A 115448-nucleotide genomic window follows, 5' to 3' on the forward strand; every position below is an offset into this window, starting at 1 on the left:
GTGTAAGGCATGTATTTTTATGTGATAGCCTTACGTAAGAAGATGGGAACAACGGCTCTCTGGCCTTGAAATATGATTTCAACCTGCAAAATCAGCTCATCTTTAATTTGAAAATATGGTTCTGCACCTAGTGATACTTGGCTTTTGTCTTCTGGCCACCCTGCTAGTATTGCTCTCTTGAGTGCTTGTAGTTAGCTGTCCTTTTCCTGAGCCTCTTTGATTCATAGAATCAGTCAGAATCATAGAATATCAGGGTTGGAAGGGACCTCAGGAGGTCACCTAGTCAAAGCAGGACCAATCCCCCAATCCTTCGCTGTTGAAACAGAGATAGTGCAGCATTTTCATGGATTCAGTGTCCTGATCCCCTTCCCCCAACCTCCTGATGCTGGATATATATGCCCTGCTCATAGTGTCAACTAATGCCAGTCGTCATTCCGGACAATATCTGATCTCTGCCTGGTAGTGTTGGAGGCACATCAGCATGTGCTGCCATCTCTTCGGAGCACTAAGAAGGGGCTTTGTGATGATTGTGTCTAGGGGTTTGTGGTCTGATTGCACGATTAGTGGATGACCATAGGAGTACTGATGGAATTGCTCCACTCAAATACCACAGCCAGCTGCTCTTTTTCTATTTGGAAATACCTCTGTTCAGTTTCTGACAGCACTCTGCTGGCATAAGGGACTGGCTGCTTCTGAGAAAGAGCTACACCTGATGCATCACATTGGAGTGTCAGTGGCTCTCCTGGCTGGTAGTACTTCAGGACAAGGGAATCCATTATCATTTGTCTCAGTGTATCAAATGCTTGCTTTTGGGGAACCATCCAGTCCCACTTAACATCCTGCTTTGTGAGCTGACTTATGGGTTCTGCTACTGCAGCCAGGTGTGGCCAGAACTTGGACAGAACATTTATCATTCTTAAGAAGTGCTGTAACCCTCTCACATCCACTGAAGCTAGCATGTCTCTAACTGCCTTAATCTTACTAGCATCCACTCTCAGTGCTTCTGCTGTGAGCTGAGGTCCAATTAATGTCACCTCATGTTATTTGAGTTACATTTTTTCTTGGTTTAGTTCTTTGTTCTTGTCCCTACATTGCCATAGAAAAGTTTGTAGTTTTCTGTCATGTCTTCACTTGGTTGAATCTTCTCTTGAACACCTCTGGCACTGGGCTTATCCCCATCAGCACTCTCAGCCATCTGTAGTGACCAAATGGTGGTACAAAGGATGAGAGCATGCTGGACTGTTTATCCAGGCTTATATGCCACAACCCATTTCTCACATCACAGACTGAAAAGTTCTGGCAAGATGTCATCAATTGTGGGCAGTGGATAGTGGCATCTTTTCAGTGCCTGGTTCAGTGGCTTTGGGTCTATGCAGATGAATAATTTGCCTGAGGGCTTCTTTACCACTACCATGCTGCATATGCAGGCTGTACAGGCCTCCACAGGTGCTACAATACCCCTACTCTGCAGATTTTTTAGCCTCTTCCATACTTGATTGTGTAGTGCCATTGGAATTGTCCTTTGTGGTAAGCACACAGGTTCCCCTGGGGGGTTTACTTTCAGAGAAGCATTCCTTTGAGGCACCTGTAGCCTTTGAAAAGATTCCCATATGCATTTAAAATTGTCTCTATTATCCATGGGACTCTCCTTTTTGCTTCTTGCACTGCCGCTATAAAATTCTGACACTGCACCCTGATCAGATCTAAGCCTTATACACTAAGCATCATAGACCCTAAGACTATCCACCACCACAAGCTTCAGTTGGTATTATCTGTTATTTTTTGGCTAGTTACTATGAGGTCACATTTTCATAGAATCATAGAATGCCAGGGTTGGAAGGGTCCTCAGGAGGCCATCTAGTCCAACCCCCTGCTCAAAGCAGAACAATCCCCAGGCAGATTTTTGCCCCAGATCCTTAAATGGCCCCCTTAAGGATTGAAAACTCACAACCCTGGGTTTAGTAGGCCAGTGCTCAAACCACTGAGCTATCCCTCCCCCCCAACCAGGAAAAAAGTAGTTTTTTACCTCAGATGGGACTTGAACCCCCAGTCTCTGACTTAGAAAGCCATTACCTTATCCATTAGACCACTAAGGCCCTAAAGTCCAACTGTAAGTTGCATTATAGTCTCATTCTACATTATTAGATTGCTGTTTGTAATGAGTGTTCTTGAGTTTAATTCAACCCAAGGAATCACATTGCAGTAGGCCCTGCTATCCAGTTGAGATTGCACAGGGCATTACCCTATTAACATTGTTGCATGCATGGAGGTTGGTATTGTCACGTGTTGCTTTTCTGTCCCAACAGCCTGAACCTAGTATTCTCTCAGACTTAAGGAGAGAATCATGATGTCATCACTACTGTCTGATGTGCCATCCCCCTCTTGTACAAGTCTGACAATCTTTCTGAGACTTTCCCCTGCTCTTGCACGCACTGCTAAAACGATTCAACTTGCCACATTCCTTACAATGCTGTGCTAGTGCAGGGCACTTCTCTGCCCGCTCATGCGGTCTTCTACACTAAATGCATCACACCATGGGTATGGAACCCTGGTCACCTGCTTTCCTTTACTGCTATCTCACTGCATGCACTTCTGGGGCTGTTGTGCCGCCTAGAGCTTTCATCCTTTCTCTTGAGACTGATGTCTTGTGACAGATGTCTAAGCATCTGTCTAACGTGAGATCATCTTCTCGGAGCAGCCGCTCCTACAGATGATGTTCCCAGTGCCGCAGACTATTCTGTCCCAAATTAGGAAGCCTGTCAACTCCCCTAAAATTGTATGTAGCAGCCAGTGTGCATAAGGTGTTCCCAATGCCACCGACTATTCTGTTCCAAATTAGGAAGCTTGTCAACTCCCCTAAAATTGTATGTAGCAGCCAGTGTGCATAAGGCAATAGGAGGGGGGTCTAGCCCATCCCTTCAGATTGGTCTCTAGGAAAAGCCTGTGTCATGCCACAGTTTCATTCTGCTTTGGGAAGCAATAACTCCCCAGGGCTCCCAGGACTGCTGTGAGGCTTGAGCCAGTGGTGCACTTCAGAGTGGTGCATACCTGTCTGCGTTGTTCCCCAGTAAGGTCTGATAATAGTTATACTTGACCGTTGTCATCCTCCTGCATGGAAAGGTCTGTCTACCAGCAGTACCACTGGGCTACCCGTGTGTCTGCAAAATCCAGGTTTCTGGGGAACTTCAGATCGAGTTCCTTGACTCATGCAGCCAGCTGCGGCACTTCAGAGAACTCACAGCTCCAGTGCTGCCACCATGTTTCATTTGCAAAGAGTGAAGCTGAATGCAGGCTAAGCTGAACACACGGAACTCTGTGCACTGCACTGTCCATGTGGCTGAGTTGCTTCCAGCCCAACTCCGCCCATGTACCCTGGTGTCCTATTATTAACAGTCCCTCCAGGGAGCATGGGCCCTAGGACTTCAGCTCCACGATACATCTTCCCTATTTTACATACATTTTAATACAAACCCTAAAAACAAATAATTGATGCCCAGACCTGCTCCCCACCCCTGCGTCCCTTCAGCCAGGGCTTGCCAGCACATGGGCAAGTTGGAGTCTCATCTTTACCACAGACTCAGCTGGTTACATAGTCTTTGAAATAGTCTTTCTGACCCACTTTGCCTGGCTTCCTATTGGCATTCCTGCCCTGCCTATTGCTGTCTCTCTCCTCTCCACCTCAAGGGACTCCCTGCTTCCGCCACTGCACTTGTTTTATAATTCTGTCTCTCTTCCACCACTGCCTAAATTGTCTTGCCATTGAATATACCAAGTCCAACCCTTCTCCTGTTACCAATTGCTCCAAACCAACTTTCATTCCGACTAGCCAGTATCAGCTCCCCCAAACCAACTGTTATTCTCAGTGGCCACAGCCTCTCTCAACTGCTGCGGAACCTTTGGATTCTAACAGGCCATGCCTCTTCATCGTAAAGCAAAACATTCAGCTCCCTGTTTGAATAGCAGTCAAGAGGAAAAGAATATCCCTGTTGCAACTGTACGTACTCTGCTACCGCAGCAGCAATCTAGTGGCTCGCCTTCCATTCCAGAATGCACAGCAGGTGTCCCGGTTTCAGATGCAATACAATCCTCCAGTCAGCTTAGTACAGTGAGAAACATTTTGTGTGACTGGAATAATCTAATGATGAAAAGCCTGTGTTTAATACTCATTCAGCCATATGGTTTATTGTAAGTGTATTTAAGTGGAACAGTTAACATTGCTTTGTATGAGTTATTTTTTCCTCATATCTAAAACTCTTTGTTTTTCACACAATTTTTTCCCTTCAGAAACCCGGCATTACTTTTCTCAGAAATTTTAGACATCTGTAAATGTGAATGTTTCAGTAAATAAAAATAAGATTTAAAATGTTCCCTTAACAGCTTTAAAAAACAAAATTATGCTTACAGTTCTGAATATAGACATAAATAAATCTGTCATCAGCAAGTGTAAAACAAATGCTTATGGAAAAATCTAACACACAACCAGTAATTGCCATTTTAATGCAAAATTTGATTAAAAACTAGTGTATCTCTAATATATTTCCCTGGGATATGTCAGATCAAAAACGATGCCAATAAGGCAGAGCAATAAGGTGTGGAAAGACAGCCAGGCCCCCTGACAGGATGCAACTATGGTCAGCCTGGACATGTGTCCAAACGCATGTCTCAGCCCATATATATAAATGGGATAATTAGCATTTCATGTGTATATTTATTTTCATTACCTAGTAGTTCATATTGGGTCTTTCCTTTCATGAAGGCCATGACCCTGCAAAGACTTACATATGTGCTTTAAGCACATGGATAGTCCCATGAAGCCAATGGGCTTATTCATGTGCTTTAAATTAGGTACATGCCTAAATCTTTTGGGCTCAGACCTTAAAGGGGGTACTTATGGCAAAATCTCCACTGGTGCTTGGAAGTAGGAAAAATACCTCCCTGAACAGATGTAATAATATGCTGCAAAAGCACCATTAAGAACAGTAAAGCCATACAAAGATGCTGTATTTAAAAAAAAAAACCCACTAGGAACAGGTTAATAATTATAATGGTGAAGTTAAACATGCTATGGTCTGAACTAACTTTTCCCTCATATCCATGTCACAGCTCATATGGATGGGTTTAATCCTAAAAGCTGGGTCTGGAAAGCCTTAACTTTGCCCTGTGTGATATGTGCATTTTAACAGTTCACTTTGTGTTAAGTGCAGTACTACTGAAAGTACCTGCGAGCCCTGGAGATTGAAATTGGCCGCTTATCCAGAGAACAGGTGCAGCTTGAACAGCAACATGCATCTTCCCACTTATGTGCCTGGAAGCGTGGAAAGGTAGTTTAATCTCTACTTGTTCAGAACCGTAGCCATCTCTCCTAAGCCTGCCATCACTGTGAAGGAGGTTTTAGTTCCACGTGAGCCAATGGGACAGAGTTTGTCTAAGAGTGTGGTACTTCTTCTGGAGCACATCAGAATGAGCAGGAACCTCCACACCTTCAGAACGAAATGCAAATATCGTACATTTCACATCACCTTCCCCTGATAATTTTAAAAAGCCCCAAATCTGTGTGTGGGTGTGGAGGGAGAGAAATGTGAAGTATTTCAAAAAGAAAGATATATTTTAACTTGTAAGGCACTCAGATACCATGGTGATGAATGTGATCTAAATCTTAAATACATTAGATGTGAACACTGGTCCACTGGGAACTATCCTTAGACTCTTAAAGAGCATCAGATGCTAACAACTTCTAGAGATTACTAAACTAGGCTTGATTTAAACTGGTAATCTAGAGCTGAAAACACCTGGGCCTGACTTTCATTTACACTAAGGCCACTTTACACCACTATGGCAGTGTAAAGTGGCCTAAGTGTAAATGAGACTCAGGTCCTCTATATAGCCAATCCCCAAGCTATCCTGTCTTCTCATACAGTAATTCAGTTAATATCAATATGCAACTTGACTCAGTCAACAAAAATCTAACACTGTTTTCCCAGCATTTCATTATAACCCCCCCTTTTTTTTGTTTTCCTTGCCCACCCAAAATGCCCATTGACTTCAATGGAAGTTTAGGCTGTACAAGGAAGGCAGGATCAGGGCCTAATTTGGTAAATATTTAAATTCAAATGTAACTAAACTCTGGATTCTTTTGATTTTCACTGAATGACTAAACAGAAGTTGGAAAACATAAAAGATTACCAATCATAGGACTATATGGTCAATAGCAACGTTATCTTAATTACCTAATAGAATTCTGTATATAATTCTTTCATTCCTTGTTCTAGGATCAAGCTTGTAAAGTCATATTTTTGTCAGACTCACTGCTCACAAATAAGCCATCAAACTGCAGCTTGGAAGCTTGGTTGCATTAGCAAGTCAATGATATATTTCCTAATTGTGTGTGAGTGGTTTACAATTATATTTTAAATATTAAAAAGATCCATTTTAATGCAGTCTTAAAAGCTTATTGCATAAGTCTCACCCTTGTAATTAATATGCTGATATTTTGCTGCCATCTGTATGAAATTAAGCAGCTTTTATTTTACAACAGTAGCAGCAACAGCATTCAGGCATTGTCCTGTACTTCAGTAATGGAAATTTCCCAGCCTCAAAGCACACACTGTCTCAGTCAGCTGCAATAACCATCTGAGTAATTTCAATATTGTTGAAGGTTTTGCTTGTCTTTAATGTTATCTAGATCTTCTAACTTCTGGAAACTGACTCCTTATGAGCCTTCTTCATCTAGAGACTAAAAATTAAGTAAACAAGCTGAAACCGGTACAGGAATTGAAACATCCAGATAAAAATAATTACACAGGACCAAAGGAAAAAAAAACATAATAAGTATGTAAAATGTTATAGAGGCTCTTGATGTAACCAGGCACCTTGTATGTGTGTGTAGTTTTCCTGCACTGGAGTTATACGTTTGAAGGCAGCAAGATTTTAAAGGAAAAAAGCCTCCATTAAAATAATATAATGTATAAAATCAGTGTCTTGCCCTGTTTATTTCTTGTAACATTGTTAAGCAAACACTATAATACAAAACATTAGGAAAAACTCTAGATTTGTATTATTAATTATTGCTATTCATTTCCTCAATCTTACTGAGGGTCTGGGACTTTACAGACATATTATATATGGAAATAGACCTATCTTGTAGAGCTGGAAGGGACCCTGAGAGGTCATTGAGTCCAGCCCCCTGCCTTCACTAGTAGGGCCAAGTACTGATTTTGCCCCAGATCCTTAAGTGGCCCCCTGAAGGATTGAACTCACAAGCCTGTGTTTAAGCAGGCCAATGCTCAAACCACTGAGCTATCCCTCCCCCAAATGGTTGTCAGTCATGATGTAGACATGACAAGTGATGGTCACAAGCAAAGGTGGGGAAGCACAGGACAAGGATCGCAACAAGAACGCTGTTTTTTTCAGGGTGTCTATGCATTGCAATGATTCCATTTAAAAATACTTCTTGTTTATAGCTCTTGGGCTTGAAGGGGGGAAAAGGAGGGACTGAGTTAATAAAAAGGAGGGTGGTGGGAGAAGAGGCTGAGGTGGGGATAAGCTGAATGGGGGCAGGTGAGAGTAAGGTAGGGTAGTAGCAGAGATGTGGTGGTTGGGGAGGGGGGAGGAGCACCAGGATGTTAGCCTCAGTGACAGATTAGCAAATATGATACTGGAAGAGAGAAGATAAGCATTGAAGCTGGTCACATTAGAAAACTGCTGGTTTGGTGGATATTCACTGCTTGTTGAGGGGGCTGCTTGTGTTGCTGCTGCTCCCATTTACTGACTGGCTCCTTCATGGCTGCTGCCAGATGGTTACGAATGGTGCACTGTAAGGCATCAGTCACTGGGACATCTAAGGCCCCAATCCTGCCTCTGGCTCTGTATGGGTGCAGCCCCTTTGAAGTTAGCAGCACTTGGCCTGTGCACACAAGCCCATCTACATGGAGCCAATTGCAAGATCAGGGTCTCAAGGCCAAAACTTTTTAAAAACTTACTGGAACTTGATGTCAAGTAAGATAAAGAGGGTGCTCTCACCATTAACGGAGCCTCTCATAAATCAGGAATGTTACTTTATTGTCTCGACAGTGCCAGAGATGTGCATGGTGCTTGTCTATTGCAGTTATATCTGGCTAAAGTAATAGGCACTCCCTGTTCAGAAACGTACACAACAGGATGAGATAGCACATGTTGCAAAAGTGTGGGGTTTTTTTACTCACGAAAGCTTGTACCCAAATAAATCTGTTAGTCTTTAAGGTGCCACCAGACTCCTTGTTGTTTTTATGGATACAGACTAACATGGCCACCCCCGATCTAGTGACAAAAGCTGCCACTTGACAGCTGGTTGGTAACCTATGTGAAATGAGTAGGTGGACTTAGACCAGTTCTTTGAAGACAACCTTCCACATCACAAAAACCACCATCACAACCAGTTTCCTTACTGGCACCAGAATTCTAAGAAATAAAGTTGTGCTATGTTTCAACCTTTCAGCATGAGTACTTATGTTTTTATCTAACTTTTGTGTGTACGTTCTGAACGCAAGACATTGGCAAGTCCTTGCAGGGAGATGCATATTGCTGCTCTCCGTGCTGCACTAGTTCTGTGGATAAATAGAAAATATCAGTCTCTTCTTCTGGCAAACCAGCACTTTGCACCAGGACTAAATTCACACCCACTATGCGGATACCTCAGAGTGTATGTAAGCGCTTTATATATAAATATTACATACATTACTGATGTCAGTTTCTACACCCTAAAGTTGGTAAATGCACTGTTCATTGTCAAACTAACAACTTGCAATTTTGCATAGGCTTAGCAGAAAGGAGCTTGGCAGAAGTTACATGGGTTTCCTAGAGGAAGTGATAACACACAGTTTTGAAGAAAAAAAAAGTTTGAGCTGTTATCTTTTGGAATTTGTGTGGTGCTATACTGGTAATAAAGTACATTCTAAGGCTTCCTGTTTATTGTGAGGAGATACAATGTTGACCACAGTATAAAAGCTTCAACCATTTGTTATTAAATGCTGCACAAGAAAAATAATATCCAAACACAAAATGGCCTGTGGTGTCCATGGTATTTATCAACAAAATGAGATTTTCCTGCCACAAGTCAAAGGGACTACTTGTGCAAGGCAGACAAGACTGGAACGGGAGCTGGGCTTCATTTGTAATGAAAGAGGTGCTGGGTGGGTGGCCGGAGAGCAGCGGCTTCTGGCCAGATACCCAGCTCTGAAGGCAGCACTGCTGCCAGCAGCGGCACAGAAGTAAGAGTGGCAGGGCATGGTGTATTGCCACCCTTACTTCCGCACTGCTGCTGGTGGCGGTGCTGCCTTCAGAGCTGGGCAGCCAGAAAGCAGCAGCTGCTGGCCAGGAGCCCAGGGTTATGAACTACCAAGCCAAGTGGTGCTGAGGCTCAGCCCTGGCACAGATTAAGCCCTGAATGGGAGCCAATTCTGCTCCCCCTGAAACCAATGTCCAATCTCCCATTGATTTCAGTGGGAGCAGAATTAAACCTCTGGCCCCTGCCTTTGTTTCTATATGTGAGTTGGAAGATGTCTGAGTGAGTGAATGTTTTTTTTTAATTAATGTTTGTGGGGTTTTATACAACATTTGTATGCAGAGAATGAAAATCGGCATAATTACAGGATAGTGTCTAGAAATGGCACAAGTAACATTTAGATTTAATTAAGATTTGTTTCTAACAACAATCCATAACAGTCAAAATAGCTAATCAAACACACAGTATGTACAGACACACAGAATTATGCATACTTGCTGTGTGGTATCTCTCACTCAACAGCTTTGTTTTCTCAGTTAATTATTCTTGCTACATTAACACAAGCCCGGACCAGTAGATTTGTAAGAAACAGGGGTGCAAATTCTACAGCTGTACAGACTGAATTTACAGTGCAACTTACCCTGGTGGCAGATAAAAAAATATTTGGCAGGGAAATAAATGAGGCTGAAATCTTGAAACTGGTCCAAGATGGTCTCTGTTCTGGTGGTCAAGTCATAATTACTACAGAGGAAGCTAAGAAATTAGCATTAGCCTTGGTAATGTAAAATACAATGAAAAAAATGGTGCCTGCCTCAAAGAGCTTCCCGTCTAAGTAGGTGTGTTGACCTCAGTGCAGACTACAAGACTTATCTGTTTCTCCAGACTTCATTCAGTGGAGTGTTTGAACCGGATGGAGGGGCTCTTTGTTTGGTAAGTGTGGTGGATGGAACTTTTAAGACCTGAGGTTGACTCCGTATAATTACTGCTCCTTTAAAGGGCTAACATTCTGTGCACTAGAATTAAAAATCTTGCCAGCTGGAATGGTTTGGGAACCTGAATTCCAGAATGGAATGAGCGGATGTATCTTGTCAGTAAGGATCCACCCATTCTGCCAGCTCCATTCATTTTTGTTAGTACTTTATTTTTCTTGTTCTTCTGATCTAGTTAACATCACTGTAGTTAATTAAAAAGACATATGGCTTTTTGGAGTTTGGAAGACCTAACAGTGGGAGAGTTACTCTGGCTGCATTAGTATTTTTGTTTATTATTATTATTATTTCAGATCTACATAGAGGATGATAGGTGCATGTGATAAATGGCAAATATAACTACACTATGCTTAATGTTGATATATTCATACTCACTACAGCTCCCTCTTCCTCCTCCCTGCATGGGATGGATCATGGTCTAGTGTTTAGAACAGATCAGGAGTTCTATTCTCAGTTCTGTCACTGACTTGTGCAACTTTGTGTAAACAAGGTAGCCTCTCTGTGCATCAGTTTCCTGATCAATAAAATGGGGGGGGGGGGGGGAATAATTTTAGTGGTTGCCTTACAGGGTGCCATGCAGCTTACTCATTATTCATAAAGAGCTTTGAAATCCTTGGACTAGAGCAGCAAGAAATATTTTCTGTTATTACGACAAAGGCAGCCCTTCTTTGAGGAGATAACTCCTACCTGACAGGCAGTTTGTAATCACCCCCATTTTACAGACAGGAACACCCCCCACCCCCCCAAGTGTCTTGGTCCAAATCACATAGCAAGTATAGGAGAGCAGGAGGCAGATGGCCTGATGCTCAGGCCTGTGCCATAACTACTAGACCTTATGATGTAAACATATACAAATAGTTAATCAATTACAAATTGTTTGGACTGATGACTCGGAAAGAGAGCCATGAGAAATGAGTATTAGTGAGGTGAGTACACTCAGCCCTCCTACAGATCTCCGAAGAACTCCATTTTCATAACAAACACTTTATACAAGGGCCGTGTACCACCACCATTTCCCATTACTTTCATGAAGTGCAGCTGGATAAATGCCAATATGCTAATAAATTCCCAACAGATTCTGAACAGCCTTTACTGTAACTTATCTCAGACAATAAAAATACAGCAGTTGTCCTGTTAATGAAATCCCACGCTTAGGGATTTCCCCTCATGGGGGTATATTGAACTCCTAATGAATCCATCATGGTAATATCTAGGAGGAGTTCTTTGTGAAAGCACAAGGAGGAGATTTATCAGAGACCTTAAAAGAACGCCAATGGAAGAGCATTTTACAGAATGTTAAAAATACTTCTGTGGCTCTCACGCTGTTTGATACAATAAAAGGTTTTATTCAAAATGTATTGGCCACCATCAAAGCTGTCCAAGATAAGGGCCTTATCTACAGATATTTGTTTGCGCTGGAACAAAAAGAACCCCGATGCATATACTGTGAGGCTATCCAACAGTCAGGCAGCTGTGGAAAGAGGTGGACATAAGAGTTAAAACCATGCTCAGTTTAAGCTGCCAAATCTCAGTTGAAAATTCTATCCTAGGTTGTTTACCTGCTCAACTGGGTTTAGTCCATCACAAAGACTTTGCAGCCCCAAGAACCAGTGTTCACCAAGCACATGATTGTACACAAATTAAAAAGTAGGCTTATGCCCAGAATAGAGCAGTGGTACTAGGACATGTTTGAATTAGCAGCCAAAGAAAGAATAGCTTATCCAGAGAAAGCAGTTAAATGGATCTGAAGAAATTTGGACCAAGTTTCTAGATACATTTGGATAAAAGTGTTGAGATGGCTCAAAGAATGCTAGAGTTCCATTCCACCTAATCCCTCCTCTTGTTCCCCCACCACCCCCAATACCCTCCTTCTCTTCTCTCCTTAGTCATAGAGGTCTTCTCCTATTTTAATCAGTTACCTCCACTCTAACATGTTATGTCTATGTAGTATTGTCTGGTCTTGTAACTTTAGCAAGTTATAAAATTGCATAATTCTATTGGCAATATCATGAAACATGCCGTATTTGGAAATATATACCACCGGTAAGTCATTTATCTTTTTGTACTTTTCATTGTTTGTTTCTTTATGAAAATCAATAATAGATTAATAATAATAAAAAGTCTTAGATAGCTGGATTAGATAGATCGGGCTATTATTCTTGCATACGGAGTGCTTCTCTGTTCAACTCAAGTGCACTTAGCAGCAGCCTGTTCATCTGAAGTCATCTTTCTTCCCTTCCTCCTCCTACTGTTGCCAAGACTACTATCCTCCCTGTCCCTCTGGACCACAACCCCCATGTAATTCTTTAACCCTTCTCCACTCTGAGGACTGACACTAAGTCCTTCTGGGTTTCTTCTACTATGTCTCCAAAACTCCATCCATTACTCTCCCTTCCTACTGCCAGCTCCCCTGTCCAGGCACTGATTGTCTGGTTCTGCTATCAGTGATGCACCCACCTACAGTGTTGAGGAGGGCAAGGAGTGGGAATGCAATAAGTGTCAAATCTGCACTTACGCTCAAATAATAAAAAGTTGGGGGAGGACATATCCCTGATACTCTTCCTGGTGGTTGCAACTATGATCTCTGCTACTGCTATCTACATCCCTCTATCTCTTGCATTGCTCTTCTCCAATCTAGCCATAATGCAGTAATAAAATTCATCTACCAGGCAGAGTACTTTAATGGTTACTCCAACCTACTTCTCTTCCCCACACCTTTAGTCCCATAGCGGTGCCTAAGCCACACAACTAACCACTCTTTTGTTGCCTTCCCCTGCTTTCCTTGTCATGTCTTGATTCCATGCAGTTACCCATGTCTGGAAACCCTTCCTGACCCAGCCCACCGTGCTTTAGCTTCTTCAGATCTCTCCCTTAAAAACCCACTGCTGCACTGAGGCAGACAAACACTAGTTTTACCTTCTTAATACTTGTATCCAAAATGCACAACCAAAAAAACTATACATAACCTGCAAAAGAAGGCACTCACCAAAACAATCACATGTATCTTATTTCTGTAATCCTGCCGTTCAATGCTTGTTTCCCTCCATCATATCAATGTCTTAGAGACAGATTCTGAGGACTGACACCTGTACAAATCCAAAGTCACTTTAGTATACGTGTAATAGTGATCAGAATTTGGCCTTTTGACCATAAGCTTTTAAAGACAGGGATATTGTCTTTTGTTTATTTTAAAGCACCATGAACATTTATAGCATTATATAAATAATATCATATTTAAACCTGCCAAGTGAAATCCATTGCTAACTGCGATTCTTTGATTTTCTCTTGCTGATATATGGATATGCTGGAAGGTTCTTTGCACCTTTAAGTCTTTAAACCATGATTTGAGGACTTCAGTGGCTCAGACACAGGTTTGATACAGGAGTGGGTGGGTGAGATTCTGTGGCCTGCATCATGCAGGGGGTCAGACTAGATGATAGTAATGGTCCTTTCTGACCTTAAAGTCTATGATTGTAAGTGTGATACTGTCCTACAAGTCTTGAAACACGAGACACAAAGATCCAGTGGCTGAAAGCTGAAACTAAACAAATTCAAACTGGAAATAAGGTCTAATTTTTTTTCTAACAGTGAGGTTAATTAACCATTGGAATTGATCAAGGGTCATGGGGGATTCTCTATCATGGGCAATTTTTAAATCATTATTGGATTTTTTCCTAAAAGATATGGTCTAGCTACAACAGGAATTATTTGGGGAGAGGGGGGAGTTCTATGGCCTGTTATGCAGGAGGTCAGACTAGATGATCACTTTGGTAACTCCTTCTGGCCTTAATCTATCAAATCTATAAAATCTACACACACACACACCCCAAATACCATACCCTTATATAGGAATTGTAGAAACATTCATGTTTGTCTAGCATTTTTTTCCTTACCAAAAAAAATAATAATAATAATCACACTGTGTTCTATTGATCTGAATCAGAATTTTTTTTAAAGAAAAACAAAGTAATAAGTTACTCTGTTTTTGGCTGATTTGCAGAGAAAAGAACTAACGAGACAGAGCAGAGCAGGTAGGATATGTGCTAAAAAGTCTGATGCAAAAACAAAAACAAAAAAACATTCCTGAGACACTTTTACCTCCAAGCTCCAAACATTCTAAAAAACACTTTGTAAACTGATGTTCCTATTTGTAATAAATAAATAAAGACGCCAGGTAATTGACAATAATGAGAATCTCAGAACTTCATTATGAGCCCTGCAGCAAAGGAGAAAAGCTCCTTGGTAATTTATTAAATAGAGCTGAACACTGACAGAGCTTCAAAACGTGTTGAAAGATCCCGCTGTCTGATCGGGTTAGCGTCAGATAACCATCTTGGTGTTTTGCTCAATCCTGTCTTGGAACTAGAATGATTCAGCAGCAGCAGCAGCTGCATATGCCATTTACCTTCCCAAGGCTAGAGCATCTTTCAATTGAACAGAAAAGGTTAATGTCTTTTGCAGTGATCAGTCCTTCATTCCATATGGCACAAGAATGTAATCTGTAATTATGCAGCGTATTATTTGAAGAATTTAACTTATTTGTTCAGCTGAGGGGTTGACAGGTGATATTGTTGTGAAATTCTCAGACAGGATATTTATAGACCTTTTATCTCTACCCACCATCAGTCCTAAAACGTCAAATAATATCTAGATGGAGGGTTGTCTCAGTCCAACTTTCCTGCTCTGTTGCTTTCCGTTGGTTTTGCTTTTTGAGTCCGTCCCCCCCCCACTCACCCTTGGTGCTTAGAACTTGGCAGAGAGGAGCAAAAGGGAACGTGACTCACACTGGTGACTTCATTTGTTGTAAAAGACCTGAATAACTGCTCTAGCCCAGTTACGGGAAAGCTGCGCCCCCCTCCTCCCCCAGCCTCAGAAAGACTTCGGCCCATGTTTGTAACATGAGCAGCCCAGCTGATCTCAGCGGTCATTATATCATTCCTCTTCTGTTCACTAAACTTGCTTGTTCTGTATTCAAGTTAACCCCTTCTTGGAACTTTAAAGAGCCTTGAGATTAGGGGGCAGCTTCCTGCTCCCAACAGATTTCTGATTAGTTTAAGCGTGGAGAGGTTTCAAGTTCTCTCACATGGAGCTGTAGTTCTAACAAATGCCTCCCTCCCTTTCCCTTTTGTTAGTGCAACAATAAGAACAAATCTTAGACATGAACTAATCTGGCAGCAATTGGACGAGAGTAAAAACTTGTAGCAGGCTGGTTTAAAACAATGTCAACATAGAATATAATAAAGTAGTTTAGACACATCCCAAGAAAGCCCAGTGTGACGCACTGCTACAACAGCTCCAGCAACAAGTTCTAGAGAAGCTGAAGCAGTTTCCCTCTGATTTTTTTTTAGGGGTGGGGAGTCAGGAATAGGAGAAAAATCACTACAGATGCCTATGCTGCATTCTACCAAAATATATTTTCATTTTTAATTATGTAATCAACAATGAGAGTGGCATTCGCATTGAGGGGGTGGAACAGATGGCCAAGGCTTAGTGTAAGTAAGATCTTAATTAAAACAACTTTGGTTCTGCTCTAATAGGGTTTTTGTTCAGCTTCAACATGGTTAGCATGAGCACTTGTAAAGGACAAACCAGAATGCCCCAACCTACCGTGATTTCTTCCCCAACTGCTTCAAGGCTGCTCCACATCCATGTCAGAGCGGCAAGGATCCTCCCATAAACACTTCAATGTCCCAAATCCTTGCAGTGCTAGAAGCAAGTGCTGGTTCCCCCTGGGAAGCTAGGAATCCTCCTTCCCAATGGGATAAAGCTCCTGTTTCTAACCCAATGGACATATAATGACTTTAAAGTGATAACATAGTTACAGACCAAAGGGTAATGGAGGGGGAACTAAGTTGGCTTTAAGCCACCTTTGTGCCATCCTGCTCCTGGGCTGCTCTGGGGAATCCCCAGGTGTAATTTAGAAGACAAGCCCAGGGGTCTGTCTAAGTTAGGGCAACCTCCTGGGGCTGCCTTATCAGCCCACAGACCTGCCAAGGATCTCCCTAATGGTGCATCCTGTGGACACACTCCTTATGCCAGATCTTGCCACGTGGTCCGTAGAAGGCAGCTTGATGGCTGCGTCTGCACCAGGAAGTCCCCCCCCTTGTCAGGTACATGCTTCCAGACCCCTTTACACTGCTCTGCCCTTGCACTTGCCGAACAGGGGCCCTAAGGCAGCTACTTGAAGAGGACGTTAAAACAGAGAGAGACTCATGGCCAGAAGGTAGGTGAGAGAGACTCACGGCCAGAAGGTAGGTGAGAGAGACTTACGCATCTTTGACTATTTATCACATGGCTTTGCAACCCATCACACAGCTATCACATCTCCATCTGTAGCGTATGTGTTTGTGTGCATGTGTACACACACAGTACATAGTTATCTACTCTACAGATCCAAGTTCTTGTAAGGGTGCCCATCACCACAGGTTTTGTGAAACACAGCATCCGACTTCATACACCACAGGCTAGACACCATGTTATGTAAAATAGACCCAGCCCCTGTATAAGTGATCTGAACAGATCTCGCTATTTGCGATGATTAAAAGTGAAGCTTTCCCGGATGTTGTGTGAGGTTTTATCTCCCTAATTTCCTATGCTCCATTCATTCTGATTTTAAATCTTAAGTAGACCACAGGCAGTTAGTGAGTTAGGTTAAGTCAATGCTACAGCCGCGCAGCTACGGTGCTTCAGCTGGGCTGCTGTAGCACAGATGTTTCCTACAGTGACAGAAGGGATTTTCCCCCTCAGTGTAAGCAGGCCAGCTCTCCGATAGGGAGTAGCTAAATCAATGGAAGAATCCTTCTCTTCACCTAGCCACATCTATACTGGGGGATAGTTCGACATAACTATGGTGCTCAGGGTGTAAATTCTTTCCACAGCCCTGCGTGATGTAGCTAGGTTGACCCAAGTTTTATGGGTAGACCAGGCCTTAGTAAGAGCCAACCCAAGAGTGGCTGAAGCAGAGAGCTATTTGGAAAGGCATTTCTCAAAGAGCAAATACTATTATGCATGCCCATGTACCACCTAAACAGTATGTCATAGACACAGAATGCATTGGGTCACAACATTCATAGCTGGAAAGTCCGGCATCTGCTTTTTACATTGCAATATAATGGGGGTGGTTAGCTCACCAGTCACATTCAAAGTGCTCCATGGCCCGTTTGCTGATTTGCCACTGCCATCTTTGGAGGGATTCTATAGAAATAGAAAGTTTGGTGGAGGCCACATAACTCTTCTGTGAGTTTTCCCCATTCATCAATGGATATTTTTTCCCAGGGTGGGAAGGTGACAGTTCCAAGGAAGAGGATAGGAGTTGTGGGGAGGAGAGCAGGAGGTGTACAGTAGGGGAGAACAAAAGAAGAGGGGAAGGAGAGAGACAAGGACAGGAGTCAGGCAGGGTGGAGATGGACAGGATCTGGGCGAATAGGAGCAGAAGGGTCTATAAACATTAAAGCATAGGTTGCCAAAAACAGTGGTATGTGAGCTTGTTGGTAGAGGTGCGCTGTAATAGGGTTCTCTGTCTCCTTTAAGGAGTAGTGGGGCCTGTGGCTAGCCAACCCCATTGCATGACATGGCTTCTTGAAAGAAAAAGGTATTCAAGGGAGCAGCAGACTAGCAGAGGGAGGGAGCTACCTCCTTAACATGATAAAATACAGCTGTTAGATGCCTTCTAGGATGATTAAAAAGGAGAGGGCTAACAGCCTGGAGAGCAGAATTGCAGGGAAGCATCAAGTGAGGAGGGAGAGACTCCCTGGGATGAGATTCAGAACCAGGAGGGAGAGCGGTGGGATGGGGAAGCCTTCCTGAATCATGGCCCACCATCGAGGAGGGCGGTTGGAGGGCCCTGGGACCCAGAGGGCAAATGTGAGTCCCAGGACTAAGGAAGGTTCCATGGAATGGGGCTGGAACCTCAATACTGGTGGGGTGGGGAAGCCTATTTGGGTCACTTCACAACCCCGGGCAGGAGAGCTGTGGAATCCCTTAACCAAGAGGAAGAAACAATGAGACCAGGACAGGAGGAGACGCAAGGGAAAGAATCCAGAACGGTCAGCGGCTGCAGCTTCCTGGCTCAGAGGGAACTGGGAACATGAAGCCTTGAGAAAAGGGTGAATTGGAGCTGAAACAGCCTGATGCCAGGTGAAGTCCCACACTTCCAAACAAAACTCACCCAATCTCTCTCCCCCGCCCCCCTGGTTTTTATACATACCCCATCAGAGCCCTTTCTACCCTTCCCCTCCTAAGCCCTCCCCACACTTCAGCCAGAATCCTACCCTCACCCCCACCCCCAGTCTAACCTTGTTAGACCTGAGTGGGAAAATGAGTTTTCCTGTTTTGTGAAACTTTTTATGATTTAAAAAATGATCCCACTCTGCATCAGGACAAACAACTGAGACCTTTCAAAGACAGTCATGAAAAACCAGAGAGAGAGAGAGAGCCCACCAACACATCCTAGAATAGCCAATAGCCGGGTGGTCAGGGCACTCATCTGAATCAAACCGAGTAGGGACAACGAACCTGGTCTGCGCATCCCAGGTGAGCATCCTGCCCCCAGGCTGTTCTGAGGTGTCCCGCTCTCTCGTTTTGGCTAGAAATTCTATCCTAGACCTGAGAAACCATCCCAGTGAAAGTTCTGTCAAAACCGGTGGGTACCTGGAAAACATAAGTTTCTACAAATCAGCATTTTCCAACTGGGAACAGTTTCACTGAAAAATTCCCAGCCAGCTCTAAACCTCATGGCTTCTACCCCTCCCACTTTGACTCCCCCATCCTAATTCCCTTCACATCTAATTCCCCCCAGGCAGATCTCCATCAGATACACTCCACAATTAAATTAAGTATTTACAGACTTGTAGTAAATTAAGCTATTGAGACCGAAAATAAATGTGCACAAAAAGGAGAAATTTGCACGTGGTTCTTCAAACATCAGTTTAAGAAGGCGGCACATGTATCAATGTTTGGGAAATGCTGCACTAGAGCACATTCCCCTAAAGAAAAGCAACCCATCAAACTCATTAAAATAAAAGGAACCAACAGCTCTTGCATAAACGTTAACATTGATTTTAGTGGAGTTGCAGGGATGAGTTTAGCTTGAAATCTATAAAGCACTTTCAAAGCAGGAGCACATTGCATACAAATGAGTGGTAAATAATCTGCATTGATAATAGAACTCCAAGCGGCTCATATAGATTGAGAAAAAAAACCAAAGCAAACACATACTGTACAATTAGGAACTGGTTGTTAAATATCATCTATCTATCTACATTTGTACATGCACTCATTACCATGGTGTCTCTGCAGCTATTATTTGCATGTTATGTTATTTATTGATTTATGTAACCCTTAATATACAAGCCTTGGAGTGCATTACAAATTGCCAAACCTTATCACTGAAATAAGCAATACTTGGCATTTATTCAGTGTCTTTCAAAGGGTAGAAGAATATTGTTCTTCTGATTGGATTCTAGGATACCACAGGGATTAGTGCATTTGAAACCTAAATAGATAGGCAAATTAAGGCACAGAAAGGCAAAGGGCTTTAGCCAGGATCACCCAGTGAGATAGGACCAGGGGTCCTGATGCCCAGTTCCCTGGTTTACCCATTAGACCACACAACCTCTCTAACTACTGCCACTGTACATCTTGGATAAAACATCGCAGCAGCTTTAGAAGCATATAGCAACACTACACAGCAAGTCAGGTGCAGGAAGTGAAATATGCAGCCAATTGAAGCTTCAGGGCAATTTAAGTGGGTTGAATACACTTACAAATAATAGCAAAATGAAGAAGTTGAGTTCGTATGTATAGCAAGCATAGCAAAGCAACGAGTAGGGGAGAAGGTCCTAGGAATGAGTAGGGCAGAGCAATGAGAGACTCAGGAGATTGCAAACCTACAAACTGAAGTAGAGATGGGAGGAATCTTTGAGTTGCCCCAAACTTCTGCCTTTATTAAAGTATTTGTATCTCTCAAAGACTGAGATTAGATCAAGCAAAACATCTGAAAGCAAAGCCCACTGGCCAACCCCCCCTTCAATAGTCTTAAGCCAGGAACACAGATGAGATCGAACAGGTCCTTGTGAAACACACACTGTGGCTACTTCCCATGCACCCACCTCTCTGCTGCTGCTGGGAGTTTAACAGTTCATGGCAGCCATTACCATCCCAAGCTGGTTTTATGCTGCCCTATTCTAGAACCATTTCAGTGCACGGAGCATCCCCAGTGGTCTCTTACTCACCCCGAGCCCCTGTCTTCCCAGGACATCTCAACTAAGACTTTGTGTATCTGCACAGCCCCTGTGAGCCCATGAAATCTCTGCTTCATTTCATTAGCTGCTGGCATTTGTGCACGTCACAGACGCTTGCATGGATCACTGATGGATTCCAAGTTCCAGCAGTCTTACTTATTGGTGGATGGACACAACTAGCCCACTCCAGATCTCACTGCCCGAGAGCAGCTTTGGGAGCTCTAGAGGATACCAAAAAATCTTGTTCAATATTCACTGAAAATTGAGTCACTATTAGGTATTTAACTAAGAGTAAAAAAAAAGCAGTTTGATCCCCATCCTAATATGAAACATATGTGTTCAGAGCGCTCCAAGGGGCTATAGCTATTTGTAGTGGGATGAAATGAAGAACGGCAAAACTAAGGCAGAATAACAAGATAGGCTTCCTGACCATGAAACCTGTTAGCTGGTGGAGTAATCGCCTGTGGGAGGACTGGAGTGCTTTGGCAGATCTAGCTTCAGTGCTCCTAGCAAGTTGCTGAGAGACACAGGGCCCTCAGCCATGCAGGACCCTCACCACTAGCCTACTAATGAGCCTCCTGGCATGGCTTATTGCTGCCACCTGAGAAAAGCCCATTGATTTTAAATGTCATTAAAAACAAGATGTTAGACAACAATTTCCAAAGAGTAGCTTTTGGTAGCATGGGAGAAAATACCAGGGGGAACTTCTGAACAACTTTTCACTAATATTCTGAATATTTATTTTTAAACCTTTTCCTAGATTACTTAAATAAAGATTCCAACACTGCTTGAACCCCTTCTCTCTCACCCTGCTGCCCTCTCCCCAGAAGCTAGCTGCTTTTTCAGAAGCACCCTCTGATCCAATAGCCACTTTCCTTTCTATTATTGCCAGATAAAATAAAAACAACAATAAAGAAAACTATGTTAAGGCAGCGTTAAGGTTGGGAATACATAATCGGTCATTTCAAATAAAAACCATTACAAGGATGCTGTGACTATCCCAAAAACCAGCATTACAAGAAATCAAAAACACATTAAAGAAATACAGAACGAAGGCACCCAAAGTACCGTAAACATATAGTGTTATTACCGGGAAGAGTTATGATGAAAGCATTTGTAGGAGTCTGTTTGGTGCCTTGGAATTTCCTTAGTTTTTAAAAGTGTCACACCTGAACACTAAACAAGAAACCTACAGAGAATGCTACCATACACTGGCTGCTTTGGTGCGAATTTGTCCCTTGAAATTTGCAGCTGACTTATTGGTTTAGAGGGCTGTGAAGACTGGCACTGTCTGCAGGGAGAGCCAAACGCCAGTGTCTGTACTTTACAGGCTTTCCCAACACTGCTGCCTCAGTTCTGCCAGCAGCGCTGTTCCAATGGCAGTACAGCTGAAGCTGCAGTGCCATGGGAATCTTTCCAAACACTGATGCCAGAGCTGGTGAGCAGCCAGTGAGCCTCTAAAGAGCAGACACAGTTGGGCCTGTTAATCTACCTATGAAAACTCTTGACAAGTGTCCAGTCTCCCTTAGATCACTGAGTCATTACAACAAAATACCTGTAGAGAAAGGGTGGTGATTGGTTGAATTTCCTCTGTCACAATGGCCCCACATAAGTTACCTGAGCCTGGCTATAACCTGTTCAGTCAAAACAATTAGATACAATCATTAATTTAGCTTAGTTACAACCTACTTTCTTCAATTGCAGGCGCTGCGCAAGATTTCAACCAATTTTCATTATACTGAAGTGTCAGTTATTCCATTGGTAAGATATCTGTGGAAAGAAAAAACTGACAGGATGCTAAGTTTCCTAAAGAACCCTCTTTTGAATTCCTAAAGTCATTAATGATGAATGGTCGGAAAAATATATTCTGCACACAAAGAGGAAGTGTGGAAAGTTTGGGGGACACTAGGCTGTATTTTTCATACAAAACAAAGACTGAATCCCTTTAATTGCAAAATGAAGCTCAGCCTTACCTGCAACCAGCACCTCCGTAATAAAGAAGGGCCTAGTCTAACACTTGCTCACACAAGTATCTCTGCAGGACCCAAAAATAGATGCGATATTACTATTAACGCTGGACATGCATGTTTACAGGAAAAGCACAAACCACCAACAGAAGAATTTTCAGAGGGATATAACCCTTGTGCTTCAGGGCTTAAACCAACCTTTAATTAATGGGAATTAGGAAGAAACTTTCCCTGGGACAAGTTATCCCCTCCCTTCCAAGTGTAGGGTTTCTTGCTCGCTTTTCTGAAGCAACTGGTATTGACCACTGATGGAAACAGGACTGGATGGCCCTTGGGTTTTAAGGCGTTACAGGACCTAATTTAAAGGTAAGGTCCAAACTACTAGATTGTGCCTTTCTATGCTTTAAAAAAAAAAAAATCATGGAAGTGGCAGGCTTACTGCGCTCACAAGTATCCTTAGCACAATGAACCACACAGGCAGGAGGGTATTAATGTACTATGAAAACATTTCACATTTCAAGCTTCCAGAGACAAGGCAAAAAAACCCATGAATGCAACATGGGCTGTTTGTTTGTTAATAGTGCCAGCGGGCACCTCCAAAAACCTTTTTCACAACTCTTTTGCCAAAAGGTAACAGAGAGCCCTCTAGAGGCAGGAAACACAAATAGACCTTTCATAAAACTAAAAGAAAGGAACGCACAGATGCCTGCAGCATCTGTCTCTCCTGCATATCAGAGGCCTTGTTCCTCAGGATACGAATGGCTACCATTGACTTCTGCAAGGCCCCTGGAAACTATTGATTTATTCCATTGCCTTCAGCCTTTTGATTTTAATGATTATCGTTCTTCAGCTGCAGTTAGGAACACAGAAGTAATTAAGTCAAGAAAACCAGGCATTAAGAATAAACTTCACCTAAACAGCCATGTCAATGTTGCTATAAAATGATTTGGTATTTTTTCTTTTGTCCCCCCCTCCCCTCCGCAGGTAAAATCCTGGCCCTGTTGAAGTCAAAGGGAGTTTTGCCATTCATAGCCAGGATTCAGAAGCCTAAGTCATTGATGTTTGTAAAGTGCATTTTACTATGAGCCAGCATTTTTGTTGTTACTCCACTAAAAAGACTGCTAGAGAGCAAGAGGGCAGATGTTAAAAATCTGACTCCATTAAGTGGGAAGTAGAAACTCAGAGCTTTTTCATATATATATATTTTTTTTTTTAATTTTCGGAAAAAGCAAGAGAGAAATCATATTGAATACCAGAAGGTGACAGGACTGTAGGTTACCTTATGTAACAGTTTCCTGGAGGTATTTGCTATGCTGCCCAGAGTGTGATTTGGAAAGTACATCCCTTTACATGACAGTAGAATCTATTTTAGGATCAGGAAAATAGAATCTCAAACTTCACACTCAAATATTGTAGCTAATCTGCTCCATTACAAACAGTGGAGTTAGAATAAATTTCTTTCTGGCTTATTCAGAATGAAAGACTCTCCTCAAGGGAAAAATGGTCATGTTATACAAGCATTTATGGTACAAGTTGATGTTTTCCCAGACATATTTAGAACATTTATTAGAGCTCTTTCTCATTTGATGTTTAAATAGCTGCTGCTCCATTTTAAACATTCTGCCCATTCTAATGGATAATTAAACTCTCTCCCATTTGCTCAGCACACTGACTTATTAGAATAGTGGTTTTCAACCGGTGGTCTGACCCCAGAGGTCTGCAGACTTTTATCTAAGACTTCCAAAGGGGTCCATGCCTCCATTTGAAATTTTGTAGTGGTCCACAAATGAAAAAAGATTGGAAACCACAGCTGGGACAGTGCCTCCCGGCCTGGATAGACAGACTTGTGCTAGTGGAGCTTGAGCTAGTGCGCAAGAACTAGTGTGGATGGAACAACTTGAGCTGGTCAGGTGGGCTTGAGAGCATGAACTGCAGCTCAAGCTACAGCATCCACACTATTTTTAGTGCACTAACATGAGCCCTGCTAGTTCAAGTCTGTCTACTGGGCTGGGAGGCAGGCTCTTGGCTGCGGTATAATGTCCCTAAGCAGAAAAACATTAAGATTGATGAACATCTCACACATGACAAGGTGTAATACGATCCACTAGCCCATTGCCCTGGTCAACTTTTGTTTGGTTTGCTGGAGCTAGTCAGCATGGGTCTCCACATCCAGCTACACCTACTTAATGTATATTAGATCAAAACCCACCGTATTCTCTTATATTTTATTTTGAACATTGCTTCTTGAGTTCCCCAGCAGTACATAGGTGAAGCTGATTAGCTTTGTCATTGCCCTGTACCACAGGTAAGAGGTCGGCTGAAGACACTTGGCCAGGAAGAGCTGTGGAAAGGGACGCTCACGGGAAAATTGGGGCCCTCTAGTAGACGACTTGAGAACAAACGCTGCTGATTCTCTCTGCCTAGCTGAAAGCAACAAACTCTGGGACAGCTGAAGCCAGGTACCAGTGAGGAGGACCAATACAATGACAGGATGGAACTTCAGTACCAAGATACAATCCAGCTCTCCTTGAAGTCAGTATCTGATTGCAGTGGCAATGGACTCCAGTCCTTAGTGAAGAGATAGGTCCTTTGAACACCCATTGCCAGGGAGCAATGGGGACGCGCAGGACACAGAAAGTGAATGCAAGTTTTACATGGATTCTTTACTAATAGTGACCCCTTCTACAGCTGTCAATGGACTGCCACTGCTCTAGATTATGGATTTACTTGGATCCTGTAAAAGCAGGAACAGTCAGTTCTCTAAGACCACAGGCAAAGGCTTGGTTGATCACAAATTGGAGAATCTCTGCCTTAGGAAATTAGGCAATCTAGGTCTGGGTATTCACCAGTTTCCTAAGGGTTAATGCAAATGTATCCCCATCCCTCTAGATACCGCTAAGCCATCCCCCGCCAGGGTCGTCTTACTTCTAGCTCAATGATACCTCTGAAGAGCAATTACTTTACTTTTAGAATGCACCAATCTGTACAAAGTGATAGCTGTTTTCAAAGAGTTACCCATTTCCCTGGCACTGCAGAACATTAGCCCCTGGGCCAAGTCAATCCTGGGTGTAGTTTGTGTTGCTAACTCCAGGATACAGAGAAGCAAAGGAAACACATAATGAGCCAATGAATTAGAATAGAATGGCATAAACCCGAAGACAAAGTTTGACACTTTGGTTTTAGGGTAGCCTCAGTAATGAAACATTTTAAAAGCGCACCATATTAAATTACTGGATTTTTTTTCATTAGCCATGTTCATTGTAAAAGAGATTTTCAAAACCAGTATTCTCAAGTCAAAAGGTTGCTTGTTATATTTTTGAAGGCAACTTTATGGTGGTCTTCTCAATAGTCCCTTCATTCACAGGTGGTGGAACTGAGGGAGCTATCATCCCTGCAATGGAAATACTGGGGGCAGATGCATGTTTCACATCTGCAAGGTATTTGGGGGGCAGAAGAGTGGGACCTAGCTATATTTCCATACCTGTATGCATTGGGATGGAGGGAGGAAGGAGGATGTGGAAATGAGAGAAGGATCCAAAGGACACAAGATAAGTATGGCTGCCAGAGAGCAGATAGGACTCCCTGACCCAGTCCAGACAAGCCTTACAGCCACCACAAGTCCCAGCAGAGATATCTGGCCCAGGAAAGAGGCAGGAACACATGTGCCAGCTAAAGGGGTGAGGGGGACAGGACAGGGTGCATCCACGCACAGGCACAATTAACTGAGGGGAGGTTGAGGCCCACAGGGCACCAGCTGCCACTGCCATAGGAACAGCAGCAGCAACTATTGGGATGCCTTTTCCCAGCCTGGAGTCAGCTGTGCACCCCTCCACCTCGTCTCAGTATTTCCCCCTCACTCCTGCTCCTATCCTATGCCCCCCATTAAAGGGAGTTTTCGTTCCCCCCACACACACACACACTTTCACCTTCAAACCCGTTGTTCAGTGCTGAAAGAGTTCTTTCCTTCTAGGTACTGCAAGGGTTCTTTCCTTCTAGAGCTCCAGCAATCTTTTCCAGTAGAAAGCCTACTGAAACATTCTGACAAGGCTAAGCTGTATTTGCCAGCCTGAAATGGAAAAACATGATCTTGGAAGTTAGTCATATGGCCCACGTGTTTTTAAGCCACTTCTGTGATTAAAATGAAGAAATGAATAACAAAGTCTTTGGATCCTTGCACTTTATTAACACTTCAAAACACATCCTACGGTAAGGGAATCTCTTGCCCCTACCCCCTTTGCTACTCAATCACTGTTTCGAAACAATTTAAATTCCTTGCAATAAGCAAATAGATACTTGAGGCACTATGTGAATACAAAAGTGACAATATAAAAACAATTCAACCTCATGCAATACACTTAAATATATAAGGAAATGTAGCATCATAATACAACACACACAAGCACTGTTAGAACAATTCTCATAAGTGAATATACAATATGCATAGCATGTTTAATAACAGGTTTACAGCTCATGCACAAGTAACCAGTCAGCCTAAATAGGAAAGAAAAAGTCTTAAAATACTGGATAACTGCTTAAGCCACAGCTTACAAAACCTGCTGTATCACAGCCTCTCTGCTCAGGATTGCAACTGCACAGTAACAGTCAAAATAAATAAGTGAGGACTATGTTTAAATGACACAACAGATCCCTTATTTCTAATAATCGGCCCTTCTTGTTTTCATCCAAGGTTCATTAGCCAACACGCTGAGAGGAGATTGCCAGAATAAAGCAAGAGTTGTGTACTCTCAAAAACTATTTTAATACTGATCATAATTATGTGCATTTTTAATCAATACAAGTAGTTACAAAAGTCTAACATTACTGCTAGATGTCTAATACTGTGATTACATTATATTATATACACCTAACACTGGAGAAATGTCTTGGATGAGAAGTTTGATCAGTCACTCAAAGTACAAAGTATAGGTATTAGATTGTCTTTCTTTTTTGTTCACTTCGGATGGGGAGCAAAGGAAGAACTGAAGAGGCAAATAATTCTCCTTTCAAACCAGTGTAAAATGGGCAGGGTGATAGCAAGGTGTGTCCCAGACAAGGATAGAAGTTAAGCAATATAAACCCCCATACTACGGGCACAAGAAGCTCCAACTGCCTAGATTTAAGATGAAGCATCCCCTATTGGCAGGTTATGGCATAATAGGAGATTAAAGTCTTCCTCTGAAGCATCTGGTACTGGCCAATGTCAGTGACATCAAACCAGTGGGTCATCTAGTCCTGTATACTCTGTATGGTATTTCCTATGTTCCCAATGCCAGAGGCTCATTTACAGCATCAGACCACAGATCTGTATTTTTCCAGTGGAATTTAGTCAGACTGGACAAAATTATACAGGGCATCTGCACTGAGCCAACAATTCAGGTGGAGTTTATTGTCCGAGTCACACACATACTTTGATGCTGGTTCCAAAGGAAGACAATTCTTCCTTTCTAGATGAGGAGCCGCAAGGGAGAAGTGGGAGGAAAAGGAAAAATGAGGAGGGGATAAAGGCAGACAGATCTCTAGAACTAAAGGTAAAAATAGAGGCATTGTTTATACTAGTATAACATTTCCTCCCATCACAGCGAATCTCTAGCAAAGAAGAATGACATTTTATATACTATATTGCTCAAACCCTAGAGCAAACAGCATCATTAATAAATAGCTTAGCAATAACTAGAGTCACATTAGACAGCTAGAAAAGGACAATATGCAGAGGCATCTACAGAAACGGATTGCATTGGACACCCCCCTCAGAAGCCCCTAAGATCCCTCTTGTTTTCTAGCTATGTCTCCCTTATCCTTGGAGCCCTAAAGGACACCATCCTTTTGACCAAGGAATGGATAATACTCCCTTCACAACTGGCAAAAGTCACACCTTAACTAGGTCACTGTTGAATGACACAACCCCCTTGGAGCTGAGTGCATTACCTCCCATATCTTGCTAGGCCTTGGAGATCAATCCACCAGGGGAGGAGATACTAGTATGACAATACTGTTGTCTTCAGTATGGCAATATAGAGCAGTCTCTCTAGGCTGGCCAAATGCATGAGTTATCACAAAAAAAGCCATGACTAGTGATAGTAAAGTGTCGTTGAGATTTGGTGCAATATGGCTCATTGCTTGTGAAAGCAGAAAGCTCTGGTAAATCATGTTTTAACTAAGACAAATGCAGAAACAGATCCCCAGTCGTCAGCAAGTTAAATATTTGTCTCATTTCTTCACGCTAAAAAGTACATATCAGCAACAAGACATGAACCCCTGGGTGTAGGAAGCTAGTCAATAAAATAAAGCAGACAAAATGCATTAGCTTAAAACAGTGGTTTCCTTAACTAAGATATGTTCAGACAGTGCACTGCCAACTTTCTTCTAGCTTGGATTTTTTGTATTCCATTGTTTGTATTCCAAGAAGCTTGAAAACATTTTTTCTCTCTATTGATTTTGTCCTCCTTTGTTTGACAAATGTTGCATTTTGCAAAATTTCCTATGCTGCCAACACAGCTGTCTTTTGTTGCTGGTGCACAGGAAAGTAAACAATCTCAGCAGGAATGTGCACAGCTTGGAAAACCCACACAAAACTAGAACTGCTGAACAACTTAGGGTGCTCACATGGGTTTCTTCTTTTCAGAAGGGCTCATGAAAACAGTGACTTTAAAATGCTGCACTGAACACAAAATTCAAGCTTATGGTGTGGATGGGACTAACCTAGTCTTGTCCATGCTACAAGTTATAACCCTTTTGGTAGAAACAGGGTTCTGGTTTGTAGCACAGACGTTCCAATGGTAGCATTCTGCCAACCAAATGGATGCTACAGAGCAGTAGTTTTCACCCTTCTCCAGACCAGGACACTGTTAAAACAGAAATTTTTGGAACCACCTCCTCCACTTAATCAGAAAGAAAGCGGCGGGAGGTCACAACCACCCTTCCTGTTCACAACCCAAACTTGAAAAGATATATACATAATAGATGCATGGGGAAAACCATTAAATATTCAATACAGTTTAGATGATTTTGCATTAGTTTTCCAAACACTAATTTTTGAGCGGAGATGAAGCCTGGGAAATTTCAACCCAAAAGAAAGGAGTCCAAAGTTATGAACAATTGCAAAGAGGCTGTTATTCTGTGTTAGTATATTGCCTAGCACGCTGTGACTAGGATATTGCACTAGCGCCTAAAGGCACCTGTAAGTAAGAACGGAAGTTTTAATCCAAATTTAACTAACAGCAATCTAGATATATAAAAGCCATCTGCAGTCTTCAAGTGTTAGACTAACAAGGATCAGAAAAATTCAGTTAAGGCTGACATTTCCCCCACACATCCCCAGAAGCATTTGCTTTTACTCAAATACAACACAGAACCTCAAACTGTGCACAATGATCCATTAATCTTTCAGCGTCTGTAGAACACCCAATCCTGTGGCATTTAAGTGCTAAGAATGGAGTAGCAACCTTGACTCCACATTTTCCTAGTTTTTGTCTGTCAAGTCAGCAGGGGCGGCTCTAGCTTTTTGGCCGCCCCAAGCAGTCATGCGCGGGAGGCGCCCCGGAGCCGCGGGAGCAGCGGACCTCCCGCGGGCATGACTGCAGAGGGACCGCTGGTCCCGCGTGGCTCGGCTGGACCTCCCGCGGCTGCGGACGGCTCGCGGGTCCGGCGGCTCCGCTTGAGCTGCTGCAGTCATGCCTGCGGGAGGTCCAGCCGAGCCATGGGATGAGTGCCCCCTCCGCAGTCATGCCTGCGGCAGGTCCAGTCGTCCCGGGGCTCCGGTGGACCTCCCGCAGGCATGACTGCGGCAGGTCCGCCGGCCCAGCCTGCCGCCCCCCCCGGCAGCAGGGGACGCCCCCTAGATTTTGCCACCCTAGGCACCAGCTTGTTTTGCTGGTGCCTAGAGCCGCCCCTGCAAGTCAGACCTCGAATTTTCTTTTAACATAGCTTTTTTAATCTTAGGAAGCTTCAACTGAAACAACCCTTCAATATATACCCTTCATAGACTTGTATGTGATTTAAGCAATCTTTAGTGACACCTTAGGAGCCAAGACCTATTGTCTAATACATGTTTTAAAAACATCTGTATTTCCTTCATAGTTTTTAATAGCATCTCTGTTTTGGAAAGCTCCTTTTAGGATTTGTGGGAAGTGGCTCCAAATTTCAGCTCAAAACTATTCTTTTATTAAAATATCAAGTGAAAGCGCAGGTTTCCAATGGAAAGTGCAGCAGATCTATAACCAGAACCCAGAAAGCAAGCACTTCTCAACAGGGGAAGAAAGAAAGAAAAAAAAACCCACAACTTTCTTCTGGCAATTTTAGTGTCTTTTTACCATATAATGCTAATTGCACTGGGATTTTTTTTAAAGCAATATATCATCTGATCTGAATTCAGATAAAAGTGTCTATTAAATGCTATTAAAGTCATCACAGTGATTAACACTATTCAACTGCCAACTCTGCTGAAACCACTCCATGCCAATTACTCATCCTATCAGATCCAACCAGCAGTATCAATTCATTAAACACACTTCATGGCATTTACTTACAGCAGCAACAGTGTGGTAGCTAATAACCTGTGTACACAGAACTGTGTATCTCAGCCTAGTTCCCTCGCATGCAATGTGTTTAGAAGAATTCCTCTTATCAGCATGAACCTCTAAGGACACAACAATACCGAGCAAGGTCACAGAAATCACCTAGGATGCTTTTACTCTGATCCCATTCCTGACCCCACACCTCACTATTATAAGACAAGGTTATCACTCTAGTTCTGCCATTTTAAAAGTGTTTTTAATTTCTGCCAGGACTCGATATTTCTCCATAAGAAACTGACATTTGTAGCTCTATTTTCCAGCCCACTTCCTTTTTAAAATAGGCACTAATAACACTTAAACGTGTTCCTGTCTTGCATGCTCTCTTTCATTCCTCTGTCACTGTTACAGGGTAGATTTTACTTAATTCCCCCTCCCCCACTGTTCTAAAAATTGCTCTGCCTCTCTCTCTCTCTCTCTCTAGCTCTCAAAGGTTCTACAAAAAACTACATGTCAAACAGACATTAACAGACTGTGACAGGACTCCTTTTCCCTTGAACAACTCTCCTTGTTTACAGCCAGGAGTTATGAATTTCTGGTCCTTTTGTTTAGGTTAGACCCAGAACATTTGATTTATTAATTTATTTTACATTTCTTTCAAGGACTAAAGAATAAAAGTAAAAAGGATGAGAACTGAGCTGTTCAAGCACAAGGGAGACTTGTAACATATCTAAATATCATGAAAAAGCCGGTTTTCATCCAACAGAAGATGAGGCTTTTAAGTGTGTGTTGCATTGTTTTTAAAGACTACTGCATTTTAGTGCTTGGTTACTCTAAGCTACTTCTTAAAAGGGACACAATCCAACTTGAAATCTAGTCAGATGAAAAGTAGTTTCAGGTACTACATCTGCCCTGAGTCCCTCTGCCATTTTTTGTGGTGTCACATCACTTTCCTCGCCTTTACTATTGCTATGTAAAAGACCTCCAAAATCAGGGAAATCTGACTGACTACGCAGAGGAAACTAAATGCTACAGGTTGAAGTTTTTCTTCTTTGATAAAAATTCCTTAGGTTTATCAAATTTTGATCAAGGACAACTACTGATACCTCTGAAACTACTTTTGCAAGTACTCAAATATCAGAGGGGTAGCCATGTTAGTCTGGATCTGTAAAAAGCGACAAAGAGTCCTGTGGCACCTTATTGACTAACAGCCGTATTGGAGCATAAGCTTTCGTGGGTGAATACCCACTTCGTCAGATGCACGTAGTGGAAGTTTCCAGAGGCAGGTATAAATATGCAGGTAAGAATCAGTCTAGAGATAACTAGGTTAGTTCAATTAGGGAGGATGAGGCCCTCTTCTAGCAGTTGAGGTGTGAACACCAAGGGAGGAGAAACTGCTTTTGTAGTTGGCTAGCCATTCGCATTTGCAAGTACTGTGTACAGCAGGTTGCACTTTGATGACAACAGTGATAATCATAATATACTTGTCTACGTACATAACATCTGCTGACTTTTTAACCTGACTGGTTCTGCTTAGATCTGTAGGAGCTGCTGACCTTTGAAAGCCTGTATGATCCTCTGTGAAGAATAGAGGGTCATTCAATAGAACATTCTAGCCCCACTGAAATCAATCAGAGTTTTGTCATTGGTTTCAGTAGAGTCAGGATTTCACCCAGCAATTCTCCATTAGTCCATGAAGATTAAAAAAAATATCCATAGCAAATAACTACAAATCAAAGTATCCATATTTCCCACTAACTATGGATTCTTCTAGTCTAAACCATTCGTTAGTTTCTGCTTTAAGGTGAAGTCTCATTTTAGCTCTCATATTTGAAAAATATCATGTCTTAGTCACTTGATAGTTGGCTAAGATATCCTCTCCTGGCAAGGAGCCTCTGTCAGAAGTTTCAGGTGGATTTATTTAATTTTGGCAGTTACCGTGCAGAAGATTATAACGGAAAGGCAGGACAAAGGGCTTGGCTTTTAAAGTCTGTCTCCTTCCCTCCATATCTTTGAAATGCTGTCCGAGTTCTGAAACAAAATAGCAACTTTATGAATCTTCCAAATCTTACACCACCTCTATAAGCTATCCTGGTTTTGACAAAAGTAACAGTGAACCTGACAGGTCCATAAGACACACACAGAATGTTCTATTTCTGAATATGGGGACTGGTCTCTTCAAGATGCCAAAATGCACTAGTGGTCACCAAAACCCCTGCAAACAAATCTAAGCCAAAGTTTCTAGGTTGCATCATTCTAGAGGTAGGATATGACAAAGATTCACTGAATTATTCATATAATCAGGGAAGTCTCCAAAACTGAACAGCCAGATTTGGCACAAAAAATTCCCTCTGGCCTACCAACATACCTAGCTCACTTGCAGTAAGAGAAAGCTTCTCCCAAGCGTTTTAGAAGGGTAGCAAAATTTCTCTTTATAACAGAAAAATGGTTACAACCTTAACTATGGAGAGGTTACTGCCTTTCCAAAATATAGTAACAGAGCCATTGTCAGAGTTACTAGGTGGTGGAATATTCCCCCACCCCCTACTCATGGAGTTACCATGTTGAATTGTACAATTTTGGGGGGGTAACCTGACAAAGAAATCATTTGGATAACTGAATTATCTTATGTTAGCTGACAGCTTATCCTAGCATGAGCACAATCAGTGCTGCTCTGCCTCCTTGCCCCACCTCATTATTTTAAGGCTGCTATCTGATCAAGCTAAGACAAATCTCAATTTTCCATAGAAGTTTACTCCCCTTAAAACATTTCTGATTTAAAATATTCAGGGCATTTTAACCAACAGGATTGCTGTATGACAACAGTGTGCCAAAGTCAAAAGTGATGTTACAACCCATCACCTGATGGGTTGCTTTTCCTGTTCAGATACAAAAGTTATACAATAAATTTGCAATACAGCTCTCAGATCCTGCTCCTACAGAAAGTGTCCTGGTGATGGGAACAGTGACAGAATCAGACTAGAGGCTCCAGCAGCACTGATCGTGACTGCCATGGGTCTACTACCTGCTAAGCAATGCAATGATATATGCACACATTCTGCGTGCTTGCACCCAGGCATGTTATATACCAGTCACATGGTTCTCTAGTATAATCTCAACTTCTCACCTCCTCAGAAAGTTACTGTATCAAATATATATCATAAATGCAGTATTGCCAAACATCCAGCAATCATGAGTCAAGCCCAACATTTTTTTTTTGTTTTAAACAAACACTTGGGGTTCTTTTTATTGAACATGTACACAATGGTATTGGAGCACATAGGGTTTGTTTTCATCTACAAAACTGAGGGTTAGAATTTTTTTTAAAAATGAAATCGAAGATTCTCAGGTAAATAACCTGAGGCCAGCTACCTGGGGCCTTTAAGAAAACACCAAATATCAGGAGCCTCACAATCAACACAAAGTTTGGCAACACCGAAAAACAAAATGTTCTTGGAACACAGTTCCCGCTCAGTCATTCACAAAAAAATGAAAGAGCTGTAAGTGCATTAAAATATATTAATTAAATAAATCAAATTTTAAAAACATAACTAGAACATGGTCACCTGAATTTGATAGAAAACTAACCTTTCCCATCCTTTTCTGAAACATTTAAGGCACTTGAAGGTGGCCAGTTTTTAAAGCCAAACAAAAGTGTACATTTTTTAAATCTTAATTATTTAAATAAAAAAACCACAACAAAATACAGTAACTGCAAAAAAAGTTCCCACAACCATAACATTCAGTAAATACTCAAAAACTTTATGAAAAGAGAAAAATAAAATACTTCACTTTGTTTATAGCAAACCATAAAAAAGGATGTGGCAAGTACAGGGCCTATTGAATTGGCAGAGCATATATACACAATTTCCATGGACCCTTTCAAACACAGTCAGCAAGTGTCCTCTCTTTTCAGGTTACCAAAGAGCTAATAAAGTGTGTTTGTGTCACAGAAATAACTCACCCTTACTCTAAAGTTAGTCTTTCCATATCAGGCAATTAAAATAATTACCAGACCATGCCAGAAAGTAATTAAGTACAAATTGCTGCTTCTGTTTGGGATATTCCTAGTTTCCCTCCTTAAGTGTTCCATGCTATTTTCCCCATAAATACAAAAAGTCAAATGGCTCTTTAAAAGGATGAGGTTTATATTACATCACCCTCTTTCACAATTTTGTCTTTGGTACGAAATGATGAAGTTGAGAAGTCTCTGAGTGTATATAACGAAGAGCACAAGATCCCACTCCTGGACACCTGATCCTCTAGAATACTGAACCTGTTTATAGAGATAGTGTGCAGTAACAAGCTTTTCTTTGATGATGGCTTTCCCCCCACACATACTCTCACCCTAAATATATAACATTACAATTAACTATCTGCATGTTAGCTTCCTTTTTTAAGCACTATTTTAAAATTAAAGCAGAACCCAAATAAGCATAATACAAATAAGTATTCTCCTCCATTAGCTTATACATTCCTTACCACCTCCAGGACAGAGGGACATGAACTGGCAACCTGGCAAACACTTTAAAACTATATCCAGGGAAGAAGTAGCTGCACAAGTCTTCCAGCCTGCTCAGCTGTTTCAGGGGAAGAGGGGACAATGAATATAGTAAGATGAGCTCTAACATTTTTCTTCGTGGAATTTTGGTCACCTTATACCTGACATTTTACCCATCCTACTAGATGCTTCTTCAATGGAAAGAAAATTTCTTTTGTGTAACATATGAGAGTTAAGATTTTGTCGTTATGTGGCTGTCGCTCTGATTGTTCATCTCAGAGCTGAAAAAGTTAAAGGGTGAATCCTCTGCACCTTCATCAGCTCTCAGGCTTTTAGGGTCTCTCAAGCAGTCTGCCAAGATGTCTCGGGGGTCCCTTAAGAAGACCACCAAGACAGTGATGTTGTCACTGGATCCATTTTCCTTTGCTGCAGCCACCAGTCTCTCTGCTGCCTTGAGACCATCTCCTTTGTTTTGCTTTAAGTGATCTAGGACCAGATCCACCACGTCATAGGGTCTGATGGCATCAAAGAATCCATCGCAGGCCAGGAGCAAGTAATCTTCAGAACCTGTCAGCTCAAATGAATTACCATCTGCATTTCCAGAGATATAGGGCTTCTGATATATATCACCTAACAAGAGAAGATACAAATCTGATTACTTTATGAGCCATTGCCTCCTCCTTTCTATGATTCCCCAGAGTTGCAATGGTTTCTTTTAGGGCCAGATCATATCCCAGAGATCCATGCACAGCTCTCTCAATGCCCCATGAAGGAAGGAGATGGTTGGGGGCTACAGAGCCAGCTGAGAAGGCCTTCAACTCCTAATGATCCCCTGGGATTCATATGGATTTAAGGGCATCTGTGGTGTTTTGGGGATGGTACCATGACTCATTATAACCCTCCTATAGAACAGGATGGTATGAGGAGCTCACCAAGGAAAACCTCAGATTTTCCTCCCTCAGGAAATGCTGGGATGCTTTGGGCTTTTTTTTTTTTTTTTTTGAGAAGTGTGCATCTTGTGAAACCCTTGGAACACCGGGGAGGAAGCTTATTTTCATTAGCGATGACATGACAAGAATAAGAACATCCCATTGCATGCAGTATAGTGCCCAAATACTTAATTCAACAGTTCTACCTGTACACATTCATTTCAACACAAGTGATACAAGCTTACCACTTTCTCAATTAAAAAAAAAAAAAAAGATACTGTATAAATGCATGATAAGATTCTTCAGTTCAGCCATTACAATTCTTCACTTACTGCGGTTGCCTAGGGTCTTTTCTCATTTTACTTTAAGTGGCAAGCATCCAAGAAAGTTCTTTCCATGGCATTTGGGAATATTAGCATTTAAATGCTAATGGTCCACTGCCAATGTTTATGTTAGCTATTTGCAGTTTGAAGGATGACAACAATTTGACTTTTGAAACATAGTGAAGAGAACAACTTGTAGATACTAAAATAAAAAATACTCTAAGGTCAAAAGCTTGTCTCTTTATTTAACAGAAGTTGATCCAATAAGATGTTAACTCACCCTCCTTATATAGAGATATTCAGACATCTATCAGATCAGAAGCCAATATTTGCTCTGGTGTCATGTACAATATACTCTGCAAGCTTGTTGGGCTTTCATTTGCAACATGATACGTTATTATAAATGTTTCAAAGAAGGAATTGAACTAGTTTTATTTTTTCCTTCAAAAACTGATAAGGGTTGTGCTGACCAAACAATTTAATACTCCATTATTCAAGCAATTACAATAACAGAAGCAATTTACTCTTTGGCCCAAGCTGGGCAAACACTATAATCTCTTTATTAATGAATGGTTGTCTACTTATTCAGCCCCAGGATTTTTTAGATTATGTATTTAAGGATAATTCAATTTTGACTCACTTAGATGGCCTTACTTACCAATAGCCCTGGAAACAGCAAGGGTTCCATTGACCCGCCAGCAGTCCATGTAGGTCACACAGCCACCTAGGGCTTCTATACGCATTCTCTCATCCTAGAAGAAAGAAGCACATCAACTCTTTATACTAAGAGCATATCCCATATCTCACTAAATTCACTGCTAGCCAGTGTTGCAGAGAAAAATCTTAAATCCCTTCAACTCATATACTTATAGTAGGATGCAAACAGCTTTATATTTTTAAATAAATGGGCATCAAGAGTGTTCAGAGAAAAATGTGCTTATTAAAAGAAACAGCCTTATTGCAACATTCAGTTGAGTGTACATGAACAAGACAAGCCATCTTCCCTATGACTGCGTCATTGCTTGTTCGTGAAACAAAAGGGAAGAATCCCTAAGTCATTTCTATAGGAACAAACTGGCAACATCCCCATCACCGTGCAAATGTTTAAGATTGTGAATGGAAGTAGGAAGAAAAGGATAATTGTAAAGCTAAGGTTTTCAGATGTACATATAAAATGTGCATTTAGAGGCAAATTTCATTTTCATTAATATAATCCATATTCCTCAAGCCCTACAAATTTATATTGTTCATACTATAAAGGAGAAGGTTCATGCAATGCCACCCCTAAAAACTTGCTACTGCCTTTTCAGTTTGTACATAAATCAGTTTAGTTATATTTGACCTATTTTAATAAAAAGAAATTAATTAAGCCAGTTATGATATTAGACTATTATTGCTTTTTGAATGATGCTATTATGTAAGCCAGGTCTGAAATTAAAACATTAATTTACTAACTCAATGGTAACTTTAAAAAAAATCAATTAATTGTGTTAATAAAAGGCTTGCAGTTGTAGATTTTTCATGGTTGCTATGTATGCAAAATTCCATAGTACACCTCTACCCCGATAGAATGCGACCTGATACAACATGAATTCAGATATAACGCGGTAAAGCAGCGGGGAGCCCCGGGCCCTTTAAAGCACCACTCGAGCCCCGCTGCTTTACTGCGTTATATCCGAATTTGTGTGAAGCCCCAGGCCCTTTAAATCCCTGCCCGAGCCCTGCTGCCAGAGCGCCGGCGGTGATTTAAAGGGCCCAGGGCTCCCCACAGCAGCTGGAGCACTGGGCCCTTTAAATCCCCACCGGGGCTCTGGCAGTTGGGCTCGGGTGGTGATTTAAAGGGCCCGGGGCTCTGGCTGCTGTGGGGAGCCCCAGTCCCTTTAAATCCCCACCTGAGCCCTGCTGTTGGAGCTCTGGCGGTGATTTAAAGGGACCAGGGCTTCCCACAGTGGCTGGAGCACTGGGCCCTTTGAATCACCGCCAGGGAAGCTGTTCCAGTCCGGCACGGCGTACTGGCAAGACCAAACCCGATATAACACGGTCTCATCTATAAGGCGGTGAGATTTTTTGGCTCCCGAGGACTGCGTTATATCAGGGTAGAGGTGTACTACAGTTTTCACAAGGTTGTTTTCATTTTTTTAAAGGCATTCCCAACTGAGAGGACAGATCAAGTCTGTTCTTCAGCACAATCCTTTTTTTCTTTGGAAAAACATGCATTGAGAACACACAACTAGACAGGAGAAAGGCAAGACTGACACATCGTAACTATGCTCCATAACCGTCCAACTTGAAAGGGATGAAATCACTGAGAAGTAGCTCTATCTAGTCCTGCTAGAGACTTTACATTTAATAGCTGTAACTCATGACCACTTAACAATTGCTAACAGACTCTATCCTCATCCATTGCAAGGATGAGATCAGCCACCAATACATCAGCTCAGTTTGTCATTCTAATTATAGACTTGCATATGTGCCATACTCCACAGAATCTAGAGATTCCAAATAGTTCCAAGGCTACGTAGAGACCTTTTTTATAACCTGTTTACAAAAGAGAGCAGTTCAGTGTCAACTGGTAGTTGGCCAGGTCTTCATTTAAAGAGATTAAGTGAGCTAAAAGTAAATTAATTACAGCCATCAGAGGAGAGAGCCAAAGAAAACAAGCTTACTTCTCTTTCAGGTTTGTGAGGTTCCATCAGGGTCACAGCTTTTCCCTCCTGCACCAACATTACCTGGGAGTCTCCAACCCAGGCTATGTGTAACCTGTTCCCTACAATTAAGGCAGATACACCTGTTGTACCACTCCGCAGCTTCTACAAAGATAAACAGAGCAGCGCAAATTAAACTGCAGTTTAACATCATAACACTGTAAATTAGGGTTAAGGCTACGTTTATGTCACGGAGGTCATGGAAGTCACAGACTCCGTGACTTCCAGAGACCTCCGTGACATTCTCTGCTTCAGCCCCAGGGGCTGCGGGACTCTGGAGCTGGCAGCCAGCAGGGCTGTGGCAGGGTTCCAGCAATAGGCGGCCCATTGCAAGGTTCAAAAGACAGGTGACAGACTCCTGAGGGGGCCCTCATCAGGGTTCCAGTGATGGGGGACAGCCTTGAGTGGGGAGGGAGATGCCTCAGGAGAGAGGCTAGGGGTGTCCCGTTTTCTCTTTGGGAAATATGGTCACACTGCAGCTCTCAGCTGCCATGGGCAGAGGGGGAACTGGCCCCACAGTTATTTGGGTTTTTCTGAAAAGTAGAGGAATCAGTTTGATTTTAACTTCAGCAGCAAGAACCTTTTCAGTACTGAACGTGACTTTTCTTCCCCATACAAACAGATGTAGCCACCCTATCTCTGCCTTCCTAGCGGCAGTGAAAAATATTGGGGCTTTTTCCCCCCCCCCTTTCAGGGAAGCAACTCTTTGTTGCCTGTGTAATTCCCTGAGATTAAGGATCCTGAGGACTTAGTGCTCTTTCACTTCAAAGTTTCCATCTCCTTGATCTTGCAGGCACTGGTTCTTATGAGAAGGGAGAATTTAATTTGACCAATGAAATATTTTCCACGTAGGATACTTGGCAAACAAATCAGAATGAATTCAAAGTCTAACTGTATGAGATCAAAATTCTCTACATAACACCATTCCTTTTTACTGTCACCCAAGCATTCCCCAACTGCTTAACTACAATGGAATCTGGCTCTACATTAAGGTTGCCAATTTTGATTGCATGTATTCCTGGAGGTTTCATCACATGACAATCTTTAAATTGCTGGAGACTCCAGGACAGTCCTGGAGGCTTGGCAACCCCACTCTGCACACTCACCTCTCTTTCAGCTTTGAAAAGGAACATTTCATCCGTTTGCTGGAAAGAGCCTTTCAAGGCCTCAGTTGGGTTCTTAAGAATCTCCTTGTGTAATGCAACATTTATGTGCAAATGAGTTGCTGCATAATTGGCAGCATCCACTCCACCATGGCCATCAAATACAGCAAAGTATGCTCGATCAACATCATCCTTTTGGCAGGAGGGAGATACGAAGAGTTCATAAATAAAAGTCAATTGCCAGATTTTATGCAAGCATTTCAGTGAAAGAATGTGTGCACATATGTATAAGAGAGCACAAGTGTGTACATGAACACAATACTACGCAAATACACTCAGAGCCACAAATACCATGATCCTCCCCGGCAAAGGAAAGTAAGGTGGCATGATCTAGCAAACTGACTTTGAGAGTAGGAATTAGGATGCCTGTATTTTATTCTGAGCTTTCCCACTAATTGTGTGTAACCTCAGGTAATTTGCATCAGTTTACCAATGTATAAAATAGATAGAATATGCATCTCATGGGGGTATGTGTTATTTTTCTTTGCTCCTTGTTGATGACTGACCAGATTCTTGAAAAGGAATAGGAATTGAAAAGGCAGATTGGAAGGTTGTGTGGTTCCATTATATCTTTAGTAAGCATCCCTGAATCCTCAACCAAAATGCTATTTTTTAACTTTACATCATCAATTCTCTCACAAAATATAGCAACAGTCCCCACTCCCAAAGTGAGTTATTTTCCCTCTCTCCCCCTTGTGGTGGGAGCATATCAATGTCACAAAAAACTGCTATATAGCTAGCCCAAATACACAGATCCAGTAGGTCTCTGCTCCAGTACAGACCTGATAAAAGGACTGCTGTCAGTAAATCCTTAGTGGCACCTCCCAAAAGTGCTCACTTTGTGATACTAGGACATGAGTGTGTTTCAAGGGGTGTTTGAATGCTAGAACTGACCTCTCCTGGCCCCAGAGACTTACCGACAAGCCGAAGAGCTGATTGAATTCTGGGAGAGAAACATGTCTGTCCTCCATTTTCCGGCGGACGTTGCGGATGGCATGGCTGGAAATAAGCAGGAAGCGCTTCAGTGACTTCAGGGATGGCAGTTGCTTCTGCCATTCACAGCAGATGTCTCGCAGCTTATTAAAGAAACAGCGCTGCAAAGAGCCTCCATCCAGCACTGATGGCAGAGAGACAGTAGGTGACTTAGTTGTATGTTTGGGAAAAGGAAGAGGAAAACAAATGATGATATTCAAGCCCAATATCCTCTCTCTTACTTACCCCCTCACTTGTCTTTTCCTACAAGTTTCCTTCCCTAGGACTACATGCATTCTCTCAACATATTCTGCCTGTACTAGCCTCTGACTTGGAGCCAAAGTTCTATCCCTCCCTTTAATTCACTGGTTTTAGACATACGAGTGCCTATGGGTACACAGAACACTCCCTCCGAAAGTCACTCCATTGGGACACTATGAAAAAAGAAACAACAAGTATATATTATTATGCGTGGCTCATACACTTCTGAGTCAAGCCCCTCCTGAGAATCATAGGCAAAAAGTTCTGACCCAACAGTACAGTATTATGGACAAGAGGATCCTTCAGTCACCCAGTTTATTAAATAGTTATTACCTCTGAAGTTCATTGTGCTATCAAATGTCTGACAGTTCTCCAGGGCAATAGACTGCTTAAGGTCACAACGAGGATTAAAGTCAGTTTAGTAGATTAGACATAACAGATCCAGTACTGGGAATTGTGAGTGCAATGTATTGTGCATACTAGTGGAAGTGTATCTGTTTATAAAGAAAATTAGATGCAGATCAGAAAACTCTAAGACTGTGCACAGGGCTGCTGTTGTCTTGACACAGGTCACAAATATTAGTCTGGGTTAGACCTGAGTTATGTGCAGTTGAATTATAGTCACTGAAAACAATGGATACACACAGAATGCATCACTCGAGGGATCAACTAGGCAGTAGCCCAGCATAATCAGACTGCAGAAGTGTTTAAACTGTTGTCTTCAATCATTTTCACACAGAGTGTGAACTATCAGATGTTAAAAGCATGAGGGACAGAAGACCATCTCTGCCACATTACTGCTTTGCCATTACAGAGCAGAATCACAACACCCATAGAGAACAACATGAAAAGTACTAGCCAGACACTCAAATCCTTTCCTGGACTCATCTCAAATTTCATTAATCCCAGCATTCAGTTTGGTGAGCAGTAAACTGTAATATTTGTGATAATTTCTAGCTTAGCAATGCAGGGTCTCTCAAGTAGGCTGCAATTTTAAGTTTGCTGTCCAAGTAAAGACTATCACCCAATGCTAAATCAACTTGCTTAAAGGGTGAGTAGAGCATCTATACAGCTAAAGCAATTAACTATTACAGATCTTCCTACTTTACAGCACTGAAATTCTTTACTGGGTAAACTACCTTCTCAATTTCTATATTATAACAACAACTCTTGCTAGCACTAAGAATGTCTCAGCATTAACTCCAGTTTCTCAAGCACGTTCTCTCATCCATGGTACTGGATGTCCAGTTTCAGATACTTTCTTGCACCCTGAGAATGAAAATGCACCAAATTTTGGCAAGTGGTCGGTCTGTGATATAATCACTTTTGATTTACTTATTTTTAGAAATTTTAAATAGGCAAGATATTTAATTCTGAGAAATGCACTCACTGCATATGCAGGTATTTTTAAATTGAGAAGATCAATTTATTCTGGTTAATATAGGCTAAATATGCATACCATTACACATCATAATGCCTCTGAGGCATGTTTCCTTAACCAGGCATTTAAACAGTACGGTGATATTGTGTCACTAACCCATGTTTTTAAAATTAGTTTGAAGTCTATTTTCATGAAAGATCAATGGTATTCTGGTCCATTATGGCAAGTCTCATCTCAAGACAAAAATTTCTCTTTTTAAAAAGATTAAAATATATCCTAGCAAATCAAAGTTATTTATCATTTGTATTATAATAGTAAATATGGGAATCAGTGAGGAGTGAGGCCCCATTGTGCTAGGCACTGTATAAACAGAGTAAAAGAGGGCTCCTACCTTACAGTTAAGACAAGTGGGTTTAATAAGCAATGAAAAGTAGGGCAAGGGAAACCATAATAAAAAACACATATACATAGTTCAGATACGTGCTTAGCTGGACAGCTTCACATGCTATATTCCCCGCTCCCCGCCCAATCCCCTCATACTCTAGCATAGTTGCTTGCTTCCTTTTTGCTTTCTGTCCATATTCTTTCCACAACTCCTATTTTTTCTGTCCCTTTGTATCTTCTCTCATTTCTCTTTTTTCTGTGATTTTTGTTCTGGTTTTGCTTTATATTTTTCCATTCTTGTTTTTATTCTTTAGGTAAGTTTCAAGCAGTTTGTGAACTCCATGCCATGGTTAGCTGACAGTTTTTTAAAAATGATTTACAAGCTAAATTTTGAGTAAAAAGTTACTTGGAAACCAATGTTTGGAAAGCTAATATGACAACACTAAGGATATGTTTTTCATAACTTTTCTACTTAAATAAAAAGTAGAAGTTATATTAATAAATAATGTAGGATGATATACATTTATTGAATTATGATATTTAAACTTGAAGAATTGCTGAATGGTAAAAATAAGGGTTACATTTCATTAATCAAACTATTAACATTAAATTATGTGTAGTCAACAAGCTCAGACAGGCCAGGCTAATACTTATATTAAGGCTATAGCCAGGGCCGGCTCTAGCTTTTCTGCCGCCCCAGGCAGAAAAGAAGAGCGCCGCCCCCCCGAGCGGCGCCGACCGCAGCCCGAGCCCCCGCCCCCCGAGCAGCGCAGCACCGCCCTAGCCCCCACCCCCAGGGAGGCGGCCCGCAGCTGGCTACCGGTTGGTCTGGAGGGTGGGGGGTGGCCGCTGCCCGCAGGAGAGCAGCGCGAACAAGCTGAGGAGCGGCCCCTCCTCTGCAGCTGGGGCAGGGCCGCGCTACCAGCTCCGCCGGGGGGGGCCCTTACTGCGGAAGAGCGGCGGGAGCTGGTAGCGCGGCCCTGCCCCAGCTGCAGAGGAGGGGCCGCGTCTCGGAGTGCACCCGCGGGGACAAGCCGAGGAGCGGCCTGTCCTCTGCAGCCGGGGAAGAGCTCCCGCCGCTCTTCCGGTAAGCGGGCACATACACGCCCGTCATTTCGCCGCCCCCTAAATTTCGCCGCCCTAGGCACCTGCTTGTTTAGCTGGTGCCTAGAGCCGCCCCTGGCTATAACTTGGCTTTTGCTTGACGTGAGTTGTCTTGCCAATTTCTCTCTCATGTAGGCTTACTTAAATAATGCTGACAGCACAAAGGTGATTTGTTCATGGAATGTATTGTGCTGAAGGGCATATAGAAGAGGAAGATAAAATGTAATGCTAAAAAAAAATCCCTGTGTTGAGGAAAAACAGTAGTACAGTGACAAGGAGACACGACAAAAATCGCGTAGACAGCAAAAGTTATGTTAATTGAAGCTTGCACACGCGTATTGCGCAGGTTACGCAAGACTCAATGCTCAATGTTGACTGGAAGAAAGGTAATGAATAGGTCATGTGGAAAGATATTAAAAAACAAAACAAAAAACAAGCAAACCAGGGACCAAGTAGGAGAATGCTGGACCAGACACTGAGAAGACCATCATGAAGTGTCTAAGAGCAACCCAGAACCCCGGAACTCAGTAACTTGGGCCCTCAGCTGTTCCATCTCATCTACTTATCATCTGTCAAATATATGATCAGAAACTATAAATAAATCATGTCTGAAAATTTATAAATAAAAGGCAAAAACTGATTAAGTCTAAATTGAGTGGACTTGTGCCTCCATCTCCTACCTTATACCACACTGCTCAAACTAACACAATTTTTGCAAGGTCATCTTCAAAAAGACAGGTTTTGTTGGTTTGCCTTTCTGTTTTTGGAATTTCTTTTAGTGCCATAAGAATGACCCTTGTTTAAAACATTTAAGCTTGCTTTTCTAGTCTACATAGGGCCACAGTGACATAGATCTCTGGTTCTCACTCAGTGACATGCACTACACTAGTGAAATCACATTGGCTACAGAACTCTAACCTCCACACACCATATCCCCAAAAGAAAGAAACCCACATCTAGAATCCAATCCAGGGGATACAAATATTGAGCCACACTTTCACCTTGAGTACCTAGGGCACAAACTGCATCTCCTTAACCCTGTGTAACAGTTGCTTTGGAAAGTAGATTATCCTAGAGGGTGGTAATCAGTAGTATCATGACCATACTGCCCTGAGGATTCTAACTGGTGAAGGCAGCTTTAAATTCCAGCCAGGCTCTATAGGAACCCCACTGGCAGAGGCTGCCTGGGAAGAGTGCTGATCCCATCTCTTACTAACTGGTTCTACCTACTTTGGGAGCTGTAGCAGTCTACTCTGCCCTCCTCCCTCTCAAAACCAGGAAGCATGGGCAGTTAACACCACTGTGTACCCCCTCTAGGCAACCTTCTGTTAGCACAGGATTAAATCCAATGAATCAAAAAACAGCAGCAGTGAGTGAATACTTATGATTACTAATGCTTTGTACATCATGGGCTATTTTGCCATCCTTAGGCTACGTCTACACTACCCGCCGTATCGGCGGGTAGCGATCGATTTTTCAGGGATCGATATATCGCGTCTCATCTAGACGCGATATATCAATCCCCGAACGCGCTTCTATCGATTCCGGAACTCCACCGCCGCGGCGTCGACATGGAGAGCCCCGGACATCGATCCCGCGCCGTGAGGACGGGTAAGTTATCGATATAAGATACTTCGACTTCAGCTACGTTATTCACGTAGCTGAAGTTGTGTATCTTGTATCGATTTTTCCCCTTAGTGTAGACCAGCCCATACTCACATTGAGTATTCTAAGTACTTCTATTTAAATCAATGGGACAGCTCTCACAGAAAGGTATTACTCAAGTGAGTAAGAATGGCAGAAGCGAGGCCTATGAGATTGAAAATTTACGAAAGGCTTATGAGGCATCTACAGTGTCATCTAGGATACTGTGGGAATGAACAAGCCAGTTTCATAAAGAAATGCTTGCAGCTATTGAGAGATGATCACAATTCTAAGTAGCTCAGCTTTACATAAAGGCCTGCAGTTTTCAAGTATCCCAGGAGATGGAGCCAATTTACTATCAGCTCAATTCTGAGAAAGCAAACTGGGTTGGCCTATGAATGAAAAATGTTTCCTGAATCTGTGGGACTAAAAACCTGCTAAATGTCTTGAGAAGACTGTGTTTAAAAACAATTTTGTTTATATTTCCTGCACTTCCCTTCCCACAGTTTCTATTAAAGTCTACCACCACATAATTTTTCTATGCTCTGGAGGAGGAGAGCTAGCACTCGTTATTTAAGTCTTGGCCAATTTGATTGAAACCAGCTCTTTGCATATAAAGAGGGGGAGTGATAATAGTCTACAAACACATGAAGGCTGTACACATCAAGGAGGGAGAGAAAATATTTAAGGTGCTGTAAAGGATACAGCCAAGAGTTACGGGATGAAATTAAGAAAGAAAATTTAAGCTGAATATCAGAAAAGATTTCTGGACAATGGAACCTGATGGCCAGTGGATTAGTCTTGCAAGGTAAGAAGTGGAAGCCCCATCCTTAGGGCTTTTAAAAACAGATTGGAGAACATGTGTAACAGGAAATAACGTTTCATTGTCTGGGATGGACTAGATTACCCAAGAGATTATTTCCATTTCTACCTTCTGATTCCTGCAGCATCCGACCCTCACTCTAGCTCCAAATCAAATGGTGAAAGGAGGTTTGGTAAGGCTTAAAGTTAAAAATTCTACTGAATAAATGAGATGGAACTGGTTGTTACACGGTGCTCAAACAGTGCGCAACTGTCTGTTCCCTACCCCAATGTCAGCTGGTTGTGAGGAAATGGAGGCACCAGGTAGAAGGTCCAAGAACAGTTCTCCACCAGTCATCACGTGGTCCTTACAGTACTGATGATCTTATAGAATCATAGAAGATTAGGGTTGGAAGAGACCTGAGGAGGTCATCAAGACCAACCCCCTCTCAAAGCAGGACTAACCCCAACTAAATCATTTCAGCCAGGGCTTTGTCAAACTGGGCCTTAAAAACCTCTAAGGATGGAGATTCCACCACCTCCCTAGGTAACCCATTCCAGTGCTTCACCACTCTCCTAGTGAAACAGTTTTTCCTAATATCCAACCTACACCTCCCACACTGCAACTTGAGACCACTGCTCCTTGCTCTGTCATCTGCCACAACTGAGGACAGCCTAACTCCATCTTCTTTGGAACCCCCCCTTCAGGTAGTTGTTTCACCAAATGTAAGGGCCTGGAATTTTGACACTTGCAGGCTCAAGCGTGACCATAGGTGCTGTCATCTTGACCCTGAGTGTGGGCAGAGATGCTCAAAGATTTAAATGTGTTGCACTTATGATATTTAATGTAGCTGCATAGTAGAGACCCCACTGATTCCAGTGTGGACTGAAAAGGCACATTAATGGACTACCATTAGCTAATCACTGAAAAGGTTACTCATGTAAAGAAACAAACAACTCAAGAAAGACTGAATCAACTCTTCACAGAAGTCTCTTCATTTAGCAAAAGAGCTAGAGCGCAGTTACTCCTTCCAATGTGACTCAACTCTGATTTTCAGGAAGTAGGTAGCTTGGCATTTTCTGAAAATCACATCCCTTTATTGGGCACCACAAATCACTAATGTTTTGAAAGTCTTGGTCCAAGTCTCCAGACTCCATGCTTGCCTCTTGACCACAAAACCATCCTTCATCTCACATTCTGTAGCGTGATGAAAGCTCTGCTCCCTATTGGCTTGCCAAAATATTCCATCAGGTATTCCAGGAAGTATTTCAAACTACAAGTGTTCCAGCAGACACCCTGTGGAAATCCACAGAGGGATATTATACTTACAGGTGAACTTCCCCTGGTCTCCCTCTTCCTCCTCTTCCACACTCTGCTTCTTAAAAACAGAAAGATCAGTCTGTAGAACCTCGTCAATTGCAGCGTGGATCAAAGATGCTGCAAGAAGAGGCGGTGCATCCCTGATGTGAAGAAAAAAAAAAAAGAAATATATTGTATTAAATTTAAACTGAACCATGGCCTTCCTGAAGTTGGCAACCACATGGCTCAAAAAGTTAGAAAGCTCCAGCAGCTACCAATAATTGTGACTCCTGGTCAGGGATGTAACTCTAATAGTCTCCAGAGACCACTGAAAATAAGTGTAACACTTTACTATTACCAGTATTTGTAGTATACAAAGACTTTTATAAGTCTCTAAACTCAGTTTAGACTCAAAGAGAAGCAGTTCCCTTGAGAACGCAGGGGCAGGAGGTGCATGAAGTGTGATTTCGAACTGCTGCCTCATTTTTACTCTTTCAATCATAGACTACATCTGTGCAAAGAGAACGTGTAACATCTTAGCACAGCATAGGTCAGAGAGAGGTTGGAATGTTTTGCCTCTAGCATTATAGTCCCCAGGTTCTCCTGAGCTGAGGATCCACAAAACCAGTGCAGCGTGGAACTGAAAAAAGTGTCCATTCTGTCCACTGTGGATTAGGATTTGAACAGATATAGTACATGCACAGAGTTTTATATGATACACACAAGAGGATCGTGATAAGGCTTTAAATAATGAATTTGCACATTCAAGGCAAGCCTGTTCCAACTTTAAAGTTGTGTGACTTGTAGCCTACAGGATCAACCTGCTTACTTGTATGTATATATACACACATACATAGATATCTTTTCTTATAGTTTAATATAAATCTATAAATCTATTACAATAAACCAAATACTTAAAGTAAGTTTGGCTGTAATGCAAGAGGCCTACAGGCCATATCTTGTACGTTAAGCTAAAGCAAAGTTAGCATATCTATATTAAGACCTTTTACTCAGAAAGCAAAGTTGACCTAAAGCTTGTTATCTAAATAGATGAGTACCCATGCCTATGTCTATGACCTTTTATCTAGACCAATGGAGAATGGAATAGGGGGGTTTTCAATGTTGTACCCACAGACTTAACAAGTACACCACAAGAGACTGATGTGCGTACATACCTGTCATCAATACGCACACAGATATTAGCCTATGAGGTAAGCGTACCCTAACATTTTGTGGGTGAGGAATGAAATTTGGGCATAGGAGGAAGGATTTCCAGCACTTTGCCCTATAAAAGAGGTGACCCACCTCAATAGAGGACTCCAGTTCTCACTTTACTCTAGTCTCACTTACTTCCTCCACTCTATCTATTCTATCTATCTACGATGACTGCTACTTTAAGTTTCTTAAGGAACTAGGCTAAGCCTGGTTTCCTTCAGTTTTATTCTTAGTTTATTAGGTTTTGATTTAAGTTTAAGTTAGTCAAGTAAACCCTAGTCAGCTTTGATAGCTCTTAGCATTTTCTAAGCACTGCATCCCTCACTCAACAATTGAGAAACCTGAACCACAAGGCTGTTCCTGTGTCTCTTACCACCAGGTTACCAAGGAAGGGTGTGAGTATATTAACCAAAGCTTTGTTGAATATAATACTATATCATATGTATCTTTTGAATAGCAGTAATGCAATTGTAACTTTGTAACTCTGAGTATTTTACCATTTACTTACTATTATTAATTTTAATAAAAAGTCTTCAAGGCTCTACCTGTCTCACTGTGAGCTTCCTGTCATACCCCCGAGGGTCCTTTATAAATTCTGTGGAGCCTGATTCAGGACAAGAACTTTTATCTTCTGATCAAACATACTGGCACGCCTACAATTCATACTAATTAATATTGATGATAATAATTATTATTATTAAAATCAAATAAAATTAAATTCCCATATTATCCAAATTAATATTATCAGTACACTCTAAATCAGGCTACAGACTGCAAAAATAATCCATTCATATGTAATATATCTGTGTAGCAGGCATCAAGAATTCACTGGTGAGGATCTCTGGGAGGAAAGGCAGTGAAATAGAAACAAGAATACTGGGAACGAAGAAGTTCATGAACACAGGACTTCAAACATGGCTCTGAGAGTCTCTGGATATACACAGGATATTAACACTGCATCCAAAGAAGTAAAACAGTAAGCCATCTTGATCAGGTCAAGGACTGGTTTGGGTGGGAGCAGGGTTTCCTAGAAAGAGTTTGGGAAGGCCTGCATAAATTGTCTGGCTTTAACATAACAAATGCTCTATAAAGATTCAAACCCGTTTTCAAATCTTAAAAGAACATTTATGGTTCCTAGTGGTGTTAAGAGCTCAAATGAACAGTAAAAGCTATTTTATCCAGCACTTCACCAACCGGAAATGTCTATAAACCAGCATTTCTCATCTTCATTGAAAGTGCGGTTTATAGTCCGGTTGGCGCGGGGCCAGCAAGGGATTGAGGTGCAGGAGGTTTGGGGTGTGGAAGGGGGTGCAAGGTCCCATATCTGGGGGTGCTCACCTCAGGGGACTCCCCACAAGCGGCGACCTGTCCCGGCTGCTCCTAGGTGGAGGCGCAGCAGACAGCTCTGTGCACCGCCTCTGCCCGCAGGTGCCACCCCTGCAGCTCCCATTGACTGTGGTTCCTGGTCAGTGGGAGATGCAGAGCCAGTGCTCAGGGTGGGACAGTGTGCAGAACTGCATGCCACACCTCTGTCTAGGAGCAGCCAGGACAGGTTGCCACTTGTGGGGAACTGCCCAAGGTGAGCGCCCCCCTGGATCCGGCACCCCGAGCCCCCTCCTGCACCCAAACTTCCTTCCTTTTATTTAACTGGCATTTTTCACTTACCAGCACCCCCCATTCACCCAACATGCCAGAGAAAACAGCTTTTACTGTATTTCAAAAATCCTTGCTGAAAGAAAGACAGACTTTGTCAAGTATTCATGGCCACATGTGCCTCCTGCTACAGCAAACAGAAATCTTCATGCAGGTCAGCTGGCTGCTAATACAGAAGCTTGTTTTATGCAATGTTCTGCAGCAGGGATGTCTTACTTTAGTTTGAGAGTGACTTCAGTACTCCAAAACCACACAGAAGTGTATTTGCAGTCCTCCTTTCATTTCAAAGCACTGGAAAACCAGAAGCTACTTTGCCATTTCTTTTAGTGCATGGTTAAGCCTGAAAAGCTCTGTGTTTTCCTATCCAAACCAAACAGACAAAAGCAAACCACATCTGCTTACTAGGAATATGCTAGCACGACTAGGCTGACACAATGGACAACTCGAAGTTTCAAGACCACCTTGCAAACGAGAAACGCAGTCAACCTACGTAGAAATGCAACAAATGTTCTATTTCCCCCATTTTGAGCTACTGCATCTTTCGGGGGGAAGGAGGGAGGAAGGAGAATTAAATACAACATGAGCACAAGAATGCTTCAGCAACTGTCAGCTGCACAGCTAGTCTCTGCATTGCAGAACAAGGCATAGCATGAGGAAGTCAGGCTTTCAGCCTTGTCTAGGCTAAGGGCTTGTCTTCCCTACAGCACTAAATCGGCAGCATGTCTGGTGAAGATGCATTACATCGACAGGAGAATGCTCTCCCGTCAACGTAATTACTCCATGTAAACGAGAGGTGAAAGCTACGTGACCAGGAGAGCATCTCCTGCTGACAAAGAAGTGTCTACACCATGCTAAATTGATGTAAGTTATGTTGCTGGGGGGTGCACACACCTCTGAGCGACATAACTTATATCGATTTAGGCAGTAGTGTAGACAAGGCCTATGATGTAAAGGTGCTAACATGTTTGAAAAGTCTAGCGTAGACAAAGTAGCATATACATTAACCTGTGCTAGGTTGGTCAAGTTAAAGTCTATACTCCCATCTGAGCTTTCATTCAGCCAAATATGTTTGAAACATCTAATGTAGACAAGCTACTAGTTAGAACATGTTACCTAAGATATTCTAGCATCACACCTTTTTTTCTTAGCCTAGAAATGGTGCAAGTGTTTGTACCATGATTAAGTGTCAATATAAGTCCTATCTTCAGAGATGGAAACAGAAAATATTATGAGGAAAACAGGAGGAAAGGAAATGGGTGAAACAGGAAGAAAAAATCACAGTATATTTTAATGGCCATTAAGAGCCACAGTTAAGGATCTTTTCCAGACTTACCTATGGTGCCTTGTGAATGGAATTTGAAAGCTAACCAGGTTTCTAGCTGACATTAGAATAGTGTTCAATACTTTGGTTCCAGGCTCGGCAGGGTTCTACCTTCAAAAGCCTTGGCTCAGTATGGGCTAGACCCTAGACAGAACTTTAAAGCACAGGAAATGCTGTAATGCACAAGTCTCACTGAGACCTCTAATCGCAGGAAGTGTGCAACATTCCTGGTAGATTCTGCCCTCTGAGTGAAGGAAAGAATTACAAACCATCACATCCTTCCATTCTTGCCAATTACCATTCAGCCCCCAAAAGGAAATTCACTGAAGATTCCTTAGTATTTTCAGGAAGAAGAGCAGGACACTGCCAAGCGAGCTGTGGAAAAATAGCTTTGCAGTATCCTTTTTAAACCTGAAATGAACCTAGTAGTTCTGAGCTATATTTTATAGTGTTTTACTAGCAGCACTATCTACCATACCGGGCACAGTGGTGTGTGCCTGTAATCCCAGCTATTTGGGAGGTAGAAGCTGGCGAATCACTCAGGGGTTCTGGGCTGTGGCGCACTATGTCGATCGAGTGTCCAGTGCCACTGACAGCCTAGCCAGTGGGTGGCTGAAGGACTGGCTAAAACAGGGGTCGGCAACCTTTCAGAAGTGGTGTGCCGAGTCTCCATTTATTCACTCTAATTTAAGGTTTTGCATGACAGTAATACATTTTAACGATTTTAGAAGGTCTCTTTCTGTAAGTCTATAATATATAACTAAACTATTGTTGTATGTAAAGTAAATAAGGTTTTTAAAATGTTTAAGAAGCGTCATTTAAAATTAAATTAAAATGTAGAGGCCCACAGACTGGTGGTCAGGACCCGAGCAGTGTGCGTGCCACCGAAAATCAGCTCGCATGCCACCTTATGCTGTGCTAAGATGTTACACTTCCTCTTTGCCATAGGCTGCCTACCCCTGGGCTAGAACAACACGAATGACATGTTGTGATTGGTGCTCTCTCAGGTTTTTTTTTGATTAACTGAGGAAGGGAGCAATGGACAGTTACAATCTGACTCTCTTCTCATGGGAGAGAGATTGTATGGAGAAACAGGAGCTGATTTAGAAGAGGAGGCTGTAGTAAGAGGAGGCCCTGAGATATAAACCCTTGGTATCAGAGGCCTGGTATGAGGCCTAAGGCCTGAACTAAAGTAATGGTCAAGACTTTGCTAACATAAAGCAAAGTTAAGCTCTGAGCCAGAGGCACAGTTTTCCTTCCTCCCCCACTCTAAGACTTATTTCCAGTTCTGAGATAATTCCAGGCACTTCTAGTTATTCTCTCTCCCAATGCAACTGTACTCTGTAGCAGAGGTATGGCAACACTATTGCACCCTTTTTCCTCTCAGATACTTCCCACAGAACACAATCTGCATATCTCTGAGTAATACTTGGCTCCCTGTCAAGGAAAATAAATTGGGATGCAATGGGAAAAAGGTGAAATAATAGATAAAAAGCACATTACGCGCCCTTTGAAAAACGGGAATGCTGGATCAGAGCGTTACTGCGATGTAGTGGAATCAGTGTCACAATTAATCTCGAGGCAAAATTAAAATAATTTAGATTTTCCTTTTAAGAAGTGTTTTTCTGAAACCAGAAATTTAACATTAACTGAAGGAAAAAGAGAGAGGACAAACACTTATTGAGAATGGAAATATCTGACATTTATTGAAAACCATCAACAGGATGGTGAATGTGTACTTGCAAACAAAAGATTAAAAAAAAACAGTCAGAAAGGCACTGGCAGTAGGGGAGAGAGTCAAAACAGGAAGTTAGGAGGAGTCTCACAACAATTATTGTAGTAGAGTCTCTTCAAACAGGAAACCTGCTTGTGTTTTATATTGTATGCAACCAAGTAGCCACCATCTTCTAATAAATTTCAGCTCCTTTGAAAAGGGAATCTGGAACATTTCTACATTAGGAGGGGACACATTTCACTTTATTTTCCAGTTTGGGTAAATTAATAAAATTTCAGATTAATTAAAACCTTTAAAGCTACTGGAAAGCATTTCTGGATACCTTACACATTGACCCATTTTCTGTAAGTCTTCATGGAAGGTGACTTTTACCTGGAAATATATTTCAAATAAAAATTCCACAAAAAATATATGAGTATTATTTAAGCTCTCACAAGCCCTCATGCCGCAAATGCTTAGGAATGTGTTTAACTTGGCAGAATGCAAACAATCCTGTTGACTTAAATCGCACTACTCACAGTGTATAAAGTTAAGCCCATGTGCAAGTCTTTACAGGATCAATGCCTCAGACTGCACAATCTCTCAGACAAGGAAAGTATTTGACCGTGACTGTAAAGTGCTGTGCACTTTACTAAGCTATAAAAAAAACCATTCTTCCCAGTGCCATCTATAAAGACAACAGAGGGTATTGAGAGCAAGAGTTAGATTGGGCTTGAGCTAGCTAGCTGCTTCTTCACCATAAATTGCAAAACCAGTGGTCCTCAGAGTCCTTTGCAGAATCCCATTTAGTTTTCCACTCATTTCTCTCAAAAGCCCTGCCACAGCAACCCTTCTCCTACTGGTGGATGTCAGAACAGGGCTCCCTCCAGAGACAACAAGTGTTTTTCCTTGCATTAGATTGCCAAACAGCAACACTGGACGCAATCTCAAGAAAAAAGGATGCTACCAGTCCATGAATTCTGGGCTTGTCAATGTGGTGCAGCAAAGCACACCAGAAGGGTGTGATCTGTAAAGTGCTCTGCAGTTGTGTGCAGATGCAGCTGGTGCACTAAGTATACCTAGTTTATATTAATGTACTCCTATGTTAATACAAGCTAGATATTTTAGAATGCACTAGCAGAGTTAACACAGGGCAGTTAGAGTGCAGAACATTAGAGCACTTTATAGATCTCACCCTTCTGGTGTGTTTTGCCAGTGCCATGTGGACAAGACCTCGGACTCATCGAGAGTTGACCTGCACACCAATGCTGGCTATGATGGAAATGAAGTAATTGACAGAGCAGAGATTATTAAAATAATCACAGGCAAAGCTTCATTCCAAACTGCAATCTGATCACCTAGAAGGCCCTTCTTCACCACAGAAGTTGGATATTGTAGTGCCAAAATTTCACACTACACAAAACCTTCTCATACAATTCTATCTCAAACTAGAAGAAAAGAACCACCACCAAGCTTTAAATTGACCCTGCTGTTTTCTTAAAGTCTAACAGTGGTAGGTCTGGCTATATTAGAGCCTATTCCTGATAAGTGTCTGTACTGACAATGATCTTACTGACAATGATCTTACAGCAACAGGTGACTGGATCTATGCTGTGATGATCTTAAGTTTCATAATCTGCTCCCATCCTTGACTATAGACAGCCTTCACCATTTTTAAACAAAAACCATAATGCATCTAATAACTTTTTCTCTCTTAAATTATGGCCTTTAGAGCCCTTTCTTTTCTTTCTCCTTCCATGCCATTTTCTTGTCTTCCCCATTTGTTCTTCTGGGTTTTAGTTTGAAAATCTTATTGTGATTCTTTATCCTTTAAAACTATATTATGATTTATCGTGCAAAGCCTCAATATGGTGGGGAGGAAGAGTGAGAGAGACTGTATGAAACCATCAGTCTAGAGTGTTTAGTTTATGAAAAATGAGGCTGCGTGCTACCAGAATACCAGAGTCTTCCTCTGGTAGAGCCCTGAGTCCACAAACTTCTGTCTTTCCCAAAATCATTTCTCTGCCCTTGTATGCAAATATTTGGATGACCACCTCCACCACATGGCAGCCCTTTTGGGAATGAGTTATGTTTTTCACCTCTGGTTCCAGAGTTGCATCAGCTCCAAGAGCACAAACTGAATGGCAAAACCTTTTTTTGTAGTGGGACCCCAGTATCTGGCATTTTAGACTTATCTGTACTGTGCCTAAGCAATGCTGCATGAGACTCCATGCTTCACTTTTCTGCCTTCTATGGAAAGGCAGGGGATAATATGAAATGACTGTCCTTATTAAAGAGTTATTTCTGATTTTTCAGAGTGTCCCACAAGGAAGAAGTGTGTTGTGGGTCCCTATGCCATTTTTATCTACTCTGCTTGGTTACACAGCTGCCTTGTCTATCTCTCTCTCTCAATTTTTCTAGCAGTAGACCAAGAATAAATAACTCGGAGGGGGGGGGAATATTAGAATGAGGTTTTGGGACTCAAGGAACTCTCAGACATAGGCTGTGTAATCACAACTGGCTGGAGGGCAGGTATGTGAAGAATTCTGCTACTGGCAGGACAAGCTCCTTTCTGAGTAAACAGCATGAGTGATAGGGAGGATGAAAGCACTGCAAAAGCAGCATGGATTCTCCACTTTCACTGATTCACACAAGAACAGTACTGAATTTGCAGCTGTAACTAGCAGAAGCCCCAATTCCTAAAAGTTAGTTCTTTTTCAGGTGACCAAAACACAGAGAATTCCTTTTTCCTGCACAGAGTTCCTTTTGGGAACATCATCTTGGTTCACTTGGCGATTAGTTGACTGGGTGTTTGTTTAAGACATGCACCACTGTGCATTGGTGGGATCCATAAAGTGCACATTCAGAACCACTCTAATCTCCAAACAGTTTAGAAATCACAGAGCACACCATTTATTTCAGACCCATCTTAAAATACAACACTTTCATTAAACAGTGCTCTGATCAAAGACAACTCCGTTACAAGTTCATAAATGGGGACTGTCTTGAGATCACTACTCTACTTTTCACTTCTGACCTTAATCAGAAACTTAATTTGCACTTCTAGTGTTGGAAAGCTCTAGAGTATTAATCTAATACACCAGCCATAATAGCCTGACAATCGCAGGTTTTAGGCCACTGATATTAGAGGAATATATTCTAGTTGCATTTTTTTTAAAACACTTAAAGGATTACGTTAAAATGTTTGACTTTTGCAGAGAAAACTTACATCCTTTCAAAGCTATGCTTTTTATGCACTCAAGTGCTGAAAATAAAATCATTGCATTTGTCAAAGAGACAAGCGTGGTCTAGAGGTCAGAGCACTGCAGTGGGGCCAGGAACTCTTGAGTTTTAGTCTCTATGTCATTGAACAAATAGATGTGAATTTCAAAGTCACCTAGATGACTTGGGAGCACAAGTGGCTAAGAAAGTCAATGGGACTGGTACTCCTAAATGACCTGGATGCTTTTGAAAACCCTACCCAATGTCATCCCACCACACATACACCAGAAAGTTGGATACACAGTTTACACATGTTAGGGAGGTGTGTGTACCTAAATGGAAGCAATCTTAATTTTCTCTCATTCTTCACTTCATTAATCCCTAGCTGCTTTGACTGCACAAAGCCATATTTTTATTTAGAAGACCCCATGAAGATCTACATAAATCCACAGTATTCTTCTGCAAGTCCCCTGTAATTATTACCTTTTATAAAGCACAGACTGTGGGAGTTGCTTTGCAGAACATATAAAATATGGTCCCTACTCTGAAGTACTTACCAGAGACAAAATGTAACAAACAGGAAGACAGACAATGTGATGGAAGAGAATCAGAGGTCAAAGGGTTACATCAATAAGATAATGCAGTTGTTCTGGCTGGGTAGAGAATCATCATTTACTGATTAAATTATAAAGCAACAACAAAGCCAGAGGTTACGGGCCCTACTACACGAGTGAGTGGCAAGGTTCTGTGTCCTGCAATGTGCAGGTAGTCAGACTGGATGATCATGATAGGCCCTTCAAACCTTAAAATCTATGAGTCTATGAGAAGGAGCCTTCACCAATTGGGATCAAGGAGAAAAAAATATTTCCCTTGAAATTGTGATCTAGGATCATCAAAGCAGCATAAGTTTGTAATGGCAAGCTGTTCAGAATTTCAATCTTGGAAGCTGAAAATGACAATGTCAACTTTGTCTAAATATCTGTATCTATTCTAGTTAGAAGTATCATACTTCAATTGCAGTCAGCTTGGGTAAATCTGAAAAATTGTGTTTTTTCAGTTTATTTTGTGCATTTGACAGCCCTTAGTGCATAGTGAGCTGTGTTCCATGCTGAGAATCATTTAAGCCTTGATCCTGCAACTGGATCTACACATGGGTGGAACACAGCACCCACCAAGACCCACTCTAAAATCCTGGGTTCACCCACATAAATCCAGTTGGAGGATTGGGACTTTTAGTTTCCCCCATTTATGTGCATCTGTCACAAAGCAAAAAGAAAGAAACATTTTAAAAACAAAATGAGACTGTAAAATCACAAAAGTTTGTAGGGGTCGGAGGACCATGTGTATTAAAAAACCTTGTGTTTACATTTTTTTTAAAATACTAATTAGATTTCAAGACAGCATCTCTTTAAACTTAGTCCAATTCAAGCAGTAGATAGCACAACAACAATACCAAGGAATGTCAAGGTTAGGGATGTATTCTGAAGATTTCCTACCATACCGCACATCTGTTAAGTTCCACAGACATTAGTAACACTAGGAATCCTAGTGCAAATAGGATGCTGGTGTATTATGTCATGTAATCTGGTTCAGAGCAAGTCTAATCACACATGCCAGTCCACCTAAAGCTCCCAGTGTGGTGAACACCAGTGCAACTCAACAGGTGATAGCAAAGTTTTCCTATCCTAGACTCGCCATTACTCCAGTTTGCATGCATAGAGCTTCACTCTCTGCAGTTACACCAATGGAGCTCTGCACACCTTTGCCACCTTGTACCAGTTTCATTGCTTACCATGGGGTGCCTGCCATTCTGGTTCATGCCCCAGATGACTTTAAGGAGTGTTGTCAAGCCCGCATAGGCACTCTGGACATAAGGTCTCCCAACCCTACCATGTAAAGTTGGAAGTATCAGCGCAATACAGATGGCTCAGCTTTCAGCACCGCATAGGGCAGACAACCAGTTACTCGGTACTTCCCGAAAACAGAGCATGTGCCCCAACCCATGGGCATAAGAAAAGAGACATGGTACAGCCCCTCACTCCCCTGCACCAACCCACCCAATCATACACCCACATTACTTAACACACCCCCACTAACAGCCCCCATCCCCAGTTGGCACAACACTCTCCTTTCTTCCCCCTCCCGCAGTGGACACAGCCCCCTCTCATCCCCGGCTGACGGGCACAGGCATCCTTGTCCCCCCAGCCGCCTCCTGGTTGGCAGGCACAGCCTCCCCAGCTCTACTGTGTCCCCCCCCCCCCCGCCCCAGCTAATGGGCACAGCCCCCTCTAGTCCCTCCCAGCCGACAGGCACAACCCCTCCCTATACCCCCTGCTTTACTACCCTCCAAGCCACAGCTAACAGGCACAGCCTCCCCAGCTCTACTGTACCCCCGCTGACAGGCACAGCCCCCAGCCAGCCCCCCCAGCTGTACTGTCTCCCCTCGCAGCTGACAGGCACAGCCCCCTGCCAGCCCCTCCAGCTCTACTGCCCCCCCCAAGCGCCAGGTGACAGGCACAGCCCCCCTCCCGCTCTACTATCTCTCCCCCCAGCTCCAGCGGACAGGCACAGCCCCTACCAGCCCCCACCCCACAAGCTCCCGCTGACAGGCACAGCCCCAGCCAGCCCCTCCAGCTCTACTGCCCCCAAGCGCCCGCTGACAGGCCCAGCTCCCTGCCAGTCCCCCACCCAGCTCTACTGTCCCGTCCCGTCCCCGCCTCCCCCCGGCTGACAGCCCCAGCCCCAGCGCAGCTTCACCCTCCCGCGCAGTCCCGGCAGGCGGGTACAGCCTCCCGCCCCCGCGCTCACCTGCCGCCCAGGAAGCGCCTGGCCAGCTCCGCCAGCTCCCCCGGCGCCTCGGCCCTGCTGAGGGCGGCGCTGCCCTGCGCGCTCCAGGGCAGGGGATCCTCCGGGCCCAGCGGGGACGGGAAGTCCCGCAGGAGGGAGCCCAGGACACCCCGGGCCGCCTCCGCGGGCAAGGCCATGGCCGCGTTGGTACGGCCCGGCGGGCGCGGCAGCCACGTTGGTACGGCCCGGCGGGCGCGGCAGCCGCCTTGCCTGGAGCGGGGCGCGCCACGCGCCGCAGGGGGGGTGGGGTGCGGGGCGAGGCCACCAACCGCCCGAGACGGCGGCTGTAAAGGTAACAGGGAGGGACCAGCTGCAGGGGGCGGGGCCAGGAGCCATCCGGCCGGGGGTGGGGGGTGTCGGGAGCAGGGCGGGAGCTGCTGAATGGGCGCGAAGTGGGGGTGGGGAGGGCTCTGGCTTCACTGGGAGGGGTGTTTACACAGGGAGCTGCCCGCTGCAGTTCAGCCAAGGCCAGTGCTCAATTTGGGGCAGCCTGGCTTGCCATGGATGAGCCCCAGCACCGCTGGGCTGGGCTGGTCACAGCCCCCGCCACACACACACACGCCGCTGGGCCTGCTGCGCCAGTTATAAACGTAAAAAATGGCTTGAGCCCCAGCACCTCTTTGAACCAGGGCCGGCTTGAGGGCGATTCGGCCGATTCCCCGGAACTGGGCCCCGCAACATCCCAAAGGAGCTGCCTTCGAAGTCCCGCCACTGTCTTTGGCAGCAGCTCAATTGCTGCAGCAGAGAACGGTCCCTCTGCCGAATTGAGCCCCGCGGTGCCTAAAGTCGGCCCTGCCTCTTTCATTACAAATTAAGCCTAGGGAGAGCCAGGGGGGTGACCTCGAGAACTTTCCCCACCACCACCATTTTCAATTTTTCTATCAAAGAAACAAAATATTGCAAAGGATTTTTTAAATGCTTCACACAGCCACCTGACACTTTTCCACTGGAAAACGCTGATTCTCTAGCACAGAGCATATGATTGGGTCAAATGTTTCACCGGAAAGCAGGCCAGCCAACTGCCCCCTTGGGCTCCTGCCTGCGCATGCCCAGAGCCTCAACAGGTGCTCCTGAGGCTGCCCTGCTCCTTTTGAAATTCCTTTTGGAGATGACAGGTTTCAGAGTAGCAGCCAGGTATCTGCAAAAAGAACAGGAGTACGTGTGGCACCTTCGAGACTAACAAATTTATCTGAGCATAAGCTTTCGTGAGCTGCAGCCCACTTCATCGGATACATGTAGTGGAAAATACAGTAGGAAGATATATATACACACAGAGAACATGAAACAATGGGTGTTACCATACACACTATAAGGAGAGTGATCAGTTAAGGTGAGCTATTATCAGCAGGAGAGAAAAAGAACTGTTTGTAGTGGTAATGAAAATGGCCCATTTCCAGCAATTGACAAGGAGATGTAAGGAACTGTGTCTGTGGGTATGGCTACACTTAGAGCTGTACAGCGCTCCCGCAGCAGCGCTTTGAAGTGCAAGTGTGGTCCCAGTGCCAGCGCTGAGAGAGAGCTCTCCCAGTGCTGCAGGTACTCCACCTCCCTGTGGGGATTAGCTTACAGTGCTGGGAGCCGTGCTGGGAGCCGCGCTCCCAGCGCTGGGGCACTGTTTACACTGGCGCTTTACAGCGCTGTAACTTGCTGTGCTCAGGGGGGTGTTTTTTAACACCCCTGAGCGAGAGTTGCAGCGCTGTAAAGCGCCAGTGTAGCCAAGCCCTGTATGTGTGGGGTGGTGGGTGGGTGGGGAATAAGAATGGGGAAATAGTTTTACTTTGTGTAATGGCCCATTCATTTTAGAGATGGGAAATTGTCCACAGGCTACAAATTCTGGTTCCTTAGCTCCGCTGCTGAGGTATTACCACAGCAATCCTGCTTCGTAGGCATGCAGAGCAGCTTCAGACATTTGATGCATGTGCTCAGTTGAGGAGCCAAGGGGACAAGATTCCCTTATGACCTCATTCTAAAGTAAGAATCTTCCCCTAAGCCTAGTGATACTGCAGTACAACAGAGTTTTGGTTAACCCTGCAAGGCAGACGCTCCCACGCTAGAGCACAGGGCCTGGTGCAGGGAGCCATTTACCCTCACCCTTAACACACTGTAACTGGCAGGTACATCCATCAGGTTAGAGGGACAGAAGTTACTAATGATTTAGGAGTGGGAGTTAAGACATGCCAGTGTAAACTAAATATGTATGGCTCGGGGGGTGCATAGTTTTGTGGGTTAGAGGCAGCATAGGTATTTTTCACCTACACTTAGTTATTGGCACTGTAGGTGTTATGGAAGTTTTTCAAGCCCTGATGTTCATATCCCAACTTTGGCTTCCATTCCCCCTGAAATGATAAACCTTGGCTTTAAGAACACTCACATTCTCAGCTATAGCGGGTTCCTTCCCCACAAGTGATTCTTTTCAAAATGGATATCTGCCACATCTTCAAGGAAATAAAGTACCCCTGCTGCACAGCCTTACACATCTGTTTAACTTTAAGCATGAGTTCCACTGAGATTAATGGAACTAGTCACCATATAAATGTAAGCACGTGCATAAGTCTTCGCAAGATTGGAGCATAAGCAACTCAGTCCTATGTATTCCATCAATGAACCACTTGATCCCCTGCATTTCCATGTTTCTGCCATTTGTCTCCTCTCCCCTACTATGTTAATGACGGCAGTGTGACTAGGAATTAGCACACTTTAAACCTATTCCAAAATCCTATTAAGTAGTCCAACAGAAGGGGCAGCAGCAGATCTAGTCTATAGTAATAATGTCAAACAACTTAAAAAAAACTCAAAATTTGAACAAAAAAGAAGAAACATTTATTAATCTTTCAGGATTTTTTTTTAAATCAGCTGAGGTGATCAAAAAATTTTCAAAGTTTGAAATTATTTTTGCAAAACTATTTTTAAAAGGTTTATGTGATCAGGGTCCCAGTGGGGGCCAGCTGTAGTCACTCAATTAGGGTAAACTGCAAAGAATGGGGCAGACAATCCCCAAAAAGCTGGTGGATATTCCAATACTTAGATTTACCAAGACAGCATAAAACAGCTTCTTAATTACCTCACTGGTTACTCAGAAGTCAGAACAACACAGTTACCTTAAAATGATCCAGCCTCAGGCCTCCATCCAGGTACTTAAGTCAAATACAATGAAGATGCCTGAAAATCTTATTTCATCCAAAGGATCAGACACATTACCTCGCAGATTAATGAATGTTTCAGATCTTACCCAAATACATGCTACAGCCAATTCTTATTAACTAAACTAAAATTTATTAAAAAACGAGAGAGTATGGTTAAAAGATCAATATACATATAGACGAGTTCAATTCATTGAGGTTCAGATTCATAGCAGAGATGGTGAGCTTTGTAGTTGCAAAGAGTTCTTTCGGAAATAGTTCATAGGTTATAGTCCAATGTCATTGCAGGGTGTTCTAGCTAAGTCCTTTTGCCTAAGCTTCCCCTGTATGAAGCCTCAAGCAGATCTGAGATGACAGAATCAGGACCCAAGGACCTTTTATACAATTTCATGTCCTCTTTGACAAGTTGGGAGTTCCTCTGGGAACAAAAGGTAATTAGGATGACTTTGAAGGAGGTCTATCACCAGTACTTAGCTATAGAATTAACATAAGACAATTTGCTTGTTCCTCCACCATTTACAGTATATTTCAAAGAGATGAATACCGAGATATCTCATGTTTACAATTAATTTAAATGCTAGGATGTTCTTTTGATCTCTGAACTATCAGAATATAGCATAGACAGGAGCTGTTGATTACATTGTCTACCCTACTCATACATATGTAAATACACAAAACCACAAACATTATCCCTCCACATGTCTTTTGAGGGTTATTTATTTTGCAGGATGTTTAACCCTTTCTGGCCATGTGTCACAGTTTGATTTTCCCTCCTGTTTCTGAACCAGCTTTAGTAACTAATTACTTTAATTAATAGTGTTGACTTGTCATCAACCATTACTTTGAATTTCATCCTCATCTACTGGCACCTCTGATAGAGAAATGGAAAAGTATCCAATGTGTCTGAATGCGCCCCTGTATTCACACCCGACACAGGGTGTGACCTCTATGCTGCTTGTGAGGGGCCCACATTGGGAGTTACAGCAGCAAAGTTTTGTGAGACACCCAGGCTGCGAGTGATGTACCGAATACTTGGATCCTAATACCTAAACTGTATTCTTAAATTTATACACCTACATTTGGGTTATTGCTGATTATGCACTATATGTATCTGATGACTTTAAAAACAAACTTTGTATTTGAGGATAATCTAAGCATTAGATTACAGACACTCTTCTCTTAACCTGTGTACAGATGTACAGACACTCTTCTCTTAACCTGTGTAGTATATAATTTTTAACATTGCTTCGAGATAGCCTATTCATGCAGGAGGGAGTTGCCACCCCTTCTTGGTTAGCCAGCAATGTAATGCAAGGCTCAATTGTCTACCATTGCCCCATCATAAGACAGTCAATGGAAAACCATCAAAGTCAACAGCAACAATCAAAACTAGCTCAAGGTAAAAAGTGAACATTGTAACAGACAGGGGATGGCCCTGTCTATGAATAAAGACAAAAAAGACTGTTCTAGTATAACCCAGAGTGGGTAGAGGCACTCTGGATTCATTCATTGAGGAGGTATCTATTAGAGTGGGGATGTTTTCATGAAAGGTTGGATCCTGGTTCCCATGAAGCCAGACAGCTCTGCAGTATACTGGACTTTGGGGGAAAACCTTCTTTATTAGATAGGAAAGATGACTATTTGTAACTGTAGGCCCTAGTTCGCATTTTATTATTTCATTTTGTATTGTAACCATTTGTTTCCATCACTCTGTTTCTAATTGAATTTTTATTCTTTTAGAATAACCTACTTTTGTATTATTTTAAGTGCTCACGAGTGCTGTGTGTTATACAGGAGCGGTGGTTTATGGAAAACTGGTAAACTAGGGTACACAGCTCCTTTGGAGACAGAGGACCCTTGGATTTTTGTGAGTAGCCAACACCAGGAGCTGGATTACAGGGAAATGCTTCAAAGGGATTTGGGTGTCCCTATTGTTAACCTGCAAGGCAAAGACAGGGCTGGCATAGCCCAGAGGAGTGCCCTTGAGTGGCTAATAAGTTGGTGATGGTAGGGAGCTAACACCCAGCTACCATGGGCAAGTCTACCTCACACTAAAGATGAGGGTAAGAAGGTGACTTGGTCCTGGGTACTCTGAGAACCATCACAAGCACCCACCTAGAAGAGTTGAACCAGATGCATCTAGGCTACAATGCCATTCTTCTGATTTGATCCATATAGTCTAGAGATGGACAAGATCTATTATTTTATCAAGTGCAGGACTGAATTTATTTCTCTGGTCTTCTAGTTTTCTATTTAGTCTATGCCCCAAGAGATGGGCCTTTTAGCACTTCCCTCTGGAGACTATTACACAATCTAACAGCTCCGTCAGAAAGTCTACCCTGATATGAAATCTAATTGCCTAAATCTCCCTCTTTGTAACTTAAAATCCTTAATCCTAGTTATATTCTAGCCTCTCCTCCTTGACCCCAGGAAAGGCAAAATGTCATCTGTGCACACCTTAGCCATCTTCAGACTCCATAGACAACAGCAGTTTCCAGTGTGCACTTTGAGCTGCTGCTGGTAACAGTTTTACCTTCTTGTTGGGCCAAGCACCTGTTTGCAAAACTGCCTTCTCCAATTCTACATTAAAAGCAAAACAAAAAAACCCCACCAACAATCTCAAGCGACAGGCGCACACAAAAGCAGAAGCAAAACTTGAGCAAGAGCATTGAATAGCTCCAAGAGGAGCACAGCATAGGCAGCGCACACCACACAGCATGCAAAATAACATACCAAATGGTGCTGTGTTGTGTTTGACCTAATGGAGCCATGAATATTGAGTCACTGAATCACAAGCTGTAAAAAGCCAAATATTCCAACCATCCAGAGCATTCTAATTATTGATTTACAGCAGGAGAAACCTGAAATGTCATTTAACAACTCCACTTTTAGATGCCACTCACCATGGCTTAGTGCCTTTCATATAAACTGCTCTGTATTATGGTGCTATTTAACAGAGGGATTCTTGGCCTCTATCTTGTAGAGCTGTGGGTTAAACACAGACATTTCTGCTTCATTTTTTGCTAGATTAGCTCAAATGTCAGAACACCATACTTGTCTACCTCTTAGCCACAGTCACCTTGAAAGTTGTGCAGTATCCAGAGCACAAGCCCCTCCCAATCCAAAATAAACATCACTAAAATCCAACAGGGCCGGTGTTTTTCTCTGATAGACATGAAGGACAAATTCATTCAATTATTTCAGTCCAAGAACTATTGGAAATACTACCTTTGCACTAGAGGGATTAAAAAAGATTCTATGCTTATCACTTCCTAACTGTGCAATAACTAGTTAATCCACTATATAAATCAAATACTATAGTAGCTTCAAGATGTAGTCCAAAATAATGGAGTGACGTAACCCATTTATACATAGAATTACTATTTTGGAGGATGAAGGAACAAAAAGCCGGCTGCTGGAAAGCCAGGGTAGAGTGCAGTACCCAAGAACCAAGAGTTCCTAGCCACTGAAAGGTGAAAGCAGCAAAGAGTCCTGTGGCACCTTATAGACTAACAGACGAACTGGAGCATGAACTTTCATGGGTGAATACTGAAAGGTGAGTTTCCTTACACCAGCAATTCTCAAAGTGTGAAGCTGGCCATCTTGGAGAGCCTCCAACAGAACAGGAGAAACAGTCTTGATAATTTTCATTTAAAATTCAGCCAAAACAGAACCATAGGAAGTTAAAGCAAAGCAAGGCTATCTTATAGGAAATATAGTCTGTGCTCCATTGGTTTATACTGACTGGCTTTTGCAAAGTCCCAACTGGAAAAGTGAGAGAACAAGTAAGGGAAATATATTGGCTCCCCCATGACTGTTAACTTACCAGAATTCACAATTTGTCCTCCCATCCCCGCTATGATTTTTCTGAAATGGGGAAAGTCTTCCACAGCCTCATTAACAATAATTGTTTCAAAGACAGTTAGAAGGGATTCTATGACTGAGACACCCTATTAAAGTGACCACCAAATTCACTGTTCTGTTTATATATCAACCCTCTTCCAGAAGAATGTAAGAACGGCCGTACCAGGTCAGACCAAAGGTCCATCTAGCCCAGTATCCTGTCTACCGACAGTGGCCAATGCCAGGTGCCCCAGAGGGAGTGAGCCTAACAGGCAATGATCAAGTGATCTCTCTCCTGCCATCCATCTCCATCCTCTGACAGAGGCTAGGGCACCATTCCTTACTCATCCTGGCTAATAGCCATTTATGGACTTAACCACCATGAATTTATCCAGTTCTCTTTTAAATGCTGTTATAGTCCTAGCCTTCACAACCTCCTCAAGTAAGGAGTTCCACAAGTTGACTGTGCGCTTTATAATTATATACATAGCAATCACTTCATCCACCACTAAAATGCAGCCACCTCTAGGTTGAAACATGGCAGCTGCTAAACTGCAGACAGCACCTCTACACCATTTAGAACAAGAATATGGGGCCAAATCCTCAGCTGGTGTAAAATAAAAATTGAGGATTGTGTCCAATTATACCAGCTTTAGAAAAGAGTTGGCCATTGTTACCAGTTTATCTGCCCATTGTGCTGGCTGTTGACTCCATTACGGAACTCTGCTGGGGTAGCTTTTCTAGCTGACTATAGATTAAGCAAGTTCAGCAATAACTAGAACTCAATGGACTTCAGTATTGCTGCATGTAGCTGCAATGTATTGAATCCCTGAGTTCCCCCCCCCCGCCCCCATTCTTCCCAGACATGTCTACTCAAGACCGTTTAAGTTCCTGTTTCTTCCCCATCCCATCAAAAAAAGCTGATAATACACATTCACATATTTTGGAACACGAGAGCTATCTCTGGAAACAAAATTGGGAGGGGTCTTTGTGTTAAAACCCTGTGCATTGCTACATGTGGGTAGCTCACAAGGGAGTTTGTAAAGTTATTTGAAAATATAAAGGGCTACGTAAGAACCACATGTCGTCATAACCTTTACCACAGGCTTTAAATTACATGGTTCAGGGCTCAGTTCTTCAAGGGGCTGAGCTTTCCAAGCTCCTGGTAATGGGAGTTTAGGGCTCTTCTCAACATAATGCAGCATCAAGCCCTGAGTTAGCCACCTGTTAAAGGCTTTTCTGCTCCCAAGTTATGTTTTTTAGCCAGCTGGGCCAAGTTCATTCTAACCCTGCTCCCTCAGATTTTAAATACACACTGAAAAGAGAAAAGGCCATTAGCAACTAAGACCCCAATCCTGCAAACTGCTCCACATGAGCAAAGCCCTGTTCTTGTAGAGTCATGTTCTTCTCACACTTTGGGCCCAAGAAAGTGAAAGTGGGTTCTGTCATCTTGAGCCTCAGCTGAACGGGATTTGAAAACAGGCTTCTCCATAGGTCTAGATCTAATCCCAAAATTTTAAGGTTTGAATCTGGTGATTTCATTCTCAATCCCCCCAAAATGCAGGGGAAGGCACAGATTTTAGATGATAGGTCGGTGGCTCCATCTCTAGCTGTTCTGGAAAAGGTATGAGGGCGAGAGGTTGTGAGAACAAGTTCTATTCCTGCATATTGTATGTGTTTCAATCATGGTATAGTTTATTCACTTTTCATTTCGTTTCTGAGTCCTGAAACCCTGAAAGTATTTTGGAAAGACAGCAATCTAGGAAGTAAATTCTAAACCTGAGAGGCTCTCAGGTGGGCAACTTCAAACAAATTAAATCTCTGTAGGGGATGGAACACACTAGAAGTACCCTCCACCAGTAACATTACACTTTCTTTTGAGAGCAAAAATTACCCAGATATAAACAACTTACATGAGTGAGCCCAAACTTAGAATAAATTAGTCCTCTCTTGCTGCTTGCCTTAACATTACCCTGTCTACCACCCATTCAATTATATCTTTGTCCTCTGCATTGTATCTGTCTTCCCATCCAGAGATCACATCCCTTCTCCCTTCAGATAAAATCATCTCTTGTCCCCAGTTTCTTTGAAGTCCAGATTCTGATACTCTCACTTGTCTTAAGCCTCTTTCTTTCACTGCCTGTCCACCTTATATAGCACCTATGTTCCCAAGAAGCCTAATTGTTACTCCAGCTGTGACCATAGGGTGCATTAGTGCCTCTTCAGGCAGGGACAAAAATTGCAGCTGAATACTATAAGTCACATCATTTATTTTTGTCGTCTTACACATTGTACAGGAGCCAACTGAAGCCTGCGCACAGCCACTTCCCCCCCTTCTCCTTTTCCAAAATAGATTGAAAAGTCACAAACCACGCATTTTAAAGGAAAGGTTTCAAATAATACACACAAGTTATCCTCACAATGAGTTTACCCTAGGAAAGTAATGCAAGGGTAGAAGAGATCAATTTTATAAGCTATAGCTCAGGGGTTCTCAAACTGGGGGTCGGGACCCCTCAGGGGGTCATGCGGTTATTACATGGGGGGTCACAAGCGGTCAACCTCCACTCCAAACCCCGCTTTGCCTCCAGCATTTATAATGGTGTTATAAATTAAAAACACTTTTTATATATTTAAGGGGGGGGTAGCAATCAGAGACTTGCTATGTGAAAGAAGTCAAAGGGGTCACCAGTAAAAATGTTTGCGAGCCACTGCTATAGCTCCTCTGTAACTTGACAGATCTGACTTTTCACAATAAGATCCATAAGCATGAGATAGACAAAGCTTACCTGAATGCTAGAGATGCATCTCGGGCCTCGTCCATTTCAAAATTCTCTCCCCCTTTTGTGCTTTTTAAAATACAACCCAGAATGTGCCTTTCATCCAGTCTGTTTTAAATAGATACTCAAAATTCCCAGTCACCTCACTGTTCTCGCCTTCTCCTGTTCTGTGGAAAACAATTGCCAGTGACAGCTTGACGTGCAAGTCTTCACCACACTCAGAAGAGGACAGGGAAGATAACCATGCCACCAGACACTCTGCTTCCTTCCCCAGACCTGAAGAAGAGCTCTGTGTAGTTTGCAAGTTTGTACCTTCCACCAGCAGAAGTTGATCCAATAAAAGGTATTATTTCACCCACCTTGTCTCTCTGATATCCTGGGACCAACAGGGCTACACCACCACAGCAAACATGCCATTTTAGTTATTCTTTGCTGCTCTCTGCTGGGCCATTTCCATCCTGCAGCAATCAGGGACCAAACCCTGCCAATACGCTCAAAGGAAAGATCATTTATAAAGACACGGGCACTTGGGAGTCTGAACAATCTATTAATATATTTTAAAAGCAAAATTGAATAAAGACACCCTCAAAATTACAAACTAGAGGCCCACCCCTGTGATGTCAGTGGCAGTGATGGCACTCTGCTGCTGGAGTGTGCACAGATCAGGCCCCAAGAGAAATAGAGGTCCTACATAGATAGAAGGGGAAAGGTTGTCTATCTGTGGCCAGAAGTTATAATAAAAGCAATTTCGGAAGGGAAAAATGTTCTCAGGTATTGTTCAAAAGCAAGGAGGAATGGCGGATTGCCAAGAGGATATGAATCCCACACTTTGGGGGCAATCACAGCATATACCGCAGCAGAGTCACCACCAATTGCCAGTCTAGCACATGGACAGTGGAATCTATTAAAGCAGATAGGCATTTTATTCTGCCCCATTAGAATGCTGCTCAAGGAGGAAGCACAGAAGAGCAGAGAGGATTAGAATAGAACGGAGTCAATGAGAGCTCCCCAATGGATACGAACATAAATGTTTGTTATGGGGCTGAGAAAAAACAAACAAAAACTTTAAGGCCTGAAAAGAAGCTATCCCTTTAATGCTTTAAAGCTCTTATTCCACTAAGATTCAGTGTTTATAGAAGAAAAAGAACACTTTATGCAAGAGACAGGTTTAGACTGTGACATCATGCCTTAGGCCAGGGGTTGGTAACTTATGGCACGCGTGCCGAAGGCAGCGCACGAGCTGATTTCCAGTGGCACTCACACTGCCTGGGTCCTGGCCACCAGTCTGGGGGGCTCTGTATTTTAATGTAATTTTAAATGAAACTGCTTAAACATTTTAAAAACCTTATTTACTTTACATACAAACAATAGTTTAGTTATATATTATAGACTTATAGAAAGAGACCTTCTAAAAACATTAAAATGTGTTACCAGCACGCAAAACCTTAAATTAGAGTGAATAAATGAAGACTCGGCACAGCACTTCTGAAAGGTTGCCGACCCCTGCCTTAGGCCTTGTACACACTAGTGCTTAACTTCAATATAACTTAAGTCGCTCGGGTGTGTGAAACCCTCCCCGTGAGTGACGTAAGTTACACCAACCTAAGTGCTGGTGTGGATAATGCTACGCTGGTGGGAGAAGCTCTTCAGTAACATAGCTACTGCTGCTCGGGGAGGTGGAGTAAGTATGCTCTCTCCCAGTGGCATAGCGTTTGCACTAGCAGCGCTATAATGGTGCGGCTACACTGGTACAGCTGCGCCGCTGTAGCGATTCTAGTATTGACTTGCCCTTATTTGGGTTCGGTGGTTCAGAAAATGCATAAAACAGACCAATAAAAACAGCAGGGCTCTCCAGCGCCATTGGCCGCGGCTTGTCATTTTTCTATTGCCAGCGAATCATGCAACCAGTTGCGGGGTGTGTATTTCATGCTGGAATGCAGTTCTCAGTTTTAAAACATACAAGAGCAAATGCCTATTTCGAGCTATGGTAAAAACCCAATATATTTATAAACATTTATTCAGACAGAGATTTATCCGACACCCGTCGCTTCAGCATCTGTGTTCCATATAAAATTTTGATGGCACCCTGCTTTTGAACTCAATTAACCAGTGGTAAATCTAGCATTTAGGGTACAGATGGCACAAACCCTATTCATCATCAGCTCAACAGTAAACAAAAATCCAGGAAACGGTGATGGCATATTATTCATGACGAGGGTCAGGTTCTGTACTATGCCTTTCAGAAAATAAGTGCAGCTCTTACGGATTGCTCTACTTTACAGCAGCTTTATCTGGCTGCCTATGGAGCTGCTCTGCAGTCCAGAATTGCTGGAGCCCAGAATACTCTTAGCATTCCTCCTCTCATGCACACCATGTCTTCTTCTGGAATGCCCCTATACCAGGGATCATGAGAGAGGACAGCAGAGGGCTGCATATGCCCACCCCACACGCCTCCTCCCTATGGGAATGCTCCTTGGACCCTGCTCCTCCCTTTTATGCGACTAGAGCACATAAAAAGGACTAGAACAGGGGGTCAGAATTTGGCCCCTAGCGAGGTATTAACAGGAGTGTCTTATGTAAGACACGGAGGTAACTGTTTCACTTTACTCAGCACTGGTGAGGCCTCAGCAGGCATACTATGTCCAGTTTTGGGCACCACACTTTAAGTACACTGGAACAGGTTACCTAGGGAGGCTGTGGAATATCCATCTTTCAAGGTTTTTAAGAACAGATTAGACAAACACCTGTCAGGGATGGTGTATATTTAAGCCTGCCTCAGCATGGGGGAGATGGATGAAATGACTTAGTCTCTTCCAGCCCTACATTTCTATGATTCTATAATGTTCACTATCATACCGTCATCTTCATACTCCTTACAAATCCGTGGGCAACATTTTCCTCATATAGTATGTAATTACAGCTTTGACGTGATCAGTGCTGCTTTCTTCCTATTGCAGGTCCTGATTTGACAATTTAACAGCCCATCATCATTCCTCATTTTTGAAGACCCAGCCTAAAAAGATGCAAATGAGACTCATTTTCAAAGCCTCATTTTAAGGTTACTGATCTTAATCAGCTCTTATAGCTCTGACAAAAGCTACTAGAGAATGATACAAAGGGAGAGTTTAAGTGTCTTTTTCTACCACGTACAGGTAATTCTTATAGGTAAGTTTGCAGAATTTTCCTCCGTCCCCTCATGCACTGTGCCCAGATAAATGAACTCCAGTTCAAATTTTAAAAGGATTCAGAAGCATGTAGTTGGTCAGGACTGGTCACCCAGGGGGATTTTTTTTTTAGTATTTGCATTTATGTGAACAATTAACTTTGTACAAAGATCCCAACTGTTTTACTTTTCTAAAAAAAGACAAAATTTAAGTGATCAGTGATATTTTTAAAATGCACTGAGAAGAAAACAAAATTTTATACAAAGTTTAATTTTTAATAGCTGTTGTGTGAGCATTATACAAAGTATGCAGCCAGAGCTGCCATTTTGTCCTTGGGTCTCTTTGGGTTGGGTCTCCCTCCAGGTCTCCTGCCCTTTCCTCTTCCTCGACCCTGCCTTTTCCCCTGTCCTCCACGGTGCATAGGGTGCCTCGTGGCAGCGTGCTTAAGCTCCACCAGGTCCTGGAACACAGGGTCACAGAAGACACAGCCTGAATGCTGTGTCTCATCACCAGGGAGGGGAGACTTAGCTTTATTAAAATCCACATCCACGAGGGCCGCATCACACGACTCGCAGGTCTCTGGTGACACTCGCACTTTGTGGGCATTCTCAAAGAAGTGCACAATCACATTGCATTTGTTGCAGGCCATCTTCCACTTGGGACCTGATGTTGGGTCTAGTACCAGAACCCCGTTCTCGCATTCCACACACTGCCCGATTCCAAGCATGCTAAGCGAGTGCTGGCATGTTGGGTGGGTACACTCGTTACAGCCCATCCCTAGGGAAAAGAGTAAAACCACATAATCAGAAACTTCGTGTTCTATTTTTGCATTTTGCAGGAAATGTGATGTAGGATTTAAACAGAGCTAAAGGTACCCTATATACCCTAAGAATCCTATGCACAATACAGTGGGTTAAGGATGGAGTCTCAGGCTTAACTCAGTCTTCTCAGCTCAGAAGTCTAGATGTGGAAACAAGGAGAATTCAGTGAAGAATCTAATGTTAAAATAAAGATGACCTACTGATATAAAATTGGGTCGAAGACTCAAGTAGGTAAGACCCCATTCCGACCAACCCATTACTACTCTGATGTTTGCTGCGGAACTACTCCATGGAAGTCAACAGTGGAGCTTACAGTCTCAGTGACTCTGAAGCAGGACATGCAAAACCCTTGCTCTGTACTGCCACTGTGATTGCTCTGAAGAGTTCTCAATGTCGCTGTACAATGAAGAGTAATGGAGAAATTTATAAGGAAAATAAATCTATTTTCAGTGAGACAGTGTATTATGTCCACTTGTCTCATATGGAGACTGTAAGCTGTTTGGAGCAGGGAACCACCTTTTATTGTGTGTGTGTTGTATTACCATAGCACGATGGAGCCCCAATCCACAACTGAGGCCTCTAAGTGCTACCTTAATATGAACGAGAATAATGAGGATAAAAAAACCTGGCATTTTAGCTAGAAGTTAGTCTCACAGTTCCCAGGCTAAATGCATTTCTGACCCCTTCCTATCTCTCCTTGAGTGCACTCCTCTTTCAGGTATCAGGCTTTGAGGCACCACTTTGCCTGTGGTAAAAAAATCACATGATTCCAGCACTCTCAGACCTGTCTCTGGGCTGCAGTCCCTTGTGTACCAACCATGATTACCTCTACAAGACTGACTTCAGTTCAGTACCTGCAGTTCCCTTTCCTCCAGGAGCTACAAGTAGTGGTATCTAGTGACCAGAGAGCCCTCTCAAAGAAAAGTATTGCTTATTTAGAACAAAGCATTTCAGAGAAAAAGATCTTAAGACACTGACCAAATCTACACACATTCCTGTCTTTCCCTTAAATTTACCATTCCCTTGAAGCTAGGGAAGGCCCCAATTGTTTCAAACAATCCTGCAGAACCTGTCAGTCTGTGTTCTCCAGGGACAGCTCATTGACAACTCCTCCCTTCCTCTCTCTCAGGATCTTTTATCTAGAGCCATTTTGTTTCCTTCTTGCCTGCTTTTACAATAGCCTCCCATTAAGCTAGACCAATACATTCCTATGGGATGATCCAATAACCCAATATAGCTACACAGTGATTATCTCACTGATCAGGTCACACACAGAATTCATAAAATTATTACACAGCAGCTCCATGTCTGCCACAATTAGATCTATGAAACTTAGCATATTAGTTTGCAAGTTATTCTCATCGGAATGCTCAATAAGATGCATTGAATATATTGAGTGTTATGAAGGATACCCTGCACGTGCAGAGAGACTGCTTTCTAATTTATTTTGATTTATAAAAGCTGCTGTAGTTGTCCATCCAATGCTCAGAGTGCCCACTTTATAAACTGAAAAATAACAGTAAAGGGGGTTTTCATATAAATAAATCCCACTCCACATTACGGGTGTTTAGAAAAAGGCTCTTTTTTAACATAACTGGCCAAATAAATATCATATTTTTCAATAAAATTATTTATTTTGGGGAACTGTGGCAAATATTTTGCCAACACAGACAAACTTGGTGGAATTTATCGAAGTAAAATGGTCAAAAATAACCTTTGAAAATTAGAGTTGAGCTAATAATGAACAAATTTTAAAAAGTTAGTGAATAAAAAGAATTTAAAAATTAGTTAATCCCCTATTTTCCCTGCCTTTAACTCATTGCTTTACCAGCTCTAGCAAGTACCTTTTCTCAGTCTAAAGGAAATTCACAGCAAGTTTCAAGATTAGTTCAGATGTTAAAACCAATCACTGTAGACAGGGATTTATCAAGGAAATTCTTAAGTGCAGATACAGCCAGAAATGTGACTGAAAAAAATAGCACCTTCCTACTCAAGAGATCTGTTGCTGTGTATATTTAACTCATAGCCAATTACTTCATTGACGAACAATTTTAAAGAATTCCTTTTAGCACATAAGAGCCAATAAAGTTGTGAAAGAACAAATTGGTTTCTACTATTCCTCATGCATCATCAACTGAACTAAAATCCAATTGCAGAACCTTTGTTAGTGACAATCAAGGAGCAGAGAGAAGTCCCCAGTTTGTTTTTAGAAACTTGGTTAGAAAAAGCACTTTTTTCAGCTCTAAACTCTGCATATTTGATATGGAGCCTTTGGGAGGCAACAGATATAGACACTTATGATTTGGTTTTGAAGTTATTTAACTGAACAGAACAGCATTTTAACCTTTGTACCACTGACTGGGAATCTACTAAAAATGCATCACAAAAGACCAACAAACAACTGATTTAAAAATTGTTACAATGTGGCTGATCATTCTATATCTCAATGGAAGCTCTACCTTTTTTCATGTCCCTGAAGGGTGGATGGTTGTAACAGTATGGACACAGTGGGTAGCTCTTTCCTCTGGATCCGGAAGACCACAGCACCAGCTCAAAGTCATCCAGGGGGCAACGCAGCTCTTTGTAGAGTTTGATGGTACCATTCTGGGGAAGGCTGTATGTTTCATCACAGTGAGAACAATGCAGACGGCTTGGCTTGGCCTGGAAATAGAGTAGGAATCTCCAAATAAGCAACAGCTCTGATCCACTTTGTAAGGTTCAAAACCTCCAGTAACCCAACTGTTATTGCCACCTGGTCTGCTCCATGGGGAGAACCCGCTTTGGGCCTTTGGAGAAGCTCTATTATGTTGTACAGAGAGGCATCTGAGACAAGATACAGATGAACCCAAATGTATTAAGGCAAAAGATATTTTTAACTATTGATCTTCAGCAAGTAACTTTTGAAGTATAAACTCAATCTCTACGTTACCTTACCTGGATGTACTTCATAAAACGATGGCATTTGCCACAGCGAGAAAGAGGTTTGCCTGTGGCAGCTAATGGTGAAAAAGACACTTCCATCAATTCATCCATACCTGCAGAAAAGAAATTGCATAAGTGTTGGAACCCTGCTGCTACCTTTTTCATGGCGAAAGTCACCCCTTTCTCTGCACAAAAAGTCTGAGAAAGGAGACTGTTGGGCCAGAAGCAGATACAATATTTAGTGACAAACATGCTGTATCTGTACACTCTGTCTGCAAAATATATGTATCAAAAAAGCTTTCTAAAACAGCTGCATTGAGCATGCATAAGACATTTTATTTCAGCCAGTTTTAGTGTTTTGCTTCTTAATACCTACCACCATCCATCCAGGTGACAGATTTCAAGTGCAACTTTGTGTGTGCTGTTGTGATGGGGTGTATTCAGCCTTAGCAGCTCCCAGCTGGGGGCCCCGCTGTCCTACCACACCCCACCTCAAGAAGCAAGTTTGTCTAGAGAGGCTTCTCCAAAGTGGCTATTTTGGAAACCACACAGACCTGGCCCTCCAAGGGCGTGAAGGGCTAGTAACAGCCAATCAGGACCCTGCTGGCCCAGATAAAAGGAGCTGTCTGCCCTTACAGTTCAGTTCCAGGCTCAGAGTAGGATCAGAGGGGCTGGGCAGGTTGCTCCTCTCTGGCCAAACAAATGTAAGGAATAGCCACGGTTCGTTTTTCTGGATGCATTTTGCAAAGCTGAGTTTTCAGAGAGAAAGAGGACCTCAGAATCTTAACCCTGAGATAAAAGGTGAAGCTAAAGGACACAGGAAAGAAGCAGCAACTAACAGAATTGAGAAGTACACATGGCTGTTTATAGGGTCCTGGGTTGGAACCCAGAGCAGTGGATGGCCCTGGGTTCCCAACCAGCCATGGGTAAAGTGCCATAAACCCCAAGAAAGGTCTGGAGCTTATTTGGGAGCCCGAATAAAGGGCTGAATTTAAAGGGCCCAGAGCTGGGGCTGAAGACCCTAGGCGAGGGCAGACAGACTGTTAGTTTATCAGACTATAATAACCTGGAAGGGGTTCATTTGGACTTGGTGACATTGCACCCTGACACTCAGAAGCACTCCAGAATGAGTGTCCTGTTAACAGCTGTTCATCCAAGTTCTCTGTGTACCTAGCCCCTTGAAAGATCTCCTAAAGAATTATGGATTCTCTCAAGTCCTTACCAACAATTAGCCAGAGTTGGAGAACTTTAGGTGTGAAGGAGCCTTACCCGCAATAGAATCAACAAAGTAGTGAAACTTCCTTTTGAAGATATCAAGGGTGTGCTCCAGAACCTGCTGATAGTTTGCTTTGCCTTGAGCTATCAAGTTGAGTTGCTTCTCTACTGCACTACGGATTGTAGGCAGCACCAGCTCTGCATCTAAGAGAAAGTCAGAGAGACAATGGGGAAGCAGCAGACTAACAAGAAGGGAGATTGGCAGACAAGACGGGGAGATTTGTCAGACAAATCGCTCTCAAACGAACAAAGAATGCAAACTGAAAAAAATAATTTTTTAGTTATAATGCTAGGGATTACAAGTACATCATTTTCAGACAAATGTGATTTGTAAGTTGGCAGTAGCCTTTTAAGATCTACTACTTGGTTTCTTCTCTATGAATCCTCCTGTCCCTAGAGATGCAGTCATTGTGCTTTTCCTCTCTCTCAGGGGGTGAAGAAGAGGCTTTCTCCAGACATCACTGCAGCTCAGCATGTGGTGGGGGGACAAACTGTGCACAGCCTAAATCCTATGCTTCCATGACAAGAATGAGCTCTGCAGTCCGGGGTAGTGAATGATCCTTAAAATCTCTCGGTGTCCAGATTTGGCCAGGAACATAGTTAAATGAAAAGAAAATGACAGAAAATAAAACAGCAGCAACTGACCTATTTTGTAGTAACCATGAACCAGAACAATGCCAAGGTTTGTAGGTTTCAATCTGCGACCACTCTCCACTGTGACGTAGTTCCGCTGGCAGATATTGTTAATGTGAACTGGGATACTTGCATCAGTTCCTGTCACACACAAACACAACATCCTTCTTGAACACAAATGACAACTTTACATGCAATTATTCTAGTCTCTCTTCCCCTTTCCCGGTTTGTAAGTCAGACATTAACTCTCTCTCTCATGCCTTGGACAAAGGCTAACATTCAGTTCTCCCAACTTTTCCACATCATTCTCCATTTCTCACCTACTTCTTCCCTTCTTGCTTAATAATTCATATGTTCTTTTCAAATCTGCAGGAATGACTTTTCAGTTACAAGAATTCTGCAACACATACTTTGCTTTTAACTCTTTTGCTGCTTCCAGGGAGACCGCTATTATGGCAACAGCTTTCTCATATTATACGTTGTCGGCCAATATATCTATGAATGAAACTCCAGTAGAATAAGGGGGATAACTCGGCCTCTTCAGCAAGACTGGAGGTGTGCAGTTCACTGTACTTAGGAAACAGTTTAGGTAAAAAATAAATATTGTAATACTGAAATGTACATGCTACATTAAAATACCAGAGCCAACATGTACAAAGCATGCTGTAAAGGCAGGAAGTCAGTCCCTGGATGGAGGGAGCACATATAATCTCTGGTTAATTGAGGAGTAACACTGATGGGGTTATGCAAGGAATACTGTTTGGTGCTCCTTGGCCATAAGAGTAGTGGACGTGAAATGAGATGAGGATAGGAGAGAAGAAGGAGGGAGAAATGTGCGGGCAGATTCTTGAAGGCCACCTAAAAGATGCCAAGGACTTTGTGATTTGACAGGAAACATAAGCCACCATTGAACATATTTACAGGAACGCTAAAAGGCCATTCCTGATAGAGAAACTTCAGAAGGGCAACTCCTTGCCCTCTGGGAAGAGTATTACTTTATCATGTAAGGGAGACAAAGTTCCTACCAATGCCATGTTTTTCCATCAGTGTGATGAGTTCTGCTTCAGTCAGGTAATCGGGAGGATTTGTTTGTTTCTCCAGCAGTTTTACTTCACTGACTGGGAAAATATCTCCTTTCTCACAGTTGGGGAGGCTCTCCTCTAAGGGGATGCTTTGCCAGGGCATAATCTCGGTGAACCCTGTAAATAAAAATAAATGAAAGTTGTGGAATGGTTCAGTTTCCATTAGGTAAGATACTTTCTAATTCTAACTGGGGCTGACACAAGTCAAGGCTGAGAAGCTGACTTAATGGTTGTTTGCACTGCCACACAGAAGATCATGGATACCAGATTCCTGTTCCCTAAAGCGAGGCTGGGAGCATTAAGGAAATCATGCACTGAATCTGTAGAAAGAATTGCTTCCACAACCCATCATTAACCCCTCTGTGTTGATTCTGGAATGCTGTTGGCAGGCCCCAAAAGTCAGCCCTCCTTGGCCAGAAATAGAACCGTTGTCAGATCGAACTTCAAAGGGGCAGGAGGGGTTTTTTAAAATACCAAGTGTGATTAGGCAAGATTAGCACAAAGCCTTAAATTATTTCCTTTTAGCACCAACAATGAGGTTTGCCTTAGCAAATATAAATAAAAGACTGAAGAGCATACAATTTAAAACAGTTCGTGTCTCCTCCTGTGTGCAGGGGCAGTGCTGCTTAGCATGTTGTGGGCACAACTGGAACAGAAATCCTAAAATGGGTCACACTAGGAAATCCAAGTGTGGGGATGAGAGCAAGAGTTGGTTTATTATTTATTTTAATATCTCAAAAAAATGCTTTAAATCCCCCACGCACACCCCCGGCCTCAAAACCCCCGCTTTCAATTTAATTCCTCTTCAACTTTTTATTTGGGGGTAGGGGGGGGAGAAAGTCATAACTAACCAAACTGTTGTTCCCATGTTTTCCTTACCTGGTGAAATAACCATCTTTCCTACACAGGTAAAATGTTCAGGACCAATAATAAAAGAAATGGTGGTTTGGAGATATTTGCAATCAGCACAGAGAGTGGCAATGAAATGTCTAGTGATATATTCATATAATCGCCATCCATCACCACCTGAAGAGACAACACCTTGTTACCCACATAAAATCTAATCATGTTGCTCTATAGAATACTGGTTTGAAAAAAAAAACAGTTTTCTATAAACTTTTCAGGAAAAACTGGCACTTAAAGTTAAACAACTCTAAAAGTTCACCTATTTTCTCTTTTAATGTTTCTTTCTTGAAGTCCCTGTATACTCAAAACACATTAGAATTCTGCACAATAGCACTGGAATTAGTTTATTTAAGCTATGAGTCACCTCAGTTCTCATGAAAGTGAAAGATGAGTAGCACTGGAATGAAATAGGCATAGGTCAGGCAAGGGCTGCGCAAGTTTCCTCACACAGGTCTGCTGCAGAACCACTGCCAATACTCTCTTGAGCAAAGAAGCCCGGTTGTGTTATCTTGTGAGCTGATTTAGTTATGTGTGCAACTGAGAGGATTAGGCCAAGATCCTCACATTTATTTTTATTTATGATCTAAAATCAGGATCTGAACTTGCATCTCTAGTGCCAGAAGACTATTGCTGTATCCCACTGCTAAACCTAACCCCAAATTTAGTCCTATTACTAAATTCTAGTGGCCTCTCGCACAAGTGTTGCAATAGATCACCTCTTACTAGTTTTAATTTAGCACAAAGTCACAGCTTACATTTCATTGAGTTTCCAATGTTTCTGTAATAGTAATAAATAATTATTATTATTAGCAGCAGCATTTATAGTATCACTTGTGGATTTCAAAGCACTTTACAAAGGTGGGTAAACATCATTATCCCCAATTTAAGGTAGGTCAACTGAGCTGCAGAAAGGTTAAATGACTTGCCAAGATGTCACATAATAAGCCACTGGCACAGCTGGGAATAAAAATCACGGCTCTTGGTTCCCGTTCCCATTCCCATGCCCATGCTCAATATGTTCTACCTAGCTGTAGGCCTCTGTAAAAGGGTTATGCAATCACTCAATACCCTAACACTCTTGCCTTTTCTGTTGAAGCTACGACTATTTTACTGATTTATGGAAAGTTGAAGGCATTTGTTAAAACTACAGATTAGTGCCAGCATCTCTTTTCCATAAAGATTTTAATTACAGTTCTTAAACAACAGTGTATGGATTATCTTTTTTTTTTTTTTTAAACTATACAAACTCCCTTTGAGAGATCAGAGAGTACAGGAAGGCAAAAATTAATTAAAAAAAAAAGACAAGTTATAGAAAATGCAAAAAAAGTCAGTTACTTTACTAAATATTTCACTTACAATCCCTAAGAAAATACATTCAGACTTAAAAGCTGCCATTCTATTCTAAATCCACTCTGTCGAGCTTCGGTATTACAGCAGCAAAGAATCCTGTGGCACCTTATAGACTAACAGATGTTTTGCAGCATGAGCTTTCGTGGGTGAATACCCACTTCTTCGGATGCAAGCAATGTATTACAGCATACATTGATTGCCCACTGATCTTAAAGGTATTGTAATATACAGGCACAAGAATAGTAGTTCATCTTTAGCTCTGAATTTCCTTGCCATCATGAGTTTAAGTCAATTTTTAATATTAATATAATGTAGTTTTCTGTACATTAATCTACTGTTCCTCATACTTCTATTTCAGCTTTTCAGGAGTTCCGGTGCAGTCACTAACTTTACTGGGTTTTTTTGTTTATACATCAGAACAGGATCAGTAAACTCCGTTCTTCCTGAAAATACCAGCTGGGGTTTCCAAACTGTCTCAGGTACCCAACCCTCTTGCAAACTCCTCTGTTTTTTTATAGTAAGAGTTGTATGTACCTAGTTCTGCTTCTGTTGCAGCTCTCATTGGAGTAATTGGAGGATGGTCCCCAGCATCATGACCTTTCCTTGGACGATTAACACCTTCTGACAGCAATGCCTTTACCTAGACAAAATGAAAAGGAGAAAGCAGAAACAAGTTAATAACGCATCAAGTCTCTCTACAGACTAATATGCTTTTCAGATCAAATGCATAAGAACACAAACCACAGAAAATAAATACAGTTACAAATTTGTATATTGACTACTTAGGTCTATAGACCATTAAGAGATGCTTGTGCTATTTGATAGCATGGATTTCTTGATACTGTTTTTCCAAGAACACTGGCCAAGAAAGAACTTGTAAAGCATTTCAAATTTTGCTTAATATACTTACTGTTTCTGCCCAGTAAGGGTTATTAGTCTGCTGTCTCAAAGATTCTTTCAAGTCAAAGTTTTCTGGATAGTGGGTTGTTTCAGTTCGAGGGTAGCTAATATAACCCTGAGTATAAAGTCGTTCTGCTATTTGCATAGCATGTTGTGGACCCATTCCTGGAGAAAAAAAAATAAATCATAGAGCTATGCAGAAGATTAATCTCTGCCTAGCAAACATTTCCCCATGACAGGTCTTAAATGGACTACTATGGTGTGTGTATTTTCTACAAAAGCATTTCATGACCAGAATCTGCTACTTTACCCAACCCTTCACTGCTGACAAATTCTCTAAATTGTATCAATTCTGCTTTGCTAACACAATGATCTTATATTACATTGTAGCTAGTAATCACTTGCCTGCAATGCTAACAAAGTGCAAATGTGCTTCATTTATTTCATGAGATGAAGCAGAACCCAACACATTTTCTCTTCAGAACAGTTTTAAAACTGAAATGTTTATATCTCCACATTATCTACATACCCAAAGCAGCGCTGGCAACTCGTAACATTTCTACTGTGTTCAGCGCCAGTGGTCTCTGCTTTGCTTTCTCCTTCTTACTCACAGATTCTACCTTAAAAAACAGAACAGCATTTCCCCTGTAAGTTCTGAACATGTTTAATTCATGATGATAGAAGATGAATTATGAAACTAATGCTAACAGCACTACACAGGCTTGTATTATCTATTTTGTTTTATTCTCTGGGCTAGTGTCCCCCAAGTCCTAAAATATTTCTTATTTCAAGGAAATTTGATTGAGGGAAGTTTTAGTAAGGTTGAAAACCTGGCCCTAAGATGTCTTTGTGCTGGAGGCCAGTTTAGCCCCAAGGTTAGAAGATGGAGAGAGGTAGCTTACTGATGGGGGGAGGGATAGCTCAGTGGTTTGCGCATTGGCCTGCTAAACCCAGGGTTGTGAGCTCAATCCTTGAGGGGGCCACTTAGGGATCTGGGGCAAAACCAGTACTTGGTCCTGCTAGTGAGGGCAGGGGGCTGGACTCAATGACCTTTCAGGGTCCCTTCCAGTTCTATGAGACAGGTGTATCTCCATATAGTATAATTATTACATCTTTACCTCCCACCCCCTCAGCTGCATGTCACTTCAATCAGCTAATGATTCAGTCCTTAATCCAAGTACAGTATCAGTTCTAACTACACCTCTACCTCGATATAATGCTACCCAATATAACACAAATTCAGTAAAGCAGTGCTCTGGGGGGGCGGGGCTGCGCACTCCGGTGGATCAAAGCAAGTTCGATATAATGCAGTTTCACCTATAACACGGTAAGATTTTTTGGCTCCCAAGGACAGTGTTATATCGAGGTAGAGGTGTACAATCCACATTTTTAAAGGCTTCATCCACATTCTTGGAAACTTGCTGGGTTTAAGCACATAAATCCAAATGTACTGTCAAACGAGTACTGTATAGAATGGAACTGGCAGTTAATTGGCTATACAGACTGTACAATACTATGTATGTAAATGTTTCTTAAATGCATTACTTGGTCCGTGTAGGCTCTGCTGGTGCACACGAAAGGTTCCCATGTGCTTCAATATAGTGCCGTCTGAGACAGTACTATGTAAATCTTTCCTAGTATGCTTTAACAAAGAGACTACTCTTTACAGTATGTACAAACAGAAAGCCTGGAAAACCCCTATTTTTGGACATCTATGTAAAATTTAAAAATTGCTAAGAACAACGCCTCCCCCAAAACAGAAGCCCCAACCATACACACTGCAGGAATATTGCCATATAAGTAATTAAATTATAAAGTATCTCCTGGGAAATAAGAAATCTATTCAGCAAGGACAAAGCAGTATTTCTCAGCAGGTTTAGTAATACAGACTTCTTGTCTAAAGGAAGCTGCCTTCCACCATGAGTGATGTCAACTCCCAAAGTCAATATTATTATTTCTATTATCAAGCACCTAAGTGTCCCATCCATGAATGAGGACCCCAGTGTGCTAGGTGCCATGGGAAAGGGGCTTCCACTAAGAAGACTACATGCCAGTAACTCTAAAATGACGTGAACCACAATCATAGCTCTTCTACCTTTCGTTCTGCATGCACACTAAATTGAACTAAAACCAAGACAAAAATGACATTTTATTGAATACCTTTTCTATTTCAAAATTAGAAGGGGGAAAAATATATTTTATATATAAATTATTTAGTACTTAAGCCATATGATATATGGCTTTACTTGTACTTACTACTGTTCTTACCTTTGCTTCTCTTGCCATCTTTGTTATGTTTAGGAACATTTGAGCAATCTCCCGATCGAACACCCTCACTCTATCCCACTCCAAAGTGAGCGAACTTTCTTTTTCATGGTTCACCTACGGGGGGAGGAAAAAAAAATCTAAATGTTTTGTATTTAAGTACAGGCTGACACACTCAAGCATTAACAACTTCCAGGCACAGTCTAAAGCCTCCTTTTGCATGGACTTCTGAGAAAGATGTGGATTCTTAGGGCCAGGGTTGTAGATGGCCTAGCTGGAGTTTCAGGTTCTGATTGATAAGTTTCATTCTACTTGCAGAGTAGTCAAATAGCTGACATGTTGAACGACCGATTTAAAGTTCTTTAGTGATTGTGGGTGTTTTAAATGACATGGGATAGGCAGCAGATAAATCAAAATAGTTTGTAAATAAATATAGATAACTATTCCATTTGTAATTATCTTAGACAGAGATGACTAATGCAATTCAGGTTTAAAATTCTGATTGTAAAGAAGTATCAACCTGCACCATCCTGGTAAAGATGCTAATAAACCTAGGCTCTTGGAGAACAGAAAATCAACGTTTGATGTTGGCATTCAGGAGAAGCATATCATGCAGGACTGGTAAAGGAAACAAGAACTGACACACATTAGCTTTCATCTTTTCATTTAAGATAAAAAGCTAATAGACTGCTCTATCATCCTGCTACTACTTGTTTAAAAAAGTCAGTGTACACACAAACACAACTTTTTGGTTAGTTCTCAGAGCTTCAACACCAGCAAGGCTAGTGAAACTGGTGTGAGCTATCAAAGTATTCAGAGGACTCACCTGGCAATTAGCATACTGAGTGTTACACTTTGCTGAGCCTGAGAGTTTTGAAGCAATGTGTTTTTGGCAGGCTAATTAAATCATGTATTGACTATAACTAGAGGATCAGTGCAAGGACTTACTTATCTGAAGCAACCCATTCTGAGTAATCATTCTGACTGAATCTAAGTTTAGACTGCTAGGATTCAAGAAGGCTGACAAACTGTGCATATAATCACTTTAATTTAAAGCTGACATCTTTGAATCTGTTCTGTGACAAGTGACTACATGCATATAAAATGAATAAAAATCCATCAGTTCTTTAGACTGTAAATTATAGGCAATCTGAATTCTAGAGAGCTGTTACAAGTGTGTAAGTTAATACATAGAGACAAAATAAAATTAATTTTTTCTGATAAAATGTGCACTAAATTTCACATATACAAACAAAACACACAACTATGCATGGCATAAAAAGTTACCTTGGCTTGCAGCACCCAATAAGTTTCAGGTTTGAAAGACTGGATTTTATCATGTCTTTCTACACAGAATCCAAGTGTCGGGGTCTGACATGGCCCAAAGGAGATGAGTGAACTGTCTAAATTGCCATATTTCCCCTGAAAATATTTAGTCTGAAACCTAAGAGAAAATATTGACAAAATTGTTTAAAAATGTTTGCATGTTAATAAATTCTATTCCCTTCAAAAAAGGGGAAATTTTCATAAACTCACATGGATACATATCAATGTAAGGACACACAGACCTCAGAATATTTTTTCAAGAGTGACCAAAATCTTTAATAGTCAATGTAATAAATAAATAAATAAAATAAAATAAAATAAAATAAAATAATCCTTCCACATAGGATCCTGTTACCTCTTGAAGAGACTGGGAAGAGGGACTGAGATAGAAATCAGGGTAAACAAAATTTTTAGAGCCTGGTTCAAGAAGACTCTTTAGCCAGAGAACATGTATATCAGAACTGCAATGGACAATCAGTGGCTCTTTCATAAAAACGGAATTAAATTTCACAAAGAAGTTAAAATTAAAAAGAAAATTAGGGTTACGGTTTTAATTAAAAAAAATATATGTATAAACTAGGTAAACAACTATCAGCACAAGAACAATCTTCTCTGTTACCTTGTAAATGCGCAGCCAATTCTCAGATCCAGCTCCTGGCGTGCATCCACTGACAGAGCCTCATTACGATTGGGTTCTCCCAGGCAGTTCATAGCATTACAGATGTCTGTGTCAGTAATGGAACTGAACTTTGCTCTGTAAACTGTCTTTTCAGTGCCACGAGGTTTATTCATAACAGGAAGAACAGCATCAAGAACCTAAGGGAAATAGAAGCATGTGTTAACAGTAATAGGAAGGCAAGGGTTTTCATGTCTGTGCATCTCTATAACACAGATTACACAGAATAATAGCCAATATATTACCACTTTCTTCCCACCAATGAGATTTCATGCTTTTCCATTAATATGCTGGCAAGAGCAGTATTGCTCATATACACATTAGAAACACATTAAGGAATAAACACATCATAAGCACCTATTTAACTAGACACTGACAGCTGGTGAAAGTGAAGCACTATTTCTAGACAAGTGCAAAAAAGAAAAACCCATGGGATTTTGGTTTGCAGAGTTCGCAGCATCACCCTGCAAAAGCTTGCCAGCTTCAATCTGAATTAACCTTTTAAGGCCTCAAAAGACAATTCAGTCATTATGACAGTGCTAAATAAAGCTGCAGATGAACACAATTTTATTAAAACCACTAAATAAAACATAGCCAAATCCACTAATGTAGTGTGTTAATTGCAGGTGCGGGATTGGTACGGAAGTGAGGCTGTACGAAGTGATACATTATATCCTTTTGTGGAAAAATCGTTAATTTTAATTCTATACCTATGGTGTACCAAATCCAAATCTCTCGTAGAGGCCATCTTAAAGTGTACAAGCTAAAATTTCTACCTTCCCAATTAACAGAGCACTGTGGTGACCAAGTTTTTACAAAGACAATAAAACAACTATTCCAGCTGTGAGATGTAGAAAGACTTTCGCCACAGATAAACAAAAGCTACAAGACTGATTTATGATTTGCAACTAGTGCCCTAGATGTTGAAAATCCATGAGTTATTCACCAAGTTATTCCATGCCTTAAAAATCTACTAGTCTAATTTGTGTAGCCTTTAGTACATATCCATAAACTAGTAACATGCCTGGTAACACAATGTATAGTAAACTTACATGTGTTATGGTTTTATAATAAAATAATAATGAAAATCTTACCTCAAAACAGATGTTTTCCCCCTCCTTATCACAATCCAACCATAAAACAATGTAGTCACAGCCTCTTCCTTCCACCTATAAAATAAATTAAAGTTTTCCAACAATTGAAAAGCAACTTCCTTCTGTTCCTAACTCTTTCAATGTTAGTATATTTACCTTCTGCATTTGTAAACTCAAATTCCAAATAGGTGATGAAACAGACTTTATTGGGGGGAAGGACCACAGTAGAGGGGAAGAGGAGTATAGTGGCTAAAGGATGGGACTGATAGCCAAGAAACCTGGGATCATATTCTCCACCTTCCTTCCTCCCTCCCCTTTTTCAAAAAAATCCACCTGAAAAAACCCAACTTGTTCTGTGAATCAATATAGTTATAATGAACACACACTGGTGTATGATTGTACTGTACCTACTCGTGCCTTTAAACTAGAAAAATCTCAGGGCAAAAACCTACTATTTATTTGGGAGTTCTCAATGACTATACACCTCAACAGCTTCCTTGCATCTGGATTTTATTCCTGGCTCTGCCACAGACAGCGTGTATAACCTTGGGCTAGTCCTTTAACCTTTGTGTCTCAATTTCCACATCTTTAAAACTGGGATACTATTATCTTATCTCACAAGGAAGTCATAAAGTTTAACTCATTATTTGAAAACGCATTCAATCCTCAGAAGGACAGAAGTGCAAATTGTTATGATTTCCAAAAAGTATTATTTTGTAAAAGCAACCATCGCCACACTGCACATCCAGCAATACAGCTGCCTTCTGGAGACTGCATTTGTAGGGAGTGATAAATAAAGGCCATAACTAGTATTAATAAACAGCTCGCTTTCCATGGCTTATACGTGCTACAAATGAAGTGAATTGTGAAATGAATGAATTGTGTGTCTGTTGTGCCTATTGTACAGAGTGACACATCAAGGGTCAAATTCTGAAGGCAAAGGCAAAATTGAATTCAATGGGTCAAGGATCTAGCACTAACCAAACAGCCACTTATAACAATAAAAGAGAGAAGGCCTGGTGGACTAACAAAGAGCTGCCTTCTGTAGTGAGGAAGACTGAGGCTATGGCTACACTATAGCTTATGTCAGTATAAGATATGTTGCTTACGGCGATGAATAAGTCACCCCCTTTAGCAACCTAAGTTGCACCAATCTAAGCACCAGTGTGGACAGTGCTGTCAATGGGAGAGCTTCTTCTGCCAAAAAAGCTACCTCCGCTTGCAGGGGCTGGAGTAATTAAGTCCACTGGAGCGCTTTCTCCCATCGGCTTAGAGCATCTGCACTAGTAGTGCTACAGTGATGCAGCTGCACTGTTGTGAGCCCTGTAGTGTAGCCATAACCTCAGATTTGGGAGCAGACTCATCTCTCTCTTCCCAGATGGTATTCTAGCACACTGAAAGGCAAGACTCCCAAGATATGGGATGGGGCAAAGATGGTGTGACAGTCAGGGTCCAGACACCAAGGGTTTCAAAGAGGATGGAGCTAGGCTGTTCTCAGTGGTGGTAGATGACAGAACAAGGAGCAATGGTCTCAAGTTGCAGTGAGGGAGGTTTAGGCTGGCTATTAGGAAAAACATTTTCACTAGGAGGGTGGTGAAGCACTGGAATGGGTTACCTAGGGAGGTGGTGGAATCTCCTGCCTTAGAGGTTTAAGGCCCGGCTTGACAAAGCCCAGTCTGGGATGATTTAGTTAGGGATTGGTCCTGCTTTGAGCAGGCGGTTGGACTAGATGACCTCCTGAGGTCCCTTCCAACCCTGATATTCTATGATTCTATGAATCCCAAAGAATAAGCAACTGAATCAACTGGTTATATACAATGTTATTGTGTATAAATATATGTCAAGTAAGGTCTTTTATGAAAGCTTGTAATGTCCTAAACTTGATGGTCACTAGGAGATATATGTATACATTCATAACCATAACCTGTATACATATACATGTGGAGAAAGTTGCAATTGTAACTATATTGCACTACCTAGCAGTGTGGTGAGGCAATCAGACAGGGACAGAACATACCAGGGCAGGCTCCAAGCACCTAGCACTGTCCAGTCAGGAAGAGACAACAGTGGACCATTGAAGTTAATGGGAAAACCCTGAAACAACTTGAAACTGAAATGAAACCCCTAGTCTGAGACACACACACCCCTCCCCTGTGTAACCATGAATTAACATAGTCTGAGAAAAGGGGAAAAAAAGGACTATAAAGCATTTGAAGTGAAGGTTATCCAGAAACTGAGGGGCAGCATCTAAGCGAGGTGCTGTCTATGAAGCAATGGATCCCCTCTAGGACAGAGGGCATGCTGGGAAACTGTTCAGAGGAAACGGGTACCCTTTTCCTAATACAAGTTATTTAACTAATATTGTACAGAAGTGTAAAGCCTGAGATTGTTTATTTTCTGTGTAACCTGTATGCATTTGCTTTTCCTTATTATTTCATCTTTGAATCTATGATTTTTCTATTAAATACATTTTTTGTTTATTTCTACCTCAAGCAGGTCTCTGTTGTGCAAATTGTGTGGAGGGTATGTGCCAAAGTGAACTGAGAATTGGGGGCAGGTTTCACACCTCTGGGTGATAAACCAGCAGGGAAAAGTCCAAGTGTCAGGTAGTTAAGAACTTGAAAAAACAGATTTGGGGGGACTCAGGATCAGAAGGGATTGTTTAGGTCACCCTGCACAAAGTAACTAGCCTGGGGGAAGCCAGGGTGGGATTATACTCGTAGGCTGGCTACTGGTGTCAGAGTGCTGAACCATAACAGCATAGCATTAAGACATCCAAATTTACAAGGCAGGGGGTGAAAGAGACCATTATTGGTCTGGGTGATCTCCAAAATGTTACAGATGGCTACAATTCAAGAAACAACATATACTTCAGACTTTGAGAAACCACCTGCCTTTTGGGGGCAGAGTTGGAGGACATGTTACAGTGTTGAATGTAAAGGACATGGTACCCTTCCAAAATCATCCGAAAGGAGAAGGAAATGGTTGGGGGTAGACAGATTCAGTTCTCACTATTAAAAGGCTATAGTGCTATTAAAAGCACTACAGTGCTTCATTAAATTAATGAAGCACTGTAGAACTTCACTAGTTTACACTAGTGGCCAGAAGACAAAGATATGGGATTTTGTTACCTCAGGTGGCTCCCGATCAGCAGCGCAGCGGGGGTGCTAAGGCACTGTCTTGGCACTGCTGACCTTGCTATGCCCCGGAAGTTCCTGGTTGCTGGGCTTGCAGAGCCGGTGCTCGGGGCGGGGGTAGTGCGCAGAGCCCTGTGGCCCCTCTCCCCCGCCTAGGGGCCAGACCTGCTGCTGGCTGCTTCCAGGGCGCAGCACAGTGTCAGAACAGGTAGGGACTAGCCTGCCTTAGCCGGGCAGCACTGCCGATGAGACTTTTAATGGGCTGGTTGGCAGTGCTGACCAGAGCCGCCATGACCCAATGCCTTCCATTCCACAACCCAGTACTGGGTTGCGACCCGCAGTTTGAAAACCACTGATCTAGTCTGACCTCCTGTATAACACACATCATAAAATTTCCTAAAACTATTCCTTATAGTATATCTGTTATAAAAACTTCCAATCTTGATTTAAAATTGTCGCAATGGAGAATCCATCATGACCTTTGGTAAATTGTTCCTATGGTTAATTACCCACACTGTTAAAAATGTACACCTTATTTCTAGTCTGAATTTATCTAGGTTCAACTTCCAGCCAATGGACCATGTTATACCTTTATCCGCTAGACTGAAGAGCCCATTATTAAATATTTGTTCCCCATGTAGGTACTTATAGACTGTAAGGGGTGACTTGATTAACATTCTCTTAGATTCAGGGAGCTCAATCTATTTAGCTTATCAATCACTAAAAGGCATGTTTTCTAATCCCTTAATCATGCTCGTGGCTCTCCTCTGAACCCTCTCCCATTTATCAACATCCTTTCTGAGCTGTGGACACCACAACTGGATACAGTATTCCAGCAGCAACTGCACTAGTGCTAAATAAAGAAGCCAGATAACAAGGGAATCTCAAACAGGAGTAGAGAGGTTATGTATCCAAGGACTGCATTAGCCCTTGAGGCCACAGCATCACATGGGAGCTCGTGTTGAGCTGATTATACACGGCGATCCCCAAATTTTTTCAGATTCACTGTTTCCCAGGATAGAATCCTCACGTCGTGGATATGAAGCCTATGTTCTTTGTTCCTAGATGCATACATTTAGTCAAGCTTGTAGTTAGAGAGAACACTAACCATTTAATTCTCCCCTCCCCCAAAAAAACAACCACCACCACCACCAGTTTAAAAATACATCTCATAAAGAGTACCTGTAAAAATTTCACCATAGTTAATTTGGGGTTAGCTTCTTTCTTTTCTGTAGGGGCTTTGCTAAAAAGTTCTGCTGGATCAACTTTGTCCCAATTGTTATATTTTCCTGAAATGGGAAAGAGTATTAACTGGAGTTCTAAATACCTTAAACGAAACATTTATTGTACAAACACCTGGCTTTCAAAGCTTATCATAGCATGCTATCTTCAGAAATGGCATTCTTTAGGGAAGTTCAGTCCTTCATATGCCTCCACCAGGAACCATAATGACCTTTAACTTTGATTTATATTAATATCAGTCATATTTTAATGGGACATTAAAAACACAGTTCTACAGGAAATTTGTTTTGTAACACATTGCTATAACTGAAAGATTAAAGAGGAGAAAAAAAAGCTATTTTTCTCTATTTCCACAATTTACTCACTTTGAGCATTTAACAGTCCTTTATGCATAGTCAATTTCATTGTTTCTCCTATATAGTCAGTTGGGTCCCATTAGCTTGTTTCTTTTGTCTTCCATATCTCAAAGTCATTGTTGATTGTAATTTATAGCACTAACAAGTGCTGTACCTTTTCAAAGCACTGTGCAAACTATTAAATCCTCATAACACCTGTGAGGTAGTTAAGTATCATCTTCATTTTACAGATTGAAAAACAGTTCTCAAATGACAATTTCAACGTCAGAGTGAGTCAGTGACAGAGATAACATTAGAAGCCAAGGAGTTCCTAGTTTCCAGTCATGTACTTAAGACACTATACAATGCCTTGAATATTCCATCACATTTTAGACAGTGCCCTTTTAATAATATTTTGCATTTATAAAGTACTTTCCATTCAAGAATCTCAGTGTGTTTTACAAACTTGAGCAAATTTAGCCTCTCATCTCCCCATTTACAAATTAAAATAATAGAGGCACAGAGAAGGTAAGTGACTTGCCCTAGATCACACAGAGTCTGTTACAGTGTGAGGCATGAAACCTAGAGCTTCCGACTTTAGTCCATGTCCTAACTCGAAGGCTATCCTTCCTTTCAACCTCCTTTCTCTTATCCAATGTTCACTGCAGCGCTGACTCTGATTTTACCATCAAGAGTTAACTTTGCACCAGCGTTGTTGTTTTTTAAAAGTTGCACAAACTGCTCAAATTCAAACAAATAACAATAGACAATACCTATGAAATCCAGAGTCATCACATGACCACACACAGATGTCATTTTGAAGTAGACACTCTGTCCTATGAATGATCCAGTGTACTCATGCACAGAGCATGCTCCATTCAGCCCTTTATGAGAGGACATGTTTCCTATTACAATAAAAATAATAATTATTAACAGGCGCTAAAATACTGAAAGTAATCTTGTTTCTTGCATCATGAAATTCGCTCTTCCCTCTGTTTCTCAACTCAGATTTCCCTGAAACTCTTTTCCACTCTCTAAACAAGTTTATCTCCTGCCAACTCCCACCTTTGGGCCTTTATTAACATATCGCTTTATATTTGGAACACCCTTCTATTTAACATATCCCAAACTTCCTTCCTCTTCTCTTTCAAAAATTCCTTCTGAAAGCTCAACTTGTCCTGTGGATCAACACAAGTATAATGAACACACTCTGCTCTATATATGATCTGTACTGTACCAGCTCATGCCTTTAAGCCAGAAAAACCTCAGAGCACGGGATCTGCTATTTATTAAGCATCTCTCAACAACAGTACACCTCAATGTACAGTAAAAATACTATATTAAATAACAAAAGCAGACTCCTGTCACAGAGGCTGCTACTTTATTTTTCAATTTTATGGTTTTCTGAGGGTACGGGAAAATGGAATGATGTAGGAGAGCTCTATAACAACCTTTTAAATTCTGAGTGCCATACAGCTTCCTCATGATCAGCTGTCTGCCACTGGCAGCCCAGATTAACATTGGGAGGTGACAGCTGCCCAACAGCATCCAAGTTAGCTGTCCAGGGTTCTTTTAGCTCCCAACTTCCCTGAAGTCCAGTAGCCTTTGTAACATGCAATCAGTAAACTGCTTCACTTCCATATGCTTGCATGTTCTAATGGATTTAGTCCCTACAATACAAATATACTGTTTGTCAGAAAGAGAAACAAAAAAGGCTGAAGAGATTAGCAAATTTTCCATCTTACCTCTTGAGAGGATCTTGGCTATAGACTGAGCCAGAGAAGGCTTCTCTGCAACCATCAACACTGTCTTCATTTTCAGTTGAGGAGTTCAAAGGGCTTCAGACCTTAATCATGGGATTTTAGCCTAGCATAAACTACAGTTTGTTCTCTCTCTGTTATCCTTCGACCTAAAAAGAAAAAAAAAATAACCGCTCAAAATTAAGTGAAATCATTTGTGGAAAAAATGGTATACAAAAGTGTGCCAACAATACACATTTTCCTGTTCCTAGTCTTTTTCAAATAGCTATTCCTATCCTCTAGCGCTGTCTTTAGGTACTCCTATAGTTACTTACCATTGGTGTCAGCATTTCTATTAACATGCAGAGGTTTATAGCTTGACTAAGGGCAGGTCTACACTATGGGGGAAAATCGATATAAGATACGCAACTTCAGCTACGTGAATAACGCAGCTGAAGTCGAAGTATCTGATATCGAATTACTTACCGTCCTCACGGCGCAGGATTGACGTCCGCGGCTCCCCATGTCAACTCTGCTACAGCTGTTCGCGTTGGTGGAGTTACGGAGTCGACATGAGCGCGTTCGGGGATCGATATATCGCATCTAGATGAGACGCGATATATCGATCCCCGAGAAATCGATTGCTACCCGCCGATACAGCGGGTAGTGAAGACGTACCCTAAGAATTCACTCCAGGATGAAAGCTGCCATAGTTTTCCAACCAGGAACTCCTTTGGGGGCTTCAGATACTTTTAAATGACTGGAGAAAATAGATATTTCCACTTTCTGAAGCCTAATTTAAAAACCCATGATTTTTTTTTTCCACTCATCAAATTCAACTTTCCAGGATGGATGATCCACAATGGGAACTAGCATTCTTAAACACTGTTTTTCCAAGTCCAAACAAACTAAGTAGTTCTCTCATTCCCCGTTCTTCTCTCCCATGTTATCTAAACCAGTGGTTCTCAACCAGGGGCCCAGGGCCCCTTGGGGAGGCCTCAAACAGGTTTCAAGGGACCCACCAAGCAAGGCCAGTGTTAGATTCACTGGGGCCCAGGGCAGAAAGCTGAAGCCCCCGCTGCACGGGGCTGAAGCCCAGGGCACTGAGCCCAGCCACCCAGGGCAGAAGCCAAGGCCTGAGCAACTTAGGGCTAGTCTACACTGGCAACGCTGAAGTGTTGCTTTAATATGCCTTGAGTAGTCGTGGCACTTTCTAAAAAAAAAAACTCACCTCCATGAGAGGTGTAGCTACCAGCGCTGGTGCACGGTCTACACTGGCGCTTTACAGCACTGAAACTTGCTGTACTCAGGGGGGTGTTTTTTCACATCCCAGAGGCAAAAAGTTGCAGCGCTCTAAACTGCCAGTGTAGACAAACCCTTAGCTTCAGCGGGGGCCTCCTGTGGCATCGGGCCCCAGCCAATTGCACTGCTTGCTACGCCCTAGCGCCGGCCCTGGCTTTTATAAGCAGAAAACCAGCTGTTGTGGCACAGGTGGGCTATGGAGTTTTTATAGCGTGTTGGGGTGGGTGGGGGCTCAGAAAGAAAAAGGTTGAGACCCCCTGATCTAAACCACAGTCCGATTTCCCACCCTGGCTCTGGGTTGCTCTACTCTGAAACTCCTGAGCGACGCCGGGTGTTTCACGACACAAATTCCACAGGAAACCGATTTCACTTCATTGTAAAGCGACTGTAACGCTCGCAGTCCCCGGAGGGCAGCGGAGGCGGCTTTCACACCGCTGCGGTGACACCAGCGCTCAGAGCCGCTGTCACCGGGGGCCTGTGGCGGCCAAGGGCCCGATCTCGCAGACGGGATGCCGCACAGGGAGCGCTGTGCCCGGCCCGATCTCACCGCAGGAGCGGGGCCCTGTCACGGCCCAGCTGCCGGCCCCCGGGGGTCCGGCTCCCTGCACCGGGGCGAGGGCAGGTGCCACCCGGGCTACAGGCTGCCGGACCCACTCCCTCCCGCGGAGACACCCTGACAAGGCGAAGTGTCCCTGTGCCCCGTCCCGGCGCCTGCTGCGGCGCTCGACGGGCCGAGTCCCGCCCGGGCGGTACCGGGGTCTCCCCGCCAGCCCCTGACCCAGAAGGCGCCCCCCGTAGCGGCGCGCTCACCGGCCCCACAGGCTCCGTACGGCGCCATTGACACCGCATCCACTGCCGGGTCACACAGCGCCGGAAGCTACCGGGGACTGACCCCTCCCACCAGCTCCGAGAGAGAGCGCGAGCGAGCGAGCGCGCCCCATCGCCCTGCCCTCAGGGAGATGCTCTTCCCCCATTGGCTCTGCCGCCTGCCCTCAGGGAGATGCTCTCCTCCCATTGGCTCCGCCGCCGCTTCTACCCTCAGGCTGAGGCTATCCCCCATTGGCCCCGCCCCCTGGCCTCAGGGAGATGATCTCCCCCCATTCGCTCCCCCCTCCTCAGGCAGAGGCTGTCCCCCCACTGGCCCCGCCCCCTGTCCTCAGGGAGATACTCTCCCTCATTGGCCTCTCCCTTTCCCTCAGGGGCAGCCTCTCCTGCCCCTCTCATGGAGATGCCCCCTCCCCTGTGCCTCCAATGCTCCCCTCTGCCCCAGGGTCCCCTCCCATGCTGGCAGGCCCTTTCTGCCTGGTTTTCTCAGGGCTATAGCGGGGCTTTAGCCACCCACTCCCTCAGGCTCTCAGTGGCTGGGAGCGTATCTGCTCATGCTGGCTCAGCTCCACTGGTGTGAGCAACACTGCTACCCCAGTGCTGCTGTGCTTCCTCAAGCAGCCGCTATTTGAATAGAGTTGCAGGCTTTGGCTGGGGTGCTGGAACCACCCCTGCCCTGCCTCTTCCCCCGAGGTCCCAGTCCTGCCCCCCACTCCCCATTCACTCCTCTTTCCTTCTCCCTCCATTGCTCACTGCTTTTCCCTTCTCCCACCCTCCCTGCGTGGGTCCGGAGGGACTCATCTGCAGAGATGGAGGTGGCCGTGGCTGAGTAGGGGCTGGCATGGGTGAGTCCTCGGCCCCTCCCCTGCCCCCAGTAACCAGACTTTGGGCATCTAATCTGGTCAGTAGATCTGACCAGACACTGTCAGGTCCCCTTTTTGACTGGACTTTCTGGTTGAAAACTGGACACCTGGAAACCCTACATTTGAAGAATCATGGACCCAACTCTCACTGGCAGTGCACAGTATTGCCACTCTAAGCCATGAAAAATTACAAGACATTAAGTATCAGAGGGGTAGCCGTGTTAGTCTGGATCTGTAAAAGCTAAGAAAGGCATCCAAACTGATATATTTGGGTTCTTTTTATTTTGGTTTTTGAGCCTTTAAGATTCATGTTTTCCAGCTTTTGTCCATAACCATGAAGGCTAAAAACCTCCTTAAAAAATAAAAAAATAAAAAGTTGAGAGTCTCAGTAAATCACCTGACTCTGGGAGTTGGGGCTTTAAGAATAATACCAAATATTGTGAGCATCACAATAAAATCATGAGCATTGTCAAAACTGTCTGAACCTTATGCCATCATTTGCAACAGTGCATGTGGGTGTAAAACACAACTATTCTGATGTGGTAGTGTTTTGCACTCACTGCACAGGTATAAATGACTACCCAAGGGCAATGGAGCATCAGGACCCATGTCGTCTAACATTGATCAAAGTAGATCTTATGGACACAGTGCTTATGACATGGGCAGCCATGGAAGCCCTCTCTACACCAGGGGTCTGATTCTTCATTATCCTGCGTCTTGCACAGTTTACACCACCACAAAGGGCAAAGCAGGTGTGTATTGCACCCACAATAACTACACAAGGTTCAAGGCAACAGAGAATCAGGTACTAGGGCTCCCAATGTTGCTGATACTAGTGGAGCTGAATTGGAAGCAATGTTGGGAAATTTTTGAAAATTGCCCTGGTCTAGGCTGAGCTTAAGTTGGGAAAAGGTTGAAAGGAGATGAACAATAGCTGCCCCCTGCCCTCCTTGTGTCTCTGTTATTGGACATGGTGAAAGAGAATTTCATTCTTAACTCCTCTGCTGGTAATTTTCTCCATACTAAGGCAATAAAAGCTGCCCCACCAAGTTGTTCTCTAGGGTCTCTTCCACATGGCAGTTCCTGCCACTGTCTGTTTCTAAGGCACCTCTATGTGGAGTGGACAGTGCAGACTTTGTAAAGCAGAAGTTACTGTTGCTCCTCAAAACATTAACCTCTGCTACAATAAAAAAAAAAAGAAAATACCCCACATTAGTCCTTATGATATGCAGTTGAACAGTTGTGTTTAAATCGGTAGACATATACAAGCCAATTCATTACTTGAATCATGTAGTGTCCTATTTTACAGTAAACTAGATTCCACTGGTGCAATTAACTATATAGAAAGTTTCTGAATACAATGGTGATCTTTCCTACCAGTAGAAGAATTTATTTCCTTAAGTACTATTTTCTAAGACACCATTCTGGTATAAGTTGAAAATAATATTAATTCTAGGAGTGACTCTCATATATGTATTTTCTTTATTCAATTAATCTTAATAAAATAGAAACATGCAAGAAGCAATATTGAAGTACAATTAAATATCTTGGTGATCCTCACAATAACAGGGAAATTCACAGTTAAGATTTTCACTTAGGTTTGTCTACAAACAAAGTTGTTACCAATATAACTAAAGGTGTTATTTTATACCTATTTAGTTAAACCAGTGCAATTGTGTACAGACTTCTTCTTTAAACCTGACTTACATCGCATGTGCTAGCAAAATTGATATAATCAGTTTTAAACAATATAAAAGAGTCCACACACAAATGTTGTACCCACTTAATTCAACTGATTTAAATTAAACCAGTGCAACTTCTGTGTTTAGACAAGCTTTTCACCCTTCATTAACTTCGTGCTTCCTTGCCATAGATGCACAAATTATAGGTGACCTCTCTCACTGTCTCTGATTTCTGGAATGTAAAGGAACAAAGATGGAATGTTAAGAACTACTTTATTTCCTCCCACATAATGAATTAGATAGAAATGGCTTTTATCTCAGAAGGTCAAGCTATTGGCAAGATCACTAAGGATTGAATAAATATTAAAATATTAATCAGATTTTGATTGCTCACTTGCCACTTACTTACAAATGAGGCCTGACTTAGAAATGTGCCTTTCCAACAGCAGTACTCTCTGCAGAGAGAAGACAGCAAATTCTGGGTCAGATCCTGGAACTGGTTAGGTTAGATTTATTCTGGGTTGGAGGTAAGAATGGAATACTTTCTGCACACCACAGAGGGGCAGCAGAGCCATTTCACCTCTGCTGTTGAGTTTGAAGGATGCTGTGCTCCCCTCTGAGGGTGACAGTGGGTCCGATGTGTTGGTTAATGTATCAGTGTATTTGCATATCAACTTCCAGATTCTGATGTGCCCATATGTGCTGCAGTGGAGGAAACTCCTGAAAAGTATAGCCCCCAAATATGTAAGTTTTGCAAACCCTTTATGCAGGATCCCAGTAGGCCCCTACCTCAACCCTTGCACAATGGAACCACATAATTTCCACTGCTTTTTGGGCCTTCTGTGCCAGGAGGCACCCAGATACCTCAGAGATGACTGCAGCATACAAACCTAAACAGAATAGAGTGGGAAGCAGTGGGGATAGAATTTACCTCTCCATGCAGATTCTCTGTGTAGGAACAAATCACTTTATTTGACTGATTGGAAGTAAGTTTTGTTGACTGGTGATTGAAATTACCTGTACAAGAAAAATCAAAATGAACTAAAAGTTCTTAGTTCTTTGGCTGCTCTGAAGTTGGGACTTGTTAAAGCCAACACATTCTGCTGTTTCTACTGTCTATCCCTCCGACATCTGGAGAACATCTGGAATAATCAGGATGAAAGGTAAAACGGTCTTCAGATACGTCAAATACATATTTTCAATTTCCTGTAGTAAAAAAACAACATTTTTAATGACCAATTTAACATAAAAATTGTGACACATCCTTAACTATGGCGGTACTGTTGCATCTCTCTAATTTATGACTGAAAAACCCTGGGCCTGATCCTTGGCCCTGCTCCGGTCCCTTTGTGTGTGCAGCGCTAATGGTGCAAGGGGTTGTATAGCTGGCTTATCTGGCCACATGAGGCCTGGAGGAATTCCAATTTAGCACAAAGCTGACATAGCCACCTCTATGCCAACCCGTTCCATCCCAGCATGTGTGGTGTGTCAGAGATTCTGGCAATCCCTCTTTGGATTGTTTGCAGCTGAGTGTAAATTAGACCAGCTTTGAGTTTGCTCTGATTTGCAGAGGCGGCCAAAATACCAGTTTCAGGGAGCCAGAAAAATGGCATACAGCTGCCTTTCCCCCTTTCCTCAGGTACTACACTAAAGTATGCTCAGCTAGACCTGAGAATTGGGCCCCTTGCTCTAAAGAACACTTACTAATGCTCTAAATACATATTCTGTATACTCAAGAACAGCATCTCTTTGTCTGCCAGCTCAAAGATGTGCTAAAACTGCCTTACACAATGTACGGAGGATTCCTCCCAGCATAGGGAGATACTTGGCAAATGTCACGCTGCCATAGAGGTGCAGGGGGGTAAGCCAGGGCATCCCTACTTCCTTGTTATCCTAGCTACTGGAATGCCCTGTAGGAGTCTTAGGCAGCCCTGGGACTGCTGTAAGTTGCACTTGCACTAGAGGAACCCAGATGCACCCACACCCCCTGAACTGTGCTGAGTGCACTTCATCTGCAGTTTAGGATCTGGGGAACAGGGTTCTACATTTTAAATAAATAGCATTCACAGGTCAATTAAAGGCTTGAGTAGTACTAGCTTAGTTTGTAATGGCCCAAACACAATTCTGTCTCATTTCAAGCACACTGACAAGACACGCACATTGACTATGCATCTAAGTCATATATGTGCAGGAGGTCAGACTAGAATTAGGGGTCGGCAACCTTTCAGAAGTGTTGTGCCAAGTCTTCATTTATACACTCTGATTTAAGGTTTTGCGTGCCAGTAATACATTTTAACGTTTTTAGAAGGTCTCTTTCTATAAATCTATAATATGTAACTAATCTATTGTTGTATGTAAAGTAAATAAGGTTTTTTAAATATTTAAGAAGCTTCATTTAAAATTAAATTAAAATGCAGAGCCCCCCGGACTGGTGTCCAAAATCCAGGCAGCGTGAGTGCCACTGAAAATCAGCTCATATGCCACCTTTGGCACGCGTGCCATAGGTTGCCTACCCCTGGACTAGATGATCATGATGTTGCCTTCTGACCTTAAAGTCTATGAGTGCAAGGCAAATGTTGGTACAAAGTGCTAACTAATCATAGCAAATTGTCAGACTCAAGATTAGAATACAGGTCTTTTGATTCTACAGCCAGTGTCTAATGCACTAGGCAACTGTGCCCAAGCAAGTCACTGAACTCCTCTATCTAGGTATTACCTGGCTTCCTTCACTGTGATGTAAGGGCCTCAGTGCCTTACTCGTCCTGTCACAACCCTCCTGTGACAACATGAGCAGACCCAGATGACAAGTTAAACACCCCCCCACATCCTTTTTAGTTTCTTGTATTCATAGTAGTTGCTTTTGTGTCAATAGGAAATGCTGCCTTGAACCAGTAATTTGAGCTGACAAGCATTCCTTGATCCCTGTCCTCAGCTTCCAGCTGAACTGGGCTTCTCAGTTCAGGGCCTTTATCTAAGCTCTCTCCTGAGGATATTTTCTGGAGTCCATCAGTGGCTACCTTCAAAGTCCACCTTTGATCATCTTGGCCTCGACATTTTCACTTGATCTTCCTTTCTTGAAGGATGTTTAATTTTTAGCCCTGTTTATTTGCATGCAGATCCCGCTGGATTTAAGCCCAGTTTGACTTTACCTTTTCTGGTTTGCACACATACTTATATTCCAATTGATTTATTTTATAATTATATGGTAAAAATGAGAAAGTCAGCAATTTTTCAGTAATAGCGTGCTGTGACACTCCTGTATTTTTATGTCTGACTTTGTAAGCAAGTAGTTTTTAAGTGAGGTGTAACTTGGGAGTACGCAAGACAAATTGGACTCCTGAAATGGGTACAATAATCTGGAAAGGTTGAGAGCCACTGATCTATGTGATACACTAAACCAGGGGTTTTCAAGCTTCATTCATTTGTGGACCCCTAAAATTTTTTGACATAGTCTGTGGACCCGCAGGGGGCGGTGGACCACAGGTTGTAAACCACTGCACTACACAAACAGCTCCAGATATTTAGCTGTACTGGAGTAAGTCTAGCATATTCCATCCACTAGAGGGCAGTGACACTGCAACATATTTGTTGGCCAGGTTCTGGGTTCTGGCTGGTAGCAGGAGACAGGCAGGCAGTTGGTTACAACTTGGAATGGGGATCTTGGAAACTCCTGTTAGATCAATGGCAGGAGTGAGCAAACTGGGATTAATACTTCACAGAGACACACATTTTACAGCATTGTTCTTACTTTCTTCAGTGTGACACTAGGTAACAGTAGGCCTGGCTCCAGGACATTATAAATTCACATTGTTCCCTTCCCAGTTGTATCATCTCTCACATGGAAAGCTGAATTGCAGCCTATGCATTCTCCATGACAGGCAGAACTCTCTCTCACCAAATGTGTGACAGACAGTCAGAGTGAGCTGTGGGAAAAGCTTTTAGCTTTTACAAGGGCTACTTCGTGCTGCGTCACAGAATTATTACCACGTCGGATGAACTATTAGAAATTCTGTTGAATGAGTTTGGTACGGGAGGAAAGGTATCTGTCTATTTCTGTTCTGAAACTGATGCCCATCACCGTTCTAGGGAAGTGTTCAGGCCATTAGGGAAGGGGGTTCATTCCTCATCACAAGAGTTAAAAGCCGGACAGCAGATGAATTCTTGAAGAAGTGGAGCAGAATGTTAGATTGGGACTACAGCCCTCATCTCAGTTACCCAGCCCCCAACAGTAACCTTTGTACTAGGTGCAATTTTTAGCCCATACTAACTTGATCCTCACCCCAATCCTTTCAACTGGTCCTTGTCTCTTCAGTCTCTTTCTGTCTGGGGCAGCTGAAAGCCATAAAAATGCCACTCTATAGCTGTCTGATTGGGGTGCTATAAAAAAGGAAGCAGCCCCTTCCCATCTTTCTTGTCAGAGTAAGATACGTTTCATTCCTAGTTAAAATATTTAGCTTATTTTTTCTACACTGAATTGCGTAAGACACTCATCTGCCTTACTCCTAATTATTTAACCTATAATGCTAGATCTTTGGCTAAATGCTTAAACTGAACTAAATAATCTCAGTTCCTAGCTACATCAAACTTCCTATTCTTGATTATTTCAAAGACTAAAGTCCCCCTGCTAGATGAAATGTCTGTCTCATCTCTTTGACAGTTACTGAGAGGCAGATTATCTAGTGGTTAAAGAACAGGACCTGCCGTCTGGACTCCTGTTTTCTAGTCCCACTGGTACCACCAAGTCACTGTGTAATTTTGGTCACTCAACCTCTTTGTGCATCCAATGCTCTCATCTGTAAGATGGGGCATATTGCTCCTCTACCTCACAGGAATGTTTTGAGAACTAATGTTTGTGAAGCACATTGATTTTGTCAGATGGAAGAAGATATAGAAGGAGCACGATGTTGGTGATGATGATTAATAACATTGTTCTGTCTGTCCGAAGCACCGGGCTCATTCTTGACTTCAAATTTACTTTTCCCTGTTTGTTTCCAAACACACACAAAAAAATGGCCATGAAATTAACAGATATTGACAGCAGGGTCAGGCAGGCAGAAACACATCTGGAAGGAAGGCTCAGAAATTTAAAAGGAGGAAAATGCAGATCAAATTGTTAACATAAAACTTTATAAAACTATGTAAGAACTGTGCAGCCACAAAAAGGTGATTGGAACTCAGAGTATGAAATCTATGTGCATGATTTTTGTGCTTTCAGAGTGAGCGGACAGAATTCCATTGTATAGATACAAACAATATCCACTGAAATGGATCTTACTGGAGGGCCATAGGTATGATAAAAATTATAGTCAGCTTCCATTCTACAAAAAAAAAAAAAAACTTTGAACAGTGATTCTCATGCTCAGACAAGGACAGACCTAATGTATTATTAGCTGCTAGGGGAAAAAAACCCAAACCAAACAGGATAATCAACTTGATGGAGCTTGCTTGTACTTTTCTCTCAGATTTTTAGCCATTTATCCAGAGGAAGAGAAAAAAGTTATCATTTATACAAGCTTCTATGCCAGAAGACATCTAGGCTGCAAATCCTATATACATCCAATCCTGTATACACGTGTGGTAGCCAGCAATACGGTTGGAGGACAAAAAAGCGCTAGAATAAAATTAATGGGAAAGAATACGAGGAAGGCAAGAACTTGGAGACATAAGGGCCTGATTCTCATTGTATTAATTACATTTACACTCACTGCAAGGTCCCTTTACACTGCCAGAATGATGTAGTGTAAAGGAGAAACAGGCCCACAAGTATGGAAAAAAACCAAATAAGTATGTTGTCTCCATTTTGTTTGATGTTTGGACTTTCACAGGACAATATAACAGTGCAACTTAATTTTGTTTAGCATCTTCCATACAATCTATTTCCAAAGGAGTTACAGTAAATAATACAATTATAGAGTAAATAACAGCAGCTGGAGAGAGATCCTGTACATGATCCTGGAGGGGGTACCTGAAAAGAGTTTTGTCTGCATGAAGTGCTGCCTGATAGAGCTGATGGAAGAAAAGATCCGAGGATTGGAGATGCAGGTGGACACTCTGGTTGAGTTTAGAAGGAGGTTCACGCAAATGATGGAGCAAAGACATGAGGAGGCTGAAGGGAAAAGCTCAGACTTGCAGATGGAAGCAGGACCAAAGAAGTCTGAGGGGAGACTGCTGGGTGAGGAAAGTGGACAGTGGAAGCATGTGACTAAGAGAACCAGGCAGAGGAAAAGATGGGCTAGTGAAGGAGAAATAGAGCTCAGGAACAGGTTTGTGGAGTTGGAAAATGAAGAAGGGGCACAGCAGGTGGTCACTGAAGGTGAGAGGGCAAGGAAGAAGAGAGAGCAGCTAGTTCTATAGGAAGAGGGGAAGAGTCAATGGAGATAACACCAAATATGAGCCCCAGGAGGATACAGGGTGGGTTACAGAGGATTGCAAGGGACAATAGGAATCGAGAGGACTTGCAGCCAGAGGGAACAGGGGACAGACCAGAGAATCGCACCATCACCAGGAAAAGGCAGGTCTACATGATTGCGGACTCCTTACTGAGAAGAATAGACTGGCCTGTAACCAGAGCTGATCCAGAGAACAGAAGGGTGTGCTGTCTGCCGGGTGCTAAGATACGGGATGTGAACCTGAGACTGAAGAGGATCCTAATGGGAGTGGGAAAGAATCCACTGATTGTCCTTCATTTGAGAACAAATGATACAGCTAGATTCTCGCTGGAATGTATCAAGGGAGACTATGCCAGGATGGGGAAGACGATTAAGGAAATCGAGGCTCAGGTGATCTTCAGTGGGATTCTGACTGTTCCTAGAGAAGGGCAACAAAGGTGTGACAAGATTATGATGATCAACAGATGTCTCAGGCAGTGGTGCTATAAGGAGGATTTTGGGATGTATGGCCACTGGGAGGCATTCATGGACAGAGGACTGTTCTCTTGGGATGGACTCCACCTGAATAGGGCGGGAAATAGACTTCTGGGATGGAGGCTGGCACAACTGATAAAGAGAGCTTTAAACTAGGAATTTGGGAGAGATGGTTGGGAGATGTCCAGGAAATCTCCACGCCAGATTTTAACATTGAGAGGGAAGAAAATGAAGTAAGAAAGGATACAGCCATGGGTAGGAGAATGGACATAAGGAAGAAGGGTAGTGTAGATATCAGACTAATACAGTAACTCCTCACTTACCATCCTCCCTCTTAACGTTGTTTCGAGGTTACGTCGCTGCTCCATTAGGGAACATACTTATTTAAAGTTGTGCAATGCTCCCTTATAATGTTGTTTGGCTGACTTTACAAGGGAGCATTGCACAAGTTCCTCTTCTCCGCCTCCTCCCCCTCCCTCCCAGCGCTTTCTCCGCTGCCAAACAGCTGTTTGGTGGTGCTTAGGACTTTCTGGGAGCGAGCGAGCGAGCAGGGAAGCTGCCCCCCCGGCAGGCAGGACCACCTGGAATGCAGGGGCTTTAGGGGTTGCAGGGCCCTGGGCTAAGGGGGCCCCGGGGCCTTGGCCTGCAGCTCTAATGCCCCTTTCGGAATGTGGCCCTGTGAGCATGGGCCAGAGGACTCAGGAGGAGCAGGAGCAGCCACACAGCGAGTGGCCGGAGAGAAGTGGCGCTTTGAAGGTGAAAGGTGGATAAGGAAATGGTTAAAGGGGAGACTACAACGGGTCGTACTGAAAGGTGAATTGTCAGGTTGGAGGGAAGTTACTAGTGGAGTTCCTCAGGGATTGGTTTTGAGACCAATCTTATTTAATCTTTTTATTACTGACCTTGGCACAAAAAGTGGGAGTGTGTTAATAAAGTTTGCGGATGACACAAAGCTGGGAGGTATTGCCAACACAGAGAAGGACCGGGATATCATACAGGAAGATCTGGATGACCTTGTAAACTGGAGTAATAGGATGAAATTTAATAGTGAAAAGTGCAAGGTCATGCATTTAGGGATTAATAACAAGAATTTTTGTTATAAGCTGGGGATTCATCAGTTGAAAATAACAGAGGAGAGAAGAACTTCGGAGTATTGGTTGATCATATGATAACTAAGAGCCGCCAATGTGATACGACTGTGAAAAAAAGCTAATGCAGTCTTGGGATGCATCAGGCGAGGTATTTCCAGTAGAGATAAGGAGATGTTAGTACCGTTATACAAGGCACTGGTGAGACATCATCTGGAATACTGCAGTTCTGGTCTCCCATGTTTAAGAAGGATGAATTCAAACTGTAACAGGTACAGAGAAGGGCTACTAGGATGATCCAAGAAATGGAAAACCTGTCTTATGAAAGGAGACTCAAAGAGCTTGGCTTGTTTAACCTAACCAAAAGAAGGCTGAGGGGAGATCTGATTGCTCTCTATAACTATATTAGAGGGATAAATACCAGGAAGGGAGAGGAATTATTTAAGCTCACTACCAATGTGGACACAAGAACAAATGGATATAAACTGGCCATCACGAAGTTTAGACTTGAAATTAGACAAAGGTTTCTAACCATCAGAGGAGTGAAGTTTCTTTTCTGGGTGTCTGGCTGGTGAGTCTTGCCCACATGCTCAGGGTTTAACTGATCGCCATATTTGGAGTTGGGCAGGAATTTTCCTCCAGGGCAGATTGGCAGAGGCCCTGGGGGTTTTTCACCTTCCTCTGCAGCGTGGGGCATGGGTCACTTGCTGGAGGATTCTCTGCACCTTGAAGTCTTTAAACCATGATTAGAGGACTTCAATAGCTCAGACATAGGTTAGGGATTTGTTACAGGAGTGGGTGGGTGAGATTCTGTGGCCTGCGTTGTGCAGAAGGCCAGACTAGACAATCATAATGGTCCCTTCTGACCTTAAAGCCTATGAGTCTATAAATCAAGAAGCATAAGGAATGGTGTTCTCAAATGCAAGTCCACATACAGTGTCACCATAAATCAATGTTATACATTTCCTAGTAAATTCCATCTACTGTACATAGTCAATATAAAAAGTCACAAAAATATTTCCACTGTTAATTGATAAATATATTAACTGATATTTCCAATTTAACAGTATTCATTAAAAGAAAAAATTTAGATACTGAATTCAAGATAAAAACAATACATTAAAAGTATCCATCAGTCAAAGTTAAGATTGTAGTGTGAGGAAATACATACTTCTTTATACTTAAGAAAATATGTTTGTTTCTTATGTGGCTTGCACAAGTTTTATTATGACCCTAATGATACATTTCCTTGCATTTAAAGGCTTGAATTCTGTAAATTATGGGTATGAGAACTTTGGGCTGTCACTTAGCAATCTTAGCTGGTTTGGGAAACAATTTTTTGTTTGATTGTTTTGGAACAAACCTGGTATGTAAAATTTCTGCATTGAATTAATAAGCTAAATACTCAGCTGGTGTCAATTGGTGACTTCAGTGAAGCTACACCAATATACACCAGTTGAGGATTTGGTCTAGTGTTCTAACAAATAAAAAAACCTGCATACAATGTTAGCCTCCCATCCCTCCCTTGGCTTTAAGCTTGCCTCTCACTCCAGGACATGGCCAGATGTCATCCTTAAAGAGACCCTGCTTCTGCTTTACTCCTTAGCTATGCTTTTTTTAACTCTTCCCTTGATTATTGCAAACCCCTTCCTCTATGGTCTTCCTATATCCAATGATAAGTTTCAAGTGTCCAAAGTACTGCAGCTAAACTGCTCCCTCACTCCATCAAGAGCCATATCACCCCCATCTTCCATCACGTCTGCTGGGATCCCATCCAGGTGGAAGGGATGGCTTAGTGGCCAAAGCACCAGAAATTGTTAGACTGCTTACAACCATAGTATCCAATTCCAGCAGGATCTTCTCATCCTTTCATCTTTCTTAGGAAAGAACAGCGAAATCTACATAGTTTATGCTGAATGGCTGTTTTGAATGAGACCTTCAAAACTGAGGTCCTGTCTGCTCTGCACAAACATTATATATTCCATGGTACTTTTCATAAGAGTAAACGTATTCTGTTGCCTCTTTGGTCAAAATCCACCTCCAGCCATGTGTGTGCACACATGCACTGTTATGCTATTGCACTCCACCCCAGAGCTGGCTGTATTTCAGTGGTGCTGTCTATAGCTTATCAAACGCTCAGAAATCATTAGGAAAGGATGGTACATTACTATCTAGCGAAGTATTACTCTCTCAGAATGCATTTCACCATTCTCCTCCTGGTTTTCCAAACTCTCCCTGGATCCGAGGCACCCTTCTTTTATACCCTTACTTCCTCTGCTCCTCAATCCTTACCCTCTGAGTCAACCTGGTCAGGGAGTTGTTGTTTCACTTAGGTGGTCTCTCCTTTTGAGCCAGTTGCTTCAAATATTATAAAACTTCTTTGCTGTAATCCACAATAGACATTCATCTCCACACACCCCCTCCCCACCTTTAGTGCATCCTTCTATTCCAAGCGTAACTAGTACACAACAATTTACTTCTTTACTGCTTTGACAATGTAGCTTTCTTATCCAACTCCAATGGTTCTCAAGCCGCTCAAGTCTGTGCAGCTGCTTCTGTCACAACAGGGAAACACCTATCATGTTGCAAGCAGTGAACTTCTTGCTAATAGTAGCCCAATCCATTTCTACCATGGCCAGATTTTTTTTTTTACCCCATGAACTAGGAAACAAGCCTCTCTCTCTTGCCTGTGCTGATGCTTTAAATGTTATTTCTTTGCCAGGTGCTTTTTTACATGTAAACTGAATTGTGATCCTATTCGTGGATTACACCAAAACGATGTTGGAGGCTGGACTGTAAGTGCCAAGTGGCAATGGTGACAGATAACAGAAAGGGTCACTTTCTTCCAACACTGAAGAAAAAAACTTTCGTAGAATAAGGAAAAACAATATTATCCCCAAAGTTACTGGCCCCAATGTGGATGTATAGCCATTGACACCAGTGCAAAGTGGGTGTAAAATCCTACCAGATAAGAGTAACAGTATTTTACATCCTCCTTGCACAGGTATAAATGACTACCCAGGGTGTCGGGCAATGGATGGAGAATCAGATCCACCATCTTATTCTCTCTTTTACTGCAAAGCTTGTGTTAAAACCTTCACCAGCCCCCTCCTACCTGGCTTCTCGGTAGAGTTTTAAAGAAACAGTACATACTGTCATAGTAGCCAGCCAACTGTGACCAGAACACTGGAACAAATTAATTTTTCTCTTTGCCTGTTTCTTCCTCTTTTAATATTTCATTTGCACGACAATCATTTCTTTCATTTTCTCAGTAAATGAACTCAGTCTCCAACGTAGCACCGCAAAGCACCTGGCCACATGGATATATCCGGCATAAACAATCATAGGCCTGATTTTAAGAGGTGCTGAGCACCTGCACCTCAGCTTGACTTCACTGGAAGTTGTAGTCATTCAGCACCTCTGAAAATCAGGCCCAGTTATAACTATTTCGTTAGAAGAATAATGGAAATCTTCATTTGGTCTTACTTCAAGGCAAGGCAGTAATTACTGAACTTCATCTGGTTAGCATGGGCAGTAAAACCTACATAGATATTATCTTCAGTGAATTTGTTAGCGCAGCAATAACGTCAATCAGCGATTATTTTGAGCTAGGGAAGCAGCTTGACAGATTCTTTCAAAGGAGAATTAGGTTCCTAATTATCTGCGACCTTGTGTTTTTCGAAATCATTATAGCCATTACAGGACATTGCTTGTCTCCGAGATGGCTTTTCCCTGCTCCATTTGTGTTTTCCCACATTCTCTGACATTTCTTTTGACAGAAACTTCTTGGTAAGCCAAGCCAAGGTCCTAAACAGTGCAAGAAATGAACTTTTTTACCCTCCAGATGGTCAAAAACACAATGTAGTTTGAAGCGTTGTATGTTCTGAGAGTGAAAATTGTTGTGAAAAACAGCAAATTGTTGGTTGGGCAACTCCCACCTTTTCATGTTCTCTGTATGTATATATATCTCCTCACTATATGTTCCATTCTATGTGTCCGATGAAGTGAGCTGTAGCCCAGGAAAGCTTATGCTCAGATAAATTTGTTAGTCTCTAAGGTGCCACAAGTACTCCTGTTCTTTTTGCCGATACAGACTAACATGGCTGCTACTCTGAAACTAGTAAATTATGGGACAGACTAGAGGGACCTGTAGGAGTTTTAAAAAAAATGGCATGAAAGATAAGATTATGGGCTGGAACAGAGGGAATTGTGGGATCTTCACCCCACACTCCTATAATCCCCTGGGAGGAGCACTGGTATTTCACAATGCACTGCAAAAAGTCCCACGGGCAGTTCACTGGATGGTGGCACGGGGAGCACTGTCATGCCTACCTACAGTGCAATGTGTCTTTTGCCAGTACAACAACTCACTGTGAGCACATGCTGCACCAGGAAAGGCAGCCAAGCGTGCATGCGTGCTAGTGCAATTGCAATATCAGCAGCTGTATGTTGGCACAAATACTACCTGTACAACTTTCTAATATTGATATGGCCTGAGAATAGTTAAAATCTAACACTTGCACTAAGAAAGCCATGGCGTCTGCTAGCCTTTGGTAAGTGTGTCTATGTTATACAGGAGCAAATATCACTTACATGCAACTGTAATTCTCTGGTCTTACCAATCATTTATAGCTCATTGGTGGGTAGTTGTTTATTACAGTCTCTTAGCAAAAGTAGCTACTACAGTGAAATTGTTAATAAAGCAGAGAGCTTCATTTGCTGGCAGAGCTGTGTGACTGCTCCCGGTCAGGTATTTTGAAATTCCATTTCAGTTTGCAATTTGATAGGTTAAGGTATTTAAATGGATGGGCTGCTGCCATCATTTTATCATCTGAGGTATGTGATGGGGTATGTGAGGGGAGGGACATCGAGGGGGTGATCAGGAGGCTGGATGAGCTGGGAGGGTAAATGCAGTATTTAACATGTTTATTAGTTCTTCAACCTGTTGCATTAGCATGCGTCTGAAATAAGAAAAACACAAAAAACAATTAGCAACCCAAATCAATTTCAAGGTGATGCTCTTAGGTCATTTTTGCATAGCTTTCAAAATAGCCCTCCATACTTACACAGAATGCTGTTGAAACAATTATTTGAAAGATGGTTTCTTTCTCTCTTTTTTGCATTTCCAGCAGCAGTTTGTAAAGTGAAGGAAGGGTTAACTGAACAAGAGAAGTACGAATTCCGAAGACACTTTCAGATACCTGGGGTACCTTCGACTTCACAATGTTGACCTCTGACTCTTGAAGTTTATCAGCACGTTCACTAATCAGGGGTGTTTAATGGAACAGCCACATGGATTCTTGGAATTCTTGAAACGTTATGACCCTGTCAGTTGTATGAAGACTAAAAGTCTCTTGCTTTTGAACTCACTATAGTTTGCACTGCCTTAGAGGCCTTTGATAAATAGTTGCTGATTTCTTACCTAGCTGCTCTAATCTGCCCCCGGTCATCGTTCCAGAAAAAGGGTTTTATTTTGTGGGCATTCATCACCTGACAAGGATCAAATCAATATTTTCTCAACTACAGGAAGGGAAACATTGTGTGCCACATTTATGAAATCTAGCAGATTCCAGATTCATTGTCCTGTTACATGTGGCCCCTTTGTGCTCACCTTCAATCTCTAAAGATCAGTAAAACACAAACACCAAATACGTTTTCCACAAAAATCAACCTTGCTTATGAACTTTTAATACAAATATGCACTGGATATATACTGTACTGCCTGTGCTCAGAATGTGCTTTTCCCAGCTGGCTCATGCTGAGGGGTTTCCAACAAAAAAATTCAGGATGCAGTTACAATTAGGGATCCACAAACTAGATTGGATGAAACAAGTGACCTAAACTTTCCTCAGGATGCAAATGGCTTCTCAGCTAAACTTGCGGAAGTTTGAAGCAGTGACGCCAATTTGGTTTTAAATAAATAGTATTTAAATATTTACCCATTTATTTATTTAAATAGTAAATAAATCCCCAAATCACAGAAGATGGAAGACCACCTCATCTTGTCCATCCCTACTAAGAACATGCTGAACTTTAGGTACTTTCTTAAGCCTGGTTGTAGTCAATGGGAGTTAAGCATGTGCTTATGTGCTTAGCTGAATAGGGATGGACTGCTGATCTGGGGCCTCAGTCAGTGCACTGTTAGTCCTGATACTTGGAAATGGATAAAAACTGAAGAAAAAAATTATACTATTCATTTGAATTCTGAATCTCAGCCTGTGTTCATTCTCCTTGTGTTTGCCTCCTGCAAAAATCCAAACAAATAAATTCACTGGCAAGAGTGTTCACTTCAAAAACCACTTTCGTTATTATTTGTTATTCACTAAGTGGTGACAATGTGCTAAACTATTTTATGGGGATATTGTAGAATATTCAAGGAATGAAAATTGCAAATTGAGTCATGAGTCTTTGCACCAGTACCCTGATCCTAAGAGTTACATTCACCCTGGTAAATGTTTTAAAAGCACTTAAGGAGACTCAAAAAGCAACTTCGGCACTTAGGAGCATAATGGAACAGATGCTCCTCAGTCACTTAGGCATTACTGAAAAATTTGCTCCCAGTGCAGCCCAGTAACATGCGACTGAATTGTTTAATTCAAACAGCTTGAATTTTGAGTACCAAATATTTGTAATAAATTGTGACCGACCAACAGCCCAAGCCACAGGTGCTGGAACTAGGGGTGCTAGAGTTGCAAGAAAAAGAGACCGAATAAAGAGCCTAATAAATTGCATGTTATGAATGACTCGTCCAACTCCACCTGCTGAATTTTCATGAACGTTGCGACTGATTAAGTTTTAAATTACATAGTGGGATTCCACTTTATCCCTTGCGAGTCTATTCCTCAATGTAACAGTCCTCACTATCAGCAGAGTGTGCCTGATATCCAGCCTACGTTTCCTTTCCCAAATTTCATTTCATTCCTCGGATTATATTCCCTTGGGCCACCTTACAGAACTCTTTCTCCTTGAAGTTTATATTCGTCAGATACCTGGAGATAGTTATTAGATTCTTACAGCCACGCTGTAAGATATTTAGTTCAAGATGGACGACAAAAAGAACCTGAGCCTGTGTCAGAGAATTTTCATGCTCTCAGACAGGCAGCCTCTCTCTTTCCTCCTTCAATAAATTTCCCTCCCTCTCACACTAACAACAAACAGAAAAATCCTAACAATAAAGTGACATGAAATCCATGCTGGTGCGTAACATGCTGTTTTTCAGAAGAAGAAGAAGAAAAAAAGAGAGAGAGAGAAAAGTAACAGGACTTTTTGAAGTGAACTATTCCTGAGCAGGCAGCAGCATTTTAGCCCCACAAAGCCTGGAACCCCATTCACTCCAAGATGCAGGCAAGCCACACCACAGGTATCCTACCCTCAGCCCAGAACAACACTGTCAGGCATTTTGGAAGCCTCCATGTCTTTCACTCCTATCGAGTCCTTATTTTCAGGCATGTTGGTACTTAATCCCATGTCTTGCCTTGAGGATGCACTTTGCCCTGTATTTCACTACTACAAATAAAACAGTTTAAGGGCCCCATACAAATAAGCTTTGTCCTGAATTTAGTGTACTGTTGTCTTTTATTTCCTTGAAACATAGGTCAATTTAAGACTGAAACATAGCTGAAGTGACTATGTGGCACGTGAAAGAAATTCCTCAAGATAAACCCCTCCTCCCCCCGCAACCCCCCCCCCCATATTACCCAGGACAAAACCCTAAGAGAATAGACAGGCCTTGCAGTGAACCCTGAAGGTCCACAAACTTGACCAATGTGGGAAGAGAATTCCAGAGAAGAAG

General features: G+C 42.4%; 2 protein-coding genes and 2 long non-coding RNA genes across 11 annotated transcripts; 1 reads left to right on the forward strand and 3 right to left on the reverse strand.

Annotated features, from left to right (window-relative positions):
- Positions 1–9641: 9641 nt before the first annotated feature.
- Positions 9642–26447, reverse strand: LOC120386318. Of its 4 annotated transcripts, none has more exons than XR_005589652.1 (3): positions 26383–26447; positions 13235–13334; positions 9642–11719 (listed from the first exon to the last, which is right to left on the reverse strand). It is a non-coding gene; the product is annotated as an uncharacterized LOC120386318 (long non-coding RNA). The 4 variants fall into 4 exon arrangements; XR_005589649.1 differs by lacking the exon at positions 26383–26447 and adding an exon at positions 18763–18898; XR_005589650.1 differs by lacking the exon at positions 26383–26447 and adding an exon at positions 15856–15991.
- A 5822-nt stretch (positions 26448–32269) lies between these two features.
- On the reverse strand, positions 32270–60648 carry PPM1F (protein phosphatase, Mg2+/Mn2+ dependent 1F). The gene is made up of 7 exons (XM_039504934.1): positions 60368–60648; positions 48465–48595; positions 41505–41704; positions 40531–40719; positions 39386–39529; positions 37378–37471; positions 32270–36097 (listed from the first exon to the last, which is right to left on the reverse strand). Exons 1-7 carry the CDS (start codon positions 60541–60543, stop codon positions 35700–35702), a joined length of 1332 nt encoding a protein of 443 aa, XP_039360868.1. The 5' UTR covers positions 60544–60648; the 3' UTR covers positions 32270–35699.
- LOC120386095 lies at positions 60644–83312 on the forward strand. Of its 3 annotated transcripts, none has more exons than XR_005589524.1 (5): positions 60644–60698; positions 73124–73331; positions 74169–74382; positions 82678–82798; positions 82875–83312. It is a non-coding gene; the product is annotated as an uncharacterized LOC120386095 (long non-coding RNA). The 3 variants fall into 3 exon arrangements; XR_005589522.1 differs by having other exon boundaries at positions 82737–82798; XR_005589523.1 differs by lacking the exon at positions 60644–60698 and adding an exon at positions 65312–65413 and having other exon boundaries at positions 82737–82798.
- TOP3B (DNA topoisomerase III beta) lies at positions 73484–97252 on the reverse strand. Of its 3 annotated transcripts, XM_039504931.1 has the most exons (18): positions 97146–97252; positions 95040–95203; positions 94068–94199; positions 92900–93006; positions 88581–88655; positions 87430–87626; positions 86772–86928; positions 85488–85601; positions 83749–83839; positions 83230–83384; positions 82854–82959; positions 80943–81089; positions 80007–80180; positions 78994–79122; positions 78343–78492; positions 77086–77186; positions 76611–76812; positions 73484–74107 (listed from the first exon to the last, which is right to left on the reverse strand). In XM_039504931.1, the coding sequence occupies exons 2-18, from the start codon at positions 95107–95109 to the stop codon at positions 73626–73628; spliced, it is 2589 nt and encodes an 862-aa protein (XP_039360865.1). In that variant the 5' UTR covers positions 95110–95203; positions 97146–97252; the 3' UTR covers positions 73484–73625. The 3 variants fall into 3 exon arrangements, with proteins under 3 accessions (XP_039360865.1, XP_039360866.1, XP_039360867.1); XM_039504932.1 differs by lacking the exon at positions 94068–94199 and having other exon boundaries at positions 73626–74107; XM_039504933.1 differs by lacking the exons at positions 95040–95203; positions 97146–97252 and adding an exon at positions 93325–93510 and having other exon boundaries at positions 73626–74107; positions 94068–94193.
- Between the last annotated feature and the right edge of the window lie 18196 nt (positions 97253–115448).

The sequence above is a fragment of the Mauremys reevesii genome, linkage group 18, assembly GCF_016161935.1.
Source record: "Mauremys reevesii isolate NIE-2019 linkage group 18, ASM1616193v1, whole genome shotgun sequence".
NCBI classification, from domain to species: Eukaryota; Metazoa; Chordata; order Testudines; family Geoemydidae; genus Mauremys; species Mauremys reevesii.

Coding starts and splice junctions, on each gene's coding strand:
- TOP3B (XM_039504931.1), bottom strand. CDS start 95,109: ATGAAGACAGTGTTGATGGTTGCAGAGAAGCCTTCTCTGGCTCAGTCT. Junction 88,656..92,899: donor CTATGGTGAAATTTTTACAG/GTACTCTTTATG, acceptor TTTATTTTATAG/GTGGAAGGAAGAGGCTGTGA. Junction 87,627..88,580: donor GGGAAAACATCTGTTTTGAG/GTAAGATTTTCA, acceptor TATTTCCCTTAG/GTTCTTGATGCTGTTCTTCC.
- PPM1F (XM_039504934.1), bottom strand. CDS start 60,543: ATGGCCTTGCCCGCGGAGGCGGCCCGGGGTGTCCTGGGCTCCCTCCTG. Junction 48,596..60,367: donor AGGCGCTTCCTGGGCGGCAG/GTGAGCGCGGGG, acceptor TCTTCACATCAG/GGATGCACCGCCTCTTCTTG. Junction 39,530..40,530: donor TTTTCAAAGCTGAAAGAGAG/GTGAGTGTGCAG, acceptor TTATCTTTGTAG/AAGCTGCGGAGTGGTACAAC.